Source organism: Dipodomys spectabilis, unplaced genomic scaffold (assembly GCF_019054845.1).
Source record: "Dipodomys spectabilis isolate Male_0828 unplaced genomic scaffold, ASM1905484v1 ptg000009l, whole genome shotgun sequence".
Taxonomy (NCBI): domain Eukaryota; kingdom Metazoa; phylum Chordata; class Mammalia; order Rodentia; family Heteromyidae; genus Dipodomys; species Dipodomys spectabilis.
The window spans coordinates 29,831,996-29,962,318 of record NW_024870686.1 but is presented as its reverse complement, the minus strand read 5'-3'; the positions used below and the strand labels follow the sequence as shown (position 1 = coordinate 29,962,318).

The window sequence follows — 130,323 nt, the reverse complement described above, 5'->3', positions numbered from 1 at the left end:
AGCTTTCTGTTGTCTCCTAACATTGTCACACTGGAGGCCAAGTTCCCAACATTTACACCCTTCTGGGACACTTTTAAACCATATGTAAATCAGCAGAGAAGTCTTTAGCATTGCCTAATCTTACAATTTGGAGAATAAATCTATTTTCTAAACCATTCTTGTGGATGTTTCTGGAGTTGTGATAATAGCAAAATTGTGTTTTGTCAACCTAAATCTTCCCTCAAACATTACACATGTATTTTCTTTCTATATAAAATAGGAGGAAAACGTGATAGGGAATTCTTATTCAACATGCATTATTGTTGTCTGGTTTATAATTGAATCTCCCACATTTACTCTTCACAAAGAGAATTAGTGATTTTTGAGGTTCATTCCTTTCGATGAGTATTATTTTCTTCCTTACTGTGAAAATGTTAGGTTTTATGTATTAAGACAAAACTAAGAATTGGGGAACCAATGGTTTTACCTGTGCTGTTATTTCCAAGAGATGTTTAATTGATAAGTAGCTTAGTATATAAGTCATAAAAATATGGATGTTCTGGATATTTTTAGAGTGTAATAAATGTGAGCATCTGGAGAAGGTAGAATAATGGCAGATTGCGGATAGCCACCTCTTCTACATCTGTGGACAGAACAGGGATATGGCTTAGGGAAAGGCCAGCTTAGGGGAGGACACCAGAAAAGGTATAGGCAAAAGAAACTAGTAGAAATCAAAATTATCTTACTTTAACCCTTTAAAACAAGGAAGGGAAAAAATTTACCCTGCAGATGGATCCAAGAGCAGGAAAGCCCCCGATGGCAGTAGAACAGGAGAGTTTCTGGATTTTTTTCATTCGTTTTCTTTTGTCATCAGTATTTGAACTGAGGGCCTTGAGCCTGTCATTGAACCATGCTATCAGTCCATCATTTTGTTCTTCAGTTGGAGATGGAATCCCACAGACTGTTTCTGTCAGGGCGGTAATCAAACTATAATCCTCTGTGATGCAGCATCCTGAGGAGTCAGGATTATAGACTTGAGCCACTGGCACCCAACTTGTTTTTGTCTTCTGGTCCATTTGGTTTGGGTTTTATTTTTTGTTTTTCTCTTCTTCCTTCTCTATTTTCCTTGACAAGACCTACACACATAGAACACCTGTGGAATGGTGCAGCTACATGGAGAATAGTAAGCCCTGCATGTGGAAAAGGCAAAGTTGGGAACAAGCTGACATGAGTCCCTCTTCCCAAGCAGAACAGACAGATCAGGGAGCACCACTGGGCAACAATGCCAGCTTGGTTCAGAAGGTAGATTTGCATGCATGGTGTCTCCACAAGATGAACCCCCACGTAAGTGGGTAGAGAGAAGAGCCATGTGCCTTGTGTCACTTGATTGTGTGGGTGAGTGTAAGGGAATGGCAGCAGTGCATCTCTCCTCATCAAGCAGGAGACAAGTGCTTCCGCAGCAGAGGAAAGTGCCACAGCCCACCACTGAGGCTGTCCCTAATTGGAGGACTCCACATCCAAAGCAAAAGCCTAGGGTGGAAACAAATGGCACTTTATTGATTCTTCTCTGTAATTAATGTGCTTTGTCCCTGAAAAACCCATGTTACCTCACATGAGAAATCCTGTAGCAAAGTTCCAAATGGGAGACTGGAATGCCACCCATGCTGCGCCCACCAACATAATAGGCACCAGAGAAAGAAAGAATGCAGTGACTTCCTCATTTGTAAGTTACCCCTGTGGCACTGACAGGACATACACAGCATAATCTAAGTAGGGCAAAGGGTGTGTTTCAAGGGAAGCAGAGCGATTTCTCTTCCACTACCTGGATTACAGCTGTGAAAACAGGTCTTGAAGCAGGAACTGAGACCAGAAGAGTGGATTCATTCTCATACAGCCCAACCTGCAGAGCAATTACTTACCCTCCTTGAGGGGGTAAAGCTGCAACAGAGAACAGGCATTTGACTTACAATGGAAAGACACTTGAATAAGCAGGTTTGTCAAATGAAGCCTTAAAAGCAAGGAGGGCTTGGGATAATGAATTTCAAATGTTAAAAGTTAGCAATTGCTCACCCAGAATACTAAGCAAAACTTTCACAGTAGAACAAATAAAACCATTCCTTAATAATTCATTTACCATCACTAAGCCTGAACTACAGAATATACTCAAAGACATCTGCATGTAAAAGAAGAATATAAAGAAACTTGAAAATGGTGGAGAATCTATCCTACCAGATGAGCAGATAAGCACAGGAGAAGGAAACTATCTAACTCTAAAATTGGGAAAAGGAAGACTTGTAGGAAGTACCACCTGCCTTTCCATTTTAACAGTCAATATCAATGGACTCAATTCTCCAGTTAAAAGACAGAATGGTGATTTGGATCACCAAAAAGCAAGAGCCCACCATCTGTTACCTACAAAAACATCTCAGGAGTAACGCTGTAGCTCAAGTGGTAGAGCGCTTACCTTGAGCTGATAGAGCTAAGGGACAGCGCCCAGGCCCAGAGTTCAAGCCCCACGACCGACAAAAAAAAAAAATTTAAAAAAAAATCTCATTGACATAGGCAAACGTTAACTTAAGGTTAAGTGTTGGTAAAACATCTTCCATAGGGTTGAGAAGGTGGCTCAGTGGTAGAGCGCTTGCCTTGCATGCATGAGGCCCTGGGTTCGATTCCTCAGCACCACATAAGCAAAAAGAAAAAAGCCAGAAGTGGCGCCGTGGCTCAAGTGGTAGAACGCTAGCCTACCACTTGAAATGCTGAGGGACAGCGCTCAGACCCAGAGTTCAGGCCCCACAACTGGACCCAAAAAAACAAAAAAAATCTTCCAAGCAAATGGACCCAGGAGGAATGGAATAGCTCTACTCATCTGACAAAGATTTCAATTCAAAATTAATGAGACAATGTCACTTTATATTAATAACAGAAGCTTTTCATTAAGAGGACATAGCAAATTGGGCACTTGTGTCTCACACCTGTAACCCTAACTACTCAGGAGGCTGAGATCTGAGAAACTCAGTTCAGGGTCATCCCAAGCAGACAAAACTGAGAGATTCTTGTCTTTAGTTAACCAGTAAATAACAGAAATGAAGTTATGGCTCAAGTGGTAGAGTACCATCCCTGAGCAAAAATAGCCAAACGAGAGCATGAGACCTTGGAATTCAAGCCCACAACGATGGTCCACTAATGATAAAGACGATGTAACAATTGTGAACCTATGGCATCAAATTTTGGTGCACCCAACTTTCTTAAACACTATCAGACTTAAAAGCATACATAAACCTCAAACCAATAATAATAGAACTTTTCAGTACTCCACTGTCATCAATAGGTTATCCAGGAAAAAAAAATTCAAAGAAATCTCAGATTTCAGTGTTAAAATAGGCAAAATAGATTTAAAAGGTATCTACAGAGCATTTCATTCAGTAGTTGCAAAATATACATTCAGCAATACACATTCTGCTGCAGCAAGAGCAGAATTTCCTCCAAAATAGATTATACTCTAGGACATAAAGGAAGTCACAGCAAACACAAGAAAATTAAACTCCTGTATCTGGTCATACTATTATGTAATAGAATTAGGGGTTAAATGCAAAAGACAACACAGAAAAGATTCATGATAATAGATTTTGTAAAGATAAACAAAATTGATCAACTCTTAGCCAATCTGACCAAAAGGAGAAAAGAAATTGCCCACATAAGTGTGACCTAAAGGAGAATCACCTAAATAAGTAAAATTAGGGATAACAGATGGGACAAATACAGTTCATAAGAGAGTCCTTGGGCTCAAATAAAATGGAAGATCTGGTACAAATCGGTATAGAGATGTAACTGTGATCAGCTTTTGCAATCAGTAAAGATTATGGTTTTTAATGATATAAGAAGCTGATAACTTTTCAAATTGTTAGTAACTCTTTGTGACTCATGTATTAAAATGGCTTTGAAGACTTTAGTCAAGAAAAGAATTAAGAGTAAAGAATCTAGTCTGATACTTAAAAGCTTACAGTGATAGATGGATGAATTATCAAAGCCACAGATGCTTCACTCCCTCAAACCTGGTTTTCCCTATTTTTTCTAGTTTTTTCTATGCTGTCAACACACTAAAAAAATATGACTAGTAAGATACACTTAAACATTTGTTAAATGAATGGATTTTCCATGTAAGAGCATAGTAATCAATATTATATCTTCTTGACTGTGTCAGAGTAGCCTAACAGACAACTTGTCTTTAGAATGATGTGATGTTTTAATACTTGTTCATAAATCAGGTTCTTTCAGTCTGTGCTGTTATTTTTTTTCCCATTTAGACTGTCCTTTATATCAGTAGTGTATCTTCATATTTTACATAGCCCTTGGTCATAAAATGAAAAGTAATTGGCTGTGTGTGTGTGTGTGTGTGTATGTTAATACCAGGGCTTGAACTCAGAGCATGGATGCTGAACCTTAGCTTTGTTTTGTGCAAGGCTGGTGCTCTATCACCTGAGCCATATCTCTACTGGTTTTCTGCTGGTTAAATGAAGATGAGACTCTTAACACTTAATTGCCTAGGCTGGTCTCAAACTATGATCCTCTGCTCCCAGTCTAATCCTAGCAACTCAGCTCCAGGCTAACTGTTGACTTCTTACAGAATTTTTTATAAAACAAAGGTCTTTATGATCTTAGTTTTTGAGTTAAAGAATAAAGTGTGTTTTCTTCTTCCAAGGGAAAAATCATTCTACTTGCATTCCAGATCCTTGTATCTTTTTTTTTTTTGGGTCCAGTCGTGGGGCCTGAACTCTGGGCCTGGGCGCTGTCCCTCAGCTCTTCAGCTCAAGGCTAGCGCTCTACCACTTGAGCCACAGCGCCACTTCCGGCTTTTTTTTTTTTCTTTTTGCTTATGTGGTGCTGAGAAATCGAACCCAGGGCCTCATGCGTGCAAGGCAAGCGCTCTACCACTGAGCCACATTCCCAGCCCCTGGATCCTTGTATCTTAACAGACTATTGATCAGAAATATTCCTGCCCGGCGCCGGTGGCTCACGCCTATAATCCTAGCTACTCAGGAGGGTGAAATCTGAGGCTCGCGGTTCAAAGCCAGCCCTGGCAGGAAAGTCCGTGAAACTCTCTCTCCAATAAATCACCAGAAAACCAGAAGTGGCGCTATAGCTCAAGTGGTAGAGCATTAGCCTACCACTGAAGAACTGAGGAACAGCACCTAAGCCCAGAGTTCAAGCCCCACGACCGACAAAAGAAAAAGAAAGAAATATTCCTGTAAATCTTTCTTGTTTTCTTTCTCCCTTTGTCTCTTCTTCTGACCTGGTTTTACATTTACAGAATGAGAGTAAAAACCAAGGCTATCTCCATCTTTTTACCCCTACCTGAGCTTGTATAGCTTATATCGACCTTCTGTGTCCCTTCCTAACTAGGCTTTCTACCACCATTCTTACTCTTCATGCTGGGGGTCTGATGATTTGGTGAGTAATTGACGTAGCCAAAACAAAGCTTTGTTACTTGGAAAAATGTCCCATGATCTCACTTTGGATACAAGCGTCGAGGATGAGACTTTCCATCTCCAGCACAACTCACAACCACAGGCCATACAACTAGAGTTGTGGGGACTCAGCATCTCACAATGGTGTCTTACCTCCTGTGACTTCACACGCCACCAGGGCTGCCTTGCTGGCTGCATCTTCCTGTGGAAGGAGGCTAAGGAAGGATGACATCTTTCCCACCTTGTATCACCTCTGTGACTGTTTTTCTAATAAGATCTTCTTTCTTTGCTGGGTGAATCGAGTATTCTTGCTCAACAGTTCCCAGTTAAGACTCGTTCCCTCTGCCTGCATAGCCAGTCAGAGTTTTTACAAATTTAACAATATCACTTTTTTTTGTTGTTTTCATCCTCGGGTCTGAGCTTAAAGTTAGCATTTTCTAGTGAAGATATCCCTGCCCTCACATTCTTCCTAACTTTGGAAATGTCCATCCCGTGACCTCTTTTAGGATTCATTGACTGTCCAGGAGGATGAATTTGGTAGGAGAAAGAAGGCTGTGTGTTTACAGAGTCAATGTGGGCAGAAGGTTGAACTCAGACAAACTGTCAGACTAGTGGAAAGGCCTGGAAGCCCATGGGGCCAGGAGATCTGTTCATTCTGATTCAGGATTAGAAGTTGGGGCTTTTGCTGAGCACCAGTAGCTCACATCTGTAATCCTGACTACACAAGAGGGTGAAATCTGAGGATTGCAGTTCTAAATCAGTCTGGGCAGGAACATCTATGAGACTCTTGTCTCCAGTAAACCAAAGAGCCAGAAGTGGAGCCATGGTTTAAGTGGTAGAGAACTAGTCTTGAAGCTGGGTGCCGGTGGCTCACGCCTGTAATCCTAGCTACTCAGGAGGGTGAAATCTGAGGATCCCTGTTCAAAGCCAGCCCGGGGAAGGAAAGTCCGTGAAACTCTTATCTCCAATAAACCACCAAAAAACCGGAAGTGGCGCTGTAGCTCAAGTGGTAAAGCACTACTACCACTGAAGAGCTGAGGGACAGCGCCCAAGCCCAAAGTTCAAACCCCACAACCGACAAAAAAAAAAACAAAACAAAAACTAGTCGAGCAAAAAAGCTCAGAGACAATGTCCAGGTTCCTGAGTTCAAGCCCTAGGACACACACACACACATACACACACACACACACATACACACACACACACACACAAACAAGGAAAAAAGAAAAAGCAGCTGGGGCTTTGGAAAAGGATTTTTTGTGTGTGTTACTATCATCAAACTTCTTTTAGAGGAATAGTGTTTTCATACGTTTTTTGTTGGTTGTGTTGGTTGTGGGGCCTGGACTCATGGCCCAGGTGCTGTCCCTGAGCTTTTCTACTCAAGGCTAGCTCTCTACCACTTTGAGCCACAGCTCCATTTCCAGTTTTGCGGTAGTTAATTGGAGATAAGATTCTCATGGACTGTCTTGCCTGGGCTGGTTTTGAACCACAATCCTCATATCTCAGCCTACTGAGTACCTAAATTACAGACATGAACCACCAGTGCCCAGCTTTGTAAGTTTTTTTTTTTTTTTTATCAATGCCATTATCCATTCATTTATGATCTCTGAGTAGAAATGTACAGTTATATTACTATGCTATAGAATCTTATTTATAAGAAAATCTTCTAGGTTGTATTGTGATATTTCTTAAACTTAAAAAAATAAGTTTTGAAAGTCTACCTATATTATTTCTATTTTTTTGGGGGGGGAGGGGGGTCCGGTTGTGGGGCCTGAACTCTGGGCCTGGGTGCTGTCCCTCAGCTCTTCAGCTCAAGACTAGCGCTCTACCACTTGAGCCACAGCGCCACTTCCAGCTTTTTTCTTTTTGCTTATGTAGTGCTGAGGAATCGAACCCAGGGCCTCATGCATGCAAGGCAAGCACTGTACCACTGTGCCACATTCCCAGCCCCAACCTACCTATATTATTTCTGTGGGTGAATGCATCTATTTATTCTTCTTGATGATATCCAAGATTTTCCAGTATATATTTACTTTAAAATAATTACAGATATGTTCAGTGCCTGCCTAAAATTCCACTGTTAACACCTTAAAGTAAGTATTAAGGGGGTTTGAATGTTGCAAATAATACGTGCAGAAATCCCAGTATAATAGCAAAATGTATAGAAACTACAACAAAGATTTGGATCACTTGTTTAATATACAAAGTCTTTTCACAGACAATTATTTTCTTTAGTTTTTTCTGAGTGCACATTGTTCACACACAGTAAGTTGGTAACGAAAGAGAATTATGTAAAACTGAAAAAGTACAAATGCTCAATCTCTAAAATTGCACACCATTAAAATAATTATGTTCTCCTTTGTCTTGATGTGATATCCAAATTCAGAATGGGCTGTCTTCAAATGTGGAGGAAATGCTGCAGCCCAAAAAACAACAGTACTTCCTGTCAACTGTATTGATATGTAAAATAGCACCATTGGGCTGATTTAAGGAAAGAAAAGTTTTCATCTCTCTTAATTAAAGTATAATCCTTACAGAATTATTCTATAACAAGTACAATAATAATGATAGTAATAAGTTTCAAGACTTCCTCTTGTTCCAAAATATTCATTAACAAGGCAAGGAAAGGTAACTAGCCTGGCAGATGGAATAATCTTCCCATTTTTCATTATGCTTTCTCTTAAAGATGTCATTGTCTTGATTAGCTTTTGTGTGTGATACTGGGGGGTGGGGTGCCTGTCCTGGGGCTTGAACTTCGGGGCCTGAGCACGAGCACTGTCCCAGAGCTTTTTTGCTCAAGGCTAGCACTCTGCCACTTAAGCTACAGTTCCTTTTCCAGCTTTGAGGGAGTTTAATTGGAGATAAGAGTCTCAGACTTTCCTGCCCAAGTTGGCTTTGAACTGTGTTTCTCAGATCTCAGACACTTGAGTTGCTAGGATTATGGGTGTGAACCACTTGGGTCCCACTAATGAGCTATTTTTTTTCCAGCCAAAGTATATATTTGAAGGGTAGTTCCAAGAGTCTTTTGCAAAACAAGAAATACAACTAATGAGGCCATTTTGCCAAGACTATAATCATGTAGAACAGCAGCTCCAAGTAAGTTTTAATGGTAGCGCTTTTGGAAAAGATGCCTTCAATTGCTACATGGCTGTATATGGGTGATTGGGATTACTTGTTTTTCTTTTTTGTGTGTGCTTAAATTTTATCTACTTTTCTGCTTTACAAATGTTTAAATATTCCTTTTCAGTTTAATCTTCCATTCTGTATCATAAAATTGACAGTTTTTAGTTTAAACAAAGAACAACATCAATATCTGATTTTTGGTATTACCAATGCTATAAATTCATGTAGCATTTAAAAACTAGAGTTTTTAAACACTAAGTTCATTTCTCAATTCAGTCTTTTGTTTCAGTTTCGTTTTATTCTTTACACTAAAAGATTATTATTCTGTACAACATTTTTTTCCTGTTAAAAGGCAAATCAGTTCACCAAATGTATGGTCACAAATGCAAATCTTCATGGTTTGAAGGGGGAAAGTATTCCACTGCCACATAGAATGTCAGAAGAAAATAGTTAACAGTAGTTTTTAAGTGAATGTAATCATTTCAGATTGCCTGAGCCATAGACATCCTTTTTTTTGCAAAGAAATTTGCTGTAATGAATTTTACTAAGTGATACCCAGCTTAGGGTTTTGAAAGGTCAAATACAGTAGAATTAAATGTTGATTTTTAAGCTGTTAGGGAACTGCATGTATTTTCTCACTTGATTAGAGCCAAGCCTATAAAAGTCAATTCCAAAATTTTAGATGTAGTTTTTAAAGCATAATTTTATCCTTTATTATTAATACAGCAGTTTGTCTTTATTTTTACTCTAGAATGCTTACTGCATGCTAAGTGCACCCCTGGATGGAGTGGTTTTATTGTAGCCAGTCATCTCCCACTGTGAATGAGAGGTGCACTTAAGCTATCTTTTGAAAAAGTATTTTCTAGAGTAATTAAGCTCAATAATGCTTTTCATTCATTCCTGTACAAACAAAAGAGGAATCAACCTTTTTTATGTGATGGTGACCATACTTTCTCCCCAGGAATATTTGCAGACAACATATTGCAAAATCATTTGTTTTCCAATTGGCTAAACCATTGGGAAACAAAATCAACTTTAGTTCCTTGGGGACCATTTTAAAATCACCCACAGCTCTGTTGTTTATGTGTGTCTTAAGTCTTTAAAATGGAAACCTAAGAGGAAGTTAGTGCAAAGTTTTAATTTGTTTAAGGTTCATATATATATATATATATATATATATATATATACATATATGAATTTATATATATATATACATATATATATATATATATATAAAACTGCCCCTTATATACTTATTTGGGTGATTTATTTGGTCCAATCTAGTTATCTCCACTTGTTTGTCTCTGTCCATCTATTCCATGCCCTACCCATTTTTAGATGAGTTTTAAGCCTTTTCTTTCCTTACTGAATACTTTAACATTTCTCTCCTGTATATACACATGAATACACAGACATATACACAATTGACTCCTTCCTTCCTTCCTTTCTTCCTTCCTTCCTTCCTTCCCTTTCCCTTCCCTTCCCTTCCCTTTCCTTTCCTTTTCTTTTCTTTCCTTTCTTCATTTCTTTAAGTCTAGGAATGGACCATTTTTGGACTCATTGCCCACCTCTGCTGATATCCATATTGTCTCCTCATTGAAAGGTTATTTCCCCCTTTTCCTTTGTTAAACTGTGAAGAACACACACACACTGGTAATTACAAAGTGCATTGATGTGATAGCCAAGTCTGTGCAACATCATACCCATGCTTTGGTTCTTAGGGTCATCTCTGCCCCTTGCATGACAATAAATATGACAGCTCACAAAAATCACTTTTCTTTTTATGTCAGACATTTGTTCTTTCACAAGTCGCTATGTTTACAATTCTTAATCTAGCTCACATTAGTACCATTCATACTCCAGTTTCCTATGAATACTTGAAGAACATCATAGTGGCCCAAACTAAACAACCTAACTTTTTACACACCATAGAATCTGCTGAGTATTTTTGCTTAACTAAGCAAGGGAACTAGGGCCTCGAATTCTTGGTTATATTAGTGATCTGTCAAGTTGACATCTTCTGTGGATTAAAACAAAACAAAACCTTATGCCTTTAATTTAATAATAAAAATATTTAATTTTTATTTTCCTATCATAATTGCTTTATTGTAGCAAATAAGTTAATTTCACAATTTGACTAATCTTTCTATGCTTCTGGTTGTTTTCACCCTTGAGAAAAATGGCAGTTTCATTTAGTTCAAACTAGGATACTTCTCTAGTACTTTTAAAAATTATCACCCTTAAATAAAACTGTTAAGTAAAAGAATAGATTGAGCTGCTGTTTTGAAATATTCAACTATTAAATGAAGCAGAGGCTTATTCTATAACTTTAATTATTTACTACCCAATTCAGCTAATTAACATGGATGTGTGTTATAAAATACATACAGGATTTTGAAGGCTTGGTAAAAAAAAAGTATAAATTATTTCAATAATTTTTACATTGATAACATAAAATCATTTGTATATATTGTCTTAAATAAAAATTATCAAAATTAACCCATTTTTACTTTTTCTAATGGTGCTACTAGGAAATTGTGTGTGTGTGTGTGTGTGTGTGTGTGTGTGTGTGTGTGTGTGTGCGCACGCCAGTCCTGCGTATTGAACTTAGGGCCTGGGCACTGTCCCAGAGCTTTTTTGCTCAAGGCTAGCACTCTACCACTTGAGCCACAGCTCCATTTCTGTCTTTTTAGTGGTTTATTGGAAATAAAAGTTGCAGGGACTTTCCTGCCTAGGCTGGCTTTGAACCATGATCCTCATATCTCAGCCTCTTGAGAAGCTAGGATTACAGGCATGAGCTACTGATGCGCTCAACATGTACTAGGAAATTCAAAATTTACATATGTGACCTGCATTCCTAGCTTTTGCCATTTGGACATCACCGTATTCAAAAGATCAGATAAAATACCTGAAAGCTGATTTCAACTTGGGAGAGGGTATTAAACAAGGCTAGTTTACCCTCAAATTTCTGTGTAAATCTTTTGTTCATGATTTAAACATAATTCCAAATGTTTCTATCTTCAAATGTATCTTGCATCCATTGTTTTTTAAAACATGCATCTGTCAAAATACCAGACACCACTATACCCATAAAAATCAGCTGTCAAAGTCTATCAAAATATACATCCTCCAAGGTTGCTTCCAAGATGAGAGGGATAAAGGAGATAATTTCAGGTTTGAGACCAAATACATTTGTTATTTCCAGTTGAGGCCCTAAGAAGAAACACACATTGTAATCCAAGTCTGTATTCTTGGCCTTTTCCCCAGCTATCCCAAAGAGCATCGCGCCCACTCAGTCATTCATAAGCAATCCTTATGCCAGTGCTTCCTTATTGTCTTAACAATCAGTCTCCAGCAAGCTTCTTGCTTCCACATCTCACTTTTGACCCTGCTTCACAGGATCCTGGTCAGTTGGTTTATTTTTTCCTCCTTTCTTTTTCTTTTGAGTGAAGTAAGGGGGAAAAATGAGTCAGTAGGAGAGGGAGAAGATAAGGGAGTGAATAATGCAGGATCCCTTGTGATGTGTGTAGTGGCTGAGGGCTAGCAAGATATCCTCCAGTGAAGAAACTCCTAGCTAGTTCCATCAAACTGGTATGACCTCAGGGGGCCCAGCTTCTGAGGACGGCAGTGGATTTGTACCTGTTTGTGTTACAGGCACAACCACAGCATCCTTGATGTCCGTGTTGACATTACACGAGAAGTTCTTCTCCAGTTTATTGGCAGTGTCTGGGCAATTCTGCACAAAGATGACACGGTTATAGGCCTTCAGCCTGCGCCACAGCTGAACGTAGACTTTACACTGTACGTACATGAAGACGAGACCTCCTGTGAAGCCAATGGCCACCACAACCAGTTTTGTCCAGAATGGCCATTCAAGGACACCTTTGAAATTGAAAGGAAAAAAAAAGAGGCAATGTTATCTCCTTGGTTTTTGCTTCTCATTCCTTTTGAAAGATCACACCTGTCTGCCACATGACATGGATCAGGGATACATTTTTAACAACTAGTAAAATGTGTAACCCGAATAAGCTGAGCTACTTTCAGATATCCTAAATATATAGTGTTAAAATTACAGATGCGGAAAACATTCTCATTGATCAATGCAAATGATCTCATTTCTCCCAGTTCTAAGTACCTGCAACTAGAGGCCCCAGATCCCATGTTAGACTTTGGATACTGGCTTTGGCTTTTATTTCTAGTTACTATTTCAAATGCTTTTAAGCAAATGAAGTAATGAGTGCCACATTTCCTTCAGAGACCCTAAATGGAAGAGGGAATTAAGATGCAAGAGCAGCACATTTTTCTACCAGAGAATTTCTTGATTAAAGACATGCAGTTAGTCATTTGCATCATAAATCCTGTATCATAACACCAAGCATCATGTTCCTAGATGTCTGTATTTTCTCTGAATTTCCATCAACATTATGAAAAATGGACTTTCCTTTACAAAATAAGCCATTTTCCTTTACAAAATAAACCATTTTATGAATGAATTCATAGGAGCTTTTGTAACCACATAAATGTTCACTATGTACACTTTAGGATAATACAGAGGTGCTAAGTGCTTTATGCAAGAGGCTGTCACATGAAAGTAAGGCTAGTAGGGTGAAGACTAGGAGGGACTATAGAAGTTGATAGAAACTACAGGTTTCAAACACACAATGGTTTCATGTTGAGTTTTTATTGTAACCATGAATAGAGTCATAAAACTCTACTACTTATATTTTTGTACTAGTGATATTTGCTTTACATTGGACCCTTTTTCTGTCATGATGAAGTACATTGGTGCACTAAGAGTAATCAGAAGTAATAGAGTTCCCTGTCAATTGCTTGTCTCCAAAACAGTGGGCATTTCTTGTAGGCTCCAGAATCCCCAGCAAAGACAATGCTATTCTTGGGTTTCACATAGCTGATGTGGCAAGTTGTGTCAAAATTTTTCTGGACAGGATAATCCTGTGATAAGAGTCTGCTTTACCCTATGAACAAACAAATGCAAACTTACTAATGATGGTCATTTTTCCCCGTATTTTTTCTATTAAATAAATACCTGCTCTGTTAGCCATTTGGAAAGCAGATCTTTCATTAAGTCTGACTCCCTTGAACCTTAGCACACAAACTTCCTCTTCCTTTTTATTCTTTTCTAAAATGCTTTACCGCTAACTCTTTCTTTGAGCTACTGGGCAAGGGTAGGGAATCCCTCTGAATTTACTTGACATACAAAAACCTTTCACTATGGTTGATGTTACATTATGCTACTCTGTTGGACATTGATGTAAAATGAATTGCTTGATGTCAGGAATGAGGCTTAGTTTTCCAGTGGATCAAATCTCTTCGTAGGACCTTCATACGTAGCAAGGAATTTTTTTCCTAATTCCTAATTTTCAAGGATTAAAAAAAAATTATTTAATACATAGTATTCAGTGTCCTGAACACACACTTGCTCTCAATGGAAGTAATATCACAAAATATGATTGTTAGCCAAAGCTTATACATGGAGAAATAAATAGTATGTTTATGCCTATATTAACAAAATCAAATGAACAATAACCCTCCAAAGTAGGAAGCAGCAGACACAAATGCTTTTCAGAGTGGATTCTAACAACTAATTAGGGTGGGCTGGATGACTTTCAGTAAATAGAGGCTATACCTGCTCCTGGATACTGTGCAATACAATGCAGAGGATCCTCTAGGAGCTATCTCTCTAGGAGATATCTCTGGGAATCTGCTCTCTCCACTTACTTTTATTAGATAACTCTGAATTGGTTTCCTCTGCCCAGCACATCCTTCATTCAGATGTTATTGGAAAGTCAAAGCTCCCACTAAATGTTTGGGCTGAATTTAGTGTGGAAAGTGTCTCCTAACTGCACATACCAAAGCCATTTGGGTCCAATGGGCAAGATTTTTCATTGTCAATATGAAATAAGTTATTATTGAGTGGTTATGAGTTTTTTAACCCTGTAAAACTCACTAGAAAGATGCTAAAATGCACCTCACTGGATTTCACTGCTAAGAAGTAGTTGCCTGCTTTTATGGAGACTTAGCAAGTTGTCTTCATACACTGTTTTGTAGTTTTAGTTTCTTTGCTGTCTTTTACATAGAGAAAAGAATGTACAAAATAGAAAGACAGAGGTAAAGAAGGGGAGACAAAAATCTAACATCCTGAGGATCCTTTCTACAACCTAAGGAAGATTTTGTCCTCACTAATGTGTATACCAAGCAATAGCCACCATTGGGAAATGTCAAACTTTTTCTATTTTCTAGTTTGGAAGAATTTGGAAAAATACAACTTCAGGCAATTCAGTCACCAATTCATTTGTGGAACAGCACACAGAAGCATCTCTACTGTTGCCTTGGTGCTTGAAATCTTTCTATTGAATTTTCTATAAGTTAAGAGATATACTGTGCCTTTATCTACTTCCTATTCATTAGCGGGAAATATTGTTTGGGAATTCTTGGGCAGGAGTGGATATTCTGCCTATCATTGTTTTGGGAAGAAATGGGAACCTTATCTTTCATAATAAATTTAATTGGTTCCTTCCCATTCCAGAGCACTAATTCCACAAGAATGGGCAACTGATTCTCATTCTTTGAATATTAAATTCTTCCAGGCCTCCTTTTTATAACTGTGTCTATTTGATTCAGTACTCGAGGACTGCAGCATTGGAACATGCCCTCCCAAAGCAATAAACATGCTAATAGGTTTTCCAGGAAAGGCACATGATGCACTGTAGTGTGGTCCTTCAAGATGCTGTTGAATGCTTCAGAACTTAGAGTTGGAGGAATCAAAATGCTACATGACTTCTTGAAAGAATGCTTCCAGAACACAGAAGTCAGTACATGAGTTATTGGAAAATGTTATTTAATGAGCAAGGGACAACACAATACAAGAAGAGAAATCAATAGCTCATTCTAGATCCTTGGACTCTTACTCAGACACAAGCAAATGGGAAAAACTGTGATGTCCAGGTAAAATTAAGTACATATAAAGAATTTGGAATGAAAAAGTAAAAATGAATAAAAAAGGTTTAAACTCTGTAAATTATTTAGTCACATTCAAAACACCAGCTGTCTGCAGGCAAAGTGAATGATACCAGCCATGCTGCTGGTCCATACCAGAAGAAATACTTAACTGACTTGCAGAACTGAGAGCTAAATGAACAGCTATAGTTTTAAATTACTAAGTTTGGGATTTTTTTTTTAAACCACCAACGTCAACTGTGACAACATTAAAAATGGAGGGAGGGCAGAGATGTAGCTCAGAGGGTTCGATCCGCAGTGCAGAACAAGAAAAGACAAACAAAAAATAGGTTTAAAGAGTTTATATTCAGATTATGGAGTTCTTAGTGTTGTGCAGCCAATGAATTAGAAGTTCCTGACCTTGAAAGTGTTCTATAAATGGTTATCACCATGATATAAGTTATTTGACTGTGGCATGTTTTTGGCTGATTAAGCTGGAGATTAAAAACAGAACTTTCACTGGTGCCTACTGCTCAGATCTCCCTAATGTCCTGAGGCTTCAGCCTGGGAATCCTACTCAGGAAATGGAAACCTCCAGAATGTAGGAAGGAACTCCAGTTAGCTGCCAGCCAAGCTTTGCATCTCCTTACCAGTGCCCCTGCGTGTCCTTTGTAGTTGAAATTCTCTCATTCAGAAAAATAGTTCAGCCAGGTGCTGGTGTCTCATGCTTGTAATCCTAGTTACCCAGGAGGCTGAAATCTGAGGATCACAGTTCAAAGCCAGGCTGGGCAGGAAAGTCTGTGAGACTCTATTTCCAATTAATCACAGAAAAAAATACCCCAAAAAAACCAAAAAACAAGTGGTGCTGTGGATCAAGTGTCAGAGCGCTAACATTGAGCAAAAGGAGCTCAGGAACAGAGCCCAGGACCAGAGTTCAATCCCCAGGACCAGGAAAGAAAGAAAGAAGGAAAGAAAGAAAGAAAGAAAGAAAGAAAGAAAGAAAGAAAGAAAGAAAGGAAGGAAGGAAGGAAGGAAGGAAGGAAGGAAGGAAGGAAGGAAGGAAGGAAGGAAGGAAGGAAGGAAGGAAGGAAGGAAGGGAGAGAAAGAGAAAGAGAAAGAGAAAGAAAATAAGAAAGAAAGAAGGAAGGAAGGAAGGAAAGAAAACAGAAAAATACTTCAGACAACACCAAAAACAAAACAAAACACCCCCAATAATGTCTTAAAAACTTAAGGAATAATTGCATGTCCTGAATATGTTAGGGCACATTTATTCCAAGCTTCCAGTCAAAGAACAATGACTAGTTCATTGGGATGTAACCACTGGACTTTTCCAGGTGCATCTGCAACAATTATTCTGTCTCAGGAAATGTATTTCCTTTAAGAATAGATTCTGGTCCCAATTCTGCCCGGGAGGCTCCCAGGTGGGGACAACTATGATGCCTCATTTTCCTGTTTTCTCTTTAAGTCAAAGAACCAAAAGACTCCTACTAGGTCTTTATAATATAGTTGGAGATGAGTAAATCACTTTAAATTCTCATTTGGAAAACAAAGATATGTAAGGTCTCTTCCACCTTTTGAAATCCGCTGTGTTTTTCTGTCATAGTTCATGTGGCTGCAGGCACCTGGCATGTGTCTAAAAGCCTTTTGAAATCACCAAACAGAAGAAGAGAACCTGCCTCATTGAGCAGGGACAGTGTATATTTAGACCAAGCATCTCACTGTTAAATGGGAGTGTTTTTGGCTCAGGGCTTAGGTTATACAGAGTTATAAATTGTGCCTGCAGAAGGGAGGGTGTGTATGTGAGAATTTTCTCCCCCACTACCCCGGCTGCTTCTCTCCAACTGAATAAATTAAAGAACAACATCCATTTCATCTATCTTTTTCTTAATCTGTTTCAATATTGCCTGGGGTAAACATGTATGATATATGCGTGCTATTTATATGAACATGTGTCAATTTACCGGAAGCAAAATCAAATACTGACAAATACATTATACAAAGAACCAACAGAAGACACAAAATCCAACGTTTTTAGTTTCACGAATGTAGAAATTGTGTTACCAAGAGTTTATCATATTCAAGCCAGTAAGTAAGACAGAATTAGGATTCTGGCCTTCTAACACCTAGCCAGAGACGGTGTATTTATTAGCTTTGGTTTTCTGTGTATTTTATTTGGGATGCTCTTATCTACTGATTCAGCAGCCGCCAGCAAATATTCTCAAGATTTTGCCAATGCTAAGAGCTCTCTGTATCATTCTGGGGCAACTTTTAGTATCTGCCCCTACAGTCAGTCTCTTAATATAGCCTGGGCTTCCTAAATCCAAATGCTCTAAAATTCAAAGATTTTTGAGCACCAACACGGTACCACAGTGGAAAATTCTACCTCACTAGATGGATTGTGGTACAGAGCAGTTACATTAACCTTAAGGATATGTATAAAGGGTTCATGAAACAAATGAACTTCATGTTTAGATTTAGGTCCTACTCCCAAAGTAACTTTAGATATACAAATATTCCTAAAGCTGAAAGAAGAAACCTCAAATTCTTGGAGAAGACACAATCAACTTGTAGTATAAGTTGTTGCTGTCATTTTTTCAGTCTTAGAGATTTTTGTTTTGTTTTTGCACCAAGTACTATACTGAAGTGTTCATCAACAAAAGTTAAGGCTAAGGTAGGAAGAATAATTGTTGCGCAAATTGGGGAATTCGTTCCAGGGTTTCAAGTACCATCTATTTGAGGAGGGGGGGGGGTCTGTGGGGCTTACCACAGGGCAAAGAAGATAAAGGGAGGAGAGAGGGAGGGGTTGAGAGGGGAGGGAGAGGGAGAGAGAAAGGGAGATAGAGCGAGAGAACTTTGTCTAGGGCATCCAACAAATTTAATCTAAAAGAAAATAGCATTTGAAAACACATGAATGATGTTGTTTTCTCTCAGCATTGTCATTACAGTTCAAATGATGTTGCCGCTTTATAGTCAACCTCAGTTCTGGTGGAAAAGCACTATTTGTTCCCCTTCATATATTTTTTGAAGGTTTTCAAGATGGATTTAAAGTATGTTAGCTTGTAAATTATGCAGTGTTCCCCCAATAGCTTTAAAACTAAATTCAGGATCAGCATTTCAGTGCCAAAGGAAGATTAAAATCATAAGGACTTCAAGATATCCATACTCCCTTTAAGCGTTTTTGTTGGAAACTAAGGTTTCAAATACAGTTTGAGCGACAGCGCCGGTGATGGGGTGCACAGTGGTCGCCATGGATTCCACCTAGGAATGAATCCACGTATCCTAGGAAGGCCTGTTCTGTAAGGGTGGCCTCAGCCTCTGTCCCAGATTGACTGCTTGCTTTCTTTCTTTCTTCTTTCTTTCTTTCTTTCTTTCTTTCTTTCTTTCTTTCTTTCTTTCTTTCTTTCTTTCCTTCCTTTTCTTTCTTTCTTTCTTTTCTTTCCTTTTTTTTTCTTTTTCTTTTTCTTTTTGTCAGTCACAAGGCCTGAACTCTGGGCCTGGGCACTGTCCCTCAGCTCTTCAGCTCAAGGCTAGCACTCTACCACTTGACCTACAGCACCACTTCTGGTTTTCTGGTGGTTTATTGGAGATAAGAGTCTTAAGGACTTTTCTGCCCAGGCTGGCTTTGAACCATGATCCTTAGATCTCAGTCTCTTGAGTAGCTAGGATTACAGGCGTGAGCCACTGGCACCCAGTGCTTTCTAATTTTAAAGCTCTGAATAACACATTTTAGTTTCAGTGAACTTTAAGGCACTGAAAATAACATGAATCATATGCCTATGTGTATATGTATATACATGTGCGTGCGCACACATACATAAAAGCTGATCCCTCATCACACATAAAAGCTGATCCCTCATCACACTTTTTTCTTTTTTTTTTTGCGGTTGGTTCTGGGGCTTGAGCTCATATGTTAAGAGGAAATAGAATTTGATCCAATATGTAGTTTTGTAATTTGTCATCATTATATTATGGATCCTGAGCTGAGAGTGGACAAAACTAGAGAAAGTCTAGGCAAGAAATGTTTGCAGTTTTTGAGTAAAAACATTAGGGCTTGCACATAGATTTTGTCCATGTGGATGTAATTAGATTCTAGGGTGATGTGAGTCAGGATATGTGAGATTTGGTGACTGATTAAAAGGAGGGAGGGAACGAGAGAGAAAAAAAGAAAAAGCAAGAAGAGGAGGAGGAAGAGAAGGAGAAGGAGGGAGAAGAGGAGGAAAAGGAGGAGGAGGACAGAGAGGAGGAAAGCTGAGTATTTGGCTGTTGGATGTAGTAGTGTCTTTCTAATGGTTTCAGAGTGAGAAGTAGCAGTTACTTATGAGTGTGGACACATGACCCTCAACGAAGGCTTTCAGGAAGAAAGTAGATGCATGGGCTGGGGTGCATTATGAGCTGGAGGTACCCCTGGAAGGTCATCAGCATAGAAATGTCAGCTAAAATCCTAAGAATAACCAGAGCAGTATACAGAAAAATGCAAGAGCTTGGGGTTTGTTGAGTTCTGGGGCTGTTGGTGTGGCTAATGTTGAGACAATTTAACTGTTCATTGTAGACTAAATGATCCCAGCTTCCATGTGACTGAGAAGCACAGGGGAGTAAGTAAATGTAACAGGGCTTTTCTCAGGGGTGACTTGTAGAGGATTGTGTATGGAGGAAGCGCAATGCTGCCTCTAAGTGGTCTGTAGGAGAAGTGCCTGCATCTCTCCTGAAGAAGAGAGTCCAGGCCAAGTCAGGCTTGACCACTGAGAGATGATGAAGTAAACGAAGGTCCTCAAACACTGGGCTGTAAATCAGGTGTGTAAGTAAGAGAAGTAACTTGGTCTCTGGCCAGCAGGTGTGTCCTGGGTTGCTAGGAAAACATCTGAGTCTTCAGGTAATTAGCCTCAGGAAGGGATGTGGGGTGCGGGGGTGGGTGGGAGAGAGGGGGTGTTTTCCATCCACACAAGATTCTGCTGCTTGATTTAGGCCAGTATATCTATATTAAAAAAAAACCTATGGTTTAAAGTTTTATTTTAAAAAGATCCTACCCTCAGGTGTATTTATTTAGTTCTCATGTAATATAACATTTGAAAACCATATCCTCAGAACAGAGAACATGTGAGGGAAAAAAAGTATAGTTTAAGCCAGGTGCTGGTGGCTCACGCCTGTCATCCTAGCTACTCATGAGGCTGAGATCTGAGGATCATAGTTCAAAGCCAGCTCAGGCATGAAAGTCCATGAGACTCTTATCTCCAATTAACCACCAGAAAACCAGAGGTGGTGCTGTGGCTCAAGTGGTAGAGCACTAGGCTGAAGATCTGAGGGACAGCACCCAGGCCCAGAGTTCAAGCCCTACCACTGGCAAAAAAAAAGGTGTAGTTTAATATAAATGATGTAGTATATAAAAGCGTTATAGTGTAACAACAACAAATCAAACCCTTCCCCTCTTTTTCTAGCATTTAGATTCAGCAGTATTTTCATTTTTTCAGGAAGAACGGTGGGATCTGTGGGTCTGACACCAGTTCCCCCTCCTCAATCACATAAACTGTGCCCACAGTGCGTGTGGGGGAATGCTTCCTACTCTCTCTCTCCCAGCATCTTCCCTGGCTTTCTAGAACTATCCATGCCAGCACAATGCTGGGCATTGCTGCCACCAGCAGGGAAAGACTGGAAATGTAGGACGAAACCACACCGAAGGCAACGCACTTTTCTCTCTCTTTTCCTCTCACTCTACCCCCATCTTTTTCCTTCTTTAGTTTTCTTCTTTCGGGGAAGGAAGGCATAGACACTTTTCCTAGTACCACAAATGTACGGTGTTACCTTCTGAACAGCTTAGCCTTTCAAATTAATTTGTTTCTTGAGGGGGTGGCGGTGGGAAGATTTCTCACTGATTTATCAATTGTAATTTACGCTATATATGAAAGCTGTCAAAGGGCCTAAAATGAAAGTGAGTGCAACATTATTTTGTAGCCTTTTTGCTTCCTGGTTTTGCTTGTGTCTTTGTTGTGCATGTGTGTGTGTGGGGGGGGGGGCGGTGGAGGGTGGATGGAGAGAGAGGGAGGGAGAGAGAGAGAAAGAGAGAGGAGAGGTGGTGGAGGGAGGGAGGGAGGGAGAGAAGGGGGTGGAGGGAGAGAGAGAAAGAGAGAGACTTGCTATGTAGCCCAGTCTAATCTCAAACTTATGATCCTCTTGCCCAAATGCTGACACTCCATGTGCGCACACTCTACCTGACTCTTCGCTCGAGAGAGTGAATTAAATAAGCCTTGGAAGCATTCCATGTGTTGTAACTATTCGCCTTTTATGACCAGGCAGAACCGATTGTTCTTCATCCATCTTCAAGATTCTCCAAACACTGAACATAAACACCACCAACGGGCTTCTCCCTGGTTCGGTTTTACATGGACTCTATGCGCCTTACCTCTTAGGCAGGAACCCCCTGGAGTCAATGCTTTTTCATGAAAGTTAGTCAAGGATGTATTCAGGAAAGGCCCTGCGAGTGTTGGCTTTTGTTCAGGCATCATACCTGGACACCTCAACGGAGAGCCAGGGACGCCCCCAGGGCGCTAGACTCCAGGTGCGGAGACCAGGACGGGGAGAAGGCCCTTACCATTGTCGTTGCCTTGCCTGATCTCCTCTGCCGTCCGGTCTATCAGCACGTACAGAGACCAGACCACGCAGGTGATGGCGATGACGTGGAACGTGACGGAGCAGAATATCTTCCTCCTCTCACTCGTGGTCATCTGTAGTTTTTCCCACTGCGATCAGAGAGAAATCACACACAGCCAGGCTCATCACTGCAACATTTCACTGGAGTTGTACCTCCCACACCCACACAGGTCACTCATAGAAAGAAAATATTGCTTCTGGGGGGTCATTGTGCTTGACACGGTCCTATTCAAAGAAATCTCTGTGTGCTGGGTGGGTTGGGAAGCCACACAGGATTGTTAAATCTAAGTCAGAGATAAAAAAGGAAGAGCCAAAGTATTTTTTTTCTGATTCTCTAAAATCAAGGCATCTCTGTTTTCCCACTCGCTGTGTCATTCTGTAGCACGAGTGGGAGAGTTGTAAGATGGGGGAATGGTTGGGGAACATTTACTCCATGTTCCTGCCTCTCACTTCTTTGTGGTGCTAAGTTAGGAGCAGGAAACACTGTCTCCTTGGAATATTATATAACCGGATACATTATTGCCTTCTCTCGTTTTCCAATGGAAGTTTCTTATTAGTGTACATAAATTGCACAAAGAGCTTTCATTGCGACATGTCCATCCATGCATATAATGAGTTCTGCTCAAATCCACCCCCGATTACTCTTTCTTACACCCTCTTTCTTCCCTTTTAAACTATTTTTAATTGGTTTCATGTGTGAATAAAGTGCTTTGATTTTTTTCAGGTGTAGATTTCATATATGAGCTTTTCATAATCCATGATTCTTTATACTATGATGTCTGTGCTAAAGTGAAGTCTTTAGAGCTTCCTAAGACCTTACTCCCCCACCCAAGCAACAGGGTACAACTCCGTGTGCACAAGAGAAACACCATCTGCTTCCTGAAGGGCAGGGTCAGGACCTGTCACAGCTTCAGCTGTAAATGGAATCGCTCAGTGCTTAGGAGCTCCTGCTCCTCATTTCATGAGAAGGATATTCTGGTAAAGGCCATGACAGGAAGACTGGGTAAGAGAATTGCTACCTTTCATTTTTTCCTTCAGTGGGAGGCTAATCCTGCTAGGGTTGACGTTGTGTTCAGACATGCTGCTTTTTTTTTACTGTCTTGGTAGAGAATGACATTGAAATTCTTTCTACCAGGGAAATGGCAAAAGATATCTTTTCAGACATAAGAATTTTCCATCTGGGTGTGAGAATGGTTGCTTTTTCTTCTTGGTTACTGAGAAGTCATAATCATCAGAAAGACTATCAGCAATCCACTGTCAGGCTCAAGGAAAACACTTAGGAGTTGAAAGACCCGAGTCTGGCCAGCACTAGCCTGGCTTAGGACATCACACCGTGTGGAAGAAAGACAGAGCTCTGTCTCACAGAGCCATCCCTGAGCTCGCTGCCACTTTTTATCAAATGCAATTTTCTGATAATAAGAATCAAATAGATGATCCATACCTTCCTCTACAGTCTGAGGGCCAACATGGTATAATTTGACTTGTAAAAGAGCTGAATACTTAAAACTGGATCTGATTTTTGTTTTCTTTGGGAGTCACAGGGTCAACTTAAACCCAATTGGCCTTGGAATCACAATCCTTGACTCAATCTGGAATTACAGGCATGTGCCACTACATGATCCATGGGTAGATCTGATCTTTTGGGGTCTGTAGAGCATCTGAAATGTTCTAGAAGAAACCCAACATTTTATTTGAAAATATCATGCCCTACTTGCTTCTTACTGACTGTCCATCTCTGAGATTTCCTTACAGGGATGTATTAGGACAAATTAACAATTCATCTTTCTTCCTCTGTTTTTATCCAATAATAGTTTCCATATTATTTCAATGATAACAATGAGGAAAACTTAACGCATGTTTAAGGAATAAGAAAAGTGATTACCTGGAAAATTCTCATAGCAGCATTTGATACCTATACCTAGTTTTCTTAAACAATGTCATGTGCCCACATGACATGATATAAGACACTACTATTGTTAGACCTGTGGAGGTAGCAGATGAGACTTGGATCCTTTGGTTTCTCAAAGTGTGTTCTTTGGCACATCATTTTCAGTGCCAACATTGCCCAAGCACTTGGAAGAAATGCGCACGTTGGCTTTGCCAGCAGGGCTTTTCATAAAATATGAATCATTGTCATGTTACTGATGCTGGGCAGTTCCCACCAATGAGGCCACCAGCAGGGCCACAAGGCCCTGTTCACATGATCACTGTGGAGACAATTACTCACTCCTCCGTGTGAAGGAGCATATATAGCTCTCCAAGATATGCTAAGAGGACCTGATAGAAAACAGGGAGCAGCTCCCTTTCCCTGCCCCAAGGGGGAAAAGCCAGGTTGTTTGGCATGGCAGGCCACCACTGATCAAAGACTTCACCTCACCACTTCTGCTTGCCCTTTACTGCTCTTTAAAGTTTATTCCTTGAGAATCAAGCATAGCAGCAAAAGTTGGCAAATCAGTTTCACAGAACGCTGGCACCTCCTATGTAGCTGGACTTGGACCTTGATTTAGGCTTTATATTCTCTGGGTCTTCCGTCCCTGCTTTGTTGGCTTTTTCTCTCCTGTTGAAACTTTGAAAACATGGAACAAATCCAACAGAACCCTGACTTATTCAGAAATCTACAACAGACTCGTTTTTCTCTGAAAAGATTTCTGAGTTGTAATAGAAATCAATGCAAATATTGTTGCTGTGAATTTTCCTGGCATTTATTCTGTCCTGGGAAATAAATTTGAAACTGTTGCCTAATCAAATAGGTTTAATTTTTTTGTACATGTGAAGAAACAAGGCTGCTTAGTTATGCGATATTAAAATAGGACGTGATGACTACTTGGGCAAAACCATTTCTGTACAAAGCTCAATTTTGCTTCTGTTTTCCAGCAGCCACTGCATCCAGAGCCAAGTTGTGAACTGATACTGCCAAAACCCACCACGAGGTGGCAGTAGGCCCCCAACAGTAGCCACACTAAGGTGGTCTAAGCAATTACTTCCAGGAGTTCTCTGCCAGCCAGATCTGCCCTCTGGCTATCATATTATAAATGCCATCATAAATGCAAACCCACATTTTAACTGTCTGATTTTTTTCCTGATCCCATTTGGCATATAACTGAAGGGGTCTGTCAAGTGTAAACACAATAACCTCAAATAACATGTTTCAAATGTGCTGCATTGCCTATATACCTTCATTGCTGAAAGTTGTCAGTGTGTCCTTCACAGGTTCTGGGACTTATTGTCTTGGAGAAGTTTCTAGAGAATTCATCTCTGGGAAAACATAGTTCTCAAAGGGTATTGAATTGTTTTCCAAGAGTCAACCCTAGGATTAGTTAGAAATCTAATAAGTGTGTGTGTGTGTGTGGGGGGGGGTGTGTGTGTGTGTGCCACATCCAATGTGCTGGGTTGGAAAGTTTGGGCCTCAGGAGCTGCAATTGGTGTTCACACACCTTCCGTTATTCTGGTGCAGTCTGAGGTTGGATGACACCTGGCAGAGCAGGGAAGTGGCCGCCAGGAAGTCTGTACTAGAAGCAGCACTTGTCACTTCTCACCCTGAAATGGTGACTAATCCAGGAAGAGGAAGACATCAACACACAAGCTGGGCTACTTGTGAGAAAATTGCTCGGGTTGGCTGAGAAAAGTCACAAAGCCAGTGAACTGGTTTGAAATAAAATAGTTTTGAGTTAGCTCATTAGTTACTAAAACAAATAATTTCATTTTTAACTTTACGGTTCACAGTATTGTTTAGGTCGGATGAAAGCTTATTAAAATCTAACTGCAGCAGTTACAATTTCAAGACCACTGGGAGAGAATGGAACCACCAACTGATTATTAACACGGAATAACTCTTAAAAGAAATTGCCAATGGTGGCTGTGCCAATTAAATAATTTCCCTCCTAACAATATACTTAAGGACCCTTAAAGGGAAATCTGATGATTTTAGATATTGCTATAGACTTGAAATTGCTGCAAACTTGACGATAGCTGGGAAACACAGAAGCTGTATTGAGATTTAGACAATGGACACTGGTTAAGGTCACGGTTAGTGGAGGCTTTTGCTAACCAAAACAAATCAGGAATTGTACAGGATGCAATTATGTCCTTCCGTGGAACTGCAGCTGGTCATGGACATGGGCTCGACAGCTAAGAAGTGAAACCTCAATTGCTCTACAAATATTCTGTGTGTATGATAATTTGCTAGAATATCTTTACCTTTAGTTCTCTTCCACTTTAAATCTACCCATAATAACAATTCCTTGACATCTTTTCTACATGTTCCAATCTGAAAGGAAAAGTATGTGTGTGTGTGTGTGTGTGTGTGTGTGTGTGTGTGTATGTGTGTGGTGTGTGTGTGGTGCTTTCTGGCTGAATGTAGCCTCTATGCTTCCCTTGGTAACAAAAGCAAGAGGAAATAGCCTTGCACTAGCGGAAGTTAGGACACACAGCCAAAGGAAATTGAAAGTGGGAACAGGGAGCCATGGGCCCTGTATCCAGATTCATCTCTTAAGTATTCAGTCAAAATAGAAATATCAAATTGCCATCCTTGGGATAGTTAAGTTAGAATTGGGGAATGTAGGAATTGATGTTCACGTTTGGGCAAAGATAATACTGCAGGCAACTGGCAGATTTACTTTAAAATGACAAATGAGCTTCTCTAAAAAAAGAGGAATACTTAAGAATGTGAAATCAATCATTGTTTTCTGTCAAGTTTTTATGATAGATGAAATTCCCTAAAAGTTATGAGGTAGGTATTTGTAATATATATTTGCTGAATAAAGACATCCACTAGAGGGTGTAATGACACTACATATGAAGATGATCTCAGAATAAAAGAAAAAGCAAAGGGAAAAATACATATAATATGTGGTAGGTAGCATATTTTCTGAAGAGATAGTTAAAACAGCAATTATTATGCTTTCATGCATATTAGGAGAGAGAAACTTAGGAATCTATTCTCTTTTTTTTTTAACCTTTTATGCTGGTCTTGGGGCTTGAACTTAGGGCCTGGGCACTGTCCCCGGGCTTTTGTGTTCGAGGCTAGTGCTCTACCAGTTGAACCACAGCTCCGCTTCTGGATTTGTGGTGGTTAGTTGGAGTCTCATGGACCTTCTTGCCCTGCTGTTTTAGCATCAATCTTCAGATCTCAGCCTCCCAAATAGCTAGGATTACAAGTGTGTGCCATCAGTGCCAGGTGGAATCTATATACTTTATAAGCATTACAAGTGATCTGTAATCTATGCTGAAGTTTGAGAAATAGTTCCCTAAGAAAAGGTTTAGGGAAATATTTTAGAGAGGCACTATAACATCTAACATTGTTTACTAAGAGTGAACACATGTGTGTCTACCTCACCAAAATACCCCAACCAAAATCCTACTTCTGAGTCAGTTGCTATTATCATTTAAGAACAGAAATTCATCCAAAAAATAATTCGTGGTTGTATTTCAGACAAAAATATCTTTAAAAAATCTTTAACCAGTAAGTGGTTGTCTGTTTTCTCTTGAGGTGCTGGTGAGAAATACCATCTCATCTCCTCTGCCAGTTGTTTCTGTGCAGACAAAACAGTAGTATTGTATCCATGAGAACACAATGTCATAAAGAAAACCACAGGAATAATTGGGTCACAGATCCTGAAGTGGCTGTTTCTCTCCTCCCTACAGATTGAAGCCTCAGATTGAAGACTAAGACTCTTGGAATGGACATAACCCATTGCTCAGTTTCATTTCCATTGTGTATGCATCCTTGTGTCCTCTTTACTGAGCACCCATAATCTACATGCCTCTATCCTAGGCAGGGGTCCCCCTCTATATGTAAGGATCATTGTAGCCACACCATCTGGGAGGAAGTTTTCCCATGCACTAAACAGAATCACAGAGACTGAAATATATATATTTGTTGTTGGTGGTGGTGGTTGTGGGGCCTGAACTGTGGGCCTGGGCACTGTCCCTCAGCTTTTCAGCTCAAGGCTAGCGCTCTACCACTTGAGCCACAATGCCACTTTCAGCTTTTTCTGTTTATGTGGTGCTGAGGAATCAAACCCAGAGTCTTATGCATGTGAGGCAAACACTCTACCACTGAGACACCTTCCCAGCCTGAGACTGAAAATATTTAAGAGAGAAAGATTTTTCTTTTTTAATTACTGGAGATTGAACCCAGGGCCACAGACAGGCTAGGTAAGTACTTTGTCACTGAGCTACATCCCCAGCCTGGGGCAAAGACCTTTGAGATGTCCTATTTGAAATGTCTCATTTTTCTAGTGGAGGTCTGGAAATCAACCTAATATGCTCAGGGTGGTGCAATACATTCTTAGCTGGTTGTTTTAATTCAAGAACTAATTATTGAAGTGTCAGACTTTGTTCAAGGTGTTGGGAAAGAAGATAGCTAAGATTCCTGTTTGCATGGAATTTATATTAAGGTTGAAATTGTGAAATTTTGTATGTTCAGAGACTGTGTAATGTTCATTTATAAGAGACACTCCCAATTGTGTGTGTGGGTGTGTAGAAATATCTTTCTAGAATATTCCTTTGGGTGGCAGGACACAAAATAAGTTTCTGCTTGGAACACTCAGTTTTTTGTACCAACTTCAACCTCAATTCTATTGTCAGCCCATTGTCACTATTGATTTTCCTTCCTGCATCTTATTCCTCCCAGATTTAAGAGCAGTGTGATATCTGAATATTGTGTGTAATATGATTGGACTGAATTTTTTCTTTTACTCTCAGAGTCTCTTAGTCACAAAACTATTTGAAGTAAATCTCATACATGTATACACTACTTCATCTTAAAATGGCAGCCAGTGAAACATTAACCTCTCGAAGTATTGGCTCAAGATTTAAATGTAACAATACTTTGAAACAAGTAGTATTTTAGTTCCATAACTAAAATTAGTTTTGAGGATTTTGATGCCAAGCATGAATAACTGGCCAAATATACTCTATTGTAACACACTTTTGGCATTTATATTGACCCATCCTTTAAAATTTATTTATTAAAAATGTCTTTTGCTTAGAGGTAAGATGTTTTTGGTGGTTTCTAATAGTATATAAATTCTTTAAATGGCATGTGGAATATTGTGTGTTTTTCCTTTTTCTGTGAAAGGCTCTGAATTTCTACTGGATTCTCAGAGATCAGAGATCCTTTCCAGATTAAAAGCCCATACTTCAAACTATCCTTTATGAACTAATTTAGTGACATAGCCGTTTACAAAGTAAGGAAGTCTTGGCCCAGAGAAGGGTTGGAGATATAATCTCAGAGGCTAGAAATAAAACTTGAGATTCAGGGACTCCATATGTTTGGAAAACAAAGAATGACTCTGCAGCCAGGCCTGGCCAGGTTTTCTCATTTACAGCACATAGGCTGGTGAGCACATTCCAGGGCTCGTTCCCGCTCAGTGGCTGTCAGAAAATGTACAATTTGCACTTGTGTTTATATAAGAATATTCAACTTTGTTTCACTATTTGGCTGTATAAGAAGTTATACTCTCATCCCATCCTGCCATATTCATATTGATTTGTTTTGTCCAATTAGGGAGAAGTTGGTTTGGACCAATATAATTTTGGGGGTGTAGGGAGGCGCAGGAGTAGCTCATTGTAATTCTGAGGAAATCAGAGTGACTTATCAGAGCCTTTGAGATTTTTTTTACTTTCTTGTAATGTTCCTTTAGATCTACATGTCCTTTGTGTGGAATTCCTGAAGACACAGGTGATAGTCATTCATTTTCTAGAACATATTCTGTTTCTCTTCCCAAAGTTTAAGGGTGAGAAGTGATTCTGAGTGGAGCTGTTATTCCAAAGTCTTTATTTAATAGTCTGTTATTTCTCTTTGCCTTTTCTTTGGTAACACAATAAAAATTGTGTGGCTTTGCCTCTTTGCTTATATCCTTCCTTCCCAGATATTTATTATCATTTATTAATCCTGATAACAAACTCCAGATTCTTTGTCAATTTCTTTATTACCTGGATTCCAGCAAGGAGGTAGAAATTAAATTTCTACACTAATCTAATACTATTTTTACAATTTGCTCATATTAAAACAAAGAGGCCAAGTTTATCAAGCTGAAAAAGGACCAGGAATCATTAGTGCTCCCATTTAAGTCTCTTCTTTCTATCGGAGGCCATAAAAACCTTCTGATGCATGAGGTCAATCAATGCAAAGTAGGAAAGAAGAGAAGAGGACTTTCAGTGATATGAGAAGACATGGAATTGTGCCGAAGAGAGATTGGTCACAGGAACCAGAGAAGAGGAAGTCTGAGCTCGAGGTGAAAGGATACACGGTGAGAAAGAGGAGCTATGATCATCAGAGGGACTGGGGGAACAACAAGTTCACATGCAGGGAGAATAGACAGTGTTCTTCCTAGAATTTGTTCAAAGAAAATTCTTTGGGGTATGAAACCAAGACCACAAGGGACTCGGATGTAGGCTGGCCTCTCCTAGATAAAACAGTGGAAGAGAACACTTGAGGAGTATGAGATGGAGGAACTGGGAGAGATAGGGAAGGAGCTGGGGAAGAAGCAACAGCTCTGGCTTTAGCCAGGGATTTCTCTTCTGCTAAAAACACAGAGGTAAGAGGATCTAAAGATGAAACCTATGAACTGATGAATCTTTGAACTCAGATTTACATCAACAAAGGACAGAGTATGTGGAAACAGACAATAAAAACTCCAAGCCCTTGAAGAACAGATGAGGGAGCCGTAATTTCCCACACCATGGTTGTGATTGGAACTAACTTGAAGCAAATCGCCAAACCCTGAGGGAAAAAGGCTTTGGGGTTGTCAGAGCTTTGAGAGGGTCATTCTTGGAGTTGGGAAAGATGAAACAGAGAACGATTGGCTACCATGTCCTACAGTGGTGCAGGGGCCAGAAGGGACCTGGGTCCTGACAGAGTATTATTAAATAGGACTTCGGTAGTCACATGGGTCAACTCCCTTAGCTTCTCATCCTGAGACTAAGTTTAACTGCTCTCTGCCCTTCACACTTCCTTTCTTCTTTGCTCAGAGAACAAAAGATCCCACGACCGCCCAAAGAAATCATTCCTCCAAGCTACTGACCCTCTATCTCTTCGTTGATTTATTTCTATTCATTTATTTATAGTTTCTTTGTAAAATTTATTTTTAACTTGTCTTTCTCTTTAGATCCCTTCCCTTCAACATGAAAATGTATCCCTCTGTCTCCCCTACATTTTATTTCACAGTAAGTCCTTACTTTCATCAATGGTCTGTTCATTGTAGGAAACTCCTAAAATATGGAAAAAAATTAAATAGATGAAATGATCCATAATCTCATTTGCAGTGTATGTCTTCTGTCTTGATTAGTGTGCATGCACATACCCATACACTGGCATATGAACATTCAGACCATGTTGAGACTGAATTTTAATTCTTGTGTAACTTTATGTCTGTGAGGCACTGGCAGAATGAGGCGGGGAGAAATGGAGTAGCTGAAGACTAGGATAAAAGAAAAGATGATTCCTTTGAACTAAGCAGAGGAGAGAGTATAGAGAGAGGAGCAAACAGTTTGAATGATGGCTATAGGATCTCCCTGCACAGCCTCATCGCTCAGAAAGAACTTGCAGAACAGGTCTAAGAAAGGGCCACTTTGAATAACAGCATTAAAGAGAGTCACCCAGGGACTGAGTCACATCTCAAAGACAATCTTCTTTCCTTTCTTCAAGAACCTCTGATTATCTGTTGTTTCCCATGCTGCCTGCCATTCCCTACATCACTGGTGCCCGGGAATAGAAACTCACCCTTGGCCACCAGGCAAGAATGTCACCATGCCTTCCTCAGTAGCTATCTGTATAACCAGCACGGACAATTCCATGTCCAGTGCCCCAGGGTATTTGTGCTTATTGGAAGGAGTTCAAACTTGGCTATCTAGAGGAGTAGTGCTGAGAAAATCTTCTGCTCTATAATTAGTCAGAAGTAAGAAGGCAGAATGGAATAAATCCGAACCCCTCAACCCCTGCTTTCTCCTTAGATTATTTGTTGCTCAAAAAAACACCTTATCAAGATATAATTGCCTCATATCCTGAAAATGTTTGAAGCATAAAAGTTTATAAAATTTTTACGAGCTTATATTAATTGTACAAAGTGGTTTCATTGTGAAACTTGCCTGTGGTCATCTTTCTGGTAAAGCCGGCTATTTTCAATGTCTGAGTTGTTCTTCCTTTGTGTATGTAAATGTACTATTTCAAGTCTCTAAGTCTCAGTAGGAAGTATTCAGTCACAGATCATACACAGTCCCAACAAACTGCTGCTCGGAGAAGCACTGTTCAACCCACCCAGGCAGGTATGGTCTTCCTCGATTCTGACCATAGAGCCAGTGGACAATAACACTATCAACCATACACTTGAACATCACATCGATTTAATCTTAAGTCCAGCTATGTCAAACCTGGGAAGACTTCATCCAATTCTTTAACCCCTCTCACCCACAGTTTTCTCAACCATGACACTATGCAAATAAGAATATTTGTCTGGAAAGGATTCAGTGGGTCTATGTATACACAAAGCACAGTGCAGGGCTGGAAAGGCTGTAGGATCAGTGCCTTCTGGCTGATGATTGTGGCCATTAACGTAGTGTACAGTTGCTACTGTAAACCACCATTCCTTCTACTTAATGAAACCCCACGAGGAATGTTTCCTTAGGATCTCTGTGACCTGATAGTCTGCGTGTTGACATTTATAAACATTTATAATTATCTACTATAAGTCATTTAATGGATGACATTTCCCTCTTTACTTTGGATGCTAAAGGTTTAGGAAGCAAATGACTCTTTCTATCTAACTGTGTCCAGGACCCAAGTACTCCTCTGCCTATGTTTGCTGTAGGACTTTGCACTTCCTACAACCTCCATCACCGATCACCTAACATTTCGGTATAGATTTCTGTAATCGGGTTTAAATGCTTTTGAGCATTGGGATAGAGTGCAAATAATCTCTGAAGGATACAACAGGTGTGAGCTGAGAGAACAACCTAAAAGCCTTTTTAGTCTGACTGACATTTAAATGTCTCATGTGTCAAATCCCAATAATGGAAAGAAAATAATGCCAGTTCTTTCCAAAGTGGATATGATAATTTGTACTAGTTTATCTGGAGGAAAAAAAAAACATTCCTTGGTTTATTGAAAGAAGAGTGACAGCTGGAAGGAGCTGAGGTATGTTTTATCTAATAAATGTGCAACATGTAAATGCTCTGGACCATTAAGCCACAGACCGAAACTTCATTGAAAGCCACATATTTGTATTCTGAAGCCTTTGGGAATCCTGAAATGAAACATGATTCCCCTTTATGCAATCAACTTCCCAAAAGAAATGCAAGAGGAAGACAATCTTATAAATATTTGAAAAACTAACTGGAAGTTTAGAACCGCAGTCCTGGATGGTTGATTAAGAATAATCTGAAATTACTATGCAGGCTAAATATGGCTGGCGAAGTGTAGTGTGGACATTCATTTCTAAAAAAGAAGTCATTAGCTCTTCAAACCTCAGGGAGAATCTTAACCAAACCCAGATTTCCTGTTCAGGGCAAGCTAGCAGAAAACTTCCTTCAAATATTTCTACTGTCCTTCCTTTGGGATTTTCCGTTGAAGCAACCCATCTGCAGCAGGATCTTTGAGGAAACATGTTTATTTTTTTATTCTTTGCATTATTTCATCTTTATGTAGTTATACAAAGAGGTTTGAATCCAACCAGTCCATTTATGAGTACAATGTATCTTGATCTGTATCACCCTCTCTATTGCTCCTTCATCTTTCCAACTCCACCGCTGCCCTCAAATTCTGTGGTTCCATTTCCACAAATGTACATTGACTATAGTGCGTGGGTGTAGGGGGCAGAGGGGTAGGGAATGGAGGAAGCACTTCTGTTTGAATTCAGGTGTGATGCTGTTGAAATGTCTCTGAAAACTGCAAACCGGTTCCATTTACATGAAAGGAAAAGACTCTCCAAATGGGGCTTTTACTCTTAAGAAAAAAAGGAGAGAAAATAAACAACAGGTGGGTAATATGAATCCCAGAAACTACTTTGTCTTCGTAGAGATGTGATTTCAAAAACTACGAGAAAGCAGTTGATTGCAACCAATTTACATAGAGATTAGTCAAAATATGCCAACATTGATACCTCAGCTCCAAAAGGAAAAAAAAAAAAAGTAACTGCTTAGAATAAACAGCCTAGCATCTCCTGGGACCCAAGAGGCACAATCTAAATGTTATGGGATTATTTTAACTTGAATGCTTTAATATACACTTTATCCCCCCCAAGTCAAATTCTCTCACTGTAACACTAGGATAGCTCATAAAAGAAGGAACAGTTTTGTGCATATAGGAGACATATTTGACCCCGAGTAGTCTAAGAGATGATTGTGATTTAAGGTTTGCAACAGTGGAGATGGTTTTCCAGAGGGAAGAAAACAGTGAAGTTGGTTGCCTTGGCAACATGGAACCGTTGCTTCAAGAAATCCATGGTGATGCAGGACCTTCTTCTGGTATGTCAAGATTTCACACTATTTACCAAATTAGGTTAAAGGAAAACGAATTCCACAGCAAGCCAGGGCTACCTGACCTCTGCTATATTAGTTCTCACTTTTTGATCATGAACTTTGTTAGAAAAGAGATGGAAAAATCCCCATAGTTAAGGCAGCAAGGAGAGCAGGAGTAAAATGTCTGATCTCCTCCCCTTTAAAACACCACACCCTAGCTGGGGATCCAGGAGGTTCCTGCATTTTCTCTGCACATTGATTCTGCAAGGGGGGTAGGGGGGAGATCTATTTTTGCCTAATTCTGTTGATTTTCTGAGCCCTCACCACAAAGCTGCTCCCTGGGGACTATCATTGTGCCTATTGGCTTTTCTTAAATAATGCATATAAATAATGATTTCCACAACAAAGCTGGTTATGAATGCCAGAGACCAAAAAAAAAAACATCCTGTTAACATATGTAACCTCTAGTCCAAGTACACTGGCAGGGCCAAGGAGAGATTCATTTGTAAAGTATCAAGCTTCAAACACAAAGCTTTGTTATTGCAAACCTACATTATTGAACAAGCTCGCTTCCATTGTCCAGCAAGGACCTCTCTGTGACATTGTTCACAGTTCATGGTTTTGTTGGCTTGCTTTTAAAAAAGCACCGTAAAGCAATTCTGAATAAGAGTTTGGAATGTCATCTCACAAAATGGTATTTCTTTCTTTTAGGAAAAAAATATCGTAAGCAGAACTAGGTTTCTCTTTGACTTAAACTGCAGAATGAGGCTGGCTAGTTCTCATTACCGTTTCACACTGTGCTTCATCTGATATGATCAGAGATGGGCCCTGGGTGAAGGAGACACTTTGGGTAGCTAGGCTGTCCTTGGCTTTTTAAAAATATATTATTTCCTGGCTTTAAGATTGTAGAAATGAATTGGGATCAGAGGGATACGTACTAGGGGCAATTGCCTTTGTAAAATTGCCTCTGTTAAAATAAAGTTGAGAAACACTAGGGAAAGCTTCTATGATTTGGACAGCATGCATCTGAAGACAATGGTAACTCCAATACATACAGGGCCAAGGTAACCTAGCAGACTGCACCATTGACCATGAAGGCTAAGAACAAGGAAAGGTTTTATTCCAACCAGCACTGAATTTCCTTTTCCTGGGCCTTAGAGGGATGCCTAAGTGGCGGATCAAGAACCTTCCTTCCAGGTGAGTGATACTCATTAGCTTTTATGCCTGATGGAGCAGCCCTTCCAATCCTGTGCATAGCTCAAAGTGATGATGGATGAATGGAGGCTTTGCTTAAAAGTTCACTGTCTTAAAAGTGAACACACTGCATCAATGATGGCTCCCAGACTATAAGACAGAAAGTAATATAGGCATCTTATTTGGGATGCATGTCTAAGTACTCATAGGTAGCTTCTGATTCACAACTAAAGATTAGAATTTCTTCCTCAGGCTAAGATTGCAGAAAATACAAAAAACAAAACAAACAAACAAACAGCTAAAGCCATCATGTATGCTAGCAAAGTCTTTGACATTGCAAGTTGACATTCTCACAAGTGTAACTTCTACACAAACACAGTTATAGGGCCATAGGACCAAGTTATTTTATCTAAGCAAGAACTCATTATATGTCCTTTGGTTCACTTGGGGTCCTATGACATGAGAGCCATTTGGGTGACAGAGCTGAGTTCACTTTATACTTGCACATTTAAGAAGAGCTCTACTTCAGAAAAGAAAGTAGGCATCTTTAATTATAACCTAAGGAAGTCAATAATGACTTACAACACAAAATATTTACAACATAGAATAAGATCATTTTATACACATGTATAAATATGAGCAACATATTTAATAGTCTTTGACTCTTAGGAATTTTTCTCCCCTTCTTATACAATAAAAAGTTAGATTCAGTGAGTTCTAAGTTTTTTGTTTTTTGTTTTTAAAGAGCACAGGACTTTAGAGTTCTTGTGGCTAAAGGACTAGAGTTTCAGGGGCTGTGGCAAGCCAAAAAGAAATGTCTTTAGGTATTTTGATTTTTACGCTCTTCACTCATCTAATCAGAGCATTTTGCCTTTTTCTTAAATCATTCTATTTAATACTGTAATCGGTTATTGCTTTTGGTGCTGGGGATAAAATCCAGGTGCGTACAAGCACGGTATCTCCAACACAAACCTTCAAAGCTGGCAAAATAGTTCCCATCACCACCCTTCCCTTTTATTGATAGAAAAGGAAGCTGCCTTGGGTCACATGACTCATATAAAACCATAGATCCTGGTGCAGAGACATAAAACCCCATTCTTCCACACAATCTAGGTTCTTCCTGCCGCATTCCACTGTGCCCTATAGGTAAATATTCACAGAGCGAGGAGGAATTCTTACCCACAGACATGGTACATTCTTGGCCTGTGGGCTAAATCAAGTCTTTAGAGATCTCTTTGGTTTTGTTTTTTTTTTCTGTACAGCTTTCATATTTGAAGTGATTATTATTCATTTAAAAAATTAAAAGCCATAAAATTAAATCTACCATTTGGGCTTCCTTTGGAAAGGTACTTGATGACACCACTCTACTGGGGTGGTGGGGCTGTGTTTCGTGTGTGTGTAAATGAGTTAGCATGCATGTGTCAGAATGCCACAGTCTTTTACTGATTCTTGGGTTACCTGCTATTTTCACCATGAAACCAGAATTTGTTAGTAATTTATAGGAGTTCTCTGGCTCCTAATGTAGAAGTAAATTGCCTCGGAGGAAGTGGCTTCTCATAGCCATTGTCAGTCATTTCTCTCCGCTAACCTGGACAAGGTTGTCTTTGTGCCTCTTCCTAGTCTGGTCTCCCTACATGCATTCCAAAACCTTTCATCTTAATTTCCCTCCTGTCATGGAAGAGAGAGGCAGCTATGAAATGGAATGTCTTTTTTTTTTTTCTTTTTCAAAAATTCCTACAGATTTCCCTTGAGTTATAATTTAGTCCTTGGAATTCTATTAATCCTGACTGGAGTTAACTAGAATGGTCCCCTATCCCATTTTCAAGTCTATTTTAAGATAATATAACCAATTCATTTTCAAACTCTCTACCTCCATCCTCATCTCACTAGAATAGAAAATTCTCTGAGGTCAGAGGACCGGTGTCTTACTCAGCACTCTAATTTTCATGCTAGGAATAGCGATCGTACCATTGTGATAGCTCAGTAAATAGCTGTGTGATGCTAAACTAGGAGTAGGGACTCATTACTGGGCGGTCCTTGAGCCTGTACCTGTGACCCTAGAGACTCACCGGCTGTCAATGTCATCTTATATGTGCCTAAAGTCTAGTGGGAGCTGGACAGTGTTTCAGGAAAGAATCCATTTCCCACATGCATAAAAGGATATGGCTTCAAAACTTGTTAAATTTGTTTTTAACAAAAAATGCTTCATCAAAGTATCACCTTTTGTACTGAGAGAGGTTAGTTGTATGTTTATATAAACTCTGGCCTTAAAGAAAATAGGGATCAAAAACAAGAACAACAAAATGAAAATAGGGATCAACTTTTTAAGAATCCACGAAACTGACTTACTGAGATGTTAAATGTGCTTTTATTTTCCATCCTGTGCCAAGCTGAGAAATGACGTTGAGCTCATCCAAGCCTCTTTCTCAGGGTCGAAGCCCTGTCTTGTGTGCCTGAGGGCTGCACAATAGATTTGCTGTCGGGAACCAATGAGTTTCCATTACCTTGGCCTTTAACCCTCACGTTAGAACTTGTAAGAAAAGAAGTGTGGGCTGGGCTCAGACCTGGCAGAGACCTGGGCACAGACCACCTTCCTCCCTGCTAACGGCCCTCCCTTCCCTTCCTTCTGTTTGTTTCTTTCTTTGTCTTCATCTTCCTTCCTGCTCTCTTCATTTTTTCTCTTCCCTGACTGAACATCAATCCCTTAAGCACTTTCTTTTCTTTTTTTCAATATAGACAAAGCATTTGCTTTTCCTACCATGCTTTGCTTAAAAAGTAGTGAGTAAGATTAAACAAGCATGGAAGCTCCTTTAACACGCGGCCTCCAGCCTCTTGTCTTTGCTCTGCATCCTGTCCCACACAGCCTAGCCCACCACAGACATGTCTACTTTTTGTTTTCTTCTTGCCATTTCTATGCATTTAACACAAGAACTAACTTCCTTCCTTCCCCACACTTTATTTTATCTTAAAAAATTAACTTAAATTAGATTAATTTTTTTGAGGTAAGGTCTTAGTATACATTCTAACACTTGGAAGCAAAAGTAAGAGGATAACAAGTTGCAGACCAACTTGGGTACATTAATAATGCTCTCTCTCCTAAAAAAATTAAGTGAAAAGTATTCTTATATTTGGTACAAGACTTAAAAATTGGAATAATGCATTAAGAAAAAATACCCCTTAACTGGAAAAAAAATCTTATATTGGAGGAATATTTAAATAAAAAAGCAATTTAAAACTCAATTATGAGATGATACTTTGGGGAAATCTTGGTTTCTACCTGTGTGTATGTGTGTATGTGTGCATTAGCACATTCTAATTTGATGCTGTTTGCTTTTCTATGGATCACTGGAATATTATTCCCTCACCTCAGTCATAATTTATGTGTGAAAAAAATCAGAATGTGCAATATGTAAGGGAAAAACATCTCTGTTTTGTGTCCCTGATATTTGTTAAAATAAAACGTTTTCTTTCCCCAAGGATGAAACTAAAAAATGGTTTCAGATTTCAATGGCAAGGATAATAATGTAAAATTAAGTGTCTATTTTATATTTATAATAGTAATATAAGGTAACATTCTTCTTGAGGCTGTATTCTTCAAGAATTAGTTTTCAAAGAAAGAAACAGAATTAAACAGTGTGTAATTAGATGAAGTAATAAAGAACTGCTAGAAAAATGTTGCATTTAATCAATCAGAACCAACCAATTATTCAAGGATTATTTATCCAAACCTAGATTAAATAAACTCTACTTGCTATTCCAATTCTTTTCTGTATATTCAGTTGCTGTCCTGGTGACCTCACTATTGAGAACTGACTTCTAGATTAGTAGGAAGGAAAAAAGAGAAAAGGTAATCATTTTTCTATGTGCTTATAGTTTTCTTCTCTTGCCTTATTTACATATATTTATTTAGAGATAGTCTTACAAGGATAAGTGGTCATGATGGCTAACTCTCTCCTTGAATTGTCATATCCCCCAGAGTGATACTTTACTCTCACCTTCTTTCCCATCCTGTTGTGGTTTGTTCTGTGCATTCTGAGGTCAGGAATAGGAACTGTCTTGCTCATATTACTAAGTAGATTCTTTGTACAGTAAATTGAGTGAGTGACTAAATCTTGCATTGCTGGGTCCCTTTAGAACAACCATTGGTACATCATTTGCTGGGGGCATGAGTTCAAATCCATCCAGAGGGAGGACTGTACTTGCAGATGGGAGTTTCATAACAATAAACTCTTTGGCTGGCCAGAAAACAATATTTCTATTTGAACACTATAATATTGACTCCAGATGCCTACTTACTTCTTTGAAACTTCTGAAGACTAATTGACCTACTAGTATTTCAGTTAAAGACATTTGATAAATCACAAGTATCTATTAGAATAATCGCTGAAATACTTGTATTTTGCATCTGCTAAGTATTTGACACAAGACATCTTGGCATTGTCATGTGTACACAGTGGATTACTTAACACACCAATTGTGGTCCTCAGAGTAGTAATTGAGGTATTAAATCGAGGAACTAAATGTTGTGGTACTAAAAGATAGGAGAGGACATATGCATTGAGGATAATGAGTACAGTTGGTTTTACAAGAAGCATGAAGGAAGTTTCACCTGGACTACACTGGTGCAGCTTTTACTTGCTGATAGACTTGTATGTTTGTTGAAATGGAACAGCATTATCTAATCCTCAGAGCTGAGCTCTAGTCATAGGCGAATGCCTGAAGGTATCAGCACTTTATTACTGAGGGCTTTCTTGTGCAGCCCCCACTTCTTAGATCTCACTGAGAATCAAGCAGGATGTCCCCCACTCCAATCTCTGAAAATCCTAGAATGAGGTCAGATTATCTGAGCCCAATAAAACACTTGACTGAAATCAAAGGACAATCTTGCCAAAGTCTATCCAGAAGTGACGTTCACCCTGGCAAACCCAGTTCTTTTTTTTTTTTAATTTAATTTAATTTTATTTGTGAACATACTGTACAGAGGAGTTACAGTTACATGGGCAGGATAATGCGTACATTTCTTACCAAGCATTGCAGCCTCCTCCTTTGTTTACCCTTCACATCCCTTCCCAGCCTCCCCCCTCCCCGCCTAATCCCAATCCTTCTCCTTCCCCCCCTTCCCCCCCCTTCCCCCCCCCCGCACCAACGTTGTAAAGCTCTCTCCTTCCCCCCCTTCCCCCCCCTTCCCCCCCCCCCCCCCCCCCCCCCGCACCAACGTTGTAAAGCTCGTTTTGGACATGACAACTTGTACTTCTCATTGTTGCAACAGGTCCACCTGTATCCTTAAACAACTGGTTTTTCCCCATCTCCTCCACAAGTTATACTGACATCAAATATAGTGAAAGCAGGGGTTATACTGTGGGGGAGGGACATACAAAGCAACAAAGAGATAATCTTATAAATGCGTTAGAAACACATGCATGAAAGAAAAAAACATTAAAATACACATCTAAGGGTTCATTTTCCTGACATCACATTATCTGACCTTTTCTGCTTGACTCATACATATACTAGATATTACAAATAAGGGAAACCATGGGACCTACGTTTCTTTGGGCCTGGCTTACTTCACTTAATATAATTTTTTCCAAGTTTTTCCATTTCCTAACAAATGGGGCAATGTCATTCTTTCTGATGGAGGCATAGAAGCAAACCCAGTTCTATAACGTCTGATTTCTATCATCACAGTGTTGGTTCAAGGCAGAAAAGAAAGAGTTATGTGAAATCTTGAAGAAGTCTACTGAAGAAACAGCCAAAGAATGTTTGATGTTCTTTGTCCATGGAAGAAGGAGAAACAACAGATAGATAGAAAGCCCTCCAACCATCTTTAAAAAGGCTAGAAAAAGCAGAGTGAAAATAAAAATATGTGTTTCAAAAACTGACTAGAATATAGATAAGGGAGGATTCCAAGGGTGTAACTCCTTAGAACAACTAACTTATAGTTCAAAGAATGAATACCAGGAAGCTGAAATTTGCCAGAAGGAAGGGAATTCAAGTTGAGATAGATGAATGGAGAGGTGAAGGGTGGGCAAATAAGGTCATAATATTCAATGCACATCTGTGAAAATGGAGCCGGGTACTTAGAGGGGCTAGATGGAGTCGGGACAGAATGGAGAAGGACATTGATTCTGATGCACTGTATTCGTAAATTGGCATGTTGAACTGAAATCTCTTTGTACAACTACTTAAGAATAATTAAAAAAATAAGAAAAATGTATAAAATACAAAAGACAATAGAAATGTATGTTTCAAATTACTGAGGTTCATCGTTTTCAGCCTGCAAATGAGTTAATGTGTATATAATGATGGAACTTAGTTGAAAGGCTATTGGATAAGAAGGAAGTGAAATATCAGAAAAGAAGTACTTGTTTTAGAAACATTTTATTTGAACGATTCCCATCAGAAATGGATTAAGTGGAAGCTAAAGTTTCTTTTCTGTGTTTGGGTCTCATAAGTGAGTTTTTAAATATTTTCAATTTACTCTTTTATGTCCTGTTATCCTAGGTAGGATGTTACTTTGAATCTTTTTTTTCTGTGTTTATTTTTCCCCCAAAGACAAACTGGAGAATGTTTCTTTGAGTCCCTCCTCTTACTGTTTTAAAAAGAATCCTCTTTTATCCACCCACTGCAGGCTCCATGAAAGATCAAAACTGGAAAGCTTGACTTTGTCAATAAAGCGTGAATAGGAACTCCAGAAATGCAACTTAAAAGTGTCAAAGAATCCAAAGTTAGGCTCCAGTATTAGAGAAGGCAACCTTTACCACTATCTTTATCAACTAGCACCATCATCACCATCATTGTCGTCATCATCATCATCATCATCATTTTTATTTTAGACAAGGTCTCATTATGTAGCTCAGGCTAGTCTCAAACTCAAGATCTCCCTGCCTCATTCTTTTGAGTGCTGGGAGTATAGGTGTGCACCACCACACTTAAAATATGATCCTTCGTTAGCTATGTAGTGGCACCTAGCACTCATTGAGTAAAACTGTTAGAATGAAGGGTTTTGGGGTACATGATATTCTGTTTGATATGGTCTCTCATTTTCCTTACTTGTAAAATAGACTTGGTAAGCTTTCATAAGGCAGGCTTAATGAACTGAGACCAAAAACATAAGGATTGCATGGAGCTAAATGTTTTGTAATATACAGTTCAGTTATCAAGAATTTCCACATGGAAAAATATGTAAAGAAATATTGTAGGAGAGGGAGAAGATTAGGGGTATTTTCTATGCTTGCAGATTTGGCTTTAAAAACCCAGTTTCTTTCACCCCGGAAGATTCAAAACTGAATCTCATTCAACTTCACAGTTTTAGAATCTGGTCAGTTTATGCTTCCTAATCAATATTGTATACTTTTCCAAATTTCACTCAGTCATTACTGTACTTTATTTGTTTGAGACTTGTTGACTTTTCTGGGTTTGATAAATCACTTCTGACCCTGGAAAACTCAGCAAGTTAATAGGACTTTTACTGAATGTCATAAAAGTAGTTGAGCTACTGACTGAAAGATGATTAAAATGGTTTTACTTTAAATAAACCACTGATTTTATTTTACCTTTATAAAGATTTTCTTCTGGAAACCTTGATGAATTTGCTAATTGTAGGTCTTGGTATAGTAACAGCAATTAGTTCAGTAAGGTTTTACTGATATCTTTAAAGACAATTAAGCCCCAAGGTTCTTCAGACTATGAAGATTTGTACCTTTCTACTTACGAAGTCATTTCATTTAAGTAGAATCTCCTGTCTCCATTGGGTAATGGCAGAAATTCAGAATCATTAGCTAAATTAATTGTTTCATGGGCTTTGTCTTTAGAACGTTATAAACTGTAATGGAATTACTGAGCAGAGAGCAATTAATTGGATATACTTCAAATATATTCCAACCAAATGCTATACCTGGCATTCTTTATGGCCACTTAAAATCTACCAAAAGAAAACTGTTGATGAATCCCAGTACCATTTCAAAACAAACCACCTAGAACAAGGAAAACTGCCTCAGGTCTGGAGAGTTCATATTACCTTGCACAATCTGAACTCATTCCAGAGCCTACCTCTAAAGATCCTTCCAAGTGCGCCTGAGAACTTGTAAAACTTTTTCCTTGGTTGTAAAGCCCCAGACATTCTAGAAGGTAGACTAGAAGACATACTCCAATGTTTAGGGCAACAGGAATTGGACACTAGATCCCTATGCCAGGCCTGGATGTACTCAGGGAAGTGGATATGGCAGAAGGACTCAGAATCAGAAAAAGAGTAAAAGGGAAGAGATGGGAGGAACTTGAAAGCAAATTCTCTCTTGAAGGGCTCAGCTACTGCTTAGCTCCCCTGGTTGTTGTCATACAGGGAATAAGTCCAGTAGAGCCAGAGATTGTGGTTTCCAAGTGAATTTTGACACCTGTAATTTGCTTGAAATATTCATACATTAAAATGTCAGCAACTAATAGTCAAGTTGTAAGCCCTGTGGCTCAGAGAAAACACATCCGTGGGATGCTGAAACATTGCCTCTAGGTTAGATTCTAACACTTCCTGGATGGACTTAAGTGTTATTAAAAATAAAGGATGTTGAAGTGCGGTCCTTCATCAATATTTATGCTCAGAGAAAGTTTTTCTTTTAAAAAAGACACTAGAATATCTCATTAATCAACAGTTAGTAGGTACCCATTAGGTGGCAGCAACATATTCATTATCATGAATATTTAAAAAGATGGATGTATTTGCTTCCTTTCTATTTGGTTTATAAATAGGTCAGTTGAGAAGGAATTCCTGGTGGAGTTGTAAATTATTGGTAATGGAATATTAAGAAAAGCTTCAGGTCGTATTTAAAAGATGGCTGACTCCCTGAAAGCTGAGGAGAGAACACATTTCTGTTCAGTTTCCCCACCAGAATCATGTGGAGTTTATCCACCAAAAATGGTAACGATGGGAGGTCATAAATAATGAGTTTGATTATGTCATCAATCCAGATTTTAGCCCTCAAATGGAAATGCTATGTTTGACAAAGTTGAAATAAAAGCTTTGGTTAGATAGATGGTAGGAGAAACCCAAAGGAATACGCAGATGCTATAAAACAACTTGCAGTTCCCCGAGGGAACACAGAATGCCACTTAGCCCTCTAGACAACACGGGACATCTGCTTAGTGGATCAAGAAAGGACAAAGAAGAACCATCCATTTCTATTTTTGGCATTGGTTGCTCTTAAAGGAACAGAGTGTCACCTTTTGGTATTCAGGTCATTCCATGTTAAAAAGGAAAAAAATAAAAAAAGATAGCTCACACTTCAAAGGCACTCTGTGCATAATTTTTGACATCTATAAACCCCTTGCAGATTTTTAAAGCCACAAAAGCAGGGAACATTATTCTCCCTCTTCCTAAGTTTCAGAACTAATGACAAATTACAGTGGTCAGCCACCAGTCAGATGCCCACTGGAACATTCTTATTTGCTGTACATCCTTGCTTTTTCTGAAAGCCATCATGTTTATTTCCAAGCAATGTTCCCTCTATCCACTTTAGCTTTGCATTCAATTTAAATGAAAAAACAGCTCTGGGCTGCTTCATTATTTAAATTGCAGTTTGCATACTCTCCTTTGGAAATTGAGGCATCCATATATATGTAATTCTGCAGACAGGCAAAAACTGAATAAGTTGCATGCTAAAATCCAGAGGCCAGCTCTCAAGTGTGAATTATATAAAACCCAATGTCCTTGCTTATATCCCCTATCACTAGTCCTGTGAGTGAGACGCTAATTTTAAACTTGACTCCAAAACTTACAGCCATACTTTCAAAAAATGTTGAATAAAGAATTTGAAAATACACTTTATGGATTAAAAATATACTTATGCCTCTCTTACAGTTTGATGCACACTACTTTTTTTCTTTCTACTTACTCTATCCATATTAAACATCAAACCAATCTTCAAATACAATTAAAAATAAAAAGAGCCTGCACCTCATCTGAGGAAATCATTTGAGAATTAGCTTATAAACTTTTAAGTAAATATATTGGGTAGCATGCAAGTGTACACAAGTGTATTCACTGAAATATGGTAGATTCAAGGGAGATCGCAAATAGTGTAATTCCTTAGAAAGGCAAAGTGCAGCAAAATAAACACCAGGAAGTAGGTACTCAAAAGGGGTGGGCGGGGCCAAAAGAGGTGGACAAATGAAGAGAAGACATGCTGTCAAGAATCCAAGGTATATCCACCAAAACGAATAGTTAGGGCAGGAATTTGCGAGAATATTGAAAGGAGCAACACAGATCAAGGTATATTGTACTCCTTAACTGATTTGTCAAATACCAACTCTTGTGTAGAACTACTTAAAGACAGTTAAAAAAAAATCTAGTACTTGGCTTTCAAAGAATTAGATGAATTCATATTATGAAATCGAATTTATCATTCTTGGGAAGTGACTTCAGTAAGTATCTTATTCTTACAGATCTTTACTGCAAATAACAATATCTCAGTTTCCTTGCATTGAATTACAGTTATATTTTCCCTACCTGTGTGTGTGTGTGTGTGTGTGTGTGTGTGTGTGTGTGTGTGTGTATGTGCACATACTCTTTTCAAAGTCTGGAGACTGACGCATAAAGCACGGGGTCCTAGATTCTAAAACAGAATAGGAGGATTGCCTACAAAGTCTTGCTGTTTTTTTCACGTGGAGCCCTGCACCAGACATGTGTCCTTCGTGGGTATTACAGTCATCTGGAATCGAAGGCAGTGGGTTTGGAAGGACAGCCAGCCTGCGCGCCGCCCTGGCTGCCTGCAGGCCTGGCACGCTCTCGGTCCCAGCCCCGCTCCAGCGCCCACCGTACCTTCCGCAGCGGCTTCAGCTTGGTCTCCATTATGAAGTCGTACTTGCAGAGTTCACAGCAGCGCGTGTCGGAGCTCTTGATCCACTGGTGGAGGCAGGACTGGTGCACAAAGCGCAGGGTCCCCGTGCAGCGGCAGGGGGTGATGAGGGGGCTCTCTTCATCCCCTTCGCAGTGACAGATCCTGGGAGAGGACACAGCCCGTCAGGGTGAGAGGCCCCGGAGAACACGGCTCACCAATAGACTTACACCCCTGTTTGCTTATTCCAGGCTAGAGAAATAGCAATCAAAATGTAGAACACTTGGACATTTCATTGGGTTTTGCTATATAACCCACTCTACCACCGAGATTAATTTATTTTCATCAGTTAGGGCTAGACTCAAGGCATTAGTCACTAGCTCTTCCAAAATATGCTGCCATTTCATTCTTACACTGAAGGGAATTCTAAGAGCAATATTGAGCTAGGCTCCCTAGTTGGATCACACTGGTTGTTAGATATAGAAGTTATGTGGCCGAGCTATTTGAAGGAATACTGTACACAGATAACTTTTTATTTTGAAGGCAATTCTATAGGGTTATTGTGTATAGTTCATTAGGCATAGTATCTTATTTTTACAGAATTCTGAGGATTCGGAGGTCTAACCAAATAATAAAGTGGATACCAGCCGAGTGCCGATGTTTCACACCTGGAATCCTAGTTATTCAGTAGGCTGAGATCTGAGGATTGTGGACTGAAATCAGACCTGACAGCCAAATCTGAGAAACTAATTAACTAACTAGTTAATTAACCGATTAACTACCAAAAAAGCTAAAAGCGGAGCTGTGGTTCAAGTGGTAGAATGTCAGCTTTGAGTGAAAAAGCCAAGTTAGAGCACCAAGGCCTGAGTTCAAGACACACTACTAGTACAAAAAGAAAAAAAAGTTAATACCAAACCTCAGACTAAAAATAATTACAAATATTTTCCTAAAAGATGCACATCTACTATGTCACAATGAGCACCTACTACCTTATGATGAGCTATCTGTAGATATCATTGTATAATACTCACAAAAAAATTACTAGAGACATGACATTTGAATTCAGTAAATCCTTTCATTTGAAAGTGTTAATTATCACCTCAGAAAATAAATTGAGTGTTCAACTAGTCTCCCAATTATTATGAAATCCATTTCATAGATTATGGTCCGTGAAATCTTTATTGCTCTCATATTCAGATTTTTAAGGATAATTTATTTTCTTTTGTGATGATGTAAGCCTTTCATAACTCCAGGTAGTGAATTAAAATCTCAGCTTTGCAATAAGTCTAATAATTTAATCAGCAGTTAGGAGTTGCTAATTAATTCAGCCAGATATATTGAGTTTTGAATGCAACATTAAAAATAGTTTAAATTGGCAAAATTGCTTTGAGTTGGGTATAGTGGCAGGCTGAAAGAGTGTACAGATTTCGGCTACTTCCCTCCTCCTTTGTTCAGTCCAGGGGCTTGAACTCAGGGCCTGGACACTGTTCCTGAGCCTTTCTGTGCTCAACCTAGAACTCTACCACTTGAGCCACAGCGCCACTTCCGGCTTTTTCTGCCCATGTGGTGCTGAGGAATCAAACCCAGGGCCTCATGCATGCAAGATAAGCACTCTACCACTGAGCCACCTCGCCAACCCTGTGTATTGAATTTGTAAGTCAAACTAACTAACAACAGCCAAAAAGAACATTGACCTCTACAACTCTGCTGTAGAAATGATGGAAAGAGAAAACAGGCAAGATCAAAATCAGTGCCTGGACTGAGTTAGGACACGTCCTAAGGGAAATATGGGAGAAAACTGAAAATTATCTGAGTGCCTATTTCCAGCGTCAATAGCTCCTTTCCACAGGGCTAAGGATCAGGAAATGAGCTTATGTGTATCAGCCTTGAAAGTCTCACAGTGTCACAGCGTTGGTGTTCGGGAGAATTGATTGAAAGGAGTAAAATTCAGCCAGTGAAATATATGACTTACAAAAGCAGCCATTGGAGACAATCTGAGCACCTGTAGCACTTAATTTGATCATTTGTTTTTGGAGCATCTGAAATCTTTGAATTGTAGAGATCAAGAAGATTCTTAAGCTCTTGAACCTTTTAGTTCAACACTTTCTTAGCATCCCTTTCTTTAATCAGGGGTCAGCAAATCATGGCCCAAGTTTGTCCACTGACTATTTAATCAATAAAGTTTTATTGGAACATAGCCTCCTTCATTGCTTTATAGACTGTTGACAGCTAGGTTTGCAATATCACAACAGAATCTAGTGGTTGCAATAGAGACCATTTAGATGCAAAGTCTAACGTATTGATTACTTCATTAAGTATTGATTATGTGATTAAGCATTGATTCGTTTTCAGAAAATGTTTGAAAACCCCCACCTGGAAACATATTTGGTGACTTTGTGGTAATGAGAATGCATGAATATTATTGAAAGAATGAAAACAAATGTTTACAAATAAATCACTCCAACTTCTGCCAGTAACAAAAACAGAAGACAAGATTACATAGAGAAGCAATAATAACATAATCGAAATGAAAGCCCTGCTCAACCTTGCACCGAAGCCTGCTATTTCCCTAGACAAAATTCCTCACTTCACTTGGAAAAGAATTTTTTTTGAGTTAATGCCATCTGATAATTTGTTCCTTAGAAAAGACTGTCAAATGTTCTATAGCGGCAAGAAGATTCTGAGGCTCTGATGTTTTATCAGCATGGGAAAAGTTATTTATAAGTAGCTTTAAACAAAGACTGAGCTGATTACTGAGTTCAAACTAACCTGACCAGCTTCTGAGTACAAGCCAACTTCCTGAGTCTCAAAATGTCCTTTGAAGAAAATGATCCTCTGAAACACTGATATAGAGAACAAGCAGTACTACCATTTTTCTCACAAAAGTTAAAGTTATTTCCCATGGAAAAAAATCAACACTTGGTTCATTTTCATCCCCATTTTTTTCATTCATTCTTCATTCATTCATTTGTACTCTGGGACTGGGGCTTGAACTCAGGGCCTGGGAGCTGTCCATGAGGTCTTTTGCTCAAGGCTAGTACTCCACCACTTTAGTCATAACTCCACTTTCAGCCTTTTTGGTGGTAAGAATCTCACTGACTTTCTTGCCCAGGCTTGCTTTGAACCTTGATCCTCAGATTTCATCCTTTAAATAGCTTAGATTTCAGGTGTGGGCCTCCAACAGCCAAGGGCTTATTTCTGCATTTTATTTTTAGCATTTTGAATTATACCCCTAAATGTGAATCCTCAGAGTCTTTTCAAAGCAAATTTAGATAGCCTAGATGAACCTAAGAGCTAAATATCAACTTCAAATGTCTACTAACAGTAAATAATAATAGTGGGATAGTGCCATTAAAGAATTAAACAATTGTTAAAATTCATATACTTCACACAAATTACAATTACTGCTTTATAAATGAAACTATAAGGAAAACATAAGCATTTTTTTTTCCCAGAGAAAAGGATGTTACTGCTATAAAATAAAATCACATTCTAAAAATCATAATTTTGATGAATTTTTTACCTGATAGAAACTGAGTCTTGGAAATTCAACGATTACCTACTATAATCATTAGTTATCCACATTGGTACCTGATAATCAGTGAGATGAGTACATAATTGCCACTTTCTTGTTTTAACAGTGTCTACAATCTAATCAGTATATGTTGAGATTTAAGAAAAATACCCAGGTCTAAACATGGTGACTCATGAATGTAATACCAGCTACTCTAGAGTCAGAGTTAGGAGAACCATAGTTTGAAGGTAGCATAGGCAAATGTTTGAACTATATATGAACAACTATATATAAACGAACTATATCTAAACAAAAAGAAAAAGAACCAGGGGTTGTGGGTCAAGAGGCATAGCACTTGTTTTAGCAAGCTTGAAGCCCCAACTTCAATCCCCAATAAGCCCCTCCCCCTCAAAAAATAAGAAAAGTAGACTTTCATTTTGGTATTGAAATAACTCTTAAGACTCTCCATTTCTTCCCTTGCCACTCTTCATCCTGGTAGAATGTCATTTTTATTTTTACATCACTAGTTTCTTAATTCTTACTTTATGCAAACAAGTCAGACAGAGATAGATACAGCGTGAAGGGACCTGGCTTGGCAGCTACTGTCATCATCCAGGTAGTGAGAACGGGGACCATCATGGTGACACGAGAAGGAGACAAGGGACCCTGAGCCTGTCTGGCCCTTTCTCTTTTGCCAACTCTTACTAAGGCTCTTCCCCACTTACCTCTCATCTTTCCTTCCATACCCTTCTCAGCAGAATAATCTCTTTGCCTACTGATAATGGAGATGGTTATGTTTCTGCTGAGTTATTCTGGATGGTAGTCATTCAAACTCATGCTACAGAGTTTGGCACTCATTCCTAGTCAGAACTTCATTTCTTAATCCAAAATGTTATTGGAAATATTTGGGGAAAAACCCATAAGTGAGAAATGAGTGGTCAAGTAAATAAGTGAAGACATATAATCTGTCCCTGTCTCTCTCTGTGTCTCTAGCTTTTGATACAGAATAGTAGGAAGATAGGATAGTAAACAAATTAGTAGTAGTAGTAATATGATTACTTTATCCCAGCCAAGGGCTTGAACTCAGGCTCTGGGTACTGTCCCTGAGCTTTTTCTAGCTCAATGCTAGCATTCTACTACATGGGCCACAGACTCATGGGGCTTTCCTGCCTGGCTTCCAACAGTGATCCTCAGGTCTCAGTCTCCTGAATAGCTAGAATGACAGGCATGAGCCACCACCTCCTAGCCAGAAAGCTCTATTTTACTATTGATTAATTTCATTTCTGGTATGAAAACCATGAAGTTGTTTATAAGCAGTTGTTTATAAACAGTTGTCATAGAGAATCTAATAGTTAACACATAGTCAGGCAAGAGTTGTTAAAGGAAGATCATTGTGAGATCAAGATATTATAGAGAAAGACACACAGCAGAGAAATATCTTTAGACAATTAGAAAAATACATGGAGGGAAACAGGCATTTTCCCCTAAGAGCAGGAAGTCAATGGAAAAATGATAATGATGAGCATATGGTAAAGGCAGAAGAAATTGCAGAAGGTATAGGATGAACTATCTTCTGTGATACAGAAGAAATTCTTGCTGACGTGGAGGAAGGAAGGCATAGGGTTAAAGTTTTATGGAGGCTATAAATAGTTAGACAAAGCCACTTGGAGAATATGTAAGAGAAATAACTAAGCATGAATATAAGAATCATGGAGCCGCCTTGAGGTTTCCTGGTGAGATTAGATAGAGTGAATTCATAGGAAACGCTGTTCCTGTTGTGCTGTGACTTGGTGGTGGAGAGCCATTCCACTGTACAGTCTAACCAGGCCCAGTTTACTAGGTCAGAAACTCCTGACCCAGGGGAAGGGTTCTGATACATAAGAGAATACAGCATGAAGACTCTGGCCCTCGGTCCTAGACTCTGCACACGGGAGGCAAGTGAGCATAGGGTGGGCCTGAGACACCGGAAGTCACAGTGCTTGAGAAGTACTGATGGTGAAGTGACAGGCAGTGGCCACTCTAACCTCTCAGGATTGGTTCATCTCTGTTTGGTTCTACTTTTTCCCCCCTATTGTGACAGGAACAAATATTCTATAGAACTATTTGGCAATAGATCAGATCCTGACTCACCACTCAGCTCTTTGCTCCAGTAAACTGGAAAAATTCTCAGTGTATTCATTTGTCAAATTAGGTTAGAAATTCCTCTTGGCATGTCATGACCATTTAATGAGATAAAAGGGTGTAGCACCTGGCCCATGGTGAATAATCAAGTATTTCTTTATCTGATTCAATTACTGGAAGCACATACAACTTGAACTGACTGTTAATTCTATTAGCGCTAGTTACGGTGTCCTGGGATGACTGTGATTACTACTAATATGGCTGACCTACGGCATTGCTGACCTAAGCTGCTGAATAGTTTTCGCTAATTGGTTTGTGAGAAGCTATGTTCCTATGCTCTAAGTTCTAAGTTTTGACTCCGTACAGATGAGGCATCTATTGAGACATTTGAAACTCGTGGTTGGCCATGTCACAGACATATCTCAAAGAAAGCTAGGTGAAACAGCACTTTGGGGATTGTAGAGGGAAAATCTGGACCCGAATTCACTGTCTTCCGAGGATGGGTGGCCTGAGACAAGTTTTTAAGAGTTGTTTTTCTTAGGTACAAAATCTCCTGTGGCCAGTAAGAGACTTGAATAAGATAATTTAGAGAATATCACAAAGGTGAAACACAATTCCCAAACAAAGGGATCACTGTCAATATAAAAAGATCAACAAAATCACAGGGAGTGTTGCAAAGTACTATACATGCAAGGCATTTGTGGCTTTGTCCAGCCACTGAATTCTCACGTTTGTACTTTAGCATTGTGTCATGATTCAACTCAAAGGACTATGGGGGAAGAACGAGCAATAGTTCCTCCATTTTTCTCCCTATGGAGATTATTCTTCCATATTGATACCCACCTTCTACTTATAGTCAAGTTAAGGACTTCTTTTCGTTCTTTATTTTTCCAAATATCCTTTTGCCCCACTGACAAGTCCTCCTGAAAGCATCTTCATGTGGGGCATAGGTGACACTGACAACTAAGATTCATACACATTGTCAACTCACATTCTTATTGAAACACAGGCTACTTATCCCTCCTCGGCAATGCGCACTTCCTTTCTTGAGCTATCTTTGCTCCTAAAACCTACAGCAGCAAGGTTGAGTTTTGACTCTTCGCAAATTATTTCATCGATGAGATATTCTTATATCCTTATGTTATAAGCTAAATACATTCATGTTTACTAATCATGGGGAAGGATTTTTTTATATGTTTGTATTGATATTAAGATTCATGTAAGTGGTAAGAGTATCATCAAGTCAGAGTAAAGATGACTAACCACTACTAGACTAACTCTACTAGACTGGAAAAGCTATACATTATATATTTCTCTAACACATGCACAGAGCACGGAACTAAAGAACTTGCTTAGTTTCATGATTTAGAAATTCTCAGATGTGCGGGACACCGGTGGCTCACGCCTGTAATCCTAGCTACTCAGGAGGCTGAAATCTGAGGATCACAGTTCAAAGCCAGCCCGGGCAGGAAAGTCCATGAGACTCTTATCTACAATAAACCACTAGAAAACCAGAAGTGGCGCTGTGGCTCAAGCAGTAGGGTGCTCGCCTTGAGCTGAAGAGTGCAGGGATAGCACCCAGGCCCAGAGTTCAAGCCCCACGACCAACAAATACAAAAACAACAACAACAAAAAAAGAAATTCTCAGATGTGATCACCAACGATCAGTGTTTTGTTTATGTTTTTGGAAATTTCACACAGTGAAAGTAAGAAAGGTTTAATCCTATGTCCCCCACCACACACACTTTAATTTGTATTTGAGGAACTAAACTGTGCCAGTTTTAGCCTCTAACAGAGCAGTAGAGGAAGTCAAGCAAAGTGATTTGCAGTCAAAAGAAAAAAAAGGAAGTGTCTCTGAATAACCAGAGAAGAAGGTGGGCAGGACTTGAGCTCACTCTTACTAACCGCTGCCTCTAGCTCCACCCACCCACATGGATTCATCATACACTTATGAAATAACAGCAAAAACATTCCCTTCGTAGAGAGGAAAATAGCTATTCTAAGATGTCATTAAGCCTGAGAGTTAAGGCATCTTGAAAATTTTATCATAACTAAAACTATGACATCATAAGAGTACACTGTCTTATAGACAACAAATACAATTTTTGTAATTCTAAATTTGGTTTCTCTGAATCAACAATTTTTCCACTTCTACAAATGAGTGACAGCTTTTCATACATAAGTGATTTTTTAAAAAGTCTGTTTCATTTTCTCAAGGGGGTATTTTCAAGCGCAGAGAGGCTGCTGCATAGCAGGACTCCGTGAATGTAATTTCCTACCCTACTTGGTCAAACTCTCAGACCATCTGCATGGAGCTGTAGGGAATGATCAACAACAAAGACAATGACATAGCAATGTTCTTGGCGCTCCACTCTATTCCTGGAGCAAATCCAAATCCCCAGCTAATCAGCGGCCTTTTCTTGTCACCAGATATCCCATGGATGGAAAACAGTGCAGAAGATAATGATCACCTTGCTGTGCCAAGAATGGAAGCAGAGGAGGCCAACATTTATTTACACTCACAGACATGAGTTCTGCAAAGGATTGCATAGATTTCATTGCTGTTGTTCCTCTGAGAGTCTTCTCTGGAGATGGTTTGATACCATGGTGTTAGGAATTTAAACCTGATTGGGCTGACGATCCAGTCTCATAGTGGGTTAAGTCTCCTTGGAAAATATCTTTCCTTTCTTTCCTTACTTCCTTCCTCCCTCCCTCCTTTCCTTCCTCCCTCCCTCCCTCCCTCTCTTCCTTCCTTCCTTCCTTCCTTCTGCCTGCCTTTCTCCTTTTCCTTTTGAGACAAAGATTCTCATTCGCCCCGGTTGACTTTGAAATCATGACCTTCCTGCCTCAAATTCCCTAGTGCCAGGATTTGAGGGGTGTTCCACCATACCCAGCTTTGAGGGCTAAGTTTCCCTAGGCTTGTGGGACACACTAGATTCCACTTGTGCTCAATCCCCTGGTTTTGCCTAGGAAGCAAATACTTAACATTACTTTTAGGATTAGCTAAATCTGTGCAAGTCTTCCAAAGACAAATCAAAAGCTGTGCTGTATCTTTTAGGACATTTTCCTCTTAAGCAGAACTGTACTCTGCTGTTAAGCTCAAAGCACCTCTTTTGTTTTTCTTTTGTATTTATAAGACTTCATGTATGCCATGGGGATGTGTTATGTTTTCCTAGTGTGCTCCACATTTCCAGATCCTAAGTTATAAGCAAATGGATAATTAATATTTAATAAATATTCCAAGGTCACGATTTTTCTCTACCTTTTCATTTATCATAAGCATCTATTTTATAATATCTTTGATAATTTGTGTGTTTGTTAATAAGACTGAAAAAATCAAATAGAGATATTTCTAAGTGGATATTTCATAACTATTTTGATAAAATTTTATTATGTGAATGCAGTGAGATGAATAGGGAAAACAAAGAGACAGATAATATAAACTCATTTGGATTTACCATGCAGACATAATGAAAGAAACATGATCAGATAGGGAATAAAGCTTTGTACATCAATAACAATAGAGCTCTTAGACAAATCACCTAATTACAAGTTCTTAGTCTATTTCCTTTTCTGCATGTGAAAGAAATTCTTAATTCAAACTGATTTTTGATCATTCTTACTTTGCTATTACTAAGTGCCCCAAATCAAGTGAGCTCATCCTCAACTATGACTTCTTTCCAATTTTGTCCATGCAGTCACCCCACCTGCCAAGCACTACATCAAAGCAAGTCTCACATTGCCATGGATAATTGTCAAAGCAAGCATTTTATTTATAGATAACTGAGAATGCTTTCGCTCAGACATTTTCCTCTGCATATGAATTCTGTGACATAGGCAGGTAAGTGTCTTGGAAAAATGTCGGTGTCTTAAAGCAGTTCCAAACACTGAGTGAAGATTGCACATTCATTCACTCATCTTCTCAATAAATAACTTGTTGACTATGTACTCCATATAGACTTTGCAAAGATGCCGTGATAAATGCAAACATTCATAAATTCTACTGCCTGACAGTTAGGGAGATTATACTATGATAGTCTCTATGTTGAACAGTTGCATGTGTAGCTCCAGTGAGAGTTAGAGTGGATGGGATCCATGTCAAGCTTATTTGAATATGAGTTAAGAAAGACCTTATAAGATTGGTGGGACAAGGGAAGGTAGTTGAAGCCTAATGGAAGATGTGACGTATGAATTGCAGTACAGTTTTGGCAAACGCTGATAAATGTTTGTGGGATACTATGAGGCACAGGATGATAATTCTCAGTGAAAGCAAAGAAGTAGAAATGGACACCTCATTTGTTTCCAATACATAGCCAAGTTGAAAAGAAACATAAACCCTTGGGCAAAAGCATAGTAAGACATAAAACCAAAAAATAAGGTAAGATGATAAAATCTTTGTAATTCCTTCACTTGGTTGCAACATCTACCCATACATACATACATACAGATAGACAGGAGCCTTAAATATCAGCAGGAATATTGAAGAATTCCAGTAAAGATTATATTTTTTAGATGGGCCTTTAGGCAAATATTTCTTCCAAGAAATCATGCAAGTGATCAACACATGTGTAGGGAGGGAAGGAGAATATGTTCAACATAAAAAGTCACCAGAAAAGTACATATCAAAACCACAGCTTTGTATTTCCCCAGAACTATTGGAATGGCTATTATCAAAAAGAGACAATGGGTCCTCTTGAAGATGTAAAGAACTAGAAGCCTGCTAGGAATGTGAAATGTTGCAGTAGATATTGAAAACAGTGAGTGCTCTCAAATGATGAAAAATAGAAACACTGTCTGTCACTACACTCTAACTCCTGAGTCACTAGCTAAAAGAATTGGAATTAAAACCTCAAGATAGATATTTGAACTATTTTCTTTATTGCACCATTCTTCACAACAGTCAAGATAAGGAAAGAACCTGAGTAGCCTTGCAAATTAAGGGAATGTAAAACGCATATGTAGTGGATTAGAAAGAGAAATCAACTTTAGAAAGAGAAATCTTGCAGGGCGCTTATGGCTCAGCATGTGTAATCCAAGGTATTCAGGATGCTGAGATCTGAGGATCGCAGTTCAAATCCAGCCAGGGCAGGAAAGTCTGAGAAACTCTTATCTCCAATTAACCACCAGAAAACCGGAAGTGGAGCTGTGGATCAAGATATAGAGTGCCAACCTTGAGGAAAACCCCCAGGCCTTGAGTTCAAGCCCCACAGAAAAAGAAAAAGAAAACAGAAATCTTATCTTTTGCCACAAAATTAGATTTACTTTTTTTACTTTCAGATAAATCTTGAGGAAATTATGCTTAGTGAAATAATCCAATCACATAAGGAAAAATATTGCAGTACATCATTTATATGAAGCATATAACATAGTTGAACATATAAAGAATCAGAGAATATACTGGTTTCTTCAAAGGACTAGGTGGCAATAGAGGTAATAATTGTTATCCCATTGCTATAATTTTCAGTTATACAAAATGATTCGGCTCTAGATATTTGCTGTACAGTATTATAACCATAGTTAACAATAAATACAAGATAGTATACGTAAACCTTATTAAGAGGGTAGGTTTCATGCTTTGTTATTAATGGCAATAAAAAGAAAATAGAGTCTTTGCCTAGGAAAAGAAGGAAGGGTGGGTGATTAGAATTATTAATCTGGCAATATTGGCTTTGAAAGAGTAAACACAAAGAGAAGAGAATATTCCCAATATTCAAGGTTAATGCTGAAGACAGCAAAAGCTCTTGAAACTATGTGAGAAGGGAAAAAGTGGAGAGAGAAGTGAAGTAAAGTCTGTAGAACTGAGGCATCCCATTGACAAAGGAGGGGGAGAGCTGTGGGAGAATGAGAGTCAGTCTGACTTTAGTTTTAATTAAAGTTCCCTGGGACAGGTGCTCAAGATTAATCTATGTTCAGGGCCTCTGAGCCTTGTCTATCTCCACAGTTAACACTTGAAAACCTGAATGCTCATGATTTAATTTTTAACTTAATTACAGTATATGAGGCTGGATAATTCTGAAAAACCGAAGAAGTTATAGACTTTCTTAAAGACATTATTGGGTTGGATTTGGTGGGAATGTAAACTTGCACAATCACTGTGGAAAGCAGTTTGGAGATTCCTCAAAAACCTAAACATAGAACTAAACATAAAACTAAATATAGATCTGTGATACCTCTCTTGGGCATTTAACCAGAAGAACATGAGTCAGACACAATAAGTCATCTGTACAACCATGTCCATTTGCTGCACTATAGTTTAGTTACAAAAACAGCCTAGATGTCCTTCAGTCAATGGACAAATGGTTGGGGGGTGTATTTGTATCTGTCTGATCTGATTTTACTCATCCATCAGGAAAAATGATTAATGTCATTTTCAAGGAATATCTACCAGCTTACATATACACTGCTCATTTTCTGCTTCTATAAATATACAGAAGATCTAAATGCAATACACAATGAGTTTATGTGAGATAAGAGAAGGTAGGTTGTGTTTTATTATGTTTTTTTCCTCACAGACGAGAAATTATACATTGCTGAACTGATATAAATTCACTAAAGGAAGCTGTATTCTTGAATGCATACTGTTCTTACACTAAGAAGTAGTTAAACATTTAAATACATTTTGCCCAGGTCCTGGGGCTTGAACTCGGGGCCTGGGCGCTGTCCCTGAGCTTCTTTTGCTGAAAGCTAACACTAGTATCACTTGAGTCACACTGCCACTTTCGGCTTTTTTTGATAGTTTATTAGATAAGAGTCTCATGGACTTTCCTGCTTGGGCTGGCTTCAAACCACAATCCTCAGCTCTCAGCCTCCTGGGAAGCTAGGATTATAGGCATGAGCCGGCAGTGCCTGGCTTAAATAAATAATTTAATATATTATGAAGTATTCTGTCCTTTGGGATGATGGCATACTTACTAAATGTAGAAATTATTAAAGGATAAAATGTTCCTGAGTACAGGCTTATTAAAAACAACTGCTTAATTTGATACAGAGTCCACTGTATTTCCAAAAAACAGTACTAAACAGCTTAGCCAAATTAGCAGGTAATTACTCAATCCACTTGGTTTTAGTCATATAGAACAACTTACCAGTCAAGGTAATCAGTATTATTGATGATACTGACATTCTATTCCTAGAAGGATTATCTCTTAAACTGGGAAAGGCTAGGGGAAAAAAACCCTGCTCAGAATAAAGCATGTCTTTACAAGATATAAATGAAGGATTAAAAAAAAAAGCAACTTGTACAATAATTTTGAGTTATTGTTTGTAAATTCTGTGTGTGTATCATCATTGTTTTTGTTCATTCAAAATAAAAATTACTGAGATAAATGCTGAAAGACTGGATAATAACCATAAACATAATATTACAACATAGCATGATGTTTATTGGAGTTTTTACAGAAGACTGCAATGAAGAAAATTACTCAGTTCAAGAAGAAATTAGCTCTAAAACACCGTATCATGCTAGGCATGGTGTCTGGAGTGCATTCATATTCAATGGACATCTCATTTATCCCATTTTATTTTTGCTTAAGTATTGAGAAGGCAATTTAACCATTCCCTAGTAGAGAGAAACAAAAAGTGTTGAAATGAGTCAGAAGGGTTCTGACTATGTTGAATAATCTTCCAAGTGCTTTACCCCAGCTCTGTTGACACCTGTATTTCCTACCAATGCATCTGCTATTTAAATGGACAGGACAAAGGTTGCTATTAATTTCGGCAAGACTCAACAAAACAAAAGCCAAAGCCCAAGGAAGAGAGTGAATTTGTGAGCTGTCTCTAGTGTCTATTGCCTGTTAGAAATAAGAACTTCCTGTTTTCATCACTTAGGGTAATTTATCTCATGTGAACAGCAAACAGTAGACAGCTCATCTTTCAGCCATGGGATGAATTTTGACAACAGAACATCAATCTCAGTTTTCTATAAAAATGCAACTAGAAAGAATGAAATAAGTCACAAAAGTGGGACAAAAACTATCACTAAGCGATTATAAAGCTAGGGCCAACAGGTAGGAAATAAAAGGAAACAGTTTAAAAGAACATTCTTGCCATTAGAAACTCAGAAAGGGGGAAAAATGTCTGCTCCAGAAGGAAAAAAAAAAGTCCAAGGAAGTAACAGATGCTACCATATGCTAGTGTTCTCTAGGTCTTCAATGAATAGATGGAAAGGAACCATGATAATGGGTAGATGTACAACTGCCCAATGGTTAACAGTGGCCTGAAAGGTGAAGGTGAAGGCCAGCACATTGGAAAACCACTTACTGAAATGCTATTTGACTCTAAAAATCTTATTGATACGACATGCTCTCCTCCACTTTCAAGTTGCCAATTTACCAAAGCATGTGCACATCAAGTTGGCAAATAATATTTGTAGATACTGTATGATGCCGTACCCTGGGCTTGAGGTCAGCTCCCCACTTGTAGTCTCTATATAATGCACTGCAGAGGTAAATTGTATTTCTTACCATCAGTCACCTTCCTGGGTATACTTATACAGGGTTTTGAGCAATGCTTGTTTATCTTCCTATGTTTACCATTGCTAGACTTAGCAAAAATATACAAGATTTACAATTTCCTTACTCTAAGAAGTTAACCCAATAATTTAAAAATCTATAAATATGTATGTTTCCAAATCTATTATTTTCCTTTTTTACTCCTACTGTAAAGTAAGACATCATTATTTCCTAGATACAGCTAATTCTTCCACTTGACATTCCATATTTTCCTACCTTTTGGTGGAAACAATAAACAGATCCTTCAATGTTCTATATCTTCAAATGTTCTCTCTGAGCTCAAGGATCATCTAAATTAAATGCAAAACAAAAAGGAGGGTCTACAGTTCATCTTGCTCTCCGCCTATGAAACTTTCCTTGTTGCATAGCTTTTTATGACCGTTATTTTTCTCTGTTGGCTTCATTTCCTTTCCTTGGGTCATTAATGCTATTTTATAGGGACTACCATTCCTTCATCTTTTTAGTTGAAAGATTTTTTTGTTCCATAGGAGAACTTCACAGTTACCACTAGAATACTTGAAATCTTCTATACTTCATCCAATGTCAAAAAGTCTCTTTGGAACTTTAAACTTTTATATATACCACTTCCTGGATATTTGCCTCAGAATATTTGTCTTTGGACCATTATATCCCAAACTGAGCGTATTGTTCCCTTTTAATTCTTTCTCTTTAGCGGAGCTTTCTTTCAATAGTTAAGGAAGGTACTATAATCTACCTAAGTTTTTAAGTACAAGATCATACTAAAGCTACCAGCACAGCTATGTTTATTGCAGCATTATTTACCATAGCTAAGATAAGGAACCAACCCAGATGCCCCTCCGTAAATGAATGGATCAAGAAAATGTGGTATATATACACAATGGAATTCTATGCCTCCATCAGAAAGAATGACATTGCCCCATTTGTTAGGAAATGGAAAGGCTTGGAAAAAATTATATTAAGTGAAGTAAGCCAAGTCCAAAGAAACATAGGACCCATGGTTTCCCTTATTTGCAATAACTAATATATGCCAGATAAGATGATGTTCAGTGAAATGAACCCCACTATAGGGACACAAGTGGTTTTTTTCTTTCTTGCTATTGTTTCTAACATATTTATAAGGTACCATGTGATTTTTTTTTTGTTGCTTTGTATGTCCCTCCCCCACTGTATGAACCCTGTTTTCACTGTATTTGGTGTTGGTATAATTTGGGGAGGGGAAGGGAAAAAACAAAATGTTTGAATAGGGATACAGGTGGACCCATTGCAACAATGAGATGCACAAGATGCTATGTCGAAAAACAAACTTTACAATTTAGGCGGGTGGGTGGGGGAAGGGATGGTGGGGAAAAACAAAGGAGGAGGCAGCAATGCTTAATAAGAAATGTACTCATGACCTTGCTCATGTAACTGTAACCCCTCTGTACAGTATTTTCACACACAAAAAAAAACATAAAAAAGAGAGGAAAAATGTGTATAACTGATCATCAAGTCTTGCATGATTTTCTTGCAAGATTTTTTTAAAATCCCATCTACCTCTTTATTTTCCCCCCACAACTACTCTCCCCTTTGCTAGGGAACAGCCTTGCCTCTCTAATTGGTGTTGCCTCTCTAATCAACTTAGTCCTACCAATATGATTTTCTAACAACAGCCTGAATGAGTGTCCAAAACACAAACCGAGAGTCACTGTTTTGCTTAAAGACTGCAGAAATGTTCCCCTGTCATTGGAAGAAAGTCCATACTTGTAACTATGGCTGGAAAGGACTCTATGAATTATATATGAAATTCAGACTTCACTGGATGTTGACTCCTGCAGCCAACATGCTTGCTTTGAGCAGATGCGTCTAGTGGCTATCAAAAACAAAGGCTTAAGTCTCAATTATAAACGTGAAAATATACACAGGGTCATATGCAGATACACAGAGATACACAGATATGCAGAGATGGACTAAAGTACGGTATATGTAGGAAAGTGTGCAATGGTATAACTCCTATGTACACATAAGATACTGTTAAAAATGAATATCAAAAAGTCGAAACGTGTGTGTGTGTGTGTGTGTGTGTGTGTGTGTGTGTGCGCGCGCTCGTGTGCAGAGGCGCTGCAGTAGGAGAATGGAGAGAGGAAAAGTGATTGCAAGTTTTGTAATGTTCAATGTACACATGCAAAAATGGTATCAGGCAACTTGAAGGAATGGGTAGAGTTGGGAGAGAAGAAAAATATTTCTTAATAAAAATCGGAATATATGATACATAAAACCTGCAGCATAATATTAAAGTATATTCTTAAATTCCCCATCCAGGCCAAGTTAGAGCAAAAAATATTACCAGGGATTATCACTTACCTTTGGGGTTCACCTCATTCTTTTTTTTTTTTTTAAGGCCTGTCCTGGGGTTTGAACTCAGGGCCTGGGCACTATCTCTGAGCTTTTATGCTCAAGGCTAGCACTCTACCACTAGAGCCACAGCTGTACTTCTGGCTGTTTAGTAGTTAACTGGAGGTAAGAGTATCACGCACCCTCCGCTACTCGCATTCACTGATTATGAAGGCCATTTCAAAAGTTACGTTGGAGCTATGCAAGAATTGTTCTAAATATTATAGAGTATTGTTCTGAATATTGAACAAAACAGGTAAGACATAACCCCTGTCTTCACCTATCTTCAAGAAACAATTCTCTAGGGAAAAGAGGATGAAAACACCTGAAACTGGAGAGCAATTGCGAAGAAGATGCGTGACATGTTGATTATGCATGATATAGGAATTCCAAGAAGCAAAAGAACACAGTGGATCACAACAGCCTGGAAAAGCTTCAGACAGCAGGACAAAATTGAGAACACTGAAGCATGGCCAAGCTTGAGCATCTGGAGAAGAAAAGGAAGACATTTAGGAGGAAGAAGAGTTGCAAACAATGGCAGGGTATTTGAACACTTCTGTTTTCTTCTCCTGGCCCCCCCTCCCCCTGCCCCCAGCTTATAATTCTTTTTACACCTATTTAAGAAAATTATAAGGATAAAGTGTCTTTAACCCAGTCTAATCAAATTAGCATTATTACATCTAATGCATATAAAACTATGGAATGGTATATTTTACATCTGGAGTATTAAATTTTTTTAAATCAAGTGTATATTTTCACTTCTGATACGGATATTGCTCTTTATACTGTCATAATGTCCTTCCTCCAATTTATAAGACTTTGGAGGAGCTGCTGATAGTTGCAATTGAAATATAAGCTTCCTGTCCCAGGACTTCACCCAAGCATGATGCCCCCTACTCCTGGTGAATGACTGACTCAAGGATGACTGACCGGGGACAGGCTGATTAAATCCCTGCCCTGGCACTTTATGCTTAAGCACTTGAAAACTGTAGGCTGTAAATGTAAACCTGTAGCAACCTCTGCTAATTCTACATCTTCCATCTTCTACGCAGAGGAAGCAGGTCTGCAGTTGGAAAAAATGGCAACACAAAAAGCAGAAGAGAGCTAAAGACAGAGGAGAAAGAGAATAAAAATCATGAGTCACACAGCTGGACTTTTTTAGAGTCCCTGAAACCATCTGGCTTCACTATTTCTATGGTTAGTCCCTCTCTTCCTTAAGCTTCATTGAGTTGGTTTTGTCCATTTTAACCTCATAGAGAAGTCCTGACCAAACCAGGTAGAAGGTGAATAAGGTGGATGTGGGCAGAGACAGAAAGTACGGAGAAGAACCAGAACCTAACAATAGGAATCAGGAAGAAGGCACCAATCGGAAGCAAATTCTGGAAAGTGAAACAGTAGGACTTCGTTGGAGATGGGACACATCCAATGCAGAAGAATGAGAATTGAAATCTGAGAGATCGGGGAAATCTATGGGATCCAGGGTGGAAATGGGAGGGGTTGGGATGAGGAAGTGGTTTTGGGTGGAAGCAGCCCACCCAACCATGAGTGCTGGGTTCTTGGAAAAAAATGAGGGACTCAGTCAGCTCATGGTTTTAGTGGCAGGACTCATGCTGCTCTGGTGAAACCCTGTGAAGTTAACTGAGTTCTCTAATCAGCATTCCAGGGAACATGATAGCAAACTAGGGACAGACATCACTTAGTTTCCCCAACTCATTCTTTAGTTCCTCTTTCTCCTTTATCTTCCTACTTCAAAGAAGGAGAATTTGTGTCATAAACTGTCTCCTTCAAGGTGTAGTCCCTGCCTCAGAAGCACTAGATCATTAAGAAGATTTTAGAAGTTCAAATTTCATTGGTCCAGCCACTGAATCCACAGAAGGTTAGAAGTGACCTGGGCTCTTTATGTTAACACATTCTGCAGTCAGTGTTGACAGTCACTAGCGCTCAAGATTATGATTTCACTAGTAAGCCTCTCTGAAAAATTAATTTTTCTTGCATTTATTCATTCAAAAATGATGTGCCAAGCATGTTCTGTCTGCTAGAATTTGCTTCAGATGTTTTGGATATAGTAGTGATCAAGTCTGGCATAATGAATCACTAAAAGTAATAAAAATTTAGGCTATGAGCCAGGCATGGTTGTTCAAATCAGTAATTCCAGCTACTCAGGAGGCAGACAGCTGGAGGAATGAAGGGTGAGGCCAGCCTGAGCAAAAAGGTAGCAAGAGCCTATGTCATCCAACAAGCTGGGTGCAATAGCACATACTTGTCATCTTGGCCAGTAAGTAATCTGGTAACTCAGATGTAAATAGGAAGATTGTAGTCCAACCTGGCCTGGGCAAGAATATAAATCTAAAAAAAAAACAAAAACCCAAACACCTAAAGCAATGTGTGTCAAATGAACAGTGGCCAGGTAGCAAGCATGAGGCCCTGAGTTCAAATGTCAGTACCACTAAAAAATAAAAATTATACGATGGATGCCAGTGGATCACATGTCTAATCCAAGAGACTGAAATCTGAGGATCACAGTTTGAAGCCAGCCTGGGCAGAAAAGTCCAGCTCAGGAGGCAGAGCTGACAGGGAAATCCTGTACCTGCAGAATGAAAATCTTCAGAAAAATTGCACACCTTCTGGGGAGGGCGATGCAGAGGCCACTGAGAAGTTTCAGTCAGGCCCTGACATGGTCTGATCCATATTTTTTTAAATGTAAATAGTCTATCAAAAAGAGCAAAGACTTCCCCATGGCACACAGGTAGAGATGTAATCGCAGGGTGATTTCAATCCTAAGTTACAATTGGCTATGAGAGGTTTTGCTCAGAAGGAAGCAGTGAGGAGGGTATGAAAGCGGATATAGTCTCCAGGTGGGGACTAAATGCCCGGAACAGAAAAGGAGGAAGGGCCCAGGAGCTGCTTCCGCTTTGCTATTGTGGCAGAGCCTGTGCCTGTCTATGCGTGTCTAAATCAGCAGAAGTGCAAGTTCGGACTGCTTCCCTCACAGCCAGCTTCCTTCCCATGCAGGAGACCCAGATTGTAAATCTGCAGGCTTGTCTCCTTCATATGATCTCTTGTAATAACTCCTTTCTGATCATTGCTGTCACCTCCCTAAGGACAATAACTATTCTCCCCAGTCATGAGAAGAATTTCCATGTTTCATATCTACTTCTCAGGGTCAGTGAGTCATGTTACTACAAACAATCCCATAGATGCGACCGATTAATGTACTGTGTATAGTTCACGAATGATGAAACATTATATTTCTCCAGGTCTGATTGCTCCCCTGGATTTCAATAACATGCCACGTATAGTCTGTGGATAGCTGACGCTGGAAAGCCATTGGCATCAACTGATCTGCTTATAGTTAAACTCATCATGTCTTTCTCAAGTCCACTGACCTCTGACCTCTCTTCCACATGTTCACAACCTTATCATTGTTTGTCTCTCCCGAGCAAAGGATTTGGAGTCATCTGATCCATTTGTCTTGGGCTCTCACCAAATCTACCACAAAGGTTGTTGCTTTTCATTTGGTGGAATAGAAAAATACCATTTATTCTTTGCTTCCATGTCCCTTTATCGTGGTATCCTATTCAACTCACAGTAGAGAATACCTATCCAAACTCCTGCTAAGTCTAGGATGCTTTGTCAGCACTTGGCACCCCTCAGAGACAGGGGTGGCTATGCTATGGGATTCTTCAGTAAGTCTTTTTAAGCAACAGGGTTTATGTTTGTTCCTTCCACATCTCATGATTCTGGGGGTTTTAACTTGTGGCCTTATTTCTTGGTGATGCCCACTTGAGCTATATATCTAACCCTCTTCACTGTAGGTTATGTGTTAGATAGAGTCTTATCCCTTATCCAGGTAGGCTGAAAACTGTAATCTTCTTTTTGTACCCCTCCCTCCATGTGGCTGGAATTACAGATTGCTCTTATGATACCTATTTTATTTGTTCAGATGAGGGTCTTGGTAACATTTAGTCCAGGGTGGCCTCAAAGTATGATCCTTCTGACCTCTGCATTACAAGTAGTTGGGATTTACTGGTAGGAGACACACCCCTCCTAACTAATGAATTGTTTGTCTTTGTGGAAGGCCCCCGTGTTCAAAGTGGCAATCATGAACATTCTTTGAAGATAGGCTAACCTCCTCTCCTCCCTCCTGCCTTCTGCCTTCCTCTTTTAAAGCAAAACCTTGAAATGATGCAGTTCATTGAGTCTACTAGGAAATACAGAATAGTAGTATACAACTTGGAATGACACTATATTTTCTTCAAAATGCCTTAAAAGTTGGTTGCTATTAGTTTCTATGAGCCTTCTAACCTGGCGACACAAATTCACAATACATTCTTAAAGGCAACGTGAGTCACAAGCACATTTCACCTGATAACGGTATTTCCTCTGACCTGAGTATCTGAAACATGGCTCATACACTTCATCTAATCTCAGTTCGACTTTTCAACTCTAGTCCCTCATCTTCTGAAGGGCTTCTAAGCCACCTCACCTTGAATCATTTTCCTTCTGCAAATTCCTGCAGAGTATATCTTCTTAGCTTCACCTTCTGCTGTCTTTACCTTTTTTCAGAGGTGCAATGAGTTTCACCACTTAGAAATCAGGCACTGACATGAAAAACCTCATCTCTGCCCCCACTTTATGTTCAGCACCTAGCATAATCTACTGTCCATCATACTTTTTAGTTAGTATATTAACTCACAGAAGGAAACAGTGCCACTAAGCCCATCACGAGCACTGTTTATAGAAATGTAAGGAAAACAATGCCTTTGCAAATGGTTCTACAGTGCAGCAGTTGCGCAGAAGGGGTTTTGATTGGAAACAGTATTTTCTCCTATTACCATCACGTTTAAAGCTAGTTTCTTTTGGCTCTCTTATGTTGGATTATGTTACGAGTAGGAAGGAGAAATAACAACAGTTAGGGAGTTCTTAGTTTAGAGCAGATATATTGTTTGGCCTATCCCTAACTTTACAGAAAAGCCACATATTAATCATATTTCAAAAGGTTATAAGTAACTGACACTAATACACAAACCATCATGGTGTCACCTTACTTTTAAATATCCTTTTAAATTCCCTAGCGTGTTTCATTTGGCCAGGTCTGCTTCTCCATCCTTATCTTCACGGTCCAGCCCCTTCCCTCACCACACCCTGGCCACAATAGTAGGCTTTCAGTTCCCTGGCCTGCGAAGTTCCTCCTCTTATCCTAGCTTCCTGCTTATAACATCCCCTGCTTGTATGCTCTTCCTGATTCTGCACTTGATCAATTCCTGTCATCTTTTGATCTTTTGGCTGTTTTGTATTTCTTGTTAAGCCCTTTCTAATTAGCCAGACTGAAGTTAAGCCTCCTTGTTACAAACTCCTGAATTCCTTATCATGATTATAGATATATAACAATTGTAATTTTTATATTGATATCTTGTTCCCCCTTAGATTAGAAGCTCCATCATGCCATAAACAATCCAAATACGATCATGTCTCAAATAAAGCCCAAGGCACAGTTAGTGCTGAGATGAATCAGTGCACTAACATTTTAAAATAACTGACTTATAGAACTTTCGGAGAACCAGTTATTCACAATCAGAGCCTCCTTCTACCTGCTCCCGCCAGGAATGGACCAGGACCACATTCTCTGCGACATGTGATTCATATAAAACAGGCATAACATGCTTTATAACGTAACTTCACATTGTACAACCACACACCCAAGCCACCACGCATCCTGCCAGAAAACTTTCCACTTGCTCTCCAATAGGATCCAAACAGCTCACATGATAGGGCAGAATAGGAATGTTTTGAAATATTTGGGTTGCTTAAAATTTCCTCATTTTTGCCTACTGGTACAGATAGTCCTACAAATGGGCTTAAAAAAAAAAAACCCACAACACTGTTACTTGGAAAGTGCATGCAATGGCTTTAACAGTCCAAGATCACAGTTTCATAGCAATGGAATGTATACATATTAAAAGGACTGTCCTTCCCAAGAGGCTCCAGCCACCCCACTGTGGTGTCTATGACCTGTGTCCGCGTCCTTTCAGCCTCGAGTTACCCTGCTGAGTCAGGCAGTTGGGGAACAAATTAGAGACAACAGCAGAGACGGTTTTTCTGATGAAAAAAAAAAAAACCTGACCTTGATGGTCCCTAGCCTTTTTAACATAGGTGATCAGTTCATCAGATTTGCTTTAAACAACTAGGGCTCGCCTTTCTCTTTCTTCCACAAACTAGGAGACACTTGGTCAATTCCATGGATTATTCTCTTACTCGTCTTTTCCCAAGTCAGTTGTGTTTAGATCCAGTCAGACAAACGACAACCTGCTTATACATTATCTTCCAGGGCTGGGTCACCTCTGTGGGCCTAACTCACAGCAGGGAGGAGGAGGAGGAGGAGGAGGTTGGGATGACATCATTCTTTCTCTCTACCACAGTTACTGACCTGCAGACTTTTAAATTATCGGCCCCTTTTTGATGGGCATCAGGAGGCGTCTGAACAGAGCTATTCACCTGCAACCCCGTGTCAACTGCAAACGTGCCGCCTTCTGTAACCGTCAAGATTTCAGTGCTGGAATCCATTGCTGCAAATCTATTCCCGCTTGGTTCACGGTGCCCAAGTGTGTGCAAGAGCTGATCATCACTGTGGCAGCCTCCGCCTTTGCTTCCCTGATGGATCCTTGAAGGTCTCTTGGCCTCCAAGGATCCTCTGGGCTGTGAAGAGCTGCCTGCTCGGTACCTGGTCACTTTTCCTTTGCAGAGGTTTAGAGAGCACCTCTCGCATTCCGTCAGCTCCCGCGGCTTCACCCTTTCAGATCCCAGCTCCACAAGTTTGATTCCATTCGGAGTGGAAGAACCAGCCAAGTTTCCGCTTGATTTAATATTATTTCGCCTTCTTCGTGACAATCGGAATTTAACCTGGGCTCTCCTTTTGGCCTGAATCCACTGACTCTCATCTGTGGAAGATGAACCTGAAGAATCTCTATGAAGTTCCCTCCACCTGGGACTTGCGATGGGGAGGTGAAAGTCATTTTTTCTCTCTTTGGTTCGCTCTTCTGCATGCTCGTATCTCTCAGAGGCCCTGCGCCTCCTCCTAGGCTTCTGTTTTACTGGCTTTTTGCCAGATTCCTTCCTAGCAGGGGTCAGCACCACGACAGGGGTGCAGTGCTCAAATGCATCTTCTGACATGTCATGCAAGGTGGCAGATCTAGATGTAGCAGCAGGTAAAGGATGGGAAATGGGAATGGAGAGGAAAGTCATGGAAAACAGGGAGAAAGAGAGAATGATGAGAAGTGAGAGCATGACCAGAAGTTGGTAAATGAAGATCAACAGAAGAAAATGAATTAAAAGGAAAATAAAATTAAGCCAGTACAAATTGTCATGAAAACGTAAAGCTGAAGTAAGAGCCACACATTCTCAGAATATAAAAGAAAAACACCAGACATTTGTGCTAAGAGACATTGAGTAACGTCATTGGCTCAGCACTTACCTGCAGATGTCCTGTGTGGATGGACAGACAGACAACCTGGAATGGCTCCTGGGAGCTGCTCCTGTGGTTGGACTGCTAGCCTGGAGAAACAAGTTAGATAGTTTGGCATCTTGGTTCAGGTAATACATGGTCGATATTTTGCTTTTTTTCCACATATTTAAAAAATTGCAACAAGCGTGGCTGCCAGTCATGTTGCTCATGATGCAGCTCACCGAATATAGGAAGTCAGTGGGCTCATTTTGCAAAAGTAAAACTCAATTTGAGGAACTTGGAACAGCTGATAGGCTGCACTGCTCTGCTGTTGCTTCACTAGCGAGAGAGAGGAAGATGATTCCACAAGTTTCTATTCTATTTACTATCATTCTTTGGGGGAAGGAAAAATCACTTAATTTGCCTGGGAAACAAATGAGTAACTCTGAAGATCCTGTGATATCAAGAACTAAAATGCTTTGATACAATAAAGATGACAATATTCTGGTGAGGAATCAAAGAACCATGAGGTTGTTAGATACTGCCTGGAGCTAAACATCAAAATAATACTTTAAAAAAAACACTGAAATATTTAACATCCCTAAGTTACTAGTATTATTTCATTAGTGAAACAAGAGCTGCCCATGTTAATGCTCTTAACTTTGAATATATTTTTAACTCTGTGACATACTGAGCCTTTGGAGAACAACCAAAATTGAGTACATTTCACTACATTCCTACTTTTGAAACACAGCTTTTTCTTTTCCTTTTTTTTTGCAGGTCATGGGCCTGAACTCTGGGCCTGGGCGCTGTCCCTCAGCTCTTCAGCTCAAGGCTAGTGCTCTACCACTTGAGCCACAGCGCCACTTCCAGCTTTTTCTGAAACACAGCTTTTTCTTCATTCAATTGGACTTCAATAAGTCAAGTTGGGTTAAATACGGATGATGATGACGATGACGATGAAAACCAGGATGTATTGATAATTTACCATGTCAAATTGTGATGTGGTCCAGCTCTGTGGTCTTTATTTATCTTCCCAGGTCCTTAATAATAACATTACAAGCAATAGTTTATGATTTGGAGTGGCTGTATGCCAATCATCACTTTAAGCACATTCTCATGTATTCAGTTCATAGAATAAATATATGTGCTAATTGTTGTAATTATTTTTATGCTACTGTTGAGAAAACTAAGAAAATGGAGCAGGTTCTCACCAATAGGTGGCTAAACATAGATTTGGATGGGGAATCTGGCTCCAGCCTCTGTTTCTGTTTTCTGATTCGCTAGAAATGTAGGATCTCCTTCTTTCTTTCTTTCTTCCTTCCTTTCTTCCTTCCTTCCTTCCTTCCTTCCTTCCTTCCTTCCTTCCTTCCTTCCTTCCTTCCTTCCTTCCTTCCTTCCTTCCTTCCTTTTCTTTTTTTTTTGTCAGTCATGGGGCCTAAACTCTGGGCCTGGGCACTGTCCTTCAGCTCTTCAGCTCAAGGCTAGCGCTCTACCACTTGGGCCACAGCACTTCTGGCCTTTTCTGCTTATGTGGTACTGAGGAATCGAACTCAGGGCCTCATGCCATACAAGACAAGCGCTCAACCAGTGAACCACCTTCCCAGCCCCAGGATCTCCTTCCTTTTTTTTTTTTTTTTTTTTTGTTGGTCATGGGCTTGAACTCTGGGCTTGGGCACTGTCCCTCAGCTCTTCAGCTCAAGGCGAGCACTCTACCACTTAAGCCACAGCGCCACCTCTGGTTTTTGAGTCGTTTATTGGAGATAAGAGTCTCACAGACTTTCCTGCCTGGGCTGGCTCTGAACCACGATCCTCAGGTCTCAGCCTCCTGAATATGGATCTCCTTCCTTAATCAGAAGGAAAGCAAGGAAGTTATGGATCAAGTTTGAGGCCTGCCTGCATGCAAAGGTGCAGTATGAAATTTTATCACCAAGAGGTTGACATTTAAGCGGAGATAGATTAACCCCACATTTAAAAGTCATTCTCAAAAGTCCCAGGTAAGAGGTAAGAGATGCTGATGCTGACGGGATTCCAAGAAGGGAAAAAATAATTCTAACTCAAGGCATTAAGAAAAGCAATCAGTAAGTAGGTATAGTAGATTGAAAAACGGCCTTCTCAATTTATCTAAACCCTAATCTCTGGACCTTGTACATACTTATCCTTACCTGGCCATCTATCTATCCATCCATCCATCCATCCATCCATCCATCCATCCATCCATCCATCCATCCATCCATCCATCTATCTATCTATCTATCTATCTATCTATCTATCTATCTATCTATCTATCTATCTACCTATCTATGACTTTCAGATTACTGTGAGTTTTCTTGGCAGGTTCAATAAAATCATGAAGAAAACAGAAGAGAAGGGTAGAGAGCAGAAAGGAGGGAAGATGCTCCACTGCTGGCTTTGAAAGGAAGGAGATGGCAGCCTGAGCTATGGAATGCATGTGTCCTGGAGACCTGGGATGGTTCTTTTGTAGGGCCTGCAGGAGAAACGTAGCCCTATTGTCACCTTTATTTCAACCCAGTGTGATGCAGGTATAGCTTTTGATCTTCAAAACTATGAAATCTAAAGGCAGAGCTGGGAAGTTGGCTCAGTGGTAGAGTACTTGCTTCACATGCAAGAGGCCCTGGGTTCGATTCCTCAGCACGACATAAACAAAAAAAAAGCCGGAAGTGGTGCTGTGGCTCAAGTGGTAGAGCGCTAGCCTTGAGCTGAAGAGCTGAGGGACAGCACCCAGGCCCAGAGTTCAGCCCCCATGACCGCCAAAAAACAAACAAACAAAAACTCTAAAGGCAACAAGTTTTTGGTAATCTTTGTCTGTTTGAAGGTTTTTATGCATTGTTTGCTTTTTCTTTCTGGAAGAACAATCTAGAAGAACTACTTGTATCCAACGAAGACAGACTGTAAATTAGGCAGGAAACTTCTTTGATCTAGTGCCCTTTATTATAGAACCCAATTGAGACAAAATGAATCCTAGCTTGTTTCACTTTTGATTCTTGTGCCAGGAAACACGAATTAAGGGTTGATTATGTAATAGACTTAGTCTTTATTCATCGTCTATTTAGTTGAGGAGACACACAAGTGAACAGGCAATTTCAATATGGTTTGACCCCTATTGATGAGTCCATCTATCACACACCCCCACCCCCATGCTCACCACCACCCTTATCATCATCTATCCATCAATCTCTTCATAAAGTTGCATTTCAAATCATGAACAGAGGTGAGTTATTCAAAAATGCTATTGAACAGATGATTAATCACTTGGAAGAAGGTACTTACCACTTACATTAAATTTTAGGTGAACAAAAGACTTAAATGTAATCAAACAAACTGTAACTGAGCATATTTATAACATTGAGCATGGAAAGATAATTAATGCAAGAAAAGACAGATAAACATGATGAGTTCTGGTTTATATATAAAAAAGAGACATATACTTTAATGCATCAACTCAAAACTATAAGAAAATGTCATGTTTATAACCTAACAAATATCTCATCTCTCTAGTACTCAGAGGTCTCTCGTACATCAAGTGGGTAGAGAAGCATGTAGGAGCTGTGGCATTGGGATGATAAGATATGCAGTTATTTAATACTCCTAGGCTTTGATAACTGCTTTGGAAATGTATTTGAAAGTGAATGGCAAGTTTAACTGAGACAGCTATCAACCAAGGACACTCTAAGTATGCCTGTGCTCAAGTGTAACCCGAGTTTAAAGATATCATCCCTAGGCAATCATCAATGGAAAGAAGGCAGGAACTATATAAATACACCAGCTCCCTGTCAATTCTTCACGTGTCCAGTCCTTTACATTTCTTGCAAGATCTTGATCAATGAAGTCTTGTTGGCATAGCAGTGTCTTCTGCATTACAATCTTTCCATTCCTGTTTCTGGCACACTGATTTTTTTTTTTTTAACTCACTCCTATTTCCTAATGAGCATTTCTCAGGCAAACTCTTTGCATGGGCTCATAGGACCTGCATTGGGGGAAAAACAAACCTAGATACTGGTGGTTATGGCAGTAAGGGTTGGTGGCTATATGGCGTAGGAGATGAAGTACATATTTGGAGCATACATGGATGGATTTCAGTCACTGAACATGTTGGTCTGGACTATTTTTATGGTCCTGTGTTTGTATGTATTCCTAGTCACCTGTGTGCCTCTGGGGTAGATCTGGGGACTGATCTGAGTCCCACTGCAAGCAGATCGCAACACACATGCTCACCTCTCCTCAGTTTGATACAGTTAATTATTGTTGAGAAATGCACAAATCAACTCAACACTTCTCACTGCTTCCATTAAAAAAATCTATAGTCGAATCAGTTTTGAGATTTAGTTCCTTAAGATGCCACCTCAATCATTTCCTTCTCCATTCACAGAAGGTCTTCATAGTTCATTATCACCCAGCAAATTAAGTATGGTTTAAGAGATAAAGAATTTTATGTTCTGGATTTTCCCTACTTCTAGCATTCTTTCCATGCATTTCTCTTAATTCCTATGTCCAGCCGAGTTCCATTTATTATGTCTAAACACACCCATATTTCACTTCCATGGCTTCAGAGAAAGAATTTCCCTCAAAGTGCAGCTAATTTTCCTAGCTTTAGATACATTCTTTCTTTCCCCTTTTGACTTTTCTTATAGTATTAATCTTGCTCTAGCATCTATTTTTATCAGCTGTGTCCTTGTCTACCCATTTCTAGGCTGCCACAATGTTCTACACCTAATCTCTTTCGCTTCACTACAAAACAAAGGGAAGAGGCCATGTCTTACTCATTTTGGAAAACTTCACGGTGTCTTGTATGTAGCAGATAACTAATAAAGAATTGTGGGGTCGAATTGAGTTTGGTAATTGTTGAATGGAGTTGAGCTGAGCCTGGTGATAGATGAACAGAGTTGAATTGACCTTGGTAAATCCTGTCCTGATTGCAGTCCAGATAGAGATGACAATCAATCCCCTTACAATGAACAAAGCAAAACAGGTTCCACCCTCCACTGAAGAAGAGGCAATTCTGCCCTGTAACAAAATCAATGAACCAAGGCTGAAGTTTTATTTGAGTCTTGAGACCCTCTCCTTGGATTCTAGATTTGAGAAGCAATATCAAATAGATGTTCATCTTCTGTTTTTTTTTCTTTTGAAGATTTGGATTTTTGCTTAAGAAATGATATAATTATAATTTTCAGAGAGGAGCATGCTTTTAACAATTTTGAGGCTGGCAGACCCCGGTTCAAAAGAAAACATGAAGTGAATTAAAATCTTTTAAATGGAGAGCCCCATTCAACAACAATGTATTGTTTTAATTTGCTAGTTGGCATATTATGAGAACTCGGTAATTTGTTCATCTCTTTAATAGGCACAAGATTGAAATGGGGCTGGGGAGGGAAAAATAACAATTGGCTGGTTGAGTAGAACAATACGTTCTTTGAAAATAACGCATTCCTTGTAATGGATGTTTATTTCAGATGATTACATTGTACAGTGCATTCAGATGGGGAAAACAAACAGGAGGCCAGCTGCACTAATTTTATCAAAGTTATTTATATCAGCAGTATAATTAAAGGCAGTAATTTCAAATTAGATTTTTGGAGAATCCATTTATAGGTAACACAAGGCAACTTGTCTCCGTGGCATCTAGACCATGATTATACTCTGGGGGCAATGTTAACCATTGCCAATTGGCCTTGGCATTTGGAAAATTAATTATTGTTTCAAAAGATTCTGAAGCTGTTGCCTTTTGCTGCCCTAACCAGTTTAGATGCTTGCCCCTGGAAGAGCCCTCTATATAATGTATGATTTGCCAAAGAAGAGCCATGCATAATCATTTATAAATGGCTACTCTTATTTAGGAATACATTAATAATATCCCATGGAATATGATTTTAGAACTGTAGATGGAAATGCTGCAAAAGCTTCTTTTTGTGAGTATCATGTTGAACAATTAAGTACTAAGTGAAATGTTATATTGGTTCCACAGAACAGAAATTTAGTGGAAAAAACTGTTTGAATAAACACTTTCTGGCTGTGAAAAAAAAAAGATATTTCTCAATTAAACAAATGAATATTGAGAATGTATTTAATGTAACCTCTGGCCAGAGGAAAGCTTACCTGTAAGGGTGTCATGGACTAGCTTCCCTTAGACTCTGTGATCTAACTATGTCATTCTGAAAAAGTGCTTATCTGACTCCTGTTGAGTCAGGATGAGGGAATTCATCTCCTTTGTGCAGGTTCAGAGTGCTAACATTATATTGAAACTTGTTTTCTGTGCTTTTCATCTTGAATTCTCATTGTATCCCATAGAACCACCCAGAATTTTCTTAACGTCTGCTCCTTTTTATTTCATTGTCCTTTAAGCTTTTTGATCTTCATGTGTCCCCTTCTTTCCTTATACCCCACATCTGATTCTACCCTATTCATATAAGCAGACAGCAAATCTGTGAAGAAAGCTCTTCAAGAATGGGCCTTCAATGCTCTACCTACTGGTCAAACTTATTTGATATGTGATCAGTGAAGGGGGTCTGAGTAACAAGTACAATTGATGATAAATGTAATTTAAAATGAAAGGAAATCCAAAAGGTCTGTACTAACTCATCAATAAGAAACATCAGAGAACAAAGAAAGAGACTCACATGAATAAGGTCAATGGATATACTACAAAGTTAATAAGGTAATTTATTATTATTAATATTATTATTACCATCAATATTTTTATAGTACGGGGGTTAGAATCCACGGTCTTGGACTCAGCTTACTTCTTCAGCTAATGCATCAGTGGAACTTGCAATTTGAGATAGACATTTAAATGTTATTAGAATACAGGTTCTGTGTTCTCCAAGGGTCCATGTGATTGGAATTTTGGTGACTGCATTGTGAGGCGGTGGTCTCTAAGAAGCAAGCTGTAGTGGAAAGTCCCTACGTCTTTGGGAATTTGAAGCATTCTCTGAAGACGGTTCTCATGAGAGGCTGTAATGAAAGGAGCAAGCCTGTCCCTGTCAGGCCCTCCAAACTTCCCACCTACAAAACTGTGAGCTAAAGGAATCTCTGTACTACAAAGTTAGCACAACTCAGGTATTTCGTTATGGCAAAAGGAAGCTGACACAGTGAACGTACTTAAAACTATGTGCTTAAAATTGGTGAAGGGGATGTGTTTGTGCCTTGCACAAGGTAACACAAGCAACAAAATAAATGTAACGAGACAAAAGGAGAATCAGAGCTGACATGATGATTTCCAGTGAGTTTGTTTTGTTTTTTTCTTCTGAGGACATTGGTCAGACAAGCAATTCTAATTTGGTTTTAAGTAAGTTTCAAGTCTCTGTTACAAAGAATTATGTCCATAAAATTATAAGAAACATAATAATTAGAACCATAATTCTGGTACTGAGATTGGAGAGAGCCTTTACTTCTGGGTGATAATTTAAAATAAACACTAATATATCTTTACATTCAATGTGATTTGAATAATGAAGATGGCAATGTCAGAGGTCTATTATTACTCTCCAATGATAATAAGGTAAAATTCAATGTAATAAAATATTAGCTGGGTATTGGTAGCTCACACCTGTAATTCTAGCTATTCAGGAGGCTGAGATCTGAGGATCATGGTACGAAGACAGCCTAGGCAAGAAAGTCCTTGTAAGACTCTTATCTTCAATCAACCACTCAAAAAACAGAAATGGTGCTGTGGCTCAAGGGGTAGAACCATAGCCTTGAACAGAAAGAGGCTCAGGGACAATGCCCAAGCCATGAGTTCAAGCCCCACCATCAACCAAATAAAAAGAAAGAAAGAAAAGAAAAGAAAAATATTACTTTGTTGTTATACCTGCAGAAAAAATAATGAGGTTGTGTTTGAAATTTGTTGGTTTATTCATTTTAAAATATGCTGAATGGTTCCCTTCCCCCATATCTCCCTTTAAAAAAAATCACTGCTTATCTATCAAGTCTTTGTTGTGTTATTTGGCTTGGCAGATAGTCGTGTTATGGGAAAAAGAAAGATGGAATAGATTTCTCCACCAAGCAAAAGTTTGTAAAGGAAGTAAATAAGACCTAATAAGAAAGAAGATTAGAGATAGAATGATAAGATGTTGAAAGCAGCTCCAAGAGTTTGTGGGTGAGACAAAAATGAGCATCTATTGAGGACCTGAGGATAGAGATCAGCGGAGGAAATCTTTAGACATCCTTATTCTGTGTTCTTTGACCTGGATCTAACCTTCTCTTTACCCCTGCCCCAGTCCACAGACCACCCTCACAAAAATCTTCACGACAGAGCTCACTAGTGCTTGGAGAGTCCTGTTTTCATTTCTCTGAATGAGATTTTTGTGTTAAGATGGGACTTAAATTAAGAATAAGAAGGCCTGTATTTATTTAGGTTGCATAAATGAAAAGCAACTCCTCAGAACAGTAACACATAGATGGGGACCTAAAGCATTCTTTTCTATCTGTGTTCACTCAGGAATCAACTTTAAAGCAAGGAATGTGAGTGATCAGGAAACATCATAATTGTGCCTCAAGAGGGTTGTTAATGAAATGAGTTCAGAGTAACATATTCTTGGACTCCGATTCCTTAAAGACATTAAATGTTGCCAGCTAACTGTGGATCCAGACAAGGTGAGGCAAATGTATGCCACTTATTCATACTAAGCAGCTTATCTAAAAGGTGTGTCTAAAAAGAAAAGCTACCAGACAGCAGCAAGGATGTCAACCAAAGATATACACATAAGTCTCGCTACTGAAGAGAAGGGACAAAAGTCAGATTACTTTAGTCTAGGACAAACTCAACACTATACAGTTGTCTTTCTTCTGTGTTTGTACAGAAAAATATTAGAAAACTGCCTTTATTATATTTAGCATCTTGAGCTCTCATCTTCTATTACATATACCAAGTTAAATTGATTGTCACCTTCATACCTTGATAATTGCATAAGCTGGATGCTTATAGAGAGTCATTGGCATTTTAAGTCTTAGCAAAATCACAGTTAATTGTAGAGCAATCACCTTGTAGACGTTTAGACTAATAAGTTAATAATTGGGCTGTATGTCTGTTCAGATCATCTGTATATTCATTCAAATAATTTTATATGTGTGAAAAAGCATGCCCATTTTTCCATTTCAAAGGCCAAAGGAAGACCAATGGGCAACAAGACACAGAATGTAAAAAATAAACTTAGCAATACTTATTTCTGTTTCATAGTTCCTTCATGTATTTTAATGGTTTAGCCTAAAATTTCACTATGTCAACCTTAAGTACAGTCTCTCTTGTCCCTGAAGTCATTTTTTAAACATCTGATAATGCTTAGTGTTATGTCAGTATTGCGTTTTCATTCATGCTAATTTCTAAATTGCACCTACTATATGGAGTTAAAGAATATTTAATATCTACATCATTATTTCCTAAAATCTGTCACTTCTAAAGAATAAAATGATAATTTAACTTTGATTGAGAGAGAATAGGGAAATCAAGTAAAAACACTTTGGGAGAGAAGAAAGAAAAGCATTAATGTTGTTACAGTTCCTATAATTTAGTTATTATGACTAAGAATAGTGTTAAGAAGATTATGAATATAGGGGGAAAAGGAAACATCTACAAGAAATGAACTACTATGGTATTCATAGGTTTGCAGTTTCCAAAGGAAAAAGGGTACCCCTTTCCTCCTCCTCCTGTTAAATCAACCATCTACTATATCTGGTTATCCCTAGCCCCATTTGACCAGGAAGAGCAAAAATCAGGGAAGTTGTTAATTATGTTGTTAAACTCAGGACATAAAAATACTAGCAAATATATTTAAATTTACTTCAATTCAAAGCAAATGTTTATGTGCAAGAGTTATAACAAAAGTACAGTTTTGGCTGATAGCTAATCTTGATCTGTTTGTCAATTTGATTAGCTCAAGAAATGCCTAAGAGACTAATAAAATGTCTGTGAAGGTATTTCCAGAGATGTTTAACAAATTGGAAGATTTAAGGTGGGCAGCAAAATCCTTTAGGCTGAGGGCCCTGATAGACGAAGAGGGAAAAAAGAAGAGAACCAGTTACCATGGGAATTTTTCTACTCTGCTTCCTATCTACTATATGGACTATATGGTGAAGAATCTTTGTCACTACATGGGCAATAATGTTTGCCCTAGCACCTAGGAATAAGCAACTATGGACTGAACCCTCTGAAACAAGGAGTCTTTACTCCTTTAGGTTGTTTAGGTCAGGTATTTTGTCACAGTGATGAAAACAGTAACTAATTCGATTGAAAAACATAATTCATGTACATTTAAGAGTACCAAAGAATCCTCTAAATCAACTTCCTACCTTCCTACACTTGTCTCTTTTCTCTTTGATTTTCTTTCTTGCTTTTTTTAAGAGCTGAGCCTTGTACTTGCCAGGCAAATCTCTTTCACTGAGCAAAATCCTCCACCTCTCTTTTTGATTTTCATACATCTTCCTTGTTCTTTATAGTCATTTTCTCAAGATCAGTGTTAGAAATAAGTGGGATGAGCAATGAACCTGGTTTATATCCACTAAAAATTATGTCTCGTAATTAAAAATTATAAAAAAGTTAGAATTTCTTTGGCTTCATTTGCATTGTACAAAACTCAACAAGAGGGCTGGGAAGGTGGCTCAGTGGTAGAGCACTTGCCTTGCATGCATGAGGCCCTGAGTTCGATTCCTTAGCACCACATAAGCAAAAAAGAAAAAACCAGAAGTGGCACTGTGGCTCAAGTGGTAGAGCGCTAGCCTTGAGCTGAAGAGCTAAGGGACAGCGTCCAGGCCCAGAGTTCAGGCCCCATGACCAGACCAAAAGAAAACAACAACAACTCAACAGGATATGTGACTTGAAGGTCAAGATAAAATTGATGCCTGTGTGTCTACCAATGGAAACTTTGTGATTCTGCTCGTGTAGACATTTCTCTACTACTTGCCTCCCGTCTTCCATGCTAACACCATTTTATTTTCCAAGAGTTGTGTTATCTAGACCAAATGTGTGATTGCATCGAGCAGATTACAAGAAGTCAGTTGGCATTCTGACTTTATTTGGATCAAGTACTTTAACTGAGCTTTAACTGAGCTTAATATATAGGTATTCATAAATAATGCAACATTTCTTGTGCTTGTATTTGTTTTTACCCTTATCTGGAGGGAAGATTTGAAAGCAGTCTTTACATTTTTCTTATACACCCATTCACAGGTGGGGCTAAGATTCAACCATTTATTCTTTTATTTTTTAAAAGATAATAATGAATTAGTCCTCATTTGTGAATAGTTAATTGCTTGAAAGCCTCTTCTCTTCTCTATTTTGACAGTGCTGAAATATTTTACAGAGTACTAGATCACCTGAACTTATTTTCTAATAAAATTGAAATGACAACTTTAGTTGTCAAAGTTAGCTTAAAATTCACTTCATTTCTGGGCGAATCAGTCTCATTGTGTTTATAAATCATTGCCATGTATTGTGATTGGCTTGATTGCATATTAGTCTTTTGATAAAGGAGGAAAGTTAGCTAGGTAAAATTCTTTTCCACATGGCTGTTAAAATTAGATTGTATTGTGTGCTCTGAATCAAGTGTATGGAAAAGAAATGAAAAAAAATTAGGGGATGGTTTGCTCCCCTTGAACTCAAGATTTATTCAATTTAGTTTGGAGAATTCAGGTATTGTGCTTCTGTGAGGCTGTCCAAGTAATTTTCCTAAACTCATCTGCATCTACAGAGCACAATGATTAGAATTATTTGACCACAATGAATATAAATCATTTACTACTATTCTTAGAAAATAAGCAGAAGAAATTTAGATCAAGAAGAAGAGAGAGCTCCTTCAGTTGAGGTGAAGCACTAACAGAAACACTGAACTGTTTCTACGTTTTTATATTCTGTGTTGTTAAAGATGGTCAAAATGATGACCATAGGCTACAAGAAAGAAACTCATTTATGTGAGTAAACTATCCCCAAATATTGGCTTTGAAACAGTCAAAGGCAAATGAAGATTTAGTTTCTCTTGTCATAATTTCTCAGAGAATATTGTAAATAATTGGCAGTGATTTCAATGGTTTTCATTTCTTTGAACATTCTTCCCTAAACTAAGGAAAGTCTTTGACTCTTTCACAGTAGGCTTTCAGTTCATTTTTTTGTTGCTGTTTTATCAGAATAGAAAGAAAATCACAAGAGGGAAAATGTGGAAGAATATACACATATGTATCTTTAAAATAAGTAGAATGAACTAAGTTGGAACTGGAGATCCAAACATTCCCATATCATTGTGGGCTCAGTTATAGCTCTGTGTGATCTTCCTCCTGCCACCCAAACCATCTGTTGGAGTCAGGCACACTCCAGGCTTGGGATACAGACTCATACATCTTTGTATTGACTTTGAATCTTTTAATTAATTAAAACGCATTTAGTTACTAAAATGTCTTAAGGTCCTACCTAAAGAAAAATTGTTTTTCTTGGTCAAAATAGGAAATTCAGCAGGTACCAGTGGTTCATGAATATAATCTTACCTACTCAGGAGGCTGAGATATAAGGATCCTAATTTGAAGCCAAACTGAGCAGGAAAGTCTATGAGTTTCTAATCTCCAGTGACCCATTAAAAAGTTGAAAGTGGAACTATGATGCAAGTGGTAGAGCTCTAGCCTTGAGCAAAAGTGCTAAGCGCCATTGCTCAAGCCTTAAGTTCAAGCCCCAATACTGGCACAAAAGGAAAGAAAAGAAATTCAGACTAAATATTTATTTTCATAGAGATGCTAGGTTTTAGACTGAGTAGAAAAAGTAGACCCTTATAAAATGATCAAGACTAATTTTAGATATTGAGTCCTAATGGACATTGTAGAGAATACAGATAAAGAACAGCATATTTGACTGGTTTATATTGTTGAACTTTGGTGAGTTAGCAATTTTAAGGCATACCAGCTGTGACACATTTTATGACCTATGAAGTTAAACATATTTACTAAGTGTTGCTTCATAGGAAAAAACGTGCCTGATCTAAATAGGTACATAGCTAAAGCAGTAGAGCATCTGCTGAGCAAGCACAAGTCCCTGTGTTCAAACTCAAGAACTGCCAAAGGGGGTGGGGAAGCATATATAATGTCAGAGGAAAAGCCAACAGGATTAAAGATCCAAGAAGCAACTTAGAATTAAGGAAAGAACTAGATAAAATTACCATCACATTATACATGAAAACTATTAAATAGCCATTCAAAGAGGAATTCAAGGGGAATTGATGTGATTGGGCAAAAGAAGTGATAGAAATTTTGATATTTGGTCAGAATAAATGTAAGCATGTATGTAAGTGTGCAATGATAGCAATTGAAGTTCTTTGTCCTTCCCAGTGGTGCTTTTAAGCACTGTTGGATGCCCTAACTTCAGGAAGAAAATACAAAGACACAGGAAGTTCCCTGAAGCCTATTTCCCCAAAGTAACTGTATTTTGAGCTTTTCTCCAATCATCCTGGCTATAGAAGACAAACAGTAGTACTTAAGCTGAATGCCTAGAGCAAGATCTATGGCTTGTATACCTCGTTTTTCTAGAATATGCTGCACTTAACTTCATCTCTGGTAAATTATGTACCTGGCTCAGCACAATCCTAAGAATAAGTTTTTCTTTGAGCACAATGCACTGTATTTCACCGGATATTCTATTAAAATGAATAGATTCTCTGCCCTGAAAGAGGCTCCTAGAGCCCACACATTGACTTACATTATACAAAAATGCCAGCATTTTCCTGAAATACATATATTTTAAAATTTTAACTGTAGTTATTTTCCTGGAACCCCACAGGAATTTCTGAGGCTACAATGGAAAAGAAATTTACAAGCAGGGAGTTATAAATGACAACCACATTGCACAAAAGAGAAGATTCTTGGAACAAATAATTGGTGATGATTCACATGTTTATCCAAATCTATCCATCTGAAAGACCAGTCTGATAAATGTTTAAATAGATTCTTTAGGATAAAAACAATACCTGCAACATAAAGCATGCATCTTTTGTTTTGCCAATCCTGGGGCTTGAACTCAGGGCTGGGAACTGATCCTGAGCTTCTTTTGCTCAAGGGTAGCACTGAACCACTTGAGCCGTACCATTACTTCTGGCTTTTTCTGTGTATGTGGTACTGAGGAATCAAACCCAGGAATTCATGCATGCTAGGCAAGCACTTCACCACTAAGCCACCTTCCCAGCCCTAAACCATGCAACTTGCTGGTCTCTAAGAGTTAAAGGATACAGAGTCGAGCATGTGAGGTCTACGAAGCAGTTTATCATTTATTATTGTTAATATATGATGATCCAACAGACAAAACTACACAAAAATCCTGACACAGGGTATGTTTCCCCTGAAACACAAGCCAGAACTCTTTTTATAATCTTCTTTGGAATGTCTGCTTATTTAGACATTTGTCCTTCTAATTTATGTGTTTTCTTTTCTTTCAGGTACCTGCAGTTAACTGAGCCAAGAAATATTAAATGGAAAATTGCAGAAGTAAACAAGTCACCAGAGCTAAATCGTCCAGTATTTTCAGCCTCCCTCTATCTCCCCAAGGCTGTGGGCAATCCTTTTCCCAGCATATCCATGCTACATTGAATGCCATCCCTTAGTCACTGTTTAGGTTATCAGATTAGCTGATATGCAGAACTATGCTCCCGAAAGCCCTCCTTTATGAAATATAGTGATTGCTCTACCATATTATTAGTTGTTAGTGTCACTCTCTTACTGTGCTGTATCTGTGAATTACACTTTACTCTGTGTAGTTAAAAACACAGACTACATAACTACCCCAGGTTCAGGCATCCACTGTGGGTCTTAGAACATATCTTCCTCACATGAGAGGATACTGATTCATGCTTTTCTCACTTTATTCTTGCTATAGCTGCTTCCATATGATGCTCTATTCCCCAAGTCAAGAAAGCAGAGAGGGTTATCAATTTGAGGATCAGCACATAATGAGTGGCTGAGAAAAATAATAAACAAGAAAAAAGTAACTAAATAAGCACAGCCCACTTCTGTGATGACTAGAGACAGAACTATCTTTTACTCATCTACATGAGAAGATCTGAGCAAGGCCTTGACAGGTTGGGATGTCTTTCACAAAGAGACATGTGTCTGTCAGTTTTCTGTTACTATAACAGGTGCCTGAGATGATCAACTTACAAAGAAAAAGGTTTATTTCTTGCTTATGGAGCTAATGAGTAACCCAAGAACAAGTAGTAAGTGGCAGAGCCAGGTTCTCTGCCACACTGCCCCATCCTTTCTCCAAATAATGTGTCCCCAGATCTCTTCAGCTTATGAAGCATTCTGGCCTTAACATGTTAACACATATGAGCTCATGCTAATATCTGTCATCTTATATTCAGAAATAGGGAGCCCGTTTAGAAGCTAAACTCTTCAAGTCTAATATTTAGTGACTTCCATTCTGTATAGTTAATTTCCTCTGTAACCTCTTACTGCTAGATTATTCGTTAGAACTTTGAACTGTTAAGAAAGCTAAGTCAAGCCTGCAATGAGCTTGCCAAAAATAGCATAGTTTAAAAAAATCTGACAAAAACACCAAACAGATGACAAATGCAATCAGCTGTGATAAGTGAATTTGCATGGTTCAAGCAGAGATTGGACACTGAAAAATAACCAGTCTCACTACCATTTTTCTCAGAGATAATAAATCCAACAGCACTTGAAATTCTAAGAGAGCCCAAGAAACCATTTTGCTCAACAAAAGAATATGGAGAATATGGAGTTTGTGACCATGAACCTATAAGCTTCTGTCTCTACTTCCCTATTCTTGGACAATAATAAACATACTCCACGAGTTAGTTAAATCAGGACTTCAGCATTTGTGGTGATCTTATCAAGCTCATGTTCCTCACTATATGGCTAGATGTAGATTGATGATAGCAAGTTCACTGAATAATATATTGAAATAGAGAACCCGGTGGTTTCTCTTAGAAATAATCTATACAGTCCAAGTTAATTATTCAAATTTTGATTTTAAACAGGGAAATTTTTTTTCCTAACTAAGCATTCATCGTTGTCATCATCATCCTCTTCCTCCCATCCTGCTCCTCCTCCACTTTTCTTCTTTTGTGAGACACCTTCTGGCTGTGTAGCCCACCCTGGCCTTGAATTTGTGACCTTTACCCTTAAACCCCCAAACTGCCTGGATTATGGTGTGCAATACGCCTGCCTTAAATTTCACACAGGATGGAAGACATTCTTTCTGCCAGTTTATCTAGAAGACACACTACAGCCAGGGCTCAGGACTTGTCATAATATAATTTTAAAGGACCATGAAAATATTTTATTTAAAAAAATCAGAAAACCTAATCTAGTTTCTATGAGTGGAAAATGATGAATCCGGAGCACCGTGGTATATGTTTCTGTACAAACATAGTCACAAAATATAATATTTGTGTTGCTTCTGAGAGGAAGGGTCCAGTGATACATGAGCACCCCAGGTCCACAGGCATCAAAGTGTGGCAGTGTCGAACACTGATTGTTGCTGAGGGCATGGGATGCTTTGACCCCCTGGTCCTAACCATTCCAGAACATTCCAAAGGGTTGAAAGCAATGCGTTTCTCTTGCATAGGAGAATTCCCATGCCATTCTTGGTGTCATAATCTCAAGCAATCCAGAACCCTGCAAAAAATAGCTGCGTGTATGCAAATTTCAGTTTTTATACATGGCTTCAAAGGTTCTTTCAATGAGATAATTCAAAACAGAGGCTGAAAATAAAACATCCTTGTGATGGGAGTGTTGATGGCTTTTGCTTCTTCCAAAAGAGTCAAATGCTCTGCATGGTAAAAAGACTGAAAAAAAGGTATGCTAGCTCTTCTGTCTCAAAAGAGATCCTCTTCAAAACCATTCTCAGACATGACAGGCAACCAATGACAGTCTCCCACAATGCACCATGGGAGACTCCAGATTCATTAGGACACTTTTAATAAATGTAAATATATTAAATATGAAAATATTCAGAGCTCTTTTGACAGTGTCACTACAGAGTTAGGACTCACCTTCTTCATCAACTGTATTTTTCCCCTGTATTTCATATTTTTTTCTCCACATAGAACAACAGCAAACTCTAAATAGAACATTGACCGTTGTCATCCTCAACCTGACATGAATACATCTGTGACAACCCCCCCACACACAAACTTCTGGTTTATTACAATCTCATAAAGGACATAGGAAGTTTATTTTTAATAACTGCAAGTGGCCAGTTTCACTACTTCCTTGGGCCTACCATGATAATCTCTTAGAGCAAGAGGATTTGGTAAATCATGAGCTTTTTGTGTATCTTTTCCAGGTTCCTTCAGACACACAGTAGCATTTGTGCCAGCTTGCAAACATGCCCACTCAAATCTCACACAATGAGTTAGAGATATTGGATTTTATTTAATTACTTGTTGAGGATGTCATACACATCATCATCTTAAATAAGGAAAACATAATGGCTACGGATTTAGCTCAGCGGAAGTGCCCTTGCCTGGCAAGTGTAAGGTTCTCAGTTCAGTCCTCAGCTCTGGAAAAAAATAATATATGGAAAATATATATGGAAAACAAATATCAATAAAAGCCCAAGTCATTGACATTCCTACCTGTATCTAATTGGAAAGCACAGAACTAGGCTTACTAGAATACCAGAACCATTTGTTCATGTGTCTTATGGCAAAGATGAATATGTCATTTGTTAGTGTCACGTGATATAACGTTCAGTTGCTGCATTTTGGTTTCATGAGGTGGACTAAGCACCTATTTTGGTCTTTGCTGTCAAGTTTATTTGTGGAGGGCAGTTTGCTCTGAACAGGATGTCCCATGACAAAACGAAATGTTTTTAGAAATTTGGCGTTTGGTCTGTTTTCATAGACTTCAGTTCTGCTTTATACTTCCTGTTATTAACCACCATCAAATGTTCTCACTCTATTAAAATTGATTTTAAAAACATCCTAAAATTCCCATTTAAAAAAGGTAAATAGAAAAGAGACTCAAACCACATACCTCAGTATGTTTGTCACTCTTTGTGTTCTACCTGGACTCAAAGCATTTTAGTAAAGAGATTTTGTTTTTCCTCTTGTATGTCTGCACTGTCTTTTGGTCCTTTAATATTCATTGACTGGAATTACATGCAGGGGGGGGGTGGGGGGAGTGGCGGATTTTATGAACAAAAATTTGTTCATAAAATTTTTAAAAAGCCAGATAGAGGTGGGAAATATCTTAAAAAGCAAATGGCAAAAAAAGATCAAGGAGAGTGCCTATCTGCAGACATCTCAGCAATGTGCATGGTCAAGTTCCCAAGCTCGGGTTGCAAATTGAGGTGATGTTGAGAGATGGGCATTACCGTACATGGCTCATGCTGTGCACCTGACTGGAACCAGAGCGACAGGGACAGGTCCACAGAGTCAGCAACCAAAGGCAACACAGAGCTACATTTCCCATCACTGAATGGCCTGTCTTTCTCACACTTGCTGAGGGTTATACTGTCCATAACAAAAATACCCTAGAAAATCTTGCAATTAATATTCAACTGCTTGGGCATAGCAGTCATAAATTATAATTTTTTTTATAATTTTTAGTTAAGCCTAGAATTAGGACAGAAGAAGCCACAGGATACTCCTAAGGAGATCTCTGTCTGTTTTTAAGGTATTTTTATATGATTATACAGCTAAATTATGTCCACCCATGGATTGGGAGAAGATCTTCACTAGCCATACAATGGACAAGGGTCTCATATCTAAAATATACCTGGAACTCAAAAAAATTAAGTCCCCAACAACAAATCTTCAAAGAAACAACTGCCCAATAAATAAGTGGACTAAAGACTTAAAGAGATACTTCTCTGAAGAGGAAAGAAGGATGGCCAATAGACACATGAAGAAATGCTCAACCTCCTTAGCCATAAAAGAAATGCAAATCAAAACAACATTGAGATACCACCTCACCCCAGTTAGAATGGCTATAATTAAGAACTCTAATAACAACAGATGCTGGAGGGGATGTGGACAGAAGGGAACCTTACTGCATTGTTGGTGGGAGTGCAAACTTGTTCAACCACTTTGGAAAGCAGTATGGAGGTTCCTCAAAAGACTCCACATAGAGCTCCCTTATGACCCAGCAATCCCAGTTTTGGGCATTTACCCAAATCATCACAAACAAGACCACACTAAAGCTTCCAGCACAACTATGTTTATGTTTATTGCAGCATTATTTACCATAGTTAAGATATGGAACCAACCCAGATGCCCCTCAGTAGATGAATGGATCAAGAAAATGTGGTATATATATACATACAATGGAATTCTATGCCTCCATCAGAAAGAATGGCATTGCCCCATTTGTTAGGAAATGGAAAGACTTGGAAAAAATTGTATTAAGTGAAGTAAGCCAGGCCCAAAGAAACATAGGTCTCATGGTTTCCCTTATTTACAATAACCAGTGTATGTCTGAATCAAGCAGAAACGGTCAGATAAGTTGATGTTAGGGGAATGAACCCGAAGATAAGTATTCAAATGTTTTTTTTTCCTTTCATGAAATTGTTTCTAACATATTTATAAGATGATTTCTTTGTTGCTTTGTATGTCCCTCCCCCATGATATAACCCCTGCTTTCACTGTATTTGATGTTGGTATAATTTGTGGAGGGGATGGGAAAAAACAAATCATTTAAATAGGGATACAGGTGGAGCCATTGCAACAATGAGATGTACAAGTCATTATGTTGAAAAACGAACTTTACAACTTTGGTAGGGGCGGGGTGGGTAGAGGAAGGGGGGAGGGTATAAGAAGAGATGGGAAGGAGAAAGAAAGGAGGAGGCAACAATGCTTGATAAGAAATGTACTCATTATCTTGCCCATGTAATTGTAACCCTTCTGTACGGTATTTTCACAATAAAAAAAAATAAAAAATAAAATAAAATTGGAAAAAAATACAAAAACTTTTAGATTCAATGCACAAATATATAAATGTCATTTTTTTCAGGTTGCTCCTGGGTGTTTGTTTGTTTGTTGTTTCTATTTTATGATCCCAGAGTTTGATCTCAGGACTTTGTACTTGCTAGGGAAGAGCTTTACTCCTTAAATCATGATTTTTGCATTAGTTACTTTCCAGAAAATAATATGCTTTCACTTTGATCAGCACTGGACTATGATCCTTCTAAAATACTAAGAGAATAAGGCCATCCTAGTAAATATGACTGGCTCTTCTATCATATTAAAATAGCTACTCCATGAAATTCAAGTGACCAAAAAAGTGAGATATTGTAACATCTAATAGAAGCATGAATAAAGCAATGAATTTCTGGAGAAACCTATAAGCTCTATGCTACAAAAAAGCACAAGTTGTTTTTTTTTTTTAAGTACTTGTCATATCTCCCCGACTTGATGAATTAAATATTACTTTTAGAATCTATCATAAATGCCATTCATGAACTGAAGTTGGAATATATGGACACTACTGATTCATCAAAGAAACATCAGCAGAAAAATAAATTCCCACTCCTTAAGAAGGTAAACAAGCATAGATTGCTCAGGACCTTTTCCTCTTTTTCCAAAATAAAATGTGTAACTAGCAAAGGAAGAGTATGGGATTTGAATTCCAGGAGCTGACAAACAGCAATCCAACATGATTCACCCTGGGCAAAGTCCCAAGGCCATGACCTGGCAAACGCTGAGCTGGTGGAGAGACATGAAGTCTCCTCTAAGCTTCTCCCCTTCCCTGTCCTAGGGGAGAATTGCTGCTTTCTATCTCAATATCCAAGTCATTATCAGCACCCAGAAGGCTATCTAAGAAACAAATAGACTACACAAAGGGAATAGGGCAAAGCACAAAGGAGAAGAGCACCAAAGTACTGGACTGAGAAATGACATCCAGGGGGACAGAACCGATGCCTTCAGGAACTTTAGAGCCTCTAGTTTCCCTTTTCCTGGGCAACTAGCTTTTATTCTAACAAAGTAGGTTTCCTCTTTAGGAAGCTTCCCTGCCACAGCTCAGGGGAAGAAGGGTCAAGGAGCAAGGAAGGCAAATGGAGGGGCTATCAATAGCAGTGTGAGCATTTGGCACACCCTGCCTGGGTTTTTATCTGTACTCCTAGGCATTATCCATTCTCTAGCGCCCCCAGATGGAAGGAACTCATACTTCCAGGGAAACAGGAACCAACAGGATAAACACGAGATATTTGAGTAACATTATTATAAAGGAAAAGTCCAAATTTGATAATATATAGAATTTGAATCACAATAATCAAAGGAAGAATTTTAAGCACAACAGGTATAGTTATGTATGAGCCATTAAGGTAAGATACTAGCAATATAAAAATGCATAAATAAATCCAATAGCAATATAAAAATGCATAAATAAATCCTATAGTAGAAATAACAGAAACTACTCAAAACACAATAGAAGGTAGAAATACCAGACTGGAGATACCTGAAGATATATGCCAGATATTTTTAATTAGTGATCTTATTGAGGAACTAATATTCTTTATATTATTAAATAATAATTACTGAAGAACTAATCACTAGTATTGAAGAACTCTTCCAGATGGTGGAGTTAAAGAACAGAGATCCAAAATATAATTTTCCAGGTTCTGGGAATGTGGCCAAATGTGTTCTAAAAAATATAAGTAAAGGAGGAAATGAAAACAACAAAAGGATATAGTCTGATATAAGGTAATAGTTTTATATTGATGATTATGTAAATATTGATAAATTTAAGAAAATTGATGTTTAAAAATAAACAATTCTTTAGCTGAGGTAACTAAGAACAGCACAATAAAGCATAGGTTCAAAATGGAAGCTAAATTATACCTATCAAATGAAAGTAAAAAAAATAAATAAAAGTAAACAAGAAAAATAATTACGTTCATATATAATTGAGAACAAAAAGTTACAGTCACTGACACTGGATTAAAAAATAAGAATGAGACTGGATATGGTGGTGTATGCTTGTAATCTCAGCTACTTAGGAGGTTGAGGAAGGAGGATCATTAATTCAAAGTCAACTTGGATTAAGTTAGAGAGACTTTATTCTTTATAACAAAATAAAAAGAGCTGAGGCTGGGCACCAGGGGCTCACGCCTGTAAGGCTACTAAGAAGGCTGAGATCTGAGGATCACAGTTCAAAGCCAACCCGGGCAGGAAAGTCTGTGAGACTCTTTATCTCCAATAAATAAAGAAGTGGTGCTGTGGATCATGTGGTAAAGTGCTAGCGTTGAGTTGAAGAGCTGAGGGACAGTACCCAGGCCCAGAGTTCAGGCCCCATGACCAAAAAAATGAAGAAACAGTTTTGTAACTAAAATTCTTCTAGCCTCAGTTTTCTCATGTGTAAAAATCATTTCAAACAACTTTGCTAGGTTGAAAGGATAAACTCTTGAGTTAATTCATATAAAATATGGAGAATGGTGGCGCTTGGAATAAATGGATGATGGTAATGAAGAAGATTGGGTTCTGGTCCCTTCTTCCTTAGCTCAATTACCCTTGATATCAAAATATTAGTGCAACTACAAGCTAAAACGATCACAGATAGAATTCTTTGGTTCCCTGACCTTGCTTATTTTTTATAGTAAAACTTGATTGCTATACTCAGGTCAGAAAAGCACTTGAACTTCATTTTGATTATTATGACAATGTTATCAGGCCTGCCAGATTAAAACAACTGCTATCTCTCTATTGTTTCTATGCTCAGGCAAAGTGAATGGTATACATTATGATTAAATAACAGGATCTGTTATGCCTTTTGCATAGAATTAATTTTGGTATAGCTTCCATTTCATTAGAGGAGCACTTTAAAACAGGTCAAGTGTAACCAAGACTAAATTGAAAATGCATTATTCTATTTTGGTAGGCTCTCCAAGCTGATACATATTTAAAGCAATTCTATAAGGAAGTTCAAATGTCAGGCAGACTCCTTTCAGGAAACAAATGTCTCAAGTCTTCTACGACATAATTTTAGAATAAACACCCAGTATATCTCTTCCACTATCTTGGAGCATTTTTGCGGGCAGAAAATAAGCTATTTGTGTGAGTTATGTGGAATAAAACTGGCAGCAGTACAATGAATACTGTTCTCTTTATTGGCTGTGTCTCTTTGGGATTTACTTTATGTTTCCAGGAATACTCTGTATTTTCCTACATTTTTCTTCCTGGGTATTGAATTCTTAGACTTGTGGAAGTTTAATGAAATTTAGGTTCCTACCTTTCTGTGTACTCACAGATGATCTGTTTGATTTAGCAGGCTGTTTCATCAAGCTAGACAAGCATAGTAATTTTTAACTGTTCACTCAGTGGAAAAGCTGCGTGTAGACGAACCATTTTCTTTGGTAGTAAGCGCTTGTCAAGAATTGAATGTTTTATTTACACAACTGTCGTAATCTTTCAAAAATGAGGCATAGACTATGGAGCTAGACAGTGAGGTGTGTGCATGTCAGTGTGGGAACCGCATGAGAGAGAAGAGGATCTGGAGATGTGAGGGGCTTGTGAATGGTTACATGGGGAGTGTGCCTCTCACAAGACCCCAATCCACTAAAAGCAGAGAGAGCCGAGATTGCTTCCAGTCCCATCCACGTGCTTAGCGAGCTTGTCAAATCAGAATCTCTGTGCCTCGCGTTTAAACTTGTGCCATGAATCCCAAGAATTCACTGGATTTTATAAAGATATGAAGATCCCCTAATCTACTCTTTCTTCCAAATTGAAAAATAAAATCTCTGAGCATTTTTGCTGACAAATCCATTTTCTCTGCAAGCCTAGATTCTCACACTTGAGTCTACTCCCACTTTAAAAAAAAACACAACAATTTACACAACACCTCACAATCCCTTGTTTCTGTATTCTCTTCAGCAATACATAGCAGCGCACCAATCCACACATGGTCCTGGAAACAAGGACAGAACCCAAAATTACATCTCCTCTCTCTTCTAGCTCCCAAACTCCCAAGTCTTTACGTCATCCATTTTCCACCTCTTAAATAGTAGCTCTAGCCAGGCACTGGTAGCTCAAGCCTGTAATCCTAGCTACTCAGGAGGCTAGATGGGAGGATTGTAATTCAAAGCCTGGACGGGGAAGTCCCTGAGACTTTATCTCCAATGAACCATCAAAAAGAACCCAAAGTGCAGTTGTGGCTCAAGTGGTAGAATGTTAACCTTGAACAAAAAAGGCTCAGGGACAGTACCTAGGCCTTGAGTTCAAGCCCTAGGACCAGCACAAAAATAGATAGAAAATAAGTGGTAGCTCTATTTTACTTTTACTTCCTATTTGAAACTCCAGTGTTACCCTCAGGCCAACTACCATTGTGTCTTAACTAATTCTTATTTATTTATTTATTTGATAGATTAGCCATAGTGCTCTTACTAAAACTGAGATCTTCTCATATTACAGTCCTGTTTTGAGTCTTTAGATGACTCTTTGCCTTAACTCTCACAGTAAGGTCCTCCTTAAATTAGTCCAAGGATGGAGTTTACTTATCTCCATCCTCATTCCTTTCCCGAATGTAACCATTCAGTTTATCCATTAGCAGGTCCGGGACATGCTGTTGTATCTTTCTATAACTCTGTAACTTATTCTAATTTCTTGTTACTCTTCCTTTAAAAGTCTGGTTGAGCTTGACCTACTCAGAAAGACTTTGTAGTCTGGCAGCCTAATTTAGATTTTTCTTCTTTATGAACGTATAATATCCTTCTTGTGCCTTATTATGAATTAAGGATCCTTTCCCTGAAAGTGAGGCTGACTGTTGCTTATATCTGTGTCAAACTTAATGATATTTTCTCAGAGGTAATCCTCCCTAAACTCCAGGAGCTTTGCTGCCTCCAACATCAGCTTCTTAGGAGATATACTTGTTTGCAATTCTGTGCCTGTGCTTGTTCCTCACCTACTCTTTTTTCCTTGTTACTTTCCTTGTTCTCTGTCTTTCTCTGTCTCTGTCTCTCTGTGTCTGTCTCTCATCTCTCTCTCTCTCTCTCTCTCTCTGATTGGGGTACTTCTTGCAACTCTTATGTTTAGACTTTTGGACCCTTTTTCTATATATCTATTCCCTATGACATCATCTCCTAAGGTTAGAACTTCCACCTCTATAGAATAAATTCCAAACTCTATTTTCAATCCAGATTAGTATTTGAAGATGCTCCATCATGACTAAAAATTCCCTCATGGTGCTTATCAAAATTTGTCATTATATACTTGTATGATTTTAAGATTTCCTAAATGACCCTTACACTGGAACACTATTGTCTATAGTTGCATGGTACTGTGTGTGTGTGTGTGTGTGTGTGTGCGCGCGCGTGCACATGTGCATGTGTTTATGATCCATACTCAGACACACATTAGGTACGCAATAGACACTAGATGACTAAATGGAAGTCAATCAGATGATCAGCGGTGCCATCTTGCTTCTGAACTGCACCTGAGCACAGGTGACCAGCATCCTTACGTTTTCCAGGATTGTACTCTTTTGACATTCCTATCCCATAAGTTAAGTTTATGCTAAATGAAAAGGATCTATTTCTATGAGGGAAGTGGTTTTCAGTAGATTGAGAAATGTGTTCATCCATCGCACGTCAAGTCATAGAACCTGTAGGAAGACCTCAAGCGCTCTCAGGGATGGCCTGAACGGTTGTGCAGGTTGCACATTGCGCCTTCGGGATCTGGTTCACATAATAGCTATGATAGTTGAGTGCAGAGAAGTAATTTATTAATCAAGTAACAATAAAATATCTTGTGCTAACAAATCAGTATAGTATGACAATTTAATAGCATAGAATTCAAAGATCTTAAATGAGTGGTGTCTTTTTCCTATTTTACACAAAAGTACACAATGGCCAGTCCTGAGGTTGATGTTCACCATTCAGATTTTGGAAGCTCCACTGATTATTGTCTGTCTCTCATCCTTGAAAGTTTAATGGTAAGCAGGGCGCCAGTGGCTCACACCTGTAATCCTAGCTACTAAGAAGGCTGAGATCTGAGGATCAGGGTTCAAAGCCAGCCTGGGCAGGAAAGGCTATGAGACTCTTATCTCCAATAAACCACTAGAAAACAGGATGTGGTGCTGTGGCTCAAGTGGTAGAGTGCTTGCCTTGAGCTGAAGAGTTCAGGGACAGTGCCTAGGCCCAGAGTTCAAGTCCCATGACCAACAAAAATAAAAATAAATAAATAAATAAATAAAAATAAGTAAATAAATAAATAAATAAAATTTAAGTATAAGAGGCTAACCAAATCTAAGTGCAAATGCAGACTACAGAGGGAAAACTAGTTGAAATAAGATATATTACTGCTGATAAGGAGTGAAGGTTCATTTTTCTGTGGGCTTCAAACAAATTGGGCATTCCTGCTGGGGCAAAGTAACTTTATTGGAAAACATCTGGATGCTTCTGTGCTCTATTTCCAGTGGCAAAGTAACAAATCACCCCCAAACTTAGTGGCTTAAAATGATAACATTTATTTTGTTCATGAATCTGCAATCTGGACAGGGTTCAGCAAACGTAAGTTTCATATCCATTTGCTGTCAGCTAAAGAGGATTGAAGGCTTGGGGCAGGAATCATGTGGAGGTGCACTCATCTCCTGCCTGCCAGCTGCCCTGGGAAGATGCAAATAGCTGCGAGCCGGCACAGCTGTTGTGGTTCCTCTGGCCTCCCCCTCCTCTCCCTCTCCTTGTCCTTCCTTCCCCTCTCCTCTCCCTTTCTCTTTTCCTCCCTTCTCCCTTTCCCTCCTTCTCTCTCCACACCCTCCCCCGCCCTCTCTTCCACACACACCCCTCAACTATGTGATCTCTCCAGCAGGAGCTGAAAGTGCATCTCAAAGCCCTCTAGGAGGGGACCACAAGAGAAGGAAGGCACATCACCCTCCATGAACCAGTCTTGAAGCCAAATAGAAACATTACTGTTACTTTCAGCTGGGGAGAAACTTTCTAAGGGGAAGAAAGACACGGTCCCCTCTTGATAGAGGACTACCAATATGGTGTTGAAGGAAAAGCATGGGATACAGAGCATCTAATGATGCAGCCTGTTAAAGAAGCCCTAGAAGGATTGTGAGATGCTAAGTGGAAAGAATGTTGCCCCTGTGAAGGAGAATTCCAGTTTGGACAGTCTCCAAAACACCAAACCAAGCTCAAACAAACACCTGACAGAAGAGCTTCGAAAAACAGCCAATGTGTCACACGAAGGACCTCAATGCCCACATACGAGAACATCAACAGCGATTCTTTTTACCAGGCCAGAAATCTCTCCATACTATTTCTATTTCTTCCTCTCTTTATATTCCACCCCTTGCTTCTAACTAAATCAGTGTGTGTCAGTGCTCTATTTCAAATATCTATCACGGGCACTACTTCCTCTCTCTCATCCTCACCAAGGTTGCTCAAGTTCTCAAGAACTCATATACGATTCATTGTGACACTTCTGAAGATATCTTTTGCTGCCAGTTCTCAAGATTTTGCTATGTATGCCTCCCATTTTATGAGAATCTCAAATAAACATACAAGTTGAAAGAACTGTGGAATAATAATCAGGTTATCCAATACACAAATTTCTAACATTTTTCCAGTTTCATCTTATTCCATAGTTATTCATTTATCCATTTGCCTACCCATTGCCCATCTTATTTCCATGATGCTTGTAAAAATATGTTACATACAAAAGACGCCAGTCCTAAATAATTCAGAATGCAAAGCATTAATATTCAACCTATTATTGAATTTTTCCATTTGGCAAAATAGTAAAAGGAGATTCAACTCACATTAAAAAACATTGTTCAATATGACGTTTACCCATGTATTAAATGAGTATGTTATTGTCATTCACTATGCAAGCCCAAGAAATACAAAAGTTAAAGGAAGCATTTACAGTTGCTTAATAATTATGATTTTTTAAATTATACGTTAGTCATCTTTTTCTGTTCGTAGGACCAATTGGTTTTTATAAACCTGAACCTTCTCATTAGAACTTTAAGTTTTAAAGTTTCCCTGACTACAATGTTATTGTTAGTTTTTCAGTGCATATGTTGTTGCTCAGTGTTTTTAGATGGGACATCACAAAACCAATTTTTATATATTATTTGTATTAATTTGAACAAAACTATCTTGGAGTAGTGGAAATAATATGAGTATGAAAATCATTATCTAGGCTTTTAAGACCAATATGCATTTTCAGAAGCCATATTCTTTTTTCCTAGTCCACACATGTAGAATAATGAATAATCATTTCATTATGGCTTTATCAATTAAAAAAATTCCACTGATAGATTGAAGGCCTGTGATGAGATATTCATTATACTGCTATTGTTCTGAAGAAATAAAGCCATTGAACCTGAGAACTTGGGTGTTTTGAGAGGAGAGGTATTGTATTCATAGGTTTTAGGTAGAGAGGACACTGAATTCCCTAGTTCATCTTAGTTCTGTTGACCAAAATGAATAATATAGTCTTTTTTTTTCTTTTTGTCAGTCATGGGGCTTGAACTCAGGTCCTAAGCTTTTTTTTGCTCAAGGTTAGCATTCTGCCACTTGAGTCACAGCTCTGCTTCTTACTTTTTAGGTAGTTAACAGGAGATAAACTTCAATTCTCAAATCCCAGTCTTAGTAACTAGGATTATAGATATGAGCCACTAGCATCTGGTAGAATAATGTAGTTTTATAATTCCTCCCTTTCTTTGCTTTAGTAGAAAGAAAAGAAGGGAAACAATGCCTAAACTTATTGAATTTCAGTTCAAGTCATTCTGTTTATATGTCATTATTTCTTCACACAAGTTTAGTTGTAAATTTTAATGAAATGAGAATCAAATGAGGGAATATATAATGTGTCTCTGCAGTAATTAGTGAGATGGAGATTTGACAATTATCCAGTTAATCTGATCAACAAAGACAGCCAAATGGGGTAAACTATCCAATGTCTAAAATGGATTTGTTTAGCCTAGTCAATCCAAATTGATTATCCATGTTAATTATATTAACAACACAGCTGCCAACATTCTCCTCACTATAGGGTTCATGGAAAGAGTTCAAAAATAAGAGATGATGAAGGACACAACAAACAGGTAATCCAAACTGAAGGTAGCAACTAACCAAGTTAAATGTACCCAGAGAAGCAGAAACAAGACTCAATGTTAACATGAAAAAGGGGGGAAAACCAATCATATAAAAATTAAAATAAATAATATCTACTAATCTGAGAAATGAAAGGAAAAGAAAGAGGCACCAAGGTGTGATGGTGAGATCCCATGAAACATATCACCTTTTATATGAAAGGGAAAGGATTAAAGATGATAAAAACTCATCCAGCTCCAGTAAACAATACTTCCTTGAATTTTGAAATATTTGAACTAAAGTATGTCCAAGTTTTTGGCAGATAATTGATGCAGATGGGAAAAACTAATGAAACCTGTCATGAGTTGAGAAGTATGTAGAATAATTTTTTCCTAAAATAAAATCATAGGATACACACACACACACACACACACACACACACACACACACACACACACACACACACATGCAACTACCAAACTATCATGGTAGACACCATAAATTTAGAAACAGTGTTTCTATGTCTAATGACTTCAAAGAGATTCAAAAACAGTATCAGCTTGTCTCCAGATTCATCTTCCTTGTGTCTTGAGATTGTAGGTGAGGAAACTCAGAGACAGTGCCAAGCAACAAAATTTATTCCTCTTTCTTTGAATATTGTCTCCTATCTTGACCGCCTCAAATCTCAGTAAACGTGTTTATAAACAGACTTTAATTTTATATTCCCATTTAATTAGAGATTTGTGACACAGAAATATAGGAATATCTGCACACATTAGAAGTAAATTGAATGAATATACCTGGCTTAGAAGAAATCTCTTCTAGTGGCTAGGAATGTGGCTCAGTGGTAGAGTGCTTGCCTCACATACATGAGGCCCTGGGTTCGATTCCTCAGCACCACATAAGCAGAAAAAGCTGGAAGTGGTGCTGTGGTTCAAGTGGTAGAGCACTAGCCTTGAGCTTAGGGACAGCACCCAGCCCCAGAGTTCAAGCCCCACAACCAACAAAAAAGAAAAAGAAAGAAAGAAATCTCTTCTATTGGAAGAGATACTAAGACAGCCAAGTTGCTTTTTGGTTCTTTGCATCATATGATGAGACTGAGATGTTCTATACTGAGAGCCAATTTCCATCCTTGACCCCATGAATTTGCATGTTAAGCATTTGCTTCCAGAGTTTTAATGGAAGTCAAATACTGGTCCAACATTACTCCAGTATGACTGTCCTAACAAATAGAGCTGTGTCATTTACTCCTGTGGGCCCCTTCAGGATCATTTAGCTCAATGCAATTGAAAAGATCTTTAAAATGCTATGATGACAAGAAATTGAAATTTAAATATCCCTCTGTGGCTGAAGGCTACTGTACTGGACAGTGAAATTCTAGAATCAAAACCCAACTATTTTCAATGGAAAATTCATCTGTGTGGGATATTTTTTTCCATCTGTTTCCTTCTGAAATTATGTTTTTGTGCCTGTGGTAGGGCTTGAACTCAGGTCCTGGGTGCTGTCCCTGAGCTTTTGTTGCCATAATTCCACCTTTGCCTTTTTGGTAATCAATTGGAGGTAAGTGTCTCATGGATATTCTTGCCTGGATTGGCTTTAAATCATAATCCCCAGATCTCAGCTGCCTGAATAGCTAGATTACAGTTGTCAGCCACCAGCGAACAGGTCTTTTTAAAAATTTAATACTGTTTTTCATTATTTATGAGTAGTTTACAAAAGGATTTCAACTCAAAATATCCATTTATGAGAACACTGCATCTTGATCAGTGTTGCCAGGTACATTATTCTACCCCATCTATCGCCTAATGCAGATCTTTTTCACCTTGACCTAAAGGGCCAAGTCTCGGAGAGAGACATCTTCAAATAACCTGTGGAACTGACAACAATTGCCCACGATATCAGGAACATTAAAAAAAATCACACACCATAATGATATAAATCCATCTCACGAGGCTCTGATATATCTTATAATCAAAAGAGGAAAAAATTTAAATAGGGAAGCACATAGGAAAGAGCTTAACGTCGAATTAAAGTGGACACTTTATCTATGTCAACAACCTAAATTGGCATGACCACTCCTCTGAATTCTTTAGGAGCCTGTGTTTGGTTGGGCATTATGTCAAGAGCTCTGGCAATAGCGTTCTTCAGCTGAGAAGATGGATAAGTTTAATGCCAAATGCCAACAGCGATCCGTGCCCATTGTGCTTGAGTTCTGAGCCAACCTACAGCTGCATTTCTGAATTTCAGCTCCACAAACACAGTGCTTTTTAACAACCCACTCTGTTTTCAACTAATGCTATCTTGGCTCAGATCCTCCGGGGGAGGCCAGAGTGGCTAGGCAATACAGGGAAGAAACATTGAAAGGAGACTATATCCAACTACTAAGATGTTGGAGGAAATAAGACGTTATTGATCCTAGCTTCTTTGTGGGTATTATATTCAGGGCTTTAGTAACTTACTTAAAAGTGAGGCTAAAAGAGGCCTTAAAAACTGTGAAAAGTTATTTTCTTATTTTAGAGGTGAAATCCTTTCACTGTCAACCCAAACGTTCACAGAAAATCCATTAGAGCTTCCAGTTCTTCCAATTATCACAAGGCTGAGCAAACTGGGAAGGGTTCTATTGTTTTTTCTTTAAAGTGGACATAATTTAAGGACTATGGATGATATAGAAGGACAAGAGAGAATGTATTTCACACTCTGCTACACCTATCACTTGCCAGAATACAGACAAAGCCTCAGATAGATTCTCCCAAGTTAATCAAGACTAGCCTGAACGCAAACAGACTTCTTTACTTGGGCTATCATTATAAAGAGACCCAAGTGGCCAGATGGGAGTCTTAGCTTTACAAAGACTCTCTCTGGGCTGCACTGGGGGAATCTCTGCCTTCAATCCAAACTCAAAAATCCATAGATCTCTCAGTGACAGCTGTGGGGGACACAGATTCCTCTAGGGAACCACAAGACATGCTGCTGAGGGTCACTTTACTTTCCCTCTTAATGTCTGGACCTAACACCAGCACCCACAAGGGGCCAAGCACATTTTATAGATGTTGCTATATGAATATATTGTACTTTTGAGATTTATGGCATCTCCCTGGCTGACTTTCCTAAGACTGATGCATATTCAAGGGGCTGGATGATGGCTGGATGAAGCCAGCAAGCTCTTGCTGGGAGATCGTGTGGAGGTCCTCATCTCACATCCGATGCCTTATTCTTCGTGCTCTGAAGTAGCTTTGTGGTTGAGATGATGCTTGGAAGTCTTTCTTAAAGGAGCAATAAAGAGGTTGAGCATGGTGATTTATGCCTGTAATCCCAGTACTTGGGAGGCTGAGGAGTGAGAATCTTGAGTTTGAAGCCAGCCTGAATTATGAACAGATACTCTCTGCACAAAGCAATCAATCAGTTAATTAATAAAAGTGTCATACATTCATTCATACACACCCATCCATCCATCCGTACATACAGAAATAAGAGAGAGCTCCTTATTGATAAGGTGATATTTGGACAGAGCAAGGAGAGCCACTCACACTGATGTCAGGCCAACAATCATTAGGGAAGCAGTAGCCTAAAGGACAAAACCCAAGTTTGGGGACCAGTAGGAAGTCAGTGTGCCTGGTGCTGAGTGACAGGAAGAGTGCTAAGGGCCTGGCCCCAGTGCCTCACGTTTGTAATCCTAGTTACTCAGGAGGGTGAGATCTGAGGATTGCAGTTCAAGGCCAGTCCAGGCAAGAAGATCTGTGAGACTCTTATCTCCAATTAACCAGAAGTGGCACTGTGGCTCAAGTATTAGAGCACTAGCCTTGAGCTGAAGAGCTAAGCTACAGTTCCCAGGCCCAGAGTTCAAGCCCCATGTCTGACAAAAAAAGATAACAAGGAAGAGTCATAAGAATACATTTGGAGGAAGAGTTCAGGGATTGATTATGACTTCTTGGCCACTGTCAGGATTGATGACATAAAAGAATTGGAGGTTTTGAACAGTAGCAAGACAAACCCTACTCACTTCTATTTGCGAAGGATTATTTCAGTCATTGTGTGAAAAGTAGGCTTACAAAGATATAAAGATAACTGCTTTAGCATGTAAGCATTTTATGTCTGTCTAGTCCTGCAGCATCTTGGTGGTTCAGGCAATAGATGGTAGACCCCGGTGAATATAACCAGGCAGAGCTCTATTGAGCTGTGTGTCACCTGCGGTGCCTCTGATAGAACGGATCGATGCACTGTCTGGCCTGGGTATCCGGCTATTGCTCTGTCGTGTGTTATTTTCAACACATGTCGAAGAAGTCCAAAAGCAGTGTTCATGCACCTGACATGGAAATCGATGTACATTACTTGGTCCTGCCCCAGGCACGTATCACACTGCAGATTGGAGCTGACCTCAATTGACTGGCAATTGTCAAGCAGCAGAGTTATGCATTATATTAATGAAATAATCATGTATAATCACATCTAATGAGCAGAAAGGGCCGATACTCTGGACAGTCCTTTGGCTTGTGGACAGTTCATCTATATGTAAGGTGAGTGAAAGTGTCTAGGATTCTTCCTCTCCCTGAACTGATGAGTGTCAAGTGCTGGAGAATAAAAAAACCTTGCTCCCTGGCCTGGGTGTGGAGGAAGGCAAGTTCAAGTGAATTTTACAGGCTGGAGTCCCAATGCCGGGCCAAGGGGCTCCTCCTCATTGCTTTTGCCTATTCAGGCCTCTTTTAAACGATGTTCTCATCTTATCATCTCTGGACAGTCTCACCTAAGACCTCTTCCTATTATGCAGTTAATACAGAAGTTTTGAGTAGGCTATTTGAGCCTGGGATTCATGGCCAACACTGGATGAGACAAGTCTGAGAGTTCTGGACCCGCTGATTATGTATCAAATTGTGAGGTTAGATGAGACCAGCTGAGGAGTGAATTTCTAAAAGCTTTAGGACACAAGACATGCTCAGCTTTTATTATTTTTTCACCCTACAGCCTTTACTCATTTGATTTTGGCTTTGGGCTGGATCTTGATTGAGGTTCTAGTTAAATCCTCAAATTAGTTCACCTCATTTCCAGCTAGTCCCTAATTTTACAACCTGCCTATCAAACTTAGCCTCTGAAGGAATATTGTCTGAGGGTATGGCTGATTTATAGGTCCCTAGGATTAGCCAACCAAGATGGATCTCTCAATAAATCAGGACATTAAACACCTGTGCAGAGATGCAAATGTGTGGCTCAGGTTCAGCTGAAAGAATTCCCGGCATATTTTACATAATGGGAACATTTTCACCTTGACTCTTTGCTGAAAATAATTTGGATTCTTAAAGGCAAATGTGGCAGAATATGGACAGCTAAAGAATTCTAGAAGTAAAAATGAATATTTGACCACAACAAAACATCTGCTTAAAATGTTATGATCTGTATTAGTGCTTTGTACATCATACACCCTCCAAAGTATTGTTGATTAATTGTATTGACTATATTATACACTGTGCCTTCATTTATTGAAGAATGAGTGCATTATTCATATAGGAGAAAGAGGAATACTACTTGATAAAATAGGTAATGTATTCACCTTGTCTAACATCTTTCTATGCAGAAATTGATTAAATAGTTTAGAGGAACCTTTGCAAAGTCGAGGAAATCTGAGGAACATGCTAGGAAATTATGAAAAAAAGCTAAAATATCATTCTGTTAAGACAGTGGCTTTTGATTTCTTTTCATAAATAGATTAGATATTGTGACCTGCTTTAACACACCAAAAAGACTGTATTGTATTTAAAAGAAAATTCTGTTGAACTCTAAATAAAGGCTTTGTTTCTTTGGGATAATCTGCTTTCAAGAATTTTTTTTTTTCCTTGTGAAATGCCTGTTGGATAGAAAAGCCTCTCATGGACAAGAGATCAAAGAAAGGAAAATTCTTTTAATCTAATTTTTTACCTTGAGGAAATTATTTGTGAGCCACATGTGCATTCAATAGCAACAAGAACTAGTAATATCTAAGCCATTTTTTTAAAAAAAGAAAACAAGGATTAATGATTAATGCATGCTGCTTTCTTTAGATCAACACTATTAAACAATATCATCTGAAATGTGTGTGATTTCTCTGTAACTCCTGGGTCAACTTTAACATATCTAAAGTATACCTAATTTCCAAAAAAAAAAAAAAAAAAAGAAAAAAGACTTATGGTCTATTTTTTATTGACTAAAATGAACTAGAAATATAAACTAATATGGAGATGTTGAAATAACCAGAAAAATCAAAGTGTATTGCCATTGGAGATTACGTAGAACAAATATTCAGGAGCAATAACTATGGACATAATTTTGATGTTCTTCAAAAGTTTAACACTTATTAGTTAATATTTGGAAATTTCCCTGTTTACCATACCAGGATCCTGTTTAAAATAAATGCTCCTAAATGGCAACTTTGGTAATTTAGTTCCATGCGTGTTCACAAAAGCAGTAGCAGAGCTCAAGGACTTTGTTGGGTTCTATATCCATCTCTATTGTCAAGCCATTAACTAATGGTATATGGGTTTATATACTCTAACTATGACTTCTCAGAACAAAAATATACGAAGAAAAATCAGCAAAGAGGAAAGGCAGATGGGCTGCAGTCAAAGGAAACAAAAACTTGCTCCCAGAAGTTCTTCCTAGCAGATTGCACAGGATGTACTACGTTCTATAACAAAACCTATGCAGCATTGTTTACCAGGAAAAAACAAACCATCACTGGAGACTCAATCCTGTGGGCATCCATTTGAAGGCAAGCACGTGTTTGGGGTAAGATATGGTTTAGTCATACAGACACAATGAACCATTTTTATCAGGTGGGGTGGTGCTCTACTCTTGAAATCAAAGTTCTTCGATGCATGCCAGGACCAAACTTCCAACAGATCTTTCAGAATAGAGGGTCTCCAGCCTGTTAGGCCATTTGTTCTATGGACATGCTGCTGTGATTTTCCTCATTGTATTTATATGTGTACTTATACATATGTACCATGTATATCATACATACAATATGTGTATATACACACATTGATCTGATCTATTGAACCTTCTCAGTTGATATTTCTGAGGAAGGAATAGAGATTTCCCCACCCCCGCATCCCTCCACTATGGTATGGAACAAGGTTAAACAAGAATTAATGATTGGGAAACTTGATCTTTCAGTAGCAAGCTGCAAGGAAGAGGCAGGTGAACAGACCGAGAGCTATGATGGAAGAGCCTTTGCCATTCCTATTCTGGATAGAGTTCTCAGGACTTTCTGAAGTTTGATGGTAATAATGACAGCATGAAACAGAGAAAAGATACAAGAAGACATTCATTCCGAGTAAAACTAACACTGACCTATGTGAATTCACTGCTGTTCACAAATCTATATTTAAGGAAACTGGAATATATAGTAAAACTTGAAAGAGGAATTCATGGAAGGGAAACTATACTTGTGATTCATTTTCTAAAAACCCATAAATAAAGCTAACCATTGTAAACAAGCTGCATGATGTAAACTCAGCAGTTTAGAAAGTAGAGTTTTACTCCTAGACCATGATACTTGATGCAATGAAAGAATTGTCAGTATTGTTTCCAAGTATCTAAGGTGTACTTATTCAACATCTACCTTCAAGATCAGAAAAATGTCACCAGAGTGCTGGTTGTGAGCCTAGGCTGGAAGGCGTTGGAAAGGCATTGCATTATTTCATATATACCGAAGAGACCCTCCTTCAGGTGATGAACATTACCATCCTTCATCACAGCGGAGGGGACTGTGCTTACAGATGCTAAGGGAATGTCCCAGGGTCACAAGGATAGGAAGTGACAGGACAGAGACTAGAGCTCAAAATTGGTCTCAACCCAGAGGTGGCCACATTGGCTTTCAAATATCTCTGAGGAAACCCAAATTTGAATGAAATCGGAGACATTTGAGGTATCCATTAGCTTTCCATTACAATAGCCAAGATGGAAGATCATTTGCTTCTATGGAAAAAGGATTGTCCATTTTCATTTTTGGAAGTTCTAAGCCTATCTTAACAGGAAGAGCCCATTGCTTTGGGGTTTGTGTTAAATTGAGTTTTCACCCAAAGATGAGGATGAACTGTGGGACAAAAAGTGAAGGGGAGCCTGGACAGGGAGGAAAGCTCCCACAGCTCCCCTCTAGGGTGTGGTTCCCACCAGGCCCTGCCTTTTATGGAATCTACTGTCTCCAAATTGTGCCTCTTTGGGGTCCAAGCCAGCAACACCTGAGACTTCAGGGGCTGTTTGCTATTCAACACACAGCAATGATCAAGTGTTGTACCATTCTCTATGGGTCTCTTGTGTCGCAAACACATTGCCTGCTTTTGTTCTGATTTATCTTTCAAAGTATACCTTAGTTGACAATGCCTTGCAAGATAGAGACACAGTCTCTGGAAGGAGAATGGGCAAGCTTGTTTACTGTGTGTCAACAATTAACCTTAAAACCTTCATAGGTTTCTAACCTATGGGTTCGGCTAGCATAACCACCTTAGTATATGTGTGTGCACAGGCCTCCTGGTCATTTGACATTGTTCTGTAAGAACGGGACTTGGAAGTCCAATGTAAGAAAATATGGATATTCTTCTTATTCTTGTTTTGCAATGAGCAAGTAATTCCTTTGTTTCTGAATATAAAAAACGAACCCCTCTCAATTCAGAGCTGATGTAGTATCTGCAATGCCTAGAGCTTATTACTACTTTCAAGGTTCTTTATAAGGAAAGTGATCTAGAATTACTAATATAAAATTAAGGTCAGGGATGTGGAAGAAGGCTAACTAGTCAGTCACCTGAATAGCAAGCTCTGTTCACAGTGACTTCATCTTGATTCTAATTAGGTTCTTGGAAATCAAAATTTCCCCTGTTAAGAAATAGGCCTTATGTTGCTTTCAATTCTCAAGAACAATACCACACAGCCCATGGTGCCTGAGTTTAGAGAACGGTTCCTTTAGGCAAGATAAATTCTAGATTTTCTCTGACTTCAGAATCTCTTCAATACTCTGAAGCCTGGTTTAAATTTTCAGCGAGTCTGTGTTTTGTTTGTAAATGTGATGACTCGATAACCTAAACATGACCAAACTAATAATATATTTCCCAAACTGATTTCTAAAATTTACCTTGGTGAGGAAATCAATTCTGATAGGCCTGAGTCCAAGTTCTTAAAAAATTAGATTTATGGGCATATGCCAAGTTAGATTTAACTTGGAGTTGTGGCACTTTGGTGTTTAAAGTAAGAAAAAATACCATATTTTGCATTACAAGTCTGTAAGCAGCAAATCATCTCTATTCAGCACAGAAGAGGAGAAATACAGCTTCACTTATTTAGTGCTATCAAATCATGTATTTTTATACAACAAATAGTTAACACTGGAACAGCTAACACTGTCAACAACTTTGTGCTGTTCACTGATAACAATTCCAGGTCAAATATTACAAATCTTTATTGAGCTCATGAAATGTAGAAATCAATAAATGAGAACAGGAATGTATTTCACCTACTTTTGAAATGTTACTCGATCGACTGGCAGATCTCCCCGGGGATTTGTCATTCTGAAAAATAAGATTAGAAACACTGATTAAAAGACAATGTGGCAATGCTGTTTACCATTGAGAAGAGAAAGCACAGCCCAGGTTAGATGACTGAATGTTCTCAAATGGTGCTTTTTTTTATGATTGAGATACAAATTGCTTGTAGAGAATGACTTTTCTCTTCAATTGTATTTCTCTAATAAGAAGTTTGCTTCTGACAACATTTCAGTTATCCTCTCAGTAGTCATCAAGTTTAGAGTATTCATTTCCAGAAAATGATTATTGCACAATTTCTTTGAAAATAAAACAGACAAGACAAATATATAATCCTGTCACTTCCACATTTGTATTTGGAAATTCTGAGTAAATTCTGGTTCTCAGTGCCAGTCATCTGACCCTGTCAGCTTCGTGGGAGATACCTTCATCGTGTTCTTCTAAAATACATTTGATTGGTCTTTTCTGTGATGTTACACAGTTTGAAATTTTAACACATTTGCTTTTTAAACTTTAAAATGCTCTTTGAGTTACGTTTTAAAATTTAAAACTTAAAAGTGTTTTAAAAATTAATACCCTGTTCTCATCTTAAGGGCTTAAGAGATCCCAGTTTCAAAAAAAAAATAAGAAATAGGAAAAATGGTATTTTTGTAAAGTCATGTAATTTTAAAGTAGAAAAAGACTGGGAAATTGAGCCCCTGCTGGAAGTCAGAGAGCCTTTGTTTCTGGCAATCACAGAGTTTGTGTCTATGTCAAGCCCACCCTAAGGCTAGAGACTAGGCACCTGTTCATTCTTCCTACTCTGCCAACTACTCTTTAATGGATCATTGATTACAAAAATCAAGGTGTGTAGCATTCTACGTTTTACAAGTAGAAAGAGTCCATCTCTTCTATAGAGAAAATGCTAGAAAGATCATTTCTGGATACCACACATTTGTGAAGGATCCGTATCAACATTTGCATTGAAATGTTTACTCGGAGTAAGGATCCTTCCTCTTTCTTTTCTTTCCTTTTCGTTCAGCTTCTAGATTCTGTCTCAGTGTGGACCTGTGGTTGTTTTGACAGAGGTCATTTCTGAGAAGTGAGCTGCTGTCAGGACTTCTGGGTCTGAAGTGGCCCAGGTTGGCTACTGGAGACAGTTAGAGAGAGATGGAGAGAGCAGCCTCGGGCAGAGGGGCAGCTGTGCGGCCCAAGCAGCTCACTCACTGCGAGGAAGAGGCTTTGCAGACAGCCTTGCCAAGCAGCACTCTCCTTCCCATGCAGCATCCATCTCCTCCAACCATGGTGTCATGGCGGAACATGTTATTACAGACTGAGATGAGTCACAACAATGCAATTAGTTACATCTCACAACAGCCCCCTCCCCAGCCAGCAGGAGATGAATGGATGTGCTACCCACTGACATTTTTCCCTGATTAACTTTCTCTGGTGATGGAGAGAGGCACTTTTCTACTGACATCTCAACTCCTCTTCTAGACTCCAGCTAACAAAATCAATCGATCACTTCTTTGCATTGAAACTCAGGGTTTTGACAGATGATTGTGTAACACAGAGAGGTAAATAAACCACATGCAGTAATAGACTTTGGAAACAGACTTGTCCTAGAGTCTGTGTTGTTATGTTTCCTTTATTCCAGTGATACTAGAGTATGTGGCTAAGGAATCAGAATGGAAGCTGCTGCAGGAAGTAAGAAAAAAGCAGTAGGACACTTCCATTTGATCACTTAATTTTTCAAACCACTTTGAAAGAGATTCCCTCCCTTCCCAAATGTAAGCTCAGCATCGGGGTGGAGTAAACAGGCAATTTCCTCATTCTTCACCTGTATCCTACAGTCTAGTGGAGGGGCAGCATCTGTTGAATATTTTAGTATTTCAAAAGGTCTTTTATAGTGAAATCCACTGGCTCTATGTTCTCCTAACTCAAGGTCAAACATTGAAAGAAACAAACTTAGGTGAAGGTTGGAAATTTTTCTTTTCAAGGACAAGTTTTCTACGGTTCTGTTCAGCACATAGACAAGGCAGGTACTCAAGTATGTGAGATTACAGTCATGTATTCTCTTGTTGTGCCACTGGGATATGCAAGTAGCGTCACTTTTGAATTAGTTCACACGGGGGGTGAGCTAACTCTAATAGGAGTGGATTGCTTGCCATTTGTGAACTTGAATTTCATCTCTACACAATAGAGAGGTAACGTCGTGGAGCAATCTTTTTTTTTTTTTTAAATTTTATTTTATTTTATTTGAGAACATACTGTACAGAGGGGTTACAATTACATGGGCAGGATAATGCATACATTTCTTACCAAGCATTGCAGCCTCCTCCTTTGTTTACCCTTCACCTCCCTTCCCAGCCTCCCCCCTCCCCCCCCACCCAATCATAACCCCCCTCCCCCCCCACCGACATTGTAAAGCTGGTTTTGACATGACATTTTGTACTTCTCATTGTTGCAACAGGTCCACCTGAATCCTTAAACGACTTGTTTGTCCCCGTCTCCTCCACATGTTATACTGACATCAAATATAGTGAAAGCGGGGGTTACACTGTGGGGGAGGGACATACAAAGCAACAAAGAAATAATCTTATAAATGCGTTAGAAACACATGCATGAAAGAAACAAAAACATTAAAATACATATTTGAGGTTTCGTTTTCCTAACATCACATTCTCTGACTTTTTCCGCTTGACTCATACCTATACTAGATATTGCAAATAAGGGAAACCATGGGACCTATGTTTCTTTGGGCCTGGCTTACTTCACTTAATATAATTTTTTCCAAGCCTTTCCATTTCCTAACAAATGGGGAAATGTCATTCTTTCTGATGGAGGCATAGAATTCCATTGTGTATATATACCACATCTTCTTGATCCATTCATCTACTGAGGGGCATCTGGGTTGGTTCCATATCTTAGCTATGGTAAATAATGCTGCAATAAACATAGTTGTGCTGGTAGCTTTAGTGTGGCCTTGTTTGTGATCATTTGGGTAAATGCCCAAAAGTGGGATTGCTGGGTCATTGGGGAGCTCTATGTGGAGTCTTTTGAGGAACCTCCATACTGCTTTCAAAAGTGGTTGAACAAGTTTACATTCCCACCAACAATGAAGTAAGGTTCCTTTCTGTCCACATCCCCTCCAGCATCTGTTGTTGTTAGAGTTCTTGATTTTTGTCATTCTAACTGGAGTGAGGTGATATCTCAATGTTGTTTTGATTTGCATTTCTTTTATGGCTAGGGATGTTGAACATTTCTTCATGTGTCTATTGGCCATCCTTCTTTCTTCTTCAGAGAAGCTTCTCTTTAAGTCTTTCGCCCACTTATTTATTGGGCAGTTGTTTCTTTGAGGATTTGTTGTTGGGTGGTTTAATTTTTTGAGTTCCAAGTATATTTTAGATATGAGACCCTTGTCCGTTGTATGGCTAGTAAAGATCTTCACCCAGTCCATGGGCTTTCTATTGATCTTGCTAGCTATGTCATTTGCCCTGCAGAAGCTCTGCAACCTTATACAATCCCATTTGTCCAACCTTTCTTTGATTTGTTGTGTTTCCGGGTCTCTATTCAGAAAATTTCGGCCTGAGCCAAGGAGACCCAGGGTTTCTCCTATTCCATCCTGTAATGTTTTCAGAGTGTCTGCTTTGAGTTCAAGGTCTTTGATCCATTTGGAGTTGATTCTGGTGCAGGGTGATATATAAGGATCTAGCTTTAGTTTTCTACATGTAGTTAACCAGTTTTGCCAGCACCATTTACTGAAGAGGCTGTCTGTCTTCCATTCTATTGTTTTAGCTCCCTTATCGAAGATTAGATGGCTATAGGTCTGTAGGTTCATTTCTGGGTTTTCCATTCTATTCCATTGGTCCTGAGGTCTGTTCTTATGCCAATACCAAGCTGTTTTGATTACTATGGCTTTATAGTAGAGTTTGAAATTTGGTATTGATATTCCTCCAGCAGTGTTCTTTCCGTTGAGGAGCGTTTTTGCTATTCGGGGTCTTTTATTGTTCCATATGAATTTTTGGATTGCCTCTTCTATTTCCTTGAAGAATGAGGTTGGCATTTTGATAGGTATTGCGTTGAATTTGTAGTAGCCTTGGGAAGTATTGCCATTTTCACGATGTTAATCTTTCCAATCCAGGAGCATGGGAGGTTTTGCCATTTTTTAAGTTCTGTGTTGATTTCCTTTTTCAAGATTTTAAAGTTTTCATCATAGAGGTCCTTCACTTCTTTAGTTAAGTTAATACCTAGGTATTTTATTTTTTGTGGGGCTATTACAAATGGAGTTGCTTTCCTAATTTCAGCCACACTTTTCTCATTGTTGGCATACAGAAAAGCCATTGATTTTTGCGGGTTAATTTTATAACCTGCTACTTTGCCAAAGTTTTGAATCAGCTTGAGTAATTTGGGAGTGGAATCTATGGGATTCTTTAAATACAAGATCATGTCATCTGCAAAGAGGGAGAGTTTTATTTCTTCTTTCCCTATTTGGATCCCTTTATGTCTGCATCTTGTCTTATTGCTGTAGCTGGCATTCTAATGCTAGATTGAAGAGAAGTGGAGAGAGTGGGCATCCTTGTCTTGTTCCTGAGTTAAGAGGAAATGGCTTTAGTTTTTCACCATTGAGTATAATGCTGGCTGTAGGTTTGTCATATACAGCCTTTATTGTATTGAGGAATGTTCCACGGATTCCTAATTTTTCCAAAACCTTCATCAGGAAGGGGTGTTGGATCTTGTCGAATGCTTTTTCTGCGTCTATTGAGATAACCATGTGGTTCTTATTCTTGCTCCTATTGATGTGATGGATAATATTAATTGATTTGCGTATATTGAACCAGCTTTGCATCCCTGAAATGAATCCTGTTTGATCGTGGTGTATGATTTTTTGGATGAATTGTTGAAGTCGGTTGGCCAAAATTTTGTTGAGAAGTTTTGCATCAATGTTCATCAAAGAAATGGGTCTATAGTTCTCTTTCTTTGATGAGTCCCTGCCTGGTTTTGGGATGAGGGTTATGATGGCTTCATAGAATGTGTTCGGTAGTGCGCTTTCTCTTTCAATTTCATTGAAGAGTTGGAGGAGAATTGGTGTGAGCTCTGCTTTGAAGGCCTTGTAAAATTCCGCTGTAAAACCATCTGGTCCTGGACTTTTCTTAGCTGGGAGGTCTCTTATTGCCGTTTCTATTTCAATGCTTGATATGGGCCTGTTAAGATAGTTTAACTCATCTTGGTTTAGTTTTGGCATGTCAATATTTGCTAGGAAGAGGTCCATTTCTGTCAAGTTCTCAAACTTATTAGCATACAGTTTTGAGAAGTATTCCCTTATAATGTTCTGAATCTTGCTTGTTTCCGTGGTGATGTTTCCATTCTCATCTCTGAGTTTATTAATTTGGGTGTGTTCTCTTCTTTTTCTGATAAGATTTGCTAAGGGTCTGTCAATTTTGTTAAGTTTTTCGAAGAACCAACTCTTTGTTTTGTTGATTCTTTCTATAGTTTTTTTGGATTCTAATTCATTTAATTCTGATTTAATTTTGATTATTTCTTTCCGTCTACTGGATTGGGGTTTATCTTGCTGCTCTTTTTCAAGGAGGTTTAGATGTGTCATTAAATTGTTAGTTTCAGATCTCTCCAATTTGTTGATGTAGGAGCTCAGAGCTATAAACTTGCCTCTGAGTACTGCCTTTGCTGTGTCCCAGAGGAGCTGGTATTTTGTGTGTTCATTTTTGTTGAATAGCATGAACATTTGAATTTCCTTTCTAATCTCTTCCATGACCCACTCATGATTCAGCAGTGTGTTGTTCAGCCTCCATGTGATACCGGACTTTCTTTGGTGGCTTTTGGTGTTGAGTTCTAATTTTATTCCCTTGTGGTCAGAGAGAATGCAAGGTATAACTTCAATGTTTCTGAATTTAGACAAGTTTGCTTTGTGGCCTAAAATGTGGTCTATTTTAGAAAACGTTCCATGTGCTGCTGAGAAAAACGTGTATTCCGATGCTGCTGGGTGAAATGTTCGGTAAATGTCTGTTAAGTCCGTGGAGCAATCTTATACGGATCATAGGAGTTATAAGAGAAAATCTTTTGTCAATCACAAGGTTGCAGTATTTCTATTATTTTTTACAAGTGACAAAGAACTTCCCCACAAAACTCATGGCCATCTTTGCAGGCTTCTACATGGATGGTTTTCTCGTACACATCTCGGTTTCCTTATCTTGAAACTCTGAGGTGCGTTAGGTTCTGGCACATAAAATTTAAGAATGAAACAAATATTGCCATTTTTTTTCTAGTCAAGGTTATTAAGAAAGTTGGTCGGCCTTGCTTTTCAAGCAAAGTGTTGGAAGCTCTTTCCGTCTTGGAAGACTTCCAAAAGTGTCTGTCCAATTTGCTACTAATTAATTGGTAGCTTGTCCCATTACAGTTACAATGACATATTCTTCTTTGTAGATTAGTCAATATGGTTGTCATATCTCATTATGATCAATTTAAATACTTTACTTTAGATTAAATATAAGCTGTCTCAGAATCTAACAATCTTCCTGCTACCCAAATTATAATGACCTTGTCGGTCAATAAAAGTTGGAGCCAACAAGAGTTCTTGTCAGGTCTGCATAAAAAGTATGGACTCATTAGGTGGCATTGTTGGATATTAGAATGTCATTGCCAGTATAGAGAGACAAGCTGTTCTCAGAATAATATTTTATTTTTTTCAAGGAATGTATTCTCTTCAATTTATCATTTGTTACTGTTAGTTTATTTTTGTCATTCTTCATAGTATTTTTTCCTCAGATTTGATCTTAGTAAACATAGTTGGATTTCTTTTTCCATAATAAATGACTGCCAAATCAGGAAGTCACTATCAAATTTGGTTTAAATGTATTTTTAATGCTATACTCTAAGGAAAAAGACATTGTTTCTCTTTAAAATGGACTGGTATATATTAAAGAATACTCAACACAATGAGTCATGCATTATCTACATATGATTATCTGTGTATTAAACTATTTGATTGGAAGAACACAGTACGGAAACTTGAAGTTTTTAATGTAAATTTAAAGAAAAATGGAATCGTCTTGTGTGAAGAAGCCAGTTTGAGACATTTTCACTGAAATCCTTGACATGATATACTGTTCCCCTCCCCCACTCCCTGCTTAAAAGTTAATAGTATTTCAAAGAAGCACAAGATGAGGTAACTTGAGGGTCATCTGAAACATTTCCAGTAGTATTGTCTTTGAGAATTAACACTTTGAATATAAGGTGTAAGTGTGTGTGTGTGTGTGTGTGTGTGTGTGTGTGTGTGTGTGTGTGTACTTGTATTGAACTTGGGGGGGATTCATATTGATATCAATTTTGAAAGGTTTTAAAGTTGATGTAGTAAATACTGCTGGACAACTCACTATTCATTTGAAAGTATAATCCACGCCTCTATCACATGGATACATTATCACGAAGTCTTATGCGCTCAAATAAAACCATTGAAAATAAACCTAAATTTGAAGATCCATTTTAGGTGGCAAACCGAGCAGGAATCAGAAGTGGTGATATCAGTGTATTTAATTACATGCTGTCTGAAGAAATATGGAAAAAAAAAATCAAAGTGAATAAGCAAATAACTGTTAGAAAACCATGGAGTTTGACTTCCTCAATACAAAAGAGTTTTAGCTATTCAGAAAAAGGTGACAGAAAGTAACCCAATTTTTTTTTAAAAAATGAGCAAAAGATTGAGACAGAAATTCATAAAATAAGACTGCAAGTTGTCAATAAAGATAGGAAAGATGGTTAAAGTCTCAAGCAATCTGGAAGATGTAAAAGCAACCTGACATTGCTTTCCACGTATCATGCTGGGAAAATTTAGAAGAGTAATCACTTCTGTTGCTTATGAGATAGGTAAAAAGAATACTCTCAAAAACTGCTATTGGGAGTGTGGCTGTTTTTTCAGTATTATTTGAAAAGAAATCTGGCAATAGTTAAGGTTAACAAACCTTCCTTTACACAGTAATCTCGCTTAAGCATCTATGCCAGAGGAAAAAAAAAAAAGCAGAACATAAGGATGCATGAACAAAGCTACTTTATTCAACTCTGTTCTTAAATGGGAAAATAAAAATCCTGGCAATAAAGATGACCTGATGTCTCAAAACTGAAGGCCATGCTCCTACATTCTGATTGGTGACAACATCCCAGGGTCTGTAGGCAAACTCGGATCTAGAGCATTCAGGCTATGACTACTCAGTGAGTACCACCCAGTGAAGGTCATGCAAAGACCTGTCAGTGTCTCCTACACGCCATCTGCATTGCACACTCCCTTGTGAGACAAAACTGAGAGTACCACTAAGGACTGGTGGAACTCCAGGTCCAGACTACACTCCATCAAGGAAATCATTACAGAAATGAAGACCTTGGCAGCAGCCTGGGGCAAAAACTTCACTAAGCTAAGTTCAACAAGGCCGTGAGTCTGCACCTAGTAGGGAAGAGGAAGTCACAGCGTGTGGAAATTGAGTGAGGCTGAGGGTCCTGTAGAGTTAACTTCTCTCCTCCAAAGGCTGTCACTGTCATTACAGTGTGTGGAACACTGCCCCCTGCTGGACGCCATGATACAAGGACATCAACAGCCACCTGTCTGCCTTTTTTTTTTTTTCAATCTAAATTTTACTTCTTGAATTATTGTATCTTTCATTCACTTATTTTTGTGGATATTTCTGCACATTCAATTTGGGTATTCTTGTTCTCTCTTTCTTCTTAGCTCCCTGTCTCCCTTTTATTCGCAGTCCCTGTACATGAGACATGACACTCACCTTTCAATATTTGACCTCAAAACACATCTTCCCCTGCCCTCTCCAGTCACCACCCCATCCGTGCTTTCTTTCCCTCTACAAATTCAATAGTACTCCTGATTATCCTTTCTTCTACCTATACTCCCAAATCAGAAATCTTGTGTTATCTATATGTTCAGAAGGTCATTGCATTGCCAAATCATTTTTTGTCGATCCATTCATTTATTAATCTAGGGACCTGTCTTTTCTTCTCTTTTGCCTTTCTTCCTCAACATATCACTGAGCAGGCCTTATCTACTTAACACACTCCACCCACTCTCTCATTAGTCTCTTCTGCTAACCTCAGCCACTACACTGGCTGCCTTCCTGCTACACACACACACCATGTAATTGTCACTAGCTTCATCCCTCTTGGGTCCATTTTATTACCACCCTTTCTTTCTAAGTTCCAGTTTTCTCACAAAGGATCATCTTGGCTCCTGTATTCTTCCCAACATACCAGAGCTCTGGTAGTGCAGTCACAGTGTGGGTCAATGTTCTTAGTGATTTTTCTCTACAGCTACTTTTCTTCCTGTCTCAGTGGACTAGGGGTCAGGACTCAGTACCTTGAACACAATGGCCTAATTATGTACTGAGCTGAATCTACTCCAAGAAAAACAACAACAAAAATCATCACAACCATATTATAACCCAGCTGTACTTAAATACTAGCAAATACCCAAATCAAGGTTAAAGATTAAGCCTTCTAAACCAAATGTGTACTTAGATACATAAATTTCACCATAGAAATATTATTGTGCTAAAAAGGAAATTTATCTCTTCAAAAGGCAAATACTGAAAAGATCAATGAAATGAGGGAAGGAATATATAAATGCTTGATTGAAATCAAAGAAGATACAAATAGATGGCTGAGCTGAAAGAAAATTCCAACAAACATATGAGTAAAGGAATGCATACAATGCAGACTATGAGAGAGGAATTCAATAAACACACAGACATTGTGGGAAAAATCAAAATAGAATCTTAGAAATGGCATTGATCAAGATGTATTGTATTCATAAACTGCTTTGTTAAATGACAACCCCTTTGTATGATTAAGATAAAAGAAAAAAGAAAAGCTCAATAATCAAAATCAAAAGCTCAACAGAGAGTCTTGCTAATAGAATAAAACAAATTGAAAATAGAAAATCAGGGATTAAGAAAATCTGAAGGGACTATATCAATCAGAGAAAGATGAAGACAAAATGTGGTCAATATAAGTGGAACATACCATCAAAAGACCAAATCAGCCAGCACCAGAGGCTCAAAGCTGTAATTCTAACTACTCAGGAGGCTGAGATCTGAAGATTGTGGTTCAAAGCCAGCAGGACAGAAAAGTCCCTGTGAGACTCTTATCTCCAATTAACCACTCAAAAACCGGAAGTAGCACTGTGGTTCAAGTGTTAAAGCGCTAGCCATGAGCAGAAAGAGGCTCTGGGACAGTGCCCAGGCCTGGAGTTTAAGCCTTATAAAAAACAAAAACAAAAATCAAAACCAAACCTACAAATCATGGGACTAGATGGGAGGACAGCTATAAGCTAATGGCATCGGTAACACATACAGTAAAATAATAGAAAATTTCTTAAAGCTTGAGGAAGAGAAGGTCATTTAGGTTGAGGAGGCTTACAGAACACTCAACAGGCAAGACCACAGAAGAAATATGTCCAGACGTAATATAGTTAAAACCTAAAATAGAACCAATAAAGAATATTGAAAACTGCAAAATAGAAGCAATAAGCCACATACAAAGGAAACCCCATTATAGTAATAGCAGCAGATTTCTCAACACAGACACTAAATGCAAGGAGTGCATAGAAATACATAACCTAAGCCTTGAAAGATAATTGTCAACCTATGGCAATGTCCCCAGAAAAACTATCCTTCATAACTGAAGGACAAACAAAACTTCTCCAGGATAAACAAAGGCTAAAGGAATTTATATCTACCAAATAAATAAACACTAAAGAAGATGCCTAGCAATCTTATACAGAGAAGAGGAATATAAACAAGAAAAGAGGGAAATACAGGCAGGAATAAACGCCAATTGATGAGTAGACTAAGAATGAAGGCATAGCAAAAAAGCAAGCATCAAAAACAACAAAATCTCAGAAACTATGACATTAATAGTGGATGTTCATGGTTTTAGCTGTCTGATAGAAATGGATGGAACTTGGAGACGGATAAAAAAGGAAAACCAATCATTTGTTGTTTACAAGAGATGAAGCTTAGTTTCAACAACAAACATTGGCTTCGGGTGAAAGGAAAGAGAAAGATCCAAAGCAAGTGAGCTCTGAGGACAGGCATATCTGAAAAAGTACACTTCAAATCAAAATCAGAAGAAGGCCGCTTCACGTCCATAAAAGAAACAATCCATCAAGAGGGAATAACAATTGTTAACATATATGCACCAAATCTTGATATACTATTGGACTTTGAAGTAATGATTGACTGCAGTACAATAATAGTTGAAGACTACAATGACCCACACTCACCAATAGATAAAACATTCAAAGAAACAAAAAAAAAGAAACTTCAGAACTTGATAACACCTTAGATGAAATTTATTCCATTCATCAGGTCTTATTCTTCTAAGTAACTCATAGAAGTTTCTTCATGGTTATTGAAAATCTGTTTTGTTTAGTACTTTAACTCTATTCCTTGGAACAGTGTCTAATATGTTGTTCACTGGATGAAGTTTAATTGCTCCAAACAAATTAACTAACAAAACATTAAATTTTTACTGTTCTGTACACTGTTGTATTAGAATAGTTTTTGTCATCTCTTTAAGATTTTTCTTCCATTTTTAAGGATATAGATTAGGTTTAGAATGTTTCAAAAATTCAAAAATATCTCTCCCAATACTACCAAAGAATCATGCTGAAATGGATAGCAATGTTCAAAACATATAAAACATCACATGGTACCTAAGGATTATTAGGTTAGAAGTTTATAAATAAGAGCAATAACAAATAAATTATCAGTAGATGACACTAAACCCTATCATATATAATAAATATAATAATATTTCCACAGTCCTCACCAAATGTGTTTTTATTCTATTATTGTCAACACATCGCTAATTTTTTTACCCTTATGAGCTAGAAATTATTTTTCAGTTAAAGTGGTATAAAGTATAATTCACTTGGTTCATACTTTTTAAACTCTACCACCTATTTTTGTTTTCTCCCTTAGTACACAGAAGTGAAAAGCCGAATAAATTTTTATTCAGTGGTACTGACACATAAATGTAAGTGAAATGAGTGAAAAATTGATGACAGACGTGCAGGCCTGGGTCTAAACTTCTTTCAACTACTTTCTCATAGGTAAGGCACAGAGGAAGAGCCACCTGAATTTATAGCGAACAAAGTTGTCTGCCAGTGGAACTGCACTTGTCGATGACCCCTGTGGCTATTTTCAATTTTTAAAGAGACTTCTCAGCACTGACTGCTTTCTTAAATTGCCCTGGAAAGGAGTTTAGACTTCCTGGTTGTGTGGGTGTTGGCTGTGTTAAAGAAGACATGGTTAGGGTTGTGTGCTTATTGGAAACCAGTAGAGTGGAAGGCTCCGTGGAACTGGTTCCATGGAGGAAACATTTGCAACTTTGACTCTTGTTAGTAGAAAAAGGATGAAAGGAGACCCCAGTAGCTTATCAGATTGAATTGGTATAATCAACAGAAATATGGTGAGGATATATTGTACTGTCATTTCAAGTCCCTGACGCCAATGTAAAGACTCTCTGTTAATAGTAGAAACATCCAACATAACACTAAAACCTGTCTCTGAGACCTTTTACATTTCTTGGTAAAATAAAGCTGCGAGCTTCTGGGCTTGGAATTGTTTCACTTATGACTCCGATGGAAAAATACATTTACCATCAGGGAGCTTTTGCATAATTTTGTATGAATTGTCTATCAACTATTGTCCATCAAATATGAGAGTTCATATTTGAATGTGAAACAGATCATCTTCAAATTGGGGAATAGTATATCATTAGCCACCTAGGACAGTTACTGAGACATGCCTCGAACAGCCTTCTCTACCTAGGAAAGGGCTACATTTCTTATTCAAAATAATGATTACTTTTGGAGGGGATAATAATGGGTTTGCAATAAGGTTTATGCTTGCTAGATAAGTGCTCTACCTCTTGAGCCACACCTTCAAACAGAACATTCTCCCAAACATCAGTTCTCACAGATGCAAAACAGAACAGTGTTTCAGTTTCTGTTCAGATTCAAGATGGTAAAACTATTTCGCTGTCATAAGGACAAAAGTCATAGTTAAAAAGATGGCTAGAAAAACACTCATTAAACTTTAAAGCCTATAGCACATTATACATTATGGATTATTTCAAATTTCATAAATATTCCAGGTTCTCAGGTCCGATAAGCAACATCTATCTCGTTTCTAACTGAAATGACAATTGCTTCTTATACAAGGGGGGAATGAAGAAAGTAAAGAACAATTCCTGAAATCCATGGTGGAAATTTCCTTTTGGTGAAATTCTTTTTAGCCTGACAAATCCTTACTCAATGGAAGAAAACAGTACTGGGGCATATAAATCAAATACACTTCATGCAATACTTCATAGTACATAATTTTCTAACAATTTGTTTTTCATTTCGTTTCCTTCTTTCTTTGTTTTCAGTGCTGGGAATGGAATCTGGTACCTTGTGGTTCTAGGCGGGGTATTTCTCACTGAACTGTATCTCCTACCTAGTTTCATTTCTTTATTCTAACCCCCCCTGATTTATTTGTGTGTTATGGTTTGAACATGAAATATATCCCTTCGTTTCATGTGATCAATACTTGGTCTCTTTGGAGAAGTTCTGGAAGCAGGAAATGGAGTGGTGGTTGGAGGAAGTGCATCCTGATCTCATAGGTAATCCCTGATCCTTGGTCTCTTCCTTAGTCTCATTTCCTGTCCAACATAAAATGAAGTACTTGCCATTTTCATGATTTTCTATCCAACTACATGGGCCAAGCAACCATGGATGGAGATCTCTGAAACTGAGAGCTGAGTTAATCTCCCTGCACCTTAGGTTGTTTCTGTCAAGTGTTGTCAGGGATGTTTGTGTCTGTCGAGTTTTCACAGTGATCAGAAGAGTAACTCATACGGAAAACGGTGCAAGGAATGGGATAGTTACGGCGATGACCACCTGACTCTGTGTTTAGAAAAAACTATTTTTGAAAATAGTTTGTGGGGACTGGGAATGTGGCTCAGTGGTAAAGTGCTTATCTCGCATGCATGAGGCCCTGGGTTTGATTCCTCAGCACCACATAAACAGAAAAAACCAAAGTGGCGCTGTGGCTCAAGTGGTAGAGCACTATCCTTGAGCTGAAGAGCTGAGGGACAGTGCCCAGACCCAGAGTTCAAGCCCCATGACCAACAAAAAAAAAAATCGAAAATAGTTTGTGGGAGGAATTTGCAAAACAAAATTGGAGAAGTAGGCTAGAGAATCACTAGAATGTTATAAGCAGATCTTAATGTGCAATTCAGAGTATCAAAAGGCATACTGGACTGAGGACAAGAGATGGCCAACCTCATGAAGTTTCAGATGGAAACAAGGACTTTCCTGAGAACTAGACTAGAAGCCATGCATGTTACACTCTGACATAAGTAAGTGCTTGTCCATATCCCTGAAAGACTTCATGTACCTTACAGTACACTGATTGGTGAAAGAAATATTTGAGTGACTCCCTAGGTGATCCAGCCCAAGACATCTTGTAGGGTCCCAACTAAATCAGACTCTCTTAAAATACAAAGTCAATTGATAAGGATTTCAAAAGTAAGTTCAATGTCATCATTGGACAAGTTATTATTCACAAATTAAGGAGGCTGATTATTACATATGAGAAAATTCAGTATACTGAAAAGGACACCATACACTTGACATTTACCTCAGAGAGAATGGCAAAATCACTGTGTGGTGCGGGTGGCAGAGCAGCAATTTCAAAGTACACCATATTCTTAATAAAAGAACAATCAACGGAAATGTCACGAACTCAAAAAATCTCCTCACAAAAGTTTTCAAGAACACTATTCAGTATTTAAAAACTAAAATAGTATAAGAGATAATCATGTAAAATTCACTAATGTGACATTCAGAATAAATCCTCAGGAGAAACTAATTTTTCTCTTACAAAAAGTTTTCAGTTATATTTAATTGGTTCAAGTTCTTTTAGGTGCTCGTTTTTAGACATAATCTTTACTTCATATTCTGAGGTTAAGATTAAGGTACATTTTCTTTAAAACAGCTTAGTACTTTGTACTTAGTACTTTGGAACTTCACAAAACATTATCACGTGGTAAAAGTCCACTTTTCTCATCATGTGCTGTTCACTCTAATTCTCCCTGACATGATACTCCATTTTTAAGTCCCCAAGTCTGACTGTGGTTAGAAAAATAGTTATGACTGACTCACCTTTCCTTGTCATAACATCTTTTTGTCATTTACTTATTCAGGTGTACATCATCTGACCATTATAGGCAGACTGCATCACTGAATGAAACTTGGTTCACCATCATTTAGGATGAGAGACATATTGACGATTATATACCAGCTGAAGGAGCACAAGGGATCTGAGTTCTTGAAAAAGACAAAGTACTTGCCTCCATGTCCCACACTGCTGTCACGCTCCCACTAACTTGGTGATTCTGCCTAAGCCTTCTCTGGGCAGAGTTCATGTCTTGTTTGCCAGTATACTATTTGGCCTCACTAAAGATCCTGACTCAGCCGGGCACCAGTGGTTCAGGCCCGTAATCCTAGCTACTCAGGGGGCTGAGATCTGAGGATCGCAGTTCAAATCCAGCCTGGGCAGAAAGTCCGTGAGACTCTTATTTGCAATAAACCACCCGAAAACCAAAGGTGGCTCTGTGGCTCAAGTGGTAGGGTGTTAGCCTTGAGCTGAAGAGCTGGGGGACAGACCCAGGTCCAGAGTTTAAGCCCCATAACTGACCAAAAACAAACAAACAAACAAATATCCTGACTCACATCATTCCTTTCAAGTTGTAATAGTTGTCAAAAAACAAAAGCAAAACAAACAGAGAACCCGGGGAGATTTTAACCTTTCTGGTAAAGACCTGCTTGCCATAGCTTCACAGATACAGACACAAGACACGAGATTCATGGGTCAGAGACAAATAGGTTATGACGTACAGTGGTCTCAGCCAAAGTATGCCATGATACTGGTTCTTCATGGTTCGAACTACAGTTGGAAACTGGATTCTATACATGGAGGAAAAACGCTGGAGTTTTAGGGAACTCAAATCAGTTGTCATGGCCAGTAACTAGGCCTACCCTTTGCTGTAGAGTTAGGTACTTTGCCTCTTTTCCAAGACTTTTTTTTTTTTTTAACTATACCTGCATTCTTTAAAAGATAATGAAGACCACAGACAGTGTCTGTATTAGTGAAATGTGCAGATATATAATAAATTCGTAGAGAATTGTATTCCTATATGATTCAAGTTTATGTCTGTGTTGCTGAATGAAAGAATAGCTCTCCCCATTTCTATGAGACAACACCTGTTGGTGTGAACACTTCTTCCCTACGAGTGAGGAGGCCACATGTCGCCCTGTGAGTGACATTTTTATCTTCTGCCTCTTGTCTATATGTGTGGGGCTCTTTCCTACCTAATTCCCACAAAGCAATGTGTGACATAAAACAAACTACAATATAGAAAACGAGGATATCAAATTTTGAGCACTGCTCTGCTACCCATAATGTTCTTTGACATATTTTCATGGTTCACTTGCTCAGGATTGTTGTTGAGTGTGCATGTGTACATAATTTTGTGTGTGTGTGTGTGTGTGTGTGTGTGTGTGTGAATAGTGGGATAGAGAAAATAATCTATCAAATACCTATCAATCAACAAGTCTATCTCTCTGAGAATGGGATATTTGCTTTTATATTGAGATATTGCTTTAATGTTGCTTTTCATTTGTCCTTGAAGGGAAACTCCAAATTCTCATTAATGTAGTGATTATAAAAGTGCTATAGGCCTCAAAAGACTTCACATAGAACTCCCCTATGACCCAGCAATCCCACTTTTGGGCATTTACCCAAATGTTTACAAACAAGACCACACTAAAGCTACCAGCACAACAATGTTTATTGCAGCATTATTTACCATAGCTAAGATATGGAACCAACCCAGATGCCCCTCAGTAGATGAATGGATCAAGAAAATGTGGTATATATACACAATGGAATTCTATGCCTCCATCAGAAAGAATGACATTGCCCCATTTGTTAGGAAATGGAAAAACTTGGAAAAAATTATATTAAGTGAAGTAAGCCAGGCCCAAAGAAACATAGGGCCCATGGTTTCCCTTATTTGCAATATCTAGTATATGTATGAGTCAAGCAGAAAAGGTCAGATAATGTGATGTCAGGAAAATGAACCCTTAGATATGTATTTTAATGCTTTTTTCTTTCATGCATATGTTTCTAACGCATTTATAAGATTATCTCTTTGTTGCTATGTATGTCCCTCCCCCACAGTATAACCCCTGCTTTCACTATATTTGATGTCAGTATAACTTGTGGAGGAGATGGGGAAAAACCAGTTGTTTAAGGATACAGGTGGACCTGTTGCAACAATAAGAAGTACAAGTTGTCATGTCCAAAACAAGCTTTACAACGTCGGTGCGGGGAGGTGGGGGGGAAGGGGGAGAAGGAGAAGGATTGGGATTGGGGGGGAGGGGGGAGGCTGGGAAGGGATGTGAAGGGTAAACCGAAGGAGGAGGCTGCAATGCTTGGTAAGAAATGTGCGCATTATCCTGCCCATGTAATTGTAACCCCTCTGTATAGTATGTTCACAAATAAAATTAAATTAAATTAAAAAAAATAAAAAAAATAAAAGTGCTATAGGGTAAAGAGACATTCAAACGTTTTCAAAGCATATAGACGTGTTTTGTTCAGCCACCGCGTGGAAGTGCCTCTGTCCATTGTGCTTAGATTGTACAAAACTCCTCCAATGATTGCCTCCCTTGCTGCCTCTAGCAGGAGGGGCTGTGATTCGTCCTGGGGATGGAGACATGGATCCGGACTCGAAATCTGCCATTTTCTGCAGTGTGATCTTAAACAAGTTTACATCCTGTTTTTAAAATTTTAGTTTTCCCATTAATAAAACTGGAATAATTATCTACATCCTGAAGGTTTCCTGAGGATTATAAAATGTTTGATGGAGGGTGTCTGGGTACATTTTTGAAGTAAATAAGTGCAAATTCTTTCAAACTTGCCTTCCATTAAAAAATCAGGAAATGTAATATCCAAGAGTTTAGCAACCTCTCCAAGATCAGAAAGCTGGGAATATGTTTTTTTTTTTTTTTTTTCCTTCAAAGTCTCAGATGTTTGCTGATGGAGTTCTCTCACAAGAGATCTGGCCTTGGGGCTGGGAAGGTGGCTCAGTGATAGAGTGCTTGCCTTGCATGCATGAGGCCTTGGGTTTGATTCCTCAGCACCACATAAACAAAAAGAAAAAAGCTGGAAGTGATGCTGTGGCTCAAGTGGTAGAGCGCTAGCCTTGAGCTGAAGAGCTAAGGGACAGCACCCAGGCCCAGAGTTCAGGCCCCATGACTGGACCCTTCCCCCCCTCCCCCCACCTCCCCACCAAAAAAAGAGATCTGCCCTTGTGTAGTAGGGAACAGAGAAGGTTTTTGAGTATATTTCCTCTTCTTTTAAGTGTCTTATCTTTCCAACAAGGCTGCAGGGCACATCAGTCATTCTAGACTGATAAAATTTCCTCTTGACATTCATATTAATATTGCAAAAATTTTGCAATTATGATGAAATACACCTACAATATAAAATTTATTATTTTAGCTATTTTTAACTGCCAATTTAATTATTTTAAGCAATTCAGTGGCATTCGGTACTGAGCTGGCGCAATATTTTATCACCTCTATTTACTTCTTTAACCTTATTTTTTGACCTTCTGTTCAGGACTTGTGATATCATGAGAACATTAATATATGCATTTTAAATTATTATTTTTTAATATTGATACAATGAGAGCATGTTTGCAAATCTTTTTTCTAGGAGAACATGGCCCAAAATTATGGCTAAGGGGAAACCATTTGTATGATATTCTACCAAATTTACCAATTCAGCTGTTTTCCCTGACTGTCCCGTTAACCCCTTAGGCCTCTTCTTCAGGCTTGCTATGAACATTGATGAACATCAACCATGACAGCCAACTGACCAGTACTAAAAGTGACGATTAGATATATTAGGGCCTGTCATCTTGTATAGGAAAGACTGGCTTACAACAGACAATTTCAGGTGCCACTCCACAACACCAATTCCATCTCCCCACAGAAATGACTGCAGCTGTTTCTCATGGGAACAGAAACAAACAAACAAACAATGAATCATGGGAAAGAAAATCTATACTGTCAGCAACTCTACTTGTCCACAAGTACACAACTTACTACACGGATCATTTACATTATACTATTATTCTATTCTAAAATAATCCTGGTTAAAATTGAGTATATGTACTTCAAAGGGGATAAGTCACTTATTACAATGACTGTGGGCAGGAAGAGTATCTGGAAGTACTGTCAGGCTTCATGGTCCTGCTTCAAGTTATCTCTCTTCTTTCCAGAAGCCTCTTCTACAGGGAGGTACTTGAAGAAGCCATGGGAAATCATGGAATGGCCAGAGCCTAAAATGTTCTGTGGCCTAAAGGCTAGAAATGGACAATCTTTAAACCTCACTGAAACACTTATTGAAATCATAAATTCTCACCACTGTCATGTCCTGTCAAAGATTATGAGTTTATAGATATAAGATAGTATCCAGAAATCTGTATTTTAAGACATTTTTTCCAAGTAATTCTGTCAGGTTTTGAGGTAAACTATGGAGAGATGGAACAAAATAGCATTTTCAAGTTACATCGTGACTTTGTATTGAATTTTCACATGGTTGGGAGTATAAAAGTGGGATGAGAAGACTCAAAATCCTTCCAGAGTTTGAATGTGGAACTTGAAATTCTTAAATCGAGTTACTATAGAAAAGAACATATGCACTACAGCAATTTAAGAAGTATAGACATACTTTAAATGAACCACCTATTTTGTTCAGTAATTGTATTAATTACTTGGTACCACCATGACCAAATAATGTACACAAACAACAAGGTGAGGAAAGGCTTCTTTGGGCACATAGATTTGGAGGTACATGTGACAGAGCAGAGCAGTTCCCATTTTGTTAAGCAGAGAGAGCAGAGGGAGGAGATCAGGGACCAGGTATAACCTTCAAAGCCAGCCATCTAGAGTCTATTTTCTCCAGCTAAGCCCCACTTCAGAAAGTCTCTATACCTTCCCCAAATAGCACCACCAGCTGTGGGAGGCATTTCATATCCGAACCATCATAGTAGTGTAAATTAAGTATGTCTCTGCCTCAGAATCAAACTTCAAATAATTCCGATCGTGTATAGTCTAATTACTAGGCTCTCGCGTCCCACTAGTTTAGGATGAATACCTTAGATATTAAGTTACTGGCTGCGGATAGGAGTGACCCCGGGGTGGGGTGGGAGCAACAGAGGACCCTCCCTCTATCATGCTGGAGCAGAAACGCATGAGCCTTGCTCTGAGTCAGGATAGGACGGGTCTTCTGCACTCACCTCAGTCAGGCTCTCTGGGGCAAGGGGAAATTGTGTTCAGCGTTGTGGGATACTATTACTTACTATTATATGTTATTCAAATTGTGAGTTCATGTTAAGCGTTCTTTGTTTATTGCCAACACTCTTTAATGCTTTCTGTGAAGGAGGAGAGCCACACAATGCGCTCTATCTCATAGGCCCTTGCCTTACTTTCAACAGCTAAGCGTCTCTTCTGCTAGCAACTGACTGGACTACCCTCAATCTATGCCCAGCGCTATCACTGGAGGACACTCAAAAAGTGGCAGAGAACAATTACAACCACAGATGGAGACATGCTTTACTCATGACTGCTCCAAATAGTCGGGACCAGCCTTGGACAAGCTTTGGTGAGCTCTGCCTGACTCGGATTACCTTGCAGCCATCTTCAACTCAGGACAGTGGGGAAATAGTTTTCCTGGAGACCAGTAGAAAATGATCTCTGTACAAACTCTATGCTTCGTTTGCATGGAAGACTGTGCTATGATTACTGTAAGGCAATTCTTCCTCTATGAAAAATTGGCAAGACTGGTGCACACATCCTTGCTATACCCTCTACCTAGTTATATAATCAGGCTGCTTTGCTGACTTTTCTGGTTATTGATGAGATTAGAACACAGATCTCCAGTTCTGTGCTTCCCTCTCTCTCTCTCCCACCCCGTGTGTGTGTGTGTGTGTGTGTGTGTGTGTGTGTTCCTTGGTCCCAGTTAGCAATACTGGAGTTTAAACTCAGAGCCTTGTGCATGCTAGTCAGATGATCTATTACTGGAGTAACATGCGCTCCGCATTTAGCTTTTTTTATTTTTCAATAGGGCCTTGCTCTTTTTTA

At 38.7% G+C, this 130,323-nt stretch overlaps 1 protein-coding gene across 3 annotated transcripts; it reads right to left on the bottom strand.

The window, feature by feature from the left end:
* Positions 1-11,307: 11,307 nt before the first annotated feature.
* On the bottom strand, positions 11,308-70,836 carry Marchf1 (membrane associated ring-CH-type finger 1). 3 transcript variants are annotated; one of them, XM_042701395.1, is made up of 6 exons: positions 70,826-70,836; positions 70,614-70,693; positions 69,570-70,331; positions 46,630-46,810; positions 22,108-22,255; positions 11,308-12,449 (listed from the first exon to the last, which is right to left on the bottom strand). In XM_042701395.1, the coding sequence occupies exons 3-6, from the start codon at positions 70,310-70,312 to the stop codon at positions 12,151-12,153; spliced, it is 1,371 nt and encodes a 456-aa protein (XP_042557329.1). In that variant the 5' UTR covers positions 70,313-70,331; positions 70,614-70,693; positions 70,826-70,836; the 3' UTR covers positions 11,308-12,150. The 3 variants fall into 3 exon arrangements, with proteins under 3 accessions (XP_042557329.1, XP_042557319.1, XP_042557338.1); XM_042701385.1 differs by lacking the exon at positions 70,826-70,836 and having other exon boundaries at positions 70,614-70,818; XM_042701404.1 differs by lacking the exons at positions 69,570-70,331; positions 70,826-70,836 and having other exon boundaries at positions 70,614-70,819.
* Between the last annotated feature and the right edge of the window lie 59,487 nt (positions 70,837-130,323).

What these genes read in the sequence shown, in the direction of transcription:
- Marchf1 (XM_042701385.1), bottom strand. Translation starts at nt 70,813, where the DNA reads ATGAGCAACATGACTGGCAGCCACGCTTGTTGCAATTTTTTAAATATG. An exon ending in GATAATTTAAAAGTCTGCAG is followed by an intron (nt 46,811 to 69,569) that starts GTCAGTAACTGT and finishes GTCCTCTCCCAG; the next exon opens with GATCTGTCACTGCGAAGGGG. An exon ending in CAGGCAAGGCAACGACAATG is followed by an intron (nt 12,450 to 22,107) that starts GTAAGGGCCTTC and finishes TCAATTTCAAAG; the next exon opens with GTGTCCTTGAATGGCCATTC.